Below are 128,480 nucleotides of genomic sequence, written 5' to 3'. Positions count from 1 at the left end.
AGCGACCGCTCGTCTCCATGGTGAACTATGAAATCAGCCTCTGGGCTGCTGAACCCTGAGAGAGACTGGGATCTGGGCTGATGTGGGATCAGCTGGAGTGGTGTCAGATAGTAACACTCTGCAGAATTGCAGCCTCTAACGCGGCGGGAACATTTATCGCACTCTTGGTTTGTGTGATTGCAGGGCTACAGGCATTTTTGACCATTTGATTGCTCCTGGAAGCTAACAAGTCACCACAGATTAGTGTAGTTTAGGTTTTTGTTCTGGTTTAAAATGTGTGTGCAGTGCTTAAAGGTATATGCACCAAAGCTGACAATAATTCATTTGTTGAATATAAACTGTTTTATGAATTGGAAAAGCCTTAAAAAGGTATATAAGAAAATGTCTGAGGGGGCAGAAAAAAACTTGTTTGTCATAGGGAAATTTTTATTTTTGCCGTGCCCCTGGAGTGATTTTATCAGGAGGACAAGGAATTTTTTTTTTTTCCACCTTCTATAGCCACTAGCTTCTTCTCATTGTCCCCTAACCTCCCTCAGTAGTGTGTTTTGGAGTTTTCCATCCTTCTGGTTAGCCCTCCTTATCTTAATCCCTTTATTTTTTCTCATTCTCTCTTTCATCAGTCTTGACTATGCATCCTCACACTCCCCCAGTGGCCATCCCATCCTCGGGTGCTTTTTCTATTTTGCACCTATCTCTCCCTCACCACACCACTACTACACTGCTCCCTCTCTCCGTATCTGTCCTCCCATCCCTGTTTTCCTAGTGTCTGGCTCGAAAAGCTTTTGTGGGTAATTGATTGGTAGGAGGGGAGGAGATCAATGTTGTATGCCTTGACTGAGAGCTCTCTCATTTCCTCCCTGCCTGTTCCTTTCAGGCCCCATTTTTTTTCTGCCACTCCCCATCTCCTTTACTCCCTCTGGATTGCTCTTTGTCTTCTTAGATTGCCACCAATGTGTCAGCGAATACAGGATTTTAAGGATGTAGATTTGGGGGGGGGAAATATATTAATTAACCAAAATGAAGTGCACTTTCATTTATGCTGGCACTCCATGTGTCTTTCTGTCCCACTTTGGCTTGTTTGCAGTTTTTCCAATTTGTTCATTAGGTGTGTGTGTTCTGGACTACTAGCAAACTTTCTAATATGTAAAGAAAGTGTTTGCCGTAGTTGGTATGAAAAATCAGTGCATTTGTCAAAAATTATAGTAGGTTATATTAGAATAGATTATTGCAGTAAACAGATTATAAAATCCAACAGCCTGACATAATAAGCATTTAATTGGCTACCTCAATCATGTTGCATTAGTGCGCACCTGCTGTGAGCCATTAAAAGTCTGGAAAAACACAAATTTAAACAGTAAGCAATAGGAGCAGTAAGGCTTGTAGGAAAAGTAGCACTCATTGCTACTCTTTTGTCTTGTGTTCGTGGTTTGAGATCTCATGTTTGAGGGATTCATATTTGCTACAATTCTTTATCAGTCTGTTCAGAATGTCAAATCATGACTTTGAATTTTAGCTTGATTTCATTGCTTTTCTTATAAAGTACATATTATTGTGGTTGAGTTTAGGCTGCAAATTGACTTTTAACTTGGAGAGAAAAAGCTTGTGAAAAACAAATTACAATTTCTCATGTTATTTTATAGCATTGTGGCACTAAGATGGCCTGAATTTCTCACAATGGACCAATGGGCTATTAGCAGACCTGCAGGAGTGCTTTATGGGTTTAATAAATTGTGCTAATAGTGTGTTTAGATTGAAGGGGACATAGGCAAAAAGCACAGCCTTCAGTAGCTGTACTTTTTCTCACACAATTCTATGTTATTTCAGCAGCTCCCACGTATAGTTGACACTTGTTGCAAATTAAACATATGAAAATAACTGTGAGCTAATACCATTTCTCTCTTTCTTTCTCTTTCCACCAGGCCTGAACACAGAGGGCATCTACAGGGTCTGTGGGAACAAGGCAGATATGGAGAGCATGCAGCGGCAATTTGAGCAAGGTGTGTTACTTTGTGCCTACTGTACTCACACGTACATGTGCACATATGCCTCAGATGCACACCTACAGGTGTCTGTCTGCTTCTATCTGTTACAATCTTGTATCACCTTAATTAACCTTGGAGCATTAATTCTTCTGAGGGAATTGGCCTTCACTTCCTCTTAGATTACTTCCTCCTCCATCGTCTACCTGCTTCTCTGCGCGCTTGCAGCTTCACTTGGTACAAGAGCCCTCGATGTGTGTCTCCATGCATGTGGCTGTCTGGTGTGGGCAGTTAATTGCCTGCAGATTGGTTTGGTTAATGAAGCTTGCAGCTGCCGAGATAGATGGCGCAGAAAGATGGCTCGTGTGTGTGTGTATTCATGCATCCACGGCTGGTTGAGGTTAAATCCTACTCTGGTAATCAGAGTTGAAACCCAGTGTTGAATCATTCTGAGCCTCAGGCTGATGGGACAAGACAATTACAGGTGAAGCTACAGCGCAGGTGTCTCATAGCAGTGCTGAAGATGGCACTTCGTCACTTCCACGAAGATTCAGATAACTCATCACAGGTGAAGCAGCATCAGAAGCTCTATGCTTGGAAACTCTAAAAGTGGGAGCTCAAATCAGACTTTCAAGAACTTGTTAAACTGAAGCTGTGAGACTTGTCTGTTTTGCCTCTTTTTTTCTGCACATACTACCTTTGTAAAGTAACAAGTTATCAGAAAATGGCTTTTTTAATTAAGTCTCCCACACACACGCTCTCTGGGAGAGTGGTGCTCTATTGGTTTCTTTCTTTGCTCAAATTAACTTTACAATTATCTGTCGTTGATTGTTCTATTTAACTATGTTTATTAACTAAAATGATTTGTGGTACATCAACAGAGATGCTATTTGATATAGTTTACTTTGATATTTATATCAAGTAAACTATGAAGTGAGAAGTCTGTTTGGCCAGCCTTGTCTCTAAGATGTGTGACACTGGAAGCATCTAGGAAAATTGGCATTATGAAGACCTAGCAAATTGAAGTGCATCATCATATTAAACAAAAATTATTTATATCATCTCCCATTATTTCTACAAGGCACTGCTGTTAATGGGAATAGATCTCGGAAAGTTTGAAATATTGGGTAAGGTTTACAAGATGATACTGAAACCTGCTATGATCTATGGTTTGGACAGGAGGTGGAACTGCAGGTGGCTGGGTTAAACAGGCTAAGATTTTCACTGGGAGTGACGAGGAAGGACAAGATTAGTAATGAGTACATCAGAGAATCATCTCAGCAAGAATGACCTGGTTTAGACAAGTGCAGAGGAGGGATGGTGAATATATTGGACAAAGGATGTTAAAGATGGAGCTGCCAGGCAGGAAGAAAATAGAAATACCACAGAGAAGGTTTATGAATGTAGTGATATCGTGATATGAAGAGGATTGGTGTGACAGAAGGGGATGCTAGCGATTGGGTGAGACGAAGATGGACCCCTAAAAGGAGCAGCCCAAAAAAAAAAAGAATAAGCTGCCATTCAAGATTGCATTATGTCATATGCTGCTGTATTGAATTTGTGTAGTTTTATATTCAAAGGTGAGTACAATGAGCAAAGAAAAAAATAGTAGCACAGAATGAAAAGTTAATCGGTTCCATGGATGCAAAGAAGTATTGATCAAACGTATTGACTGATTGGCCAAAAGGATAACACTGATAATCACACAACAGTGGCATCAGTTCGGTGAATGAATTTTGCACTGGCTAGGCTATATCTTCAAAGACGGCACAAAGAGCCGAAAGACAGTTCAGCTATTTTTCATAATAGAGATTACTCTCTTTCCCTGCAGCAGAGGGGGACTAAATAATGAGGAAAACAATAAATATGTATGCATCCCTACGTGGTACCATTTTGTTCACTGTCCTCAAATGTATTAAATTGCCTTCTTTTACTTGTGTGGTCCAGGGATAAAGCATTGATCTCATGATACCGGCGTGATGACTAGATGAAATTAGAAGAGTTATTTTTTCTTATACATTCTATGCATGCACAGTTGGGATGTATATATTTGGCATACATCTGTCTTGCATTTAAAATGTCGAATTTCCCTTTCATTTTTTTCCCCTTAGACCACAGCCTCGATCTGGTGGAGAAAGACTTCACCATCAACACAGTGGCAGGTGCCATGAAGGCCTTCTTCTCTGAGCTACCTGACCCTCTGGTGCCCTACAGCATGCAGACAGAGCTGGTGGAGGCCTTCAGTAAGTCCTGGGGCTGTGGGGACGGTGAGGTTGAGGCATGTGTGGGGAATTCTGCACTAAAACCCGAGGATGGATTGGATTTTGCCTGAAATCCTTTCCCCTTCATTGTAACTTTTCTTTAACCTAACAAGCAATACTCCTGCAATCCAAATCCACCCATGGGGAGAATTGGATTTGTCACTTGGTAAAGGGCTGGAAACGGGAGGAGGAGAAATGGATGGAGGGGAGAATATTTAAGGCTTTGAGAAGGAGGATACGGGGCTGATTGCGCAGCGTGATGAGGGATGCAGGAGCACTAGGGTCTGGATGAAGTCATGAGAAAATATGTTAGATAAACGAGAGTGCCCCTGCCCTCTCCACAGCCTCGCTTTTTCTCTTTGTGTCCTGTAATCTGTCAGAATGGCGATTTAAAGCATAGCTTAGTCTTGCATCACGCCAGAGAGATTTAACCCTGGGCTGTGAGGCTGCTGTCACTCACCGAGCTCTGCATCCCATGTCTTTGAGTGTGTGTGTGTTTGTTTTCTAACGCCCCCAGCGTGACCTTTCAGCTGTGACAGAGACCTGATAAAGCTCCTGCAGTCTGTACCACAATAGAGGAAAAGAAGTGAGGGTGAAAGAAGAAGAAAAATTATGGTAGAGTTGGAGATGAGAAAGGCGTCATTTGTGGAAAATAGCAAATTGGGGTTAGCAGAGAGGTGGAGAAAAAGGCGACGGAGAGAAAAGCTGGTGGGTGGATTTTTGGTGGATATTGTCATGGTGACATTACTTTAAATAAGCTGTAAGGAACTCGAGTTAAGTTTTGATCGCTCGTGATGGATGTAGAGCGGGAGGAAACTGTGACTGTGTAAAGTCGTTCGGTCCCAGATCTGTTTTTGATCCGCACTGACCTCATTGTGGGAATACAAACTCAGATTGTGCGACTGTAAATCATGTTTGTGATGTGCAGGAGAACATCTGCTGTTTCTCGCTGCTGCTCTCTGCCTCACTCACGCACACACACACACACAAACTCCCGCACTCTCAATGGACTGTGTTAGCCGGTGACGTCAGTTTGTCTGACTCACTCCTCACTGCCATCAGGCTTAACACACCCTGAGTGTGTGTCAGTGTGCGAGTGTGTGTGTGTGTGTGTGTTGCTGTAAGCTGCAGGACACTGTAATGGGTGTATGCATGGTGTATTTCTGCTGCAGTGTGTGCGGTCCTTGTCCAATGGGGTTTTTTTTTTTGTTTTTTTTTATATATTATTTTTATGAATCTAGTCTGGAGTCCGTTCAAATATTTTTGATTTTGTCAGGGAGAAAATTTTATATTAGGATTAAATCAATGTGTCCTGCACAGACCTCTGCTTTTAGAGCTGAAATTGCCTCCCCATGCTCTTCAAGCTCTCTGCTATTCAGTTGTGCTCTCCCCATCCCTTCCTAATCTTTCTTTACTCTCCACTCGCTCTCCCCTGACATCTTCTCCTCAGATTCTTCTAATCTTGTCTTTCAGCCACTTTTCTCCCTTCTGCTAACCTCCCGTCTCTCTTTGCCACCATTCAGAGATCAACGACAGGGAGCAGCGCTTCCAGACGATGAAGGATGTTCTGCGCCGCTTCCCTAAGGAGAATTATGAGGTCTTCAAATATGTCATCAGCCACTTGAACAAGTGAGTGAACGGTGGGGGTCAGATGACTTCTGGCGACTGTGCTGACTACACCACTGGTCAGACAGTCAAGTGACCCAAGGGTGATATCAGTGTGATGAGCTTACTGATGAACAGAGGTTTTACTCAGTCTGAGAAATGATCGTCATTAATGCCGTGGTCACGTTATCTCTATTTTGAAATGGAGGGTAGTGGATGTTACATTTTAATTTATGTAATAAATGAATAATTCTGTTATCAGCATGTGTCAGGAAAACTGAAACCTGAATTCAAAAGTGTATATAAAATAGTGGCCATCGACCTGAGGGCCTAACCCCCTCTAAAGGTGACAGGATGATTAAATAAAAAAGAAGGGGCATATCAGTTATTAAAAAAATAAGGTTATTTTACAGTTTGGGCTTTCTTTATCTTATCAAGAGACAGTTTCACCTCTACATGGTTGTAAATTGAGAGACTCTTGAACTTCACATCATAAGAAAAAAACGTAATTATATTCTGTGAGATTCTAAACTCAAAATTTGTGAAACACGCTCATGCTCTGAAGGACCTTATCAGATCCTGGGCCAATTCAAGATTTAAGACATAAAATAAAACACTGATTTTGATTAGGTGCATGTGCATAACCAATGTCACCATGTTCCTGTTGACAGTGGTGTGATGTTGTCGATGCAACCTAGCGAAGTGAAGCAATGTCATTCCTTTACATAAACAAATAATAATGTGTGCAATCTGTTCACTGGAACTGTGTTGGTTTACTTTTATGTATGATTTATGTTTGTTTTCAAAATAATGAGTTTTTCTCTAGAAACTTTGAGTTTTATCAAAAATGTTTCCTACAGATATTTGGGGGGGGGGGGGTAGCCTGCCGACAATGATCATATAATTTCACTTCTTTCTTTCTGTTTTCCAGGGTGAGCCAGAACAACAAGATGAACTTGATGACCAGTGAGAACTTGTCCATCTGTTTCTGGCCCACGCTCATGAGACCAGACTTCACCACCATGGATGCTCTGACTGCTACCCGCACCTACCAGACAATCATCGAGAGCTTCATCCAACAGTGTGCATACTTCTTCTACAATCAGCCACTGGCTGACGGCCTCCCTGGCTCCCCCACAGCTACGCTCTCCGGAGGAGGAACCTCTGCCTACTCCTGCATGGCTGGAGGCTACTCATCCTCAACAGCTCCGTCCCCAACTCCCTACGTCCTCCCTGCCACTCCACCTGTTATTCCTCACTATGGTCCTCCTATCCACCATCATTCCCATCAGCATCAGTCCCCATCCCATTCCCCGCCTCCTACTCCCCAGTCGCCGCTCCCGGCCCTGCTGCCGCCCTCCCTGCACCCGCATCACCCCCCGACAGAGCAACACACACTGTGAATCAGGGATCAAGGGAAAGCGGAGGGGGAAAAAGCAGAAGGATAACAAGATTCAGTTTAAAGGTTTCAGAATGAGAGATTTTGAAGTTTTGGGAACGATGTGAAGGAGATGAATTGAAGTAGGAAGTTGGGAGAGAGCGAGTGAGATGCAGTATGTACAGGGAGAAGAAGGGGGGCATTTATTTCAGCCTTCAGTGCTTTCAGAAAAACGGACACACAGAAGCCAGGAAGGAGAAACACTGAGGAGCCTTTGAACTGACAGTATGATCTTTCTCCCTCCCTGCCACTTTATCCCTTTCTGTCTCTCAGTCTCACTTCATCTAGATCTGCCCTCCTTGCCTTATAGCAAATCTACAGACAAACAGGCGAATGAAGAGTCAGATGTATCAGTAATTGTTAAAGGGACTCAGGGAGGGACTAAGAAGTAAATTACAAGGGTGAATGTGTAGTCCTTTATGTTGGGATTGCTTCAGCGTACACACAACCATGCACTTAATGCAAACACCCAGTGGCCAGTGTGCCTCCAACAGCCATTCTCCTCAGTCCCTTAGCTTCTGATTGTGCTGGGAAATTTGGTGGCCTGCACACGTTTGTTTTTTCATTTTTTTTTTTTTTTTTTTTCTGCAAATCAATCCACCTGCTGTATGTAATTGGAGGCTGCATCTGAGACAAAGTGGATAAGAGAGCCTGAACACACACATTTGTTTCTTTCACCACTGTACAGAGGACTTGAGCAAGAGACACGAGTTGCTGCTCACCCAACAGGATGTTCTCCTCGATCACAAATTCCTATCTGTCAACCCTTTACTCTGCCGCACACACACACACAGACAAAATCAGTTTTAGTTGAGGCAGTACGCCAAGCACATTTAAAAAAAAAAAAAAAAAAAAAAAAAAAAAAAAAAAAAAAAAAAAACTCACCCGACTGGATCTACTGGGCAGCAAATTAGAGCAAAGGATTGTGGGCACTGTGCTGTCTATGCATTTTTGGGAAGGCTCCTCCCACTCTCTGTCACTTTGAACTTCATCCTCATGCTCTGTTCTCGTAAACACAAACAGCTTAAAATGTGATTATTTTATTTTATTTGGTGAAAGCCTTCAGTCAACGTTCCCATTACCACTGTCCCCATTTGTTTTTATTATGTTGTTCATTTATGAAAAATCCCAGCCGAACTGGCAACTAGTGTAATGTGTGGCTGGCTGGCTGGCTGCTTCCCTGAGCACACCTGTATCCCTGACGTTTTGTTGAAATTCCCTGCATTAGACAGAGAGTGGAAATAATTCCAGGTTTGGATCCCCGCCTGTCATGTTTCTTCTTTCACGCTGTGGTGGATTCACGAGTGAGCTGGTGCTGCAGTTTTCATACCAAGGACCTTGTTCATAAAGCACTTTTCTGAGCACTTTTAAGGCACATTTTAAATTGGAGCTGCCATAACATGACAGCCACTGTTCACTTTATTGTCAGTCCACCCTACTGTCTCTTTCTGAGAGCACACCACTGACATCTAGAGGAAGAAATGGGTATTGCCGTTGCTTCCACTGCTGCATGGGCGTAGCATCCTTCTCCTACTGTGGTTTGTGTTGCTTCAGATTCTCTCTTAGGTGCAATTGTCAAGAATAATCTGTCAAGTAGGTTAAACTTAAGTGTAAAATTATAAATTAAGCAACTGTGGCAGTTTTAAATCTGGTAAAAATCAGTTGAGATTACATAGATCCTAACAGTGGAACCGCAAAGCATGTGGCCACATTGCAGTTGGTTAAGCATGCAGTGAATGAAATTGCCTTTGTGTCTTTAGTTGTTAGTCCCCTGTGGGCACCGACTCAACATTCAGCCCTTTGTAAAGGAGTTCATTCCACTACCCAGAAGTTATTTTAGAGAAAGAATATGAAGCCTTAGAGACTGAGGCACAATGTAGCATTACATGCAAGAAATAAGAGCTGGAAGTAAGGCTCAAGCCTTGAGAGGTGGGAGGCTTTTTATCCTTGGAAATTATTGGTAACCGCTGCTCTAGGCCCCAGCGTGTTGTCCTCTCATGAGACAGTGTTTAGAGACATGTCTCTAAAACAAAGATTAAAACCTGCTCTTGGTGGACGCAAAATGTAATTTGCAAGAGTGCAACCACTACGCCAAACTCCCTCCATCGTGACTGTTACGCCGCCGCTTCCCCTCGTCATTCGCTGTCCAAGAGACAGTTGGGTCCGTGAGAGACAGCAGACAGAACAGACAGTCCATTCATCCGTCTGCATGACTCGAATGAATTCCTCTGCTCACAGCCTGCTGTTACCGTAGAAACCAGCAAGATGGGGCTCGAGGAGAATTGCTGAGCCCCGATCGAAGCAGGTTTTGCAGTGCGTGTGCATTCATGCACGTGCTTTGAGTTTGAGTAAGAATGTGAAGTTATGTGTGTTAATGTTAAGCAGATGCTCACTGAGGTCACCTGCTCTGTTTGACACTAAATTGCATCTTTGCGCGTCTCTCTCTCTCTGCCCAAAGATATAAGAAAAAAAACATTCAGCTTAAAGGAGCTTTTATCAGTCCACACTACCTATTTACTGCGTGTGTGTGAGTGTATGTACAGTTTGTGTGTAAGAGTGTGTGTTTGAGCAGGTCGGAGCTAACATGCTAGCAAGCGTTGCTTGGCAAATGGCCAGACACCAGTGTGATCCCACCAAACGTGAAGGAGAGGAATGCAGCTCCTCTCGCGGTCATTACCCAACTGTGTAACCCTGTTAGCTCGTCCAGATTACACACACTGATCCTCAGTGAAAGTGTGAGAGAGAATGGGGAGGGGGGAGCGAGAGGGAGGGAAGACAGACAGCAAACTGGTGAATGGGATCTTTATTTGGGAGACGGAGGGAAGAAGGAGGGGTGACCACTGGTACTTGTGTGTGAACGCCGGCCAGTGGCGTTCCCTGTGTATATCAATGTGTTAATACTGAACTGACTGTGAGGCAGCCAAAGACTGGAGGGGAAAAAAGGGTTGAGTGAGAGATGGGAAGCAAAAGTGACAGTTTAGGAGAACATTGGATAATTAAAAAAAATTGAAAATGTGACTTTGAGCGATAATTTGTGGCTGCATTGCTTTCCTTTTTCTTGTTTTTTTTTTTTTCTTTTTTGCAACAATGGTGACAGATGTCTGTTAAGTTAAATTCAGAAACAAGCAAAGCTATATTCAAATGGTTGTTTATTGGTATGTTAGGGGGTCTAACACTTTTCCCTTTAGTCAGTGGTGATAGAGAAAGTTTCTTTTTATGGTTTATTTTATTAATTAAAAAAAAGAAGCATTTTTAACAATTTCTTGATGAACGATTGAGAGACCAGCCCAGTATAGTGCATGATTTCTTCCGGACCAAGGAAGTGGGCTCCACCACTCTCACTATTTAAGAGATAATAAAAAAAATATTAAGAAATGATGGGGGGTGGGGTGGAAATGTTACAAAAATAAATAAATGAAGTACTGTAAACTGAAATGATAACATCAAACAAAAAAAAAACTCATTATTTACTGAGTATGGTAATTTGTCTCAATGGGAATGGTGTATACAGCAAGGCCTTATGTGATCTGTATCATAGTTAATAAATCAAATCTTGTAAAACTCTCGTCTCCTGTGTCTCTTTATCGGTTTAGTTACGTCATGTGTTAGGAAACCCCAAGCTACCATAACAGCCCAGATATTTCAACTGGTGAATCCTCTCTTAATAAAGCTTTGTCGTAAGAAATGAAAAAAATAAAAACGGTGTCATAGAAATTAATTCTATTAACTACAGACTGTGGTAAATATTTACAATCATTAATAGCTCTCAGTGACCAAGAAGGTGTGTGATTGGTCAAATGTTATGGGTGTACTTGTGTCCAGATGGTGTTTGGGTTATTTCTGTCAACATTTTAAAGCCTTAAAGTGTTAAAACTGACTATTAAGTTTATTCACATAACACCATAGGGATAAATCATAAGAATTCCAATCTAAAAATAATGTCATTCAGTTTGAAACAGAGGTAATGCTCACGTTTCATCTATTTTTGTAGGCTGTTGGATAATTATGGTGGTGCTCAACAAAAATGCTGCTTTATTTAAATGGGGTATTTGAACAAAGCTGTAGTTAAAGGAGGAAGGAAGGAAGCTGACGACTAAACCAGTGGATATTAAGTGAGCTGGTAGTTTACCTGTCTATGTCTGCAAGTGTTGTGATTTGATGCCAAAGAGAGCTATGATCACCACAGAAAAGTGGTCTCGTGAACTGAAGCTAAATATGAATCTAGTGCACCTTTATAAAGACAGACAGTGCTGTTATAAACATATAAAAACACCAGCAAAGACATTTCACATTTCAACAAGAAATGTCAGGATGGAGAAAAGTACAGTCTTTTATAGAAGACAGCTTTTTGGTATATTATAATGCAGTTTAGCAGAAGTATACTTATACCATGGGCTAAAAAAAAAAAAAGAGTTTAGTTTCACACAAATCTCTGTACCACAGTCTGATGCTCTGCTCTTTCTGCACACTGCTGAGGGACACTTAAGTCACAGGGGGACGGGGACAAGGTCACAGCAGCCCACAGGACCTTCCTGGATCCTGTGAGAGCGGCCCAAGAGAGGCTCGGTCTGTGCCATTTCAGGGTGATGTAAGAACTCTGGTCCCTGTGTGGCCGATGTGAAGGCCTCACTGCCATTTCATGGTGCCCTCATCTGACCTTTTCATTGAGTCAAACCAAAGGAAATCCATGTCCATGACCTTTGTGGTGCATCGCTCCATTCTGGCACAGTAAGAAAAAAAAAGAGCAGCTGATTAGGAATGAAAAGGGCAGGCCTGTGTGCACACAGGACACACGACCCATGAACTCTAACCTTTAAGAAGCACCATGAGGGAGAGAGTGCTCTGGGATGTGATTGGAAGTCAAATATGTGGACTGTCAACATTGCTTGACAAGCCAATGTTGCGTTCACGGAGATTTGCACGGTTTCGAACCCAACCTTTGCCTTTTCTTTACCCGGCTGCACTGATCTAATGTTCCACTTTGTTTTAGTAAAGCGATCCTCCTCCTCTTCCTTGCGCATACGCAAGCGCACCACTAGGAGGCTGACTTGTCTCACGCTACCAACCATCCACCTCTCTGCTTACTGTATCTGGGTAAACGAAGCAAAAGCAGTGAGCGCGGATCTAATTGATTGTGTCAAGATTTGGGTGTCAGCGGTGAGAAGGCACTTTAATCCCGCGCTCGCAGCGAGATGGATGCGAGAAACGAGCATCTGAAGACTTTTCTCACTGACTTCCTCTCTCACAGTCTGAAGTTGGGGGAGGAAACAGGTTTGACTAAACTCCAGAGATTGTGAGAGGAGAGGGAGGCGGTGGCGGGAGGGGGTGCTCAGCAAAGTAAGCCTCGGAATAAAGACAAAAGAACTTAATATAAAGTCATTGTTAGTCTGCGTTAGAGACGTGATGCTTTTTCCGCGCGGCGCATTGGCCTAAAAGTTCTGAGGCAGAAGGAAAAGATTGTGGATGGGGATGAGGAGGAGGAGGAAGGCGACATATATGGAGAAAAGAGACTGGTCTTATGATAAGTCGAGGCACGTATCTCCGCTCAACCGTGTCTTTCTGGGCTCGGAGCGCGCAGCTGCGGCGGCGGGTATTGAATTCAGATGCGACCTGTCTCTCCGCTCGGGCCGCTACAGGTGGAAATGCTCTTATCAATACAGACTGTCCGAGCCTGACTGCGGCCCGATCCGTCTCATTGACGATTTTAGGTGCCCCTGCCCTGCCTCTCCTCCCCTAGGAGCCCAATTGATTAATGTCTGGGTCACAGTGGTATTTCCATATTGATACCTCGATTGATGATGGCGCTTCAGGAACAAGCCATATTGACCAGCTGAAGAGTGATACGTTTCAAACTGTTTGGCGGAGGTATTTATGTGTAATGGGTATAACGTGGGTGAAAGCGGAGGATATCCATGATGTGCAAATGTGTATATATGACCCATTCATGCTGATTATCCTGTGTGTATGTGTGACGCATGGAGGGGGAAAATCAATATTCCCACAATAAAAAACAGCCTGTTATAGCTACTCTTACTGCCAGTACTTATAAAGGATTGATAAGTGAGTAAAATGTAGTGTGTATGAGATGAGCTAAGAGATCAGATCCTATAAATACGCCTTACATTTTCACTGATCACAGAACAATGAGGAAAACATATTAGGATACATGGGATATGCTGATTAAAAAACATTCAAATGTCTGAAAGTAAGTCAAAGTTCTGTGTGCATGCTAGCATACATTTAATTAGCTTTTTATGAAATGAGGATCTACATAATGTAAATGTCTGCTAAGACAACTCTGGGCTTCCTGAGAGGGATTTAATATGCATTCATGCACTTAACAACTTTTTGCATATCATATCACAGTCAAAGTGACCACAGGCCAGGGAGGCCAGGGTCACACAAAGGGGCCCTTCAAAAAACAAACAAAAAAAAAAAAACACGGCTTATAAGGGGTGACATTAAATTTTTATAACTCCAAATGTTGGCTTAAGTTAGGTTTAACTCCAATCAGCAGCATTTGTCTGCTACAAAAGAAGAAGGCGGTGAGAAAAACACGTGCCAATCAGTAATTTGATAAATGGCTTATTACAGCTAGATGAGACAGCTAACCGAGCTTCAAATAAGCTAAATCATCTGTGCCCAATTTGTAAGTGCATCTTTAAGAGAGGCGGGGATCACTTAGAGGGAAACCAGGGAACACTGAAAGAAGAAGCAACAGCTGTCACGCGGTTACAGTGCTACAAAATGTCATGAAGCCCGGTGCGAGTTTTGTTGCCACATTTTGCCATTCTGAATTTCCTTCGCCCCATGTTTACACGGCTTTGCCTTTGCAGCTGTGTGATCATATTCCTGCGAGTCCACCATGTTTTTCCAAAAGTGGCTATTTTTTTGGGTTTTTTCTTCATCGTGCCAAGAGCGCGCACCTCATAATACAGAACAACTCCGCCGAGGGCCCGGAGTTGTGAACCCAATTTTGCAGACGCCCTAATTTAAAGCATAGGGAGACAACAACGTGATTCTGTGAGGCTTGTTCTGCTTGTTGTAGAGATTACTTTGGAGGCAGAGGGCATTGTGTGAAGATGATAGTCAGTGAGGAATTTTTAAAAAAGCATTGGGCAGAACTGATCCTACTTTATACTTTGAGGGTCAGTGGTCGAAACAGGCGCTCAGCCTTCAGGTCCTTGTGACAAGGATCAGGGGCCCCAATGTATATCTGCTGATTACATCTCCTGAAGTGGAAAAAATGCAAATAATAAATGTATGAGCAACGTGCTTGTTTTTTTACTTGATTAATTATGCCGTTTAATTCCAGATCCACCACGCTGCTCCACCGTATAATTTCCCAGTGGTCTTGGCTGTTTCTTCTCTCACATGCGCTCTCTCCTTTTTTCTTCATTGCAAAATGAATCATGGATCCAACCGTCTGTACCCGGGGGAGAGCGGCGAGCTGGCGAACGGGCTGACCAATCATGAGCATCAGAGGCAGACACACAGACGCACGGAGCCTTTTGTTGTGCGCCGCGCTCATTGAGTTAGAAGACAACTACGGATTTGGCCGGAAGAAAATTAAAAGATGGAGTGTAAGGAGACCAAATAGCCGACTTCATCCAAGTTCGTCGATCTGTTTTCTCTATTTTGTTACATTAACTCTCCTCCTCCTCCCTCTGTACTTTCCAGCTTATCCAATCAGGCTGACCAGTATGTGTTTATTAGAGTGGGTGGTGGGGTTTCAGTGCCAATCATAATGTCACCTGGTGAGCCGAATGCTCTTCTATTCCCAGCCCGGCCAACCTTCTTTCAGCCTCTTGACAGTTCCAGGTTAGCCCTTTTTCCTCTCTTCCTTGCCCCTCCTCTTCTCTTCCCTCCAGCTTTCCTCTCCAGCTCTCCCAGGGGCCCCACTGAGAATACTGCTCAGATCCAGGCCTCTGAGCCCCAAAGCCGGTCCTAATCCTCTGCATCGATCGTCCTGAGAATTTCCTCCCCTGCACAGCAGGGCCCGCTCACCGGCACTCACACTCCTCGACCCTGAACAGGCAGCACTTTATGGGTAGACACATGGAAAAGGCGCACTGCCTTTGTCTTCTCAGCAGATGGGTCTTGTTGATGTTATGTGTGTTATTAGGCGGTTATGGCAGGCTGTGCTTTGCTCCTGGGAGAACTGATGCTGCTGCCTCTCCAAATTCAGTTAGACTTGTCTGTGACTGGCTTGATGAACTCTCAGTATCTCAAACTGAAACATCTATACTGTTTTCTGACTGCAAGTTGTGTTCCAGTCAGAAATGATTCAAAAGTGAGTCAGAAGGGATTTCCAACTACAAATACACCCGGAGGAAGTGTAGCATGAAAGCAAAAGACATCCAATTTCATTTGTTTGGACAAACACATATTATGGTTCCTTATTCACAAAGGGTTGCCAAAACAGGTAGCTCTGCATATTAATTTGACAGATTTTTATGCTGGATGCACTTCCTGAGGCAACTCTAAAGAAATTTGTGTCTCCTCCCAGCCACGAACCGAGGCTCTTTCATTGGTTAGGCAAATGTGTAAACCACTACACTGTGGAGCCACATCCTCATAGATCCACTGTCTACTGATAAATGTAGTAAACACAAATGAGGCATAACTTTTTTTGTTGTGCAGTATTTTCGTAATTTCAGCAAATGATAATGATAAATAACAATAGACAAATAATAAAGATGAGTCACAATGAGAGATAAAGTATACCTCAACATTTAGATGACAAAGATTTGAAACTCAGAGAGTTTCAGGGGCCCTCCTTAAAACTGAGGTCTCTGTGCTGTTCTTTTTGATACTGGGGTTTGTGGTATCATCACATTAACAACTAAACAGACCTTTAAGATCTTTAGATAAAAAAAAGATTATAAGTTCAATGTTGGAAATCTACATGTATCATCTATCTCTAAGTGACCTGTCTAATTTATCGAAATTTGCTTTCTCCAAAGAAATTCATTCCAAGAACAGGCTTCTTAACACAAAAAGAACCCCTAAATTTCATCTCAGGATCAGCATGTAGCTACATGAACGAGATTATGCACAATTCAACTGGAAAGGCTGTGTACCAAAGAATCCTTTGTTCAAGTAGGAGCATTGCACCTGAACTACTGTTTGTCCGTTGACCATGTAGGCAAACCAGAATACTTGGAGGAATGCGTGCTAGAGAGATGAATCAAAGATAGAGTTGTTCAGTCATAGTAGCAGTAGACATGTTTGGTACAGATCAAAGAACAGCATTTCAGGAGAAGAACCCAATAACAGCTTTGAATCATGGTAGTGGAAATGGGTTGCTTCACTGCCTTAGGGACTGGTAAAAAGGAAGTATAGGCAAGAAACCCTTTAGATATCTCGCAACTAAAGGGATTTGTATAAAGGAGTGGTTAAAAAAAAATCAGTGCCAGAGACTGGTGGGAAAAATACCTTCAAAAAGTGACTTCTGACCACTAGTGTACTTGCATGTCATTTTTAGGCGTGGGTCAAATCTGTCCAAATATGTTCAAGACTCCCACTATTTGCAAATGAAACTGCCTTTTAATGGAGTCAGTGGAAAGACTATAAATTAGCTTGCCTAATGATGTGTACAGGTTTGACAGACCACTGAACAAAAACACTGTAGACTATATGAGTAGAAAACTTATACATAATCAACTGTGGTGTCACTGCTGTCATCTGTAAGGGCAGTGGGGTTAGATCTGACTTGAATGTTGGGAAGCACTGTGTTAGCAACACCAGATAAGTTTGAACGGTGCAGTTCATTGCTGGAAACAGCTACACTTTGAGGAATTTAAAACATAGATCTCCTGGCATAAGGATAGACCGTATTTTCATGCGCAAAGATGGAGTAATGGAAGGTGGTGCATGCTATACAACTCTGCTGGAAGATGAGAAAGTATCATTGCTAGAGGCCTCCTGGGAAAGCTCCAACCAACAGTCTATCCTGCGTAACATACTTGTTCATAATTTATTTACGCGGAAAGCTTCCCTTGAACTCTGCTGTGTGTCTTTTTACTGCAAGTGTGGAGGTTTTCGAGAGGTATTTTCCTGTATTTCTGTGCTCTTGTGAACAAGACCGGCAAGGCTATGTATCCAGTGAAATAGTAGATGATTAGACCTCATGCTTTATTAACACATTTGCTGTGTGGTTGGCATGCTAACTTCATCCCGATCATAAACGAGAGGGAAAATCTGGAACATTTGGCCCTCGTCAAAATTTGACTCCCTGGGCCAGTTAGAGAATCACTTTCTATACTGGCATTTAACACCAAGTACAGATGGTAATGTATCAATACTCTTTTTAACGGCGCTCAGAGCCACATTGGTGAATCAGCACGAGGAATATATCTGGCAATATCAGTTTGCAGCCCTTCTTGGGTAAATAATTTCTGTTCAATTGGGGTTTGGTACATTCTCACAATATACTGCAGAGTCATCTTTAATCTGCATTTGGATTTTATTGATAGGGTTATAAAGTATTTAACAGTTACCTTTACCCTCTCTGCCCGTTGTCTTCTCCTGCTTTTTTCTCTTATTCACTAGCCTGTTTTTCTGCCTGAACTGACCGAAGACCCTTAGCCTTCACACTCATGTTCACACACCCTATTTTGCTAGTATTTCCCTCTATCTCTTTACACCCGTCTATACTTTAGCGCTCCGCTCTTTCCTCTCATATGGTTCCTTTCCTGGCATCTGCTTCCTTCCCTCCTGTACTCTCTTCCCATTTTACCCTTGCTCTTCTTGCTCTCCTCTTGTCCGCTCCCTCCCACCCTGCCTTCTCTCCACTCTCCCTCTTTCTCTTTATTAATTTATTGGGTTGTTATTCTCCTTGCCTGGCTCTGCTAATGAAGGCAGGATGCAGATGAGGGCGAAGGTCATCTCCGCAGCGATCGACCCCACCGCCCTGCAGCATGGCACTCTGACTGGCACAGGTCAGTGGCAGCTGTCAATCAAAATGCACGCATGCGTGCACCCATTCACGTGCACACAAGCACTCACGCACACTACCACTAAAATAAATTCACACATAAAGATAACAGCTATGTTGTATGACAGTTAACAATTTATAATTACCCCTCCAAAATCAGATATCATTAGAAGGTAATTTTACAGCAGTGGTCTTTGACACATTCTTATGAAACAGTATCCTTATTTTAGGTGATTTGTTTGTGGTCTCAGACTTAAATTTTAATATGTTTCAGGCCTTTAAAACATAGAATATCACTCGCAAAACTTATTAGTGAAAAGTGGGATGTACTCAAACCACTCCACAAACTAGCCAAACCTTTGGACTCCGAAAGATCAGAAGCGTAAATGAGCATCTGTAAACATAATCACAACCTTAATAAAGGTAGGATTTATTTAACTAATATCTTTCTCACTGAAATTCTCACTATTCTGACTTCAAACTTTTATCTATGTTTGCTGAAATGAAACACCAGCTACATGTCAGCTGTTTCTGCACAGAAGGAAAAATAATGCATGATCTGGTCTGTTGTCTCAGATATTCATGTTTCTCGGAGAATAAAATGTATCCACTTTTTTAATTTTCCAAATTTCACTGGTTCAGTATTTCACTTTTGTCTTAGGTGTACCTTGTGCTTAATGCTAGCAACTGAATGTTAGCCTGCTAACATGCTAATGTAGCGCAAAAATGCTGAACCTAGCCACTCAGGCCTACACACTGGCAACACATCTGGGAACCACCGCTCACTAGAGTGAAATGTGTATTTCCTTGCTGATTGTGAGGGGTTGCTGGAGACTGCTGGCAGTTACTATGAAATGACTTGCTTCAGCCTCAGTCATGCAGGCTTAGAAACTGGTCAGCAACCTCATGGTAACCACTGTTTGCTAGCCGGTTTGGTGGTTGTGGGATGTTGTTTGGGTGCCCTGGTGTGAAGCTGATTGCAAAGATGTAAACAGTACTACACGGAAAACCTCATTGCGATTGCTTTAGTTGCTGACTGGTCACTTCAAATGCCTGTGGTTTATATGGAAGAAGTCTGCAAACTGCTCTTTTAGCTGTATTCAAATTTTAAAAATTGCAACCCAAACCAGAAACAGAGTCCAATTATTCACCCGCATGTTGTGACTTTTGAAATTTATCAGCTGTAGCAGCAAGGCACAACTTTTGCTTTTAATGCGAATTTGTTAATTAATTAACCTTAATTTAAAATTTCACTATAGCTTAGAGAGTAAATGAATGTTTACAGACAAGTTGGCATCTTCCATGCATGTACAGGTGACCACTGCAATCTGCTAGCAACCAACCCAATTTCAAGGAGGTTTTTGGTAAAACGTCTTTATTCCAATCAAATTCATTGAATGACATTCAAATATATCTTAAAGATATACATTTAAATATAAATATGTATAGATGCAGATATAAATGTAAATATAAAGTTCTTTATGTGGCAGAAAAATAGGTGTGGCTGTTAGGTAATGAACAAGGAATCTCTTGGGGTGTGTTGTAGGAAGTGGACTGAAACTGACTTTACTCCTACAGCACCCATGCTATCTTGCTTAGATAGAGCGCTTTAGGTTGAAGTTGTAAAATGTTGCTTTTTTTGTTTCTTTCTTTGGGTTTTGTTTGTCTGGCACTGGGATTCTGTGGGCTTTTTAGGCGGGGCATTCATGGAATGGGGCTGCTCACTATACCTTTAGGTCTTTGCCAAGGCGCTGACCCAATGCCATGACAAAGACCATGCATCACTGCGAAAACCTGGGCAGTCATGCAGGCTGTGTTGTCCTGCAATGGGATGCTATTTTGTGGCGGTGGTGTTGCTATTGGGGATTTACATGTGGTGTGCATCTGTGTTTAAGTGTTTAGTTCATGTCAAAGTAACATTCATGAATGCCATGAATACCCAAGTCATCCCAGGAGAATATTGTGTTATATTAAGATTATTAATTTTATTCACTTTGTGGTTTTTGATCATGCAAAGATACTCACATGATCTTTCACTTAACACAGCTCATACATCTTTGCCTCCACAGGTTGACGTGTTACACCCCTGTTAAAGTGCCTAATCCTCGCCCTGCTGTTCATTGGCCTTGACATTGTGAAGACCTTTGGACTGCTGCTCCACGAAATTCCATATCTGAGCACTCCGAAGCATTTACAACCCCTGCTCTTCATCACACCATGTCAGGAGGCTGTGCGTATGTGTGTTTGTAGATGCACTCTGTGTTCAGACATCTTGTATGCATGTCAATGTTGTTCATTGTTATTGTTGTGGGTTTATTTGTGTGCTCAGCCATGTTCTTGAGTGTGTTCACCTGCATCTGGGCTCCTGTGAATGTGCATGAGTGTACAGCTATCACAAACACACGCACACACCCAAAACACGGACACACACACACACATATCTCTATTAGCAGTATAGTAGTGTTAACAGTGTTCTGCCATGCGTGAACCTCCCCACCTTTCCCTCATATCTATGCAAAGCTGGGGTCCTGTCAATCAGTCACCTTGGTGACATAGAGCCCCACCTCCCCAATTAGAGCTGACAGGGCAGGATTAGGAGGGGGGCGGGCCCCCACCGACCTGCCTACGTGTCAATCACGCGCCGGGCATCCACACGCCTGTTTACTGTCAGATCCCATCTCCGTCTGTCAGACTGCACGGCAACCGTCGCCCAGGGAGGAGAGGAGGAGGGTTGTGGGAGAAGGAGAGGGGGGGAGGAGGAGATCTGATCGGAATTAACTATGCTTCTCCCCACAGACCGGCCGTGCTTTTAATTCATGAAAGGGATGAGAGGAAAGTGGGAAGAGAGAGGGAGTGATGGAGGGAGGAGAGCATTTAAAACCCAGAGCAGGGCCTTCTTTAGAAGTTTTCAGAGTGATGTTTCTTCTCTCCCTGACAATCACTTTTCTCACCCCAACTCTTCCACTCGTCTTTCTCCCAGACTTCTTCACTCAGCGATACCTTAGTGGCGATATTGTTGTAAAGGTGTTGTTTTTTTACCCCGGCTGTTTTTAATTCACCCAAATGGGTGTTCGTATTTTTCGACTCAGAGAGTTAAGGTCAATTTTATTTAGTTCTGTACATGCTCATGCAAATTTGTGTCTCTGTTTCAGTACATGTCTTGGGGTTAGGGTCCTGCCTACACACCTACAGTAAGTGAATACATAATGCAATTCTGCTCCTCAGATTGTGTGCTCTAAAGCAGCATCACGCATTTAGAGTTGACACAATGCTAATGAGTGTGTGTTTGTGTGGCTCTCTGTTCACTTCGCTGTGTGTATTTCTTCTTTTTTGGGTCTCTGGTGGTGGCCTACCTTTGACCTTGTTGCCCTTACTCTAATCCTTTAGCAAATGAGGACTGTTTAGGGCTAAAGAGGGGGTTTGAGGGTCTGCATCAAGACACTGTTTTAGGATTAGAGGAGCAGAGTGAAGGTCTTGGGGGTTATTAGGATAGAAGTAGAGGGAAACAATAGATTGTATTGGAGGAGGAGGAAGGATATTATCAGCACTGTGCCCGTCACTAACGTTTTTATATCTCATACAACAAAGCTGTGTTTCTGACTCCCTCATTTTTGTTTATGTGTCAGTTAGCAGAATCAAAATGTGCTTAATTCCTTTCAGTCAAATTTTTAAAAAAGTTACAGCATCATTAAGAATACTCTTTTTCTGGTATAGAGAGCTCCAATATGGGGCCACTTTTCAACAACTTTCACCTGTGCACTTATAGTCAACATTCCTAACACGATTCATATATTTCCATATGAGCTTAACCTATTTTTGCTTGACTAGAACATTTTGTACACTAAAAGAAAGCATTATTCCTTATTATTACAGTATTATTACATTATTTCATGTCATTGACTGCCATATTGTTCTTGTAATCATGCTTGTGTGAACTGCTGCTAGTATGCATCATGAAAATGTGATCATGTTTAGGCCAAAATTAATTAAAAAAATTAACTCTTCACCGTAATGCAAACACATCTCTGGCATATCTCAGCTAACTTCCCATAACTCATAGACCATAAGTTTGGCATTAGTTTTTGTTAAATTATATTCAGTGGAGATTGGATCTATTAAAAACAACTTCACATTTTTCATCTTGACATCGCCTGTCACCTGTTGGTTTGTGGGTGCACGTTGCAGCCTCAACTTTAATTCACTAGCACTGTCACAGTTTGCACAGCAAAATGCATTTTGCAAACTATATGTGGCCACTGCACACACTCACACACGAGTGGCACAGCAAGCCATATTATTTATTGAGGTAATTCCATTTAAAATAATTCACAAGACATATAAACTATAAACTTGATCCACTTTTAAGTTCAGTGAAAAAAGAAGGCAGCTAGCCTGTTTTGGCATCCACCTGCCACTTAAAGGGGCAAATAATTATTTGTCAAATTTAAAACATTTATAAAATAAATTACCCTCCTTTATAAGTGTAGCCATGGGAATGAAAATATGTTTTTTGTAATTTGCTATTAACCTGCTTATTTCTGCTCAGAGGTATTTGAACATTTGTGGTAATAGTCTGTGTGAGCATTTGGGGTTCTGCAGTTTGTGGCTCCTCTGCATTGACCCAAGAAGGTTGCTGCTTGGTTTCTGCACTCTCTTTCGCTCTGCAAAAAAAAAAAAAAATATATATATATACATATATCTCAGATATATTCAGGGTGAATTAACAAATGCTTATTTTGAAGAAACTGTTTGTCAGCTATCATGCCATGTGCTGCTGACAGGCATAGATGCATCCTGTCATTTGCGCCGATAACCGTATGCTCTCGGTGTTTGTTGGTAGCAGGCGTATGTGGGTTAAACATGTTTGTGTGTGTCTGTGTGTGTGTGTTTGCATTTGAGATGCAGGGTTGTGTCTGAGATGCAGCTCAGGTGTCTGTTGGTGTCTGTTGAACGACCTCGCTGCAGGGAACAGGCTATCAGGCTGAGATGGAGGCTATCATGTTAATTACTTTACACACACCCTGCCAGCCAAGCGTGCAACACAAGTGCTGAGCTCACACACACACGGACACGTACACGCAAACGCACTGGCACACGCACCTGAGTACATACACAATTAAGCGCGCACACCGATACGCACAAAATCATCCGTCTTTTCCTTTCATTTTGTCGTTTCTCTGTCTTCCTCCCTTTCGCTGTTTGAAGGCCTTGGACATCAATTCCCTTTTGCTTTCAAGAAAGATTGTTTTATATTCTAATCAATTCAACTCTGTCCTGTGAAATTAATTGACATTCATTCAATGATTTGAAATTCCTCCGAGGCTGTTCTTTTGTTTCAGCCTGTCAGTGAGCTGCAAGTGAGATCGGGCTAAATGTTTTGTCATCTCACACTCCAGGGTAAGCTGCTCCAAAGCATGAGCCCGAGGTCAGTTTAACCTCCTCACAGTCCCATCTCCCGCTGCCTTTACAGTTTGCGAAGGGGATAGGGGAGGGGGATTCAGGATCAGAAACTTGGGTGAAGCCCATTCTTCAGTGGCAGCCTTCATATGTCTGCTCAGGACTATATTTTTTCAGAATCATGTCAGGGGTTTGAAAGGTGTCCAGAGCGCCCGGGCCGAGGCAACAGAGGAGCTGGGGCAGGTTGATGCCTTTAGTTAAATGATGGTGGCACGCAGAGGGATTGCTTTGGGAAGTTGTCATCCATCATGATTTTAGAATGACTCAAAGCTGCACTCGGCTTTTTGGGGTTATGGTCTGCGATCTGTGATTGATGTGAAATGTGTGTGTTTGTTGTGTGTTGGAGAGAGGAGTGAAAAAGAGACTGTGTGTATTTATTTGCTGAAATAAGTTAAGATTGCCCTGTAGTTAAAGACTTCTTCTGGAGAAGTTTAATTTCTTCTCTTTTTGTTTGTTTTGTTTTGTTAAAGAAGCTGATGGATTAAAGTCACTCAAAATCAAATGATAACGACTCTCACAATGTGGCAAATTGTCTATACCTACTCATTGTTAAACGCAGTTCATCGCATGCCTTTTCCTGTGCATGCGTCTGTCCGCTGTTGTATTTCTTTTTTTTTGTTTTATGTCTGTCCCATTTGGATCTTTAGCCATCAGAATTGTTGTCTGAGGCCAAGAAAGATGCCTGGCAGATTTACTTTACCAAGTGCATCATCATGGCCTTGCCATATTGGTCCATTGGATTGACATTTATTTTAATTATGTATTTATTTTAATTTTATTTTCGGTTGTTACAGACGGGACAGACATGACTGGGGGATAGGACAGGGAGAAAGAAAGAATGAAAGAAAGAGAGGGAGAGAAAGAAAAATAGAGCAGAGAAGAGATGTTGAGAAAGGGGGGGAAAAAAAGAAAAACAAACAAACAAAAAAAGATGTTTTATTTGTTTAAGCTGAAGCATCTTGTCTGTCTTTTCCTTTCTCCTGCTTCTTTTTCCAGGTCCAAGTCTCACCCAAGTTAATTCTTCAATTAGTGCGATCCCAATATTCTGGAGAGATCATGGAGAGGGGCTCTTCCAATCAATGTCCAATTAACCAGGCTCTCAGAGAAGACGGGGGATGACCGCTCAAGCAGTTTTAGAAAAGACAGGGTTAGGGTGAAGGCAGAGGTTCAGAGGAGAAGGTGGAAAAAGGAGGGAATGGGGGCAGCTTGAAAGAGCGCTTAAAAGATGGTGAGAAGAAAGGACTCAACGTCTGTAAGTGGGTGGGGGTGAGAAGGGAGCATTGGGGTCTGAGGAGGTGGGTGTAGATGTTAGATGCTCAATCAAGTTGTGTGAGGACAGTGTAATTAATCCACTGAAGATGTCTGATTGCAGATGACTTTGGGAATACCAGAGTGGTGGCTGGGCCTGAGGGAAGGGGGAGGGCCGGAACAAGATGGATGCGGGGATGCAGGGAGAGGAAAAGCGGAAGGGCAAACAGAGAGAGAGAGTGAGATTAATCGAGACATGGGAGATACAGTACCTTTTAAATGAGAAGGATGAGTTTCAGTGACAATGTAAAAAAAAAATAAAAGTAAAGAAAAAAAAGGGGGGGGGGGATTGATCATGTGCGGGCTAGGTCGACCATCACTCACAGCGCCGTGGGGGATAAAGACCTCCACCACCAGAAGTCACATGTATGTAAAGGAAGAAGCACGAGGCTTCATGCTCACTTAACTCCGACTTTCTCGCTGCTGAAACACTTTCCTACGAGATAAATGGGTGTCTATCCTGTTCTAATGCTAATATGCTTTTAAGGTACTATTAGCTGGCAGAGGTTTGCTTTTATTTAATGGACTATTAATTTGTTTGAATGCATTTTGTCTCTGTGGCTACAGTACAGAGTTGTCTTGGCTTAAGCTCAGCTCTTGAGCGGCACGTGATTTACTTACCCAGAGCTATTTGGAGGCTAAGCCTTTATAATCTAATTAAATTTGATAAAGCTGAGCAATCATTAGAATATTATGGTGAGTACTCATCATACTGATAAGGTGATTTCGTTTTATTGTTATTAAATATATTTATTAAGGTTTTTTTTTTTTTTTGCATTGCTGTTGGAATATGTTTCAGACTGCATACACTTTGTTGCAGAAGCCCGTGTGGGTTATAGAAAAGCAAATGTTTGTTGTTTTCACAAAGACCGTGATGGTAAACTGTGATGGATTTTCACAAGGCGTCAGTTCATGCGCAGGCTGGTAGAAATTGCTGACAAAAGTTGGATCCTCAAAATGTTTGACTTCTTTCATGGCAGAGAAGATGGGCTGAGTCAAAGGCCCCTTTTCCCCTCTTGACAGCTCACTTCAAATGTGTGTACATGTGGCAGACGGAATAGTCTGTAGTTAGGAAGATAGTGATTTATGTCTACTACTTTTGTTTCAAATTGTGTTTTTTATGTTAAATATGGGGGTTTGTTTCCCCCCCATATTTTTATAAAAAAGTATGCTGTGATGGCTGGACTAGAAAAGTCTTGTATTAAACTTGCTTAATATAACAAATTGAATTTAAATGAAACAACTGCTCTGATTCTCCCTACTTTCAGCTTTGACTTAATTGCTATGTTTATAATTAATTAAAAATGTAACAATTGCATAATTTGGGGACTTTAGGGGAAGTGCAAAATAGCAAGTTAAATACCCATTTAAGACTCATTTTTCAACAACATTTGAATGAACTGGAATAACTTGTCACTCACTAAAACATTCAGAACTTGTAGTAATGCGTCTCTGCACTTGTGCACTGAAGGTTTTGTGTTTGGGACCAAAACTGACTTCTCAACATGTCTCAAAATGATGTTCTATGTGTGACGTGTGCACAGTGAAGATCTCTGCAGAACCATGTAATCGATGTAGAAGCCAGAATGCTTCCATTTAATAGTAATTAATAATTTAATAGTATTTTTTGTTCATCAGTTAAAATCAGATATAGATACAGTCGCTGAATTCAGAATTATTTTACTTAAAATTACCAGGTCCTGGTTTCCATGTTTATCTGATAGCATCAGACAAGTTGCTGCAGATTTGTCAGCTAAACCACTTTGAGATTATTTAAGCTTTGTGACACGGCACATTATCTTTGTGTGAAGCAGCCATCATAAGATGGGTAGACTGTGGTCATAAAGAGATGGACACAGTCAGCAAAAATGCTCAGGTAGGCTGTGGCATTTAAACAATGCTGAGTCAGAACTAAGGGACCCACAGCCAAGAAAATATCCCTCATACCATCCAAATGGCACAACAGAAATCAAAGCTCATTAGACCAGGCAATTTTTATCCAATCATCAGTTGCCCAGTTATGGTAACCCTGTGCAAATCATAGCCTCAGTTTCCTGTTCTTGCCTGACAGGAGTGTTACGGGGTGGGCTCCTCTTCTTCCAGGTTTGACATACTGTGCATTCAGAGATGCTCTTCTGTATCCCTTGATTTTAACGAGTGGTTATTTGAGTTATTCTTTCCAATAAAAGTCCTTTTTGCAAGTAAGATTGCAAACACAAACATGTATAAAGTGTTATGTTTGCAAATTCACAGCTTTTGTTTGCTGTTGAGCAGAATCTTTTAGGCTGGCAGAAGTAAGATGGGCCTCTGTTGGCCAGTGACAACTTGGCAAGGGCTCGAGAGATAAAAAAGAAATATGTCTTTCCCGGTCTTTACACCTTCACAGATACTGTACAAAATCAATCCAGGTATACATCAGTTTAAAGCTTTAGATAAACATTTGATTCCATTTATTTTACTTGCAATAAAACATTTTACAGTAGAGCGACTACAGCTTTGATCTCAAATCTTGATTTTACTGCAAAACCATTCTGTTTGGTTACATACTAAAGACATAAAATAATGCCACAATAGCTGAAGGCCAGAACTCAAATCGCATTAAAATTCTAATTTTAACTACAGAACTTAAACAATGTGATCGTTGCAGACTTACAGACTGCACAGTACATTTGTCCAATTGCTGCCACCATCCAGTAAAGATAAGGTAATAAATGAACACTTTTTCCCTCCAGAGCACTGCACAATATAAAATAAGATTAAATAGGATGTTTTGATTGGGCTGTGCTCTCCATTTTCTGTCCTGTATTCATTTACAGGACGAATGACATTTAATAATTAATGCAAAATTCTGGCTTTAATACATTCAATGAATTATTAAAAATGAATATGATACTATTTAGTGGATTGCTTTTTATTTATCTGCATGCTTGGAGTGGCCAAGAATTATTACAATCACCATGGCAGCAAAAAGGGACTCAGCTTAGCTTTGCACTTGACTGCGACACTGACTTGTATGACAAAGTTTACACATTCGTGACTCAGTGTTGTAGAAAGCTTTTATTAACCCTCACGATAGTTCTATAAATAAATTACCATTTTAATGCAATAATCTAATGATTATTGGAATGAATGTGCACGATGTGTACACGCAGACATGTTTCAGACGTTGATAACAGCAAAGAGACTGAAACTCGTGTGTGAATATAAATCCATTTATTTGCTGTGTTTTATACATTTTCTATTTTACTGGTAGATAAAACTAACTGTCATTTCAGAAAGTCTAACAAGTAATTTCACACATAGAGTTATGGTAAAAAGAAAGTTCACTCTGTCAGTGAAAGTTTTACATATCAGGGTGTAATAGAAAGTCATCCAGTGCTTTTATGGGCTTTAAAAAAAAAAAAAACTCACACGAACAACAACACATGCCATGTTACATCATTATTTATTTAACAAAAACTAAACCAAAATGCAGAAGCTGTGTTAAACATTAGCTTCACCCTATGATCCAGTAGCTTGCTGAACCACCTTTAGCAGTACTAGCTTGCAGTAATTGATCTGTGTGACTTTGTGAAGTCATTTTGGACCACTCTTCTTGAGGTTTGCAGGTTTACACACAACTTTTTTATTACATAACACGGCGACAGGACTGGAAAGTGAGGAGAGGACGAGCAGCAAAAGGGCCTGAGGTCAGAATTGAACCAGTCTGTTTCATTTAGCCTTACAGCAAATAGTTGCCTGCTCAGCCTGTGTGCTAAACCAGCACCCATGCACAGCTCTCTTAAGGTTTCTACTCAGCATTTCAGTAAGGTTGAGGTCTGGACTTTGACTAGGCCAATGCAACACCTCGATTCTTTTCTTTTTCAGCCTTTCTACTGTGAATTTGCTGCTGTGCTTGCGATCACTGTCCTGTTGCATGACATCATTTTGGGCCAAGCTTTAGCTGTCACACAGATGGCCTCATATACTCTGGTATACAGAGGAGTTCATGGTTGACTCAATGACTGCAAGGGACCCAGGTGATCTGGCTGCAAAACAACCCTGCTACTTTACAGTCTTACTTCAGAAGAGGATATACAGAAGAGTATGCTACATTTAAACACTGCTTCTGGCTTCAGTTTTTGGGCAGATAAATAATAACTCAGAGTAATGTGTTATGTGTTATTGATAAGATCTGCTAAAGACCAGATGATTTTAAAAAATATCCTGAAATGTAAAAACTTCGAAATAAGAGGTTCTTTTGGCCATCACTGTAAGTAAATTCAAGTCCACATGCATCATCACACGGTACAATTTTTACATTAGTGCCATTAAAAAGAAACCTGTTAAAGCATTTCCTAATCTCTATGACATACAAAAAAATTACATCCCCTTGAGTTTAGTTTGGGTGGAACAATGGTGAGGTGGTCTGAATCTGGGCAGCATCCTTTCTGTGCGGAGTGCGTGCTCTCAATGGATGCTCCGGCTTTCCTCCACAGTCCAAAGACTTGCGTGTTAGACTGATTGTCAGTCTGGCTGTAGGTATGAATGTGAGCATGAATGCATGTCTGTCTCCCCACGTTAGCCCTGTGACAGATTGGCAGTCTATCCAGGGTGTTCCCCGCCTCTCGCCCTATGACAACTGGGAGTGGCTTCAGCCCTGTCGTAACCCTGAATTGGATAAGTGAAAGAAAATGGATGAATGTTGGGTATACATCCAGAGGATTTGTAGTCCATTTATTTTGTGAGTGTTTTGCCTCATTGCATAGCAAGTTGATATTTCTGCCACCGCTTAAAAAGCAACAAGCCTGTGAATTCTCTGCAGTCTTGCTCCTAAGCTGTGACTCCTCTCCTCTTCAACAGGCGTGTTTTGATTACTTGAGTAGCAACACGAACACGTCACCTTAGTCGTTACAACAAAAACACAATCTGAGTACTTTAACTCATTATAGGAACTTGTTGAACCCACCCAGATCGCGACACAGCACGTTGTTTCAATACTCACTATCGTCCCTCGTGGCTTGATCTGTAGGGCTCTCTAGTTTGTGAACAGCATCATTTCTGTGCGAGATCGGGGCCACGAGGTCCTGAGAAAAGCTAAAGAGAAAAGATGACAAAATAGAAATTAGTAGAGAGAAAGATAAACAGTAAGATGACAGTTTGAGATAGAGTGATAGGAATATACAAGAAGACTGCAGAGAAAATCATCCAGAGTGGAGAAAAACAGTGACAGGCAGTGGCAGAGTGGTGGGAGAAATGTAACAGACAGACTCAGGGTGAGCGAGGGAGAGGGAGACAGGCAGAGACAGACAGAGGGAGAGATAGACGAGCTGCGTGAGGATGCAGAGAGTGTCCCCCTCTCTCGGCTGCTGCCAGAGGCAAACAGACAGCCTCTCTGCTGGTGGAATGCTAATGCAACAAGCTGCTGCTCTCTTGTCTTCCCGCCCTTCTTTACCTTTCTTCTTCTTTAACTCTCCTCTGTGCAGAAAGTTTAGAGCCTATAAGACAAAAGCATAGACTTTGATAATGGAGACCCTGACCGTTTCATATTATTTGCACTTTATGTCGCGCCTGATTTGAGCAACCACGCCGATTCCTATTCTCTCTGGAAAGATTAATTTTTGGGGGCTAGTTAGTCGTACGTGGACGTGAGCGTGTTGAGGAGAATCTTAGATGAGTTGTTTTTTTCATCTCTCGTCGTCTTCTCGCCACCCCTGTGTCATACACTGACATCATGTTTGTCTGCAGCTCAGTAACTATGGCTACTGTGGTGTCACTTTTGTTTGTGTGTGTGTGTGTGGGGGGGGGGGGGGGGTGGGTGGGAGGTCAGCATATCGGTGGGGCAGTCGCAGGTCAGTCTGTCAACCTCTCTCTGTCTGTGTCACTGCTAGCTGACCTTTGACCCCCAGCTCTAAGACTCGGTCCAGCCGGAGAGACACAAAGCAGGTTTTTTTTCTCGCGACGATAAATGTCTCCTGGCATTATCTTCCAGCCACTTTGTTCTTCCATCATTTAAGACGTTCACATTACACAGAGAAATGGCCGCAAGTAAAAGACAGCGGCTATTTGTCCTCCGGAACTCCAGCGCATTTCCCTGCTGCGGCGACGGTCATCAGTTCTCAACTTTCAGGCAGGACATAACCTTGAGTGGAGCAAGTGGGTTGAGCATGCACCCCACCCCCCACCCCTTACTCTACGCCCCGACACGAAAAACCACACTCGCGGTCTGTCCGCCGGTGTGTTTGTCTGTCTGCGTGGAGATGGCAGGTTCTGAGAAATGGTGGCACGCTCTGAAGTGCGATCCATTTAGATAGCAGCGAGGTTTTCTCCCTGTGCACATGCACACACTTAGCTAAACACACGCAAGACACCCAGACACAGACGAGAGCATGCGTGCGCTTCCAAACACACAAAACGACGTGCACATGGGCACAAAGAAACAGAAACAGATCTCCCTGCTCCATACGCGCGCACACACACACACACACACACACACACACACACACACACACACACACACTATATGCAGCAGTCTCTTGACATGCACTTGCTTGGTTGACAAGTCATCTCAGATAAGCTTGAGTGGCAGGTAGGGAGTGTTGACTACCAGTGTGTGTAGAACACTCTGCTCGATATCACAACCTTATGATTATTGTGTAGTATTTATTTCATCAGATTTATATTATTTACTTCTAAAATAACAGGAACTCATTTCTTAACAGATATGGAGGATAGTATTTTTTTTCCCTCATCTCGCGCTTACTGTTCAGTTCATGTGGTATTGGGTTTATTTCTTTTTTTCCCCTCGGTTTCATTTTGGTTGTTAATTTCCCTGCCACCTTTTTCTATCTCAGTTCAAACATATTGCACTGCCTCCGTCATCTAGAGAGAATCTTGTCAGTTTTTTGGCAGCAGATGTATGTTCAAGCTATATTTTGAGGATTCAGGCCTTGTATACCCTCCTGCATTCACTCCTCCTCTCTGCGCTCCTCTCTATCCCCAGGCCTCCCCGTGCTCCATTCCTCTATTTTCTTATCTACTTTCTTCTCCTACTTGCTCCTCTATGTCATTGCCAAATCTCTCCTGTCTGCTCTTCTCTGTCTTCTCCTCTCCCTCTCTCCTAACTCTCTCCATTTCTTTTACGCAGCCTCTTCTCTCTCTATCAGTCTCTCTATTCTGTGACTGCTCTTGCTGGTCCCCCTGTGGCACACCGTGTCGTGTCCCTAATTTATTTATAATTAGTGCTCTTTGTCGGGATGCGCCGGGAATGTTAAAGTACACGCCACCTCGCTCTGGATACAAATGGGCTGATGTTCCTCCATCCTTTCTGCCCGCCCCAGCTGCCCCACCGACACGGCCACTGGGATGGACAGATCTTACATCTCAAAGCCAGACACAGGTTCTTAAAATTATAACGACTCCACAGAGGAGGAAGCTGTGCGCTGCAGGAAAAAAAAAGGGCTATTTTAAAATTGGGCTTTAAAAATGTGTTAGAACATGTCAGTGAAATTCAGTTTGCACTAAATTTTTGTACTCACTTTTAAGAAGTGAGTGCACGTTTCTTAAAATCAACAAAGGAGAGAGGGCTGGCTGCTGCACCGCAATCAAGAAAAATATGACTTGATTGTGCAACATATTTGAAATTCTTATCTGCGCAGATCTTTTTTTCAATTGTTCTGAGATAAAAATGACTTAATAGGAGGGAGAGTTTGCAGGCTGACTGACACCTGCTGAGATACAGATACACATTGTCAGTGCACTCACCTGTGCCGCACCTGAATGCAAAACAGAATAACAAGATTGGACAACATGTAATCTGAAAGTGTAATTTATTAAACATCCTGTTGAATTTTAATGGCCATCACTTGTAAAGTTGACTTGTTTTGGGGATTCGTACCGCAAAACCCCCCCAAAAAAACACACAAAAATGGCCCACAAAAAAAAACACAGTATTTTTTTATCACACCACATTAATGTCAATGCCATCGTCAGACATAACGTACACGACCAGATGTGACGGCGCTGACAGGCTTGCTGTGTGTGTGTGTGTGTGTGTGTGCGCGTGTGTGTGATCAGCCAGGAAGAGCTTTTGTCCTTGGGCTGAGAGGGCACCTGGCTCCTCTTCCTGTCCTTGTGATCTCTCTGTTCCTTCTCTCTCGTGCCGCTCTATCCTTTCTCTATCTGTCTCTTTCTCTCTTCCCCCAGCTCGGATCCCTTCATCCCCCCATCTCGCTCACTCCCTCTCCTCTGCCCAAGGCGATGCCGTCCTGCAGGCTTTGATCAGGGGGCCAGGGAGGAGAGAGGAAGTGGGTCAGAAAGTTGTGCTGGAGACTGCAGGAGAACAAGGCTGGAATATCGAGTAGGTGAGGCTGGGAGTGGGAGAGAGGGAGAGATGGGGTAATCTAGTGAGAAAGTGATAGAGCGTGAGAGGGTGAGATAGTTGGGGGGGGGGGGGGGAATAGAGGGAGAGTGCTGGTAAAGAGGAAGGGAGGAGGGGTGAAATGGGGCAACCGTGAGAGGTAGAGGGAGGAGTGGGGGCTGCCTGAACTAAACGAGTAGAAGCAGATAAAAAGAAAATGAAGAAAGCAACAGGAGGAGATAGAGGAGAAGGACGTGGGAAAGAAGAGGTGTCTTCATTTACTGAGAGGAGGAAAAAAAGACAACACATTTGTCTTGAACGTGATGCTCAGCATTTAAACAGCAGGTTGGAGGATAAGGCCCTGTTTTAACTAATCTACACAGTGCAGGACAGATAGTTCAGCCCAGTGTGTCTGCATGTATGCGCAAGCCTATGAATGTGTGTGTGTGTGTGTGTGTGTGTGTGTGTGTGTGTGTGTGTGTGTGTGTGTGTGTGTGTGTGTGTGTGTGTGTGTGTGTGTGTGTGTGTGTGTGTGCGTGAATACAGGCAGTATAGCCCTGACTGTGGCTCTTTGTTTTTTTTCTATAGATCATTAAGATGCAAGCTTTATTAATATTCAGATCAAACCATTAATATTCGCAGAGTGTTTCTGCTCTCCTTGTGTCGTCAGCTCACCTGGGACTGGGGAGGGCAGAGGAGGAAGAATGGAGGCGTGAGGAAGGGGCAGATGGGAAGAGGGGGCAAAAAGAGGAGTTTACAGGGTAAATCAAGGAGGAGAAATACAAGATGATTGTCGAAGAGGAGAAAGGTGAAGCAGCGGTGATGACTGCATGTGACTTAGGAGGGAAGGGAAGCAGAAAGTACAGTGGAGGTGGTGGAGGTCCTGCAAAGGGTTGGGTGTATTGTGATGGACAATCTGGCCGTGCGGGGCTGCGGGGCGGGGTTGGAAGGTTGGGGTGTTTGGAGGCTCTACCACTGGGACCGTGAGGTGAGAGGGGTGAGGGATTTTAGAGGAGAGATTGGAAGCTTTGGGGTTTTGCTTGTGGAGTAATTGGGCCAATGGGAGGCTAACCATAAACACGCACACACACCAGCACTCATATATTTAAAAAACACACACACACGTCAATAGCACTTTGTTACACTTCTATATTTAAGAAAATCACAGCTATTCACAGTCATGCATGTGAATACATATTTTGATTTTATCAAGGCAAATAATAGCTGCAGAGGTACTCACCAATCACGGATCTGTGCAAACCACTTATACACGTATGCATGCAAAACATTAATGCTTTTACTCAGAAAACATAAAGATGTGCACACCTTTTGGGGGCTTCATTTAATTGTTTGAATCAGTCGCAATGTCTTACGCTTGTTTGTGAAATACCGAAGCAGCAAATCATCACAATTAAGATGCAAAAATGGAAGACAGTGGCTTTATTTATGGTTGCGAAACAAACAATTAATTATCGAGTGTTGTCAGTTCGTTTAATCAATTATTGACTAATTCTTTCACCTCTACTCACATTTATGTGAATACGCGCCCTTTATTATCTCTTGTATGCATACATGTACCCCCCTCACGCACACATTAATACACACAGCAGGCACTCCAGTCAGTTACAGATACACTCAGGCATGCACAAAAGCGGACAGCAAATTAAAGTGGTAATTACTTTTAAGCCCAGAAAGGTGAAGGATTGTATGGCAGGGAGCAATGGGTCACTGTTGAATAGAGAATAGCGATGCAGGCAGACAGTGTGAGAGGCAGATATGCAACTCAATGAAATATGGAGGAGCATATTCAACAAAAAGGAGAAATGGCTCCTTAATGGCCACATGCCCTCAAAGAATTATTGTCTGATAGATTTGGAATATTATCTACTCTGTGGCAGTTATCTTCAAACACCCTTTTATGCCTTTTGTGCGCTGCTGTATAGGGAAGGGGAAAAATGCAACCTAATGGTGTCATTTTGGTCTAATAAACACCAGTAAACTGTTGTTTATGTGCTCAATTGTAGGACTTCCACTTTAACAGTTGCTACTTGAATGTCATGAAGAAACTACCTCTTAATTACTTAGAACAAGACTTGGAATGTTATAATTTTGCTTTAACAGTTATGATCAGTAGCAGAAGGTGACTATTATCCAAAAAATCTAAGATTATTTATCTGGTGCATTTTGTTGATTAATCATTAAAGATCACACAATTAGTCATTGTCTGCACATTTAGATACGGTATGTTGAAATTCATTGTTTATATGGTTGGTTTATTTTTGGAAGTTTTCAGCAGAACAGCTTCATTTTCATTCAGCGCACAGACGCAGTGTGTTTTTGCTGCCAGTTTCGCTGTGTTTACTTTCTACGGAAACAGAAAGTAGGGTGTGTTAGGTCAGGGGACACGTTATAAATCTCATCTGTCTTTAACATAAAACCGCCACAGGTTTTCTTCGCATTGTTTGTGACCTAAGCTTAAATAGCAGCCATAAGTTCTCTTTTTGTAAAGTAAAGTAAATAGTCGTCACCTATGATCCCCGAACAGAAGATGTTTTTTTATTTCCCAATAAATTTCAGCTGCATCTCATGTCAGAGTTTTTACACCAAGTCAGATTTTGGGTTAAGAACGAGCGTTTATGCTTTTAGTCTTTTCTGTAGCCTCACTTTCCTTCCTTTCCTGCTTCAAATAAGGAATAAGCAATAAGTAAATGTGAATATAGTGTACTTAATTATAAGTTTACTCCTCCCACTAGTTAAAATAAACAAACTTATTTAGTAGTTAGAGTTACCTTTGCAGGTAAAAAATGTGGCAACAGAAAATATACTCACCAGTCACTTCATTAGGTACACTTGTTCAACTGTTTGTTAACTCAAATGTCTAATCAGCCAATCACATGGCAGGAGCTCAATACAGTCACTGAGTATCAGAATAGGGAAGAATAGTGGCTTTCTGTGACACTTCAGAGCAAAGCGTGTAATAGACACGCCAGTCCATTGTGTCTATTTCACGCTTTGTCTCTCCAAAACGTGAAATGGAAATGCATGCAGAAGTTACAGCAGGAGGAGAGAATATATTTAAAGGGAAGAAGTCTCTAGTGAGCAAGGAAGGTAAGAAGTACATTCCAGAAATGATAAAGCTAGGCAGCTAATATGGATTTACATGTAAATGTGTCAGTAATGTCCGTTTAAGCGCTTTCCCGTGATTATTTTCATATTGGCCTGAAATAAAATATCTCAGCAGCTTACTGCTACATACTGAAACTGGTAAAGTGTCAAATGGACACAGTGGACCAGCGTGCCTATTACACACTGTGTCATGATACTGTGGTTGTTGGGGTCAGATGGGCAGGTCTGAGTATTTCAGAAACTGCTGATATACTGGGACTTTTCCTGCACAACAGTCTCTAAGGTTGATAGGGAACGGTCTGAAAAAGAGAAAATATCCAATGAGCAGCAGTTCTCCAGCTGAAAGTGCCTCGTTGATGTCCAAGATCACAGGACAAAGACCTCTGACATCAATGTGAAGCCAGAATGTTTCAAGCTGAAGGGAAGGCAACAGCAACTTAGATTGCCACTTGTTAAACCGAGCAGGCCTTTGGCATTACATGTTTACAGTCCCGATCAAAAGTTTAAGACCACTTGAAAAATCATATTTTGCACGACTGGATCTTAACGAGATTCCAAATAGAACTTCAACGTGCAGCAAGAAGAAATGAGAGTGAGAAAAAACATTTTTTTGAGCATCCAATTTATTGCAGTTATTTTTCAAATGGTCTAAAACTTTTGATCAGGACATTTTGAAAGAGAGAGATATTGACATTTTGCTTGGTTGGTGCTGCTGTTGTTAGGTTAGTTCTTAGCTGGACTGCAGCATGTGACAGTTAAAAGCTGCACTTTATCTGTTAGCAGTGGCTCATAGTGAAAGCACCCATGCATTTTACTCCTTGTTTATATCCCTCCATCTATTTTCTTAACACGTTAATTTCACCTTCCTCTCTCTCTCTTCCTCACTCTGTTGTTGTGACTGCTGTCCCTCCTTCTGGACTTCTCCACAGTGGGTGCTAGCAGCAGCAGCCGCCTGTAAATGTGAGGCCTGGTTACTGGTTGGTGCTGGTACTACTACAGCTAACACGCCGGTTAATTTGACATGTTTTGCTCTATCTAGTTTTTAGTTTTAGTTTTTTAGCTCCATTTTTTCACCACTTCTTCCACATTAAACTTCCACAAGTTGCATCTGTGCACCTAAGGTATAGGATGTAATGAAAATGAAAGAATGGGCTGCTGTCAGTGTTTGTACGGCCAGTGTGAACTTTGCTATAATAATGGGGGATAGTTTCTTGCTACACTTAGGATCTTTTAGTACCAAAAGTGTTTCATGCAAGTTCCACAACCTTCCTGGTGCTTTATTGCGCACAGCAAAAACAACAGTTTTTCGTGATTTTTAAAAAAGCTTGGTCTTTTAATGCATGTGGTATATTTTTAGCCCCCCTTACAAGATATTTCCTTTATCACTAACCTGTCTGCACTGCTTTCCTGAAAGGGCAGTTTACTGTCACTACATCGAACTTACCACAGCCGATAGCATGTGTAGACAGGCGGAGAAACAAGGTCAGACATGGGTGTGACTGTCTTGTTGACTGCTACAGTCATTACACGCTATACCACTTGCATGTGAAGGCCCACACTTACAGAAACACACTGAGTAAGGATTTTTTCCCCCATTTTTAGTCTTATTTATTCACCTGATTTAATTACATTTCTCATTCAGCAGGCCGTGTTAATTCTCCAGCTGCAGGTTGTGGTTTATCTTATTTCCAGGAGCACCCTGATTTGTGCAGGGAACACCTGTAATGCTGCTCTGCGAGGCAAGCCTCTGGTGCTAAACTCAGCCTGTGAGGGCTCACTGTCACAAACACAGACACACACACACACACACACAGTCAGATATTCCCCTCAACTCTCCTTCAAGGACGCCTGGGGAAGACTTGGAGGACAAAATCACACACTCCCTCTACCAGCATCTCAGACGCGCCGCACTTCTAATGCAGACAGAAAACCTCCTCCAAAGAGACTAGGCACACACAGCTCTCTCCCGCGCAGACACACACTTAATCTTACACACACTCAGAGTTGTAGATACACCAATAGTCTGAAAGGCCTTGCCACCTTTCCATCCATAGGAAAAGCAGGACAGTTTAGTATGTGCCATTTTTCTTTCTTTTACTAATTCTTGCGCTTTCTTGCTCTCAGCTGTTTCAAGATGTTGTGTGTGAGTGTGTGTCTGTGTTTGCATGTGTGTGTGTGAGGTAGAGGGGGCTCTCTGGGACTCTTTGACGACCTCATTCACTCCCTTCTTCCCCCCACCCTGTCCGCGCCACAGTCGACATGCCCAACAATGAGGTTGGGGCGGTGGGGGGAGTCAGACAAAAACCACTGAATGCGTCTTCATTTGCCTGAACTTTTCACACGTCTTTTCCCTTTTGTCGCCGGCCGCCAGTTCACTACTGTGCTGCGAGCCACTCGGCCAGTTTCCGCTGGCGAGACAGCCAACCAAAGCAGCACTTTTCCTCCTCCCTCCTCTCTCTCTGTCAAACCCCCCCCCTTTCCACAATGTTAAGCCCATTTTTAGCTTGACATAATCTGAAATGGTACTTAACTGAATTTATGTCTACCTCAGTGCATTAACTTCTGCTATTTCCTCTTTTATGTTGCTGTTTTTTGCAGCGGGTGCAGCGACAGAGGGAGCGGGAGGGAGGGAGAGATTTGAAACTCAGACCACGGAGTAGACAGCCTATCAGTATTCAGTAGAGAAAGTGAGTGATGGAGGGAGAGAGACGGAGGGAGAGGGAGAGGGAGAGAGAGAGAGAAAAAAGAAGGAGGAGGGGGTGATGTATCAATATTCTGAGTAGTGTTTGAGGGCAAGGGGAACGAATAGAGGAGAGGGGACGGGGGAGGAGGGAGGGAGGGAGATTGGTGGGAGAGAGAGTGCTTGAGTGAGTCTCTGAGTGTGATTATTTGTTCAGGTATATGTTTGCATCTTTGATTGAATGTGTTTTTGTCTCTCTCTGTGTGTAGATTTGTTAGTCTTAGCATGCATGGACTATGGACAGTAGCTGTATGTAACTAAGTGCCCTCAGTTGCAATTTTTGGACGTTGTACTTTTTAAAAAAAAGTATTTCTATTCTACGTGTCATCAAAGGTGTTATTTAATTCAGAGTAGAAGGCAGCAGGCTTTTGCTGACTGGCTAAATATTTCAAATCTTTGTGAGAATCTGTTCAAATCAGTTATATGTCTATGGCAGCTGTGATTGGTCAACTCTGGAGAACAGACGAGGACTATACTCATGACAGCCCAGTCCATTAAAAGTGGGGGCTGTAATGCTCAACTTGACCTCTCGATATCCTTGTTTGTTATGTTTGCGTCTTTAAACAATAATGTAAAAACATATTTTAAACAAACTCGTTTAGCTCCGAGCTCTTCATCTGAGTGTCAGGCTTTGCAGAAACCAGTGCTTTTGAACATCATTTCCCTCTTTTGTCTGTGTTGAATTACCAAATTCAAACTCTAAAGATAGTAACACTGCGTCTTGAGCTATACATTTATGTTGAGCCAAAGCCTGATTTGCAACAGTCAGATAACAGCAGGATGTTTCTGTTTGGTAAATAGTACATCCCTGAGAACGTGAGTTAAAAGGGAGTTTTTCCTTCCCAGTGTCGCCAAGTGCTTGCTCAAAAGGAGTTGTTTGATTGTTGGTGTTTTCTATGGATGATTGCAGGCAAGAGATCAAAAATTATAGCGGACATAATTACACATTGTTCTTGTCTGCACCTGTCTCTGTCCACAACCGAGCAAAAGACAAGAAAAGAAGAGGTCTGTGATGTGCTTATGTCTCCTCAGCACGAAAGTAGAAAAAATAGCATTGAAAACCTTTCAGAGAAGTTGAAAGCCCGGGGATTAGATACATTCACCTCTTTATTTGAAATTTTGTCTGTCTTTAGTTTGGAAATCCAACCTTACATCATTATATATATAACAGAAAGTAAGGTTTTAGAAGTATTAGGGTAGAGTATAACTGATACCCTTTTAAAATAGGCCTACTTCCGTCTTCATTTGCCCTTGCACAATGCCTGTAATGATCATGTTTACCTCAAAATTTGACCAAACTTTTGGCATGATTGGCAACCCGTCAAGATGGTTCAATTAGTCCGCCTTTTTTATTTGTTTATTTTAATTTAATCATTCATTTTGCAGACAGGTGATGATTCTTATCCCTACTTTTATTTTTTCATGTCTATTTAAGTGCTATTTATGACACTATGTTTGCACTGAAGCACCGCAGCAATTTCCTAATGTTGTAAACCTGCTCAACATTTGGCAATAAACCCCTTTCTGATTCTGATTTTGTTATTAAATGGGATATGCCAAAAACAAGCAGTCGATAGTCTTGTAGTGAAGTAATATTGGGATAAGCTTCCTAATATAATTCTAATTCAAATCTTGCTTTTTTAAACTTTTTTTTACACTTTAGAGTGAAATTAATAAATGATCATTGGTTCTTTTGTGATTATCACAGCTTTTAGAGTTTAAAAGGGTCCAGAAACTTTTATATTTCTGAAGTTCTGCAAGTAAGAGTGCCTGCAAGAGACATATTTAATGACATCTTACTCTGTGTTAGTAGAGTAAGATGTGATTAAATATGTAGTGTTGCAAAATCAGTTTTACCCCGGTTTGTTTTATTCCTCGAAGCTTCCAGAGACGGCACTGGACTCAGTAGTCATTTCACAAAACCTTTATTCATCTTTATTCATCTTCATTTAAGCGTGCATCTTCTAGAAGGGAAGACGAGGCCGGTGTCCCTCTGCAAAATCTTCACCCCTTTGTTAGTTACAGCCAGCTTTATAGAAGCGACCCCATCATAAACCCCTCATGGTGTGCTGCAAACTCTGTGTGTCTGTGTGTATGCACGAGCACGTGAGTGCCTGTGTGTGCGCGTACGCGTATGCCTATGTGAGTGCACGTGAGTGAATGTATGTGCGTACCTGTGTGTATGTGTGAGTGCACGTGAGTGAGTGTGCGTGTGGATGTGTGAGTGTAACAGTTTAAGCACTGTGTGTGTGTGTGTGTGTGTGTGTGTGTGTGTCTGCGTACGTGACTTCCTGGGGGTCATAAAAGTAACCTCACCCAAGCTACACCAAATTCCTTTAGACCACATACAAAACAGAGTTAACATATTACAAATATTGAGACCACCACTCTGCATCCACTGGGTCGTTGGCCTCTTGTTGTCTTACATTTACAGATCAGGTGGAGAGTCTCCTGCGAACCTACTTCTAAGTTATAACAATTAGGAGTTTTTATTAAAGGTACAAGCATCAGCAACCCCCAACTGTAGCTTCCTGACTCCTTTTATTTATGACACCAGACCCCAGTGTCCATAAATTCCTTTCTCTCTAAACAATTACACACACTCTCAGGCCACAGCTAAACCAAACTGAAACACAGACCAATCCTTCCTTATTACTGTGATCTAAACAAATTTAACACATTACATTCTAATAATTATTTTTTTGTACTCACTGTAGTTTATGCTTTCCAGTATGCTTTCAAGGTAAATACTTTGAACTTAGCAGCTCATTTGTGCATTAGTTTGTGAACTTTATGGAGGTTTACAAAATGTAAGGTCTAAGTCATCATCCCTGAGCCTAACCTTAACCCTATGCTATTACAATATTAATTCTTTGGGTTTTTTTTAATTGTTCTCCAAAGTCTTGTTAATCAGAAAACAAAAAAGTAATCATTCCAACATGCATAAAAACTATTCTTTCCAAAAAACATCCTTTTTTGCTTTTCTCCACAGCAGTGTTATGGTTCTGCTAGTCACTGAAGGTGACTTGCCTAAAATAACCTCAGTTAATCACAGTGTGAAGTAAAGGATATGAGGTTTATGTCTTAAAAGACAAAGCGAAAGTAGATAACATAGTTACAGATGATGAATAGCAGGATCAGGAAAGCGTGTCGTTTCTGTTCGTGTCTTTCTTTTAACAAGTCAAACTTTTAAACACAACTTTGATCTTTCGCTAACCTTAGCCAAGGTAGCTCTTATCTTAAAAAATAGTGATGTCACGCTTGTGGCAGCTTTGATTGATTAGGACCTAAGCTGTTTGTTTTCCGTGATTTTAGAGATGGAAAAAATTGAAAGCTGAACACGTCAAAAGTAAACATCAGAAAAATGTTTAGTTTAGTGTAAAACAGTGAAATATTGGAGAAAATTACTTACAATTTCTGGGGTACTACTTATTGTTCAGCTGAGGATAGTTTATGTGTGTGTGTGTGTGTGTGTGTGTGTTTGTGTATGTACAGGACGGGGAGTCATTGCAATATGTTTGGATGTGATGGAATCTCCCACTTGTTTTAGTCATCCTCTCTCCATCTCTTTCCGTCTCTCTTTCCCTCTTTTACTCTGGCTGCTAATCAGCATTTGAAAGGCAGCTTTGACAGTGAGAAAGAAAGTGAGGGGGGCACATGGAGGTGGGGATAAACGAAAGCATGAGACACAGCGAGTTAGGGGGGGAGAGCCAGCCAGAGAGAGACTGAGGCGAGGGGCTGTACAAGCATGCCTTTTATATTTACTAGTGACTGAGAGAGAGAGAGAGAGAGAGAGGGAGGGAGGGAGAGAAAGGGAGCAGCTGAAGGCAGAGACAACTGGTGTGCACGGCTTTCCCAAGAGGAAATGAAAAGAAAGAAGCTCAGCAAGGAGAATGAATGAGTGAGCGGGAGAGAGGAAGGGTGGGAGGGAGCATGCTGGCTGGAGAGAGAGTGAGTGAGAGAGAGAGAAAGAGATTCTCACACTGGCTGTGTCCTAATCCGAGTCCATCTCAAAGAAGCAGCGGAGCAGAGTGTTAGTGAAGTGAGTCTGAGAGCCGAGGAGAGCTACATCAGCTAGCTCACTCCACTTCGCACAAACACACACAGACACACGTTCTCCCTCTCCTTCTCGCGCTCTCGCTCTCTCCCTCTTTCACAAACACACACACACACTCTCCGTGCAACGGGAGTCCACGATGTGTCCGGCTGCACGGCCACGGCTTTTGTGAAAGTGAGGGGATTGCCGCTGCCCCTGTCCCAGCCCCCTTGGCTCACACACTCAGCGTTTGCCTGCCGTGTTTAAGCTCGAGGTGCTGGTGGAGGTGTGGAGGGAGGGGGCACTGCCAGGGCAAAGCAGGGGCACCAAAAGGGAGGAGGAGGAGAAGAAGAAGACGAAGAAGAGAAGGAGGAAGAAGAAGGAGACAAAGTGGATCAGGTCGACAGCGGTGGATTGAATGTTGGAAATGCCCGTCAGGTGAGTAGATAATGGACCTAACAACTTACAGTCAGAATGAATACACATGCATGACCACACACACACACACACACACACACACACTGATCACATTGTAAAGTTCTGTGACTAGAAGGAATAACTGTGTCTCCTTTTATTTAATAATTTGGTTTAAAATGACTGAATTTTGATCTGTTTGTTTGGTGTTTGCTATGATTTTTAAATGATTTGTACAAGATTAAATTTTATCAAACTTTTATTGTATTTTGTTAAATCTACTTCAAAAGTACTTTTCCACCCCTTTAGATGAAAGATAAGCTTGGTAGCCATGGTGATAACATTTGTAGCCAGTCTCGTTTAGGATGGGCGATAAATGTTTTAGTTGATTTCATTTATATTGCTAAATTAGTCCATCATCAGTGTGGTTGTTATTACAAAGATAGAAAAAGGACACATTGGTAAAACTGACCGTATCCTTTCAACCTTTTTTACTGGAGTCTGTTTGTACTGTGTCAGCTTGTTTAAATCTATTTAGTTAGAGAAAAGAAAAACACAGAAATATGCTTTTTTTTAAAAGTCTAACTTTATAACATTTATTATGAATAATATTAATACACATCAAGCATACCGCTTCCCAACAAACTTCTTCATCAGTTCAGTTAAGCTGGCAGGCATTTTCACTCCAATCTTCATTTTTTCAGATAAGCCGAATAATTACGCATGTTTATGTTTTGTGCTGAGTGCACCTCTTTGCAGATTTCCTGTGCTTGAGTGTGTTTGCGCGCGTGTGTGTGCGTGCCATTTGAGATATGGAGGCACAGAGTGAACGGCTGCCTGCCCGTCTCCACCTGCAGAGGCAGAATTGGTCACAGTTTACTGGCTTGGTAACATTCGCTGCCTTCAGGGTGTTTGCAGCAGGTGGTCCAAATTGGCAGAATGACTGTGACAAACGCACGGTGTTCACTGCTGCTGTAAAGTAAATAACAAACTATCACAGAGTGTTTTCGTTTTGTTTTTTTTTTCTTTTTTCATAATTTTTTTTTCTGTTATTGTGCTCAGAGGCTTGTCACTGGAAGAAAAAGTCAGATTACCAGAATAGAAAAATGCGCATTTATGAGTATGTGCGTCGACGGGCAAGTGCAAAAATGGGATTTGTTTGATTTCCTGCCAGATTCAGTTTGTAAGTCTGCACTCCTCCATATGCGGATATTTGCCTTGAGTGCTTATTTTGTATACTCTCCTTCAGCATCACTCTGAAATCAGTGGCATGTGTTTGTTATAAATTCTGCTCCGTCTCGTACGCCACCTAAAGCATCATTTGCAGCCACACCTGCTGAGATTGCAGGTGCTGCAGATAAAATCCAACCAAATAAGTACGTTCAGTGCAGACTTCCTCACTCGGGTGTCAAAATGTTACCAGCAGTTAGAAAAAAAAAAAGTTACCGTCCACACTGGTGTAATTTTTCAGTTTTTCCCCCCACTTTTAAAAAATCGGCATTAGATGAGTAAAGACTGGATCAGAACACTGACATGAAGCAGGGTCAGGCCGAGTCATTGCATGAGCACGGTACAGTTTATACCCCGACCCACTGAGCCACCAAGCTTCCCCATCCGTTTCACTTCTTGCGTGTGCGGGACGCTTTGGTCCTGACCTACCTTCGGGCCTTTTTTATTAGTCCCAGATGCAGGTTTCTTCTTCGGCTTTTGCATTCAGGGAGCTGCAGTTTATGCCAAAGGGCAACTGTGTGACAGAAGCTGACTCGGATTACTGTGTGAAAGTGGAAATGTTGGTAAGAGCCCTGTTTGAAGACTGCAGAAAAAAGAAACAGGGAAATGTGATAAAGGCTGCTCTGAGATCACCTCTTTTTCAGCTCATCAAAGATCAGGGCTGGCGTGCATTTCTGATGTTTTTCTTTGTTCGCTTTGCATAAACGATGATCACACGAGTGGATAAAATTGCTCATTTCAGAAGCGCAACAGCAGGTAGGCATTTTAGGAATTTATCTTGGTTAGTAGACAGAGGCAGGCAGCCACTTTTTTTGACTCATTGACAAGTTCTCAGGTAGACAGACACCTCGCCTCGCCTCTCCCTTCCTCTTTCTATTCCTCTCTTGATATTTTTGTCTCTCTCTGTTGCTCTCTTCCACACACAGACACACACCAACGTGGTCAGTGTGTGGCGTGTTGACAGACAGCCGCTCACACACTTCCAGCTCCCGTCGTGCGTGCGTGCCAGTGTATGTGTGAAGAGCGTTGACAGACAGTGTGTGGGTCTGTGACAGAGGGTGTCAGCGCAGTGTCAGAGAGATGTGTTTAGTGTCACACTCTGCTGACCTGATCTCCGGTCGGACTGTCCACTCCGGCCCCGCTGTGGCTCCTTACATAACCCCTGCTGTCATTCACACACCAGCCTGAAGGGATCCACCACTCTTTTGTGCGCAAACACTCGCAGACACAGTTATTTAGTGATATGCACACAATGTATGGATGTCCACGTTTGCAGACACTTTCCCTCTAGATGGAATACCAGATCAGGTGTGGGCTTCAGAGCGTAAATCCTCACTCTTTCGTGTCTTTTTCTTTACAATCTCTACTTTATAGTTTAAGTAGAACTTACGCAAAATATATCTGGAAATGTACAAAAAAAAAAAACGCATCTGTGTGGAAATATAGCATGAGCCCGGCGGGTATCCTGGTTCCCCCAAGTGTACTGCCAGACACCTACACATCTTGTTCAACGGTGCTCTGAACTCTGACATTTGCACCATGCTAATTGATGTGTCTATATTAGCATGTGGACTTCTCTGTGCTGGTGTGCAGAGCTAGAGTGTGCTTTCAAGTCCTGGTTTGAGCACACACATTGCTGTTTGTGTGTGTGTGTTGGAGAGATTGAGTGACCCTGTGTGCTGTTCTCTGGCCTGTGGTTATTTGGAGGTCAGTGCTGATGTGGTCTCTGCCTGCGGGAGTGGATTTACCATCTTCAGCCGTATAGAGAGCTGCATCCACTTGGCTGACTCTTCCACAGCGAGAGGGAGAAGTTTCTGCCTTCTCTCTCCCTTTTGGTGTTCGCTCACTATTATCTTAGATTTTGGGAGCGCTTGAAAAAAATAGGAAACGCTGCAATATGTGGGAATGTTATCAGTATTCCCCTTACATGTGAGCACACTGACATTCTTTTTAGAAAAAGTATTTGAAGTCTCACTTTTCACCTCAAGCCTTCCCTAGCATTAATGTTGGAGCATTTAACCCCAGAATAGACTGCATTTATTATTTAACCTTGTGCTCGGGGGTTTCTGTTTGAAGCATATAAATCATAAAGGTCAAAGATGGTTAACTTAATGATGGACGGAACATTTTAACTAACTTACTTAATGCAATTTTTTTACTGCATTTTCCCCTCAGCCATATCCATGTTTTAATGTTTTGTACTCCTGTTAATACTTTGTATTAAATTGGAACTGAAATATTATTCCTGCCATATGCAGACTACTTTTACCAACAGGGAAGCCTAACCCTAGAACTTGTTTTTCTCCTACTGTAGGACTAAAGTATTTGAAACATAACATACTTTCATGCACTATTTGGATTATCTTGTATATGTGGTTGCTTCTATAGCAATATGACTGTAGACCTTCGGACTCAGCAGACGGCGGGTCTTTTTCATTAATTGAATTACTAAGAAAGGGATTGCATTCAGTTCGTATGATGAAAAAATAAATAAATCTGCAGAGCAATCTGCAGGGGATACATCATTTTTGCTGTAAATATGGTTTTCTGTGTAATAGTAGCTTCAGCTTCATATTTGATACAGTGCAGGTGCAGTCAAGCACTCCTTTTGTGTACACTTGGGGCCAAGTCAGACGGTAATTATGACAGGATTGGATTGGATTCTGTGTATCTCCACACCGGTTAGGAGTGGACATCAAAGAGCGCTCACCAAAGCCTTCTGCAATAAAAGAGGAGAAAGACAAAGATATTGATTAGGGTGAACATTAGTAAATCTCTTTCTCTCTCCTTTTTTTTCCATCTTTTTCTTTATTTGTCTATCATTTCACTACTACTCTCCCTCTCTCTCTGACTGTCTGATTTGCCTCTATCTGCCTCTACGTATGCTCTCTCCATCCCCCCATGCCTTCCCCATCCACCCCCTCTCCCTCTCCAATCATTTATTTATTGCTGATCTCTTTATTCTGTATTCGTTCAGTTTAGGGACAGTCCACGCTGTGTACGATGGTGTTTCACTCTCACGAACACACGGTGCCGTTATTATCATTCCTTTACACCCGTTCCAAACACTTTTTCTTCCTCCTCATCAACGCAGAGATACCTGGGGGCGGGCGGGGTCACACTGGTCCAATCTAAGGCCATATTGATTCCATTAGATAATTAATGATCCAGCCAAGGGCCAGGGCGGAGCAAAGGAGAGGTTACAGGAGAGGGATGTGTGGTGAGGATGATGGGAGAGGCAAAATTGGTGGATGGGTGTGTGTGTGTGAGGGAGGGGTAGCTGCAGACGCCAAGGCCCTTGAGAGTTGGAGAGAACCTTGGGTTGGGAATCATCCAGAGTCGTCAAGGTCAATCGGAGCCGGAGCTCCGATACGGAAGCAGAATGCCGAGCGAGTTTGGAATATGGAATGCTGAGCGAGAGAGGAGGGAGAGAGATCTTCATGTCCAGAAGCCGCCGATTGATCAGCAGCTGAAAAATTGTACATTAAAAAGTCTTTTGACTTCCAAATCCTGAGGTCCAACCAGGGCCGTAATGCATGATAAGTAGTTTTCAGCCCTCCAACCAGAATACCAAACTTCATCTCCCCAGACACTCCAGACACTCATTTACAACTACTCAACAACATGAAAGGCAAGATAGAAAACTAGCTGCATCAAATATTCTGTTCATGTTATTTCCAACCGTGTTTTCTACATCTTCCATGATATTGAACGTTCTCGATTTGATCAAATTTTATTCACAGGAATGCTTCATCACTGTTGTGCTGTGTATATACTTTACTTTTACCTTTAGACTTGGATGAATGAAGAACAGAGGAGAGCTGTCAAGAAAGCATTATCAGTTAAATTTTGATTGCACTGAAAACTGAACTGCATATGTCTTAAATGGGCCTTGAATGTTAAAACCTTTTTTTTGTATTTAAGTGGGGGAAGCTTTTATTCAGCTGTGGGCATGAAAACGGAGGAGATCGAGAGGTTGAAAGACAACACCAGGCTTTTTACAGCTTTACAAAAATAACTTGTGAGCACATGGCAGATGAGAGCTGTCATCTTTCAGAATTTTCCATCATTTGTAAATTACAGGAATAGTTGCAAGTTCAACAAAGCTTTTGTAGGTTTACTTGATGTAAATGTGTAAAACTTTCTGCTTGGATTTAGCAGATTTTGTGAATCAGGCTCAGCCCTGATTAGCCTGACCTTCGCAATAGGCCATCGATCAGTATTTGCTCTAAAATGTACTAAAAATAATACAGTTTTTTCACTTATTTTAGGCGAAAGAAAAAAATCTAAAAGTGCAAAAAGTAACATTAAGAGCCTCTGCGTGATGCACTAGGACAGCGGCATCATACACATAATCTGTAAGACTTTCATTGAGGAGAATGAGGTTCTACTCCCATTAAGGAGTCCTTGTTTTATACTTAACTAGTTTTTTTTTTCCTGTAAGTTTTCTTTCAGCTACTGGTTGGTAACAAAAGCCATGGCTAAGACAACAAGACTCCTTGGTTAGATCTAGTTTTGGTTCTACCAGATATTTTTACATCATTTAGCGCATGAAAAAGCGCCTTCTCTATTTTCAGAGTTCCAGGGTGACGAGTCACATCTTTAGATGAGTTGATTACAGTTGTAAAACATGACAAACAAAGAGAGTGAGGCAGAATTTTATTTGCCTTGACATGTAACTGAGAATGCAGTAGCTGTATGAGAACATCGTTTTTAATAGACAGCACGCACAGCGATACAGAAAGCAGCAGAGAGAGCAGGAAAGCAGCAGTAAAGACTCTCACTCTGAGCCGAAATAAAATAATTGCACTTAAGTAAGGTAATTAACACAAATAAAATAGTTTTTCGGTGCACCGCCTGAACAATCTGGGTTACACTCCCACTTTCCCACTGACTCTTGTCTCCTTATAAACACAGGGAGGTCCAAAGGTTTCAAAGGGAGGGTCTCACACACACTAACGTCCTCGCAGCCCAGCTAGGGAGGGAGCCCAGAGTGTGACTTTGATTGTTTGCGAAGGTCACCATTATTCTGCTGTACAGAGCAAACAATTCTTCTAAAATAATTCTTTGCTGTGTTGTTAATGTATACAACCCTTAAAGCAACATTTTACATATTTCTTTGATATTTTTTAATCCCCAAAATTTGTGAAAAATCCTCTGAAACTGTTGTTTTTATTGTAAACTATAAATCACACAGGCTCGGTCCTGCTCTTCCCCTTTTTACATGAGTGCAGTGTGCATGTAGTCTCTAGTGGGCAATGAGAACTCCTCTGCCTCCACATTGGCAGTCTTGGCCAGCCTCTGTATTGGGCCCCAGGGGTTGGGGAGATGAGGCATAAAACAACCATGTCTCTACCTAGGGGAGCTGGTGGCATGGCAGTGGAGCTATTGTCTGTCGGCGTGCTGTTTGACTTAAATGTGTTCATTTGCCTGATGCCCCTGACTCCCCGTGGGGAGGGGCGGCCCGGGGAAAGGAGGGGCACGCTAACGAACCTCTGACAGCTGGAGGCCCTAATTAAACGTCCCTGCTGAAAATAAACAGAGCAGGAGCCAAGCAAGCAGCCAGAGAGAAGCGCACTGCAAACAGCGGCTGTGAGCGCTCGCCGCAGTGCCCTCCTCTTCTGTTGCTGCTGAGGCTGAGCCAAGAGTGCACGGCTCTATAGGGTAGGGGTCTCAAACGCACACACTCAGGCTGGCACACATGCACCACACTTATGAATATGGAGCACTGCAGCAACATTGTGAACACCTGCGGTCACACTTGATACAAGTTGATCTCTACAGCTGTGGGCACAGTATTTTATTTTTTTATTTTTTTTATTTTTGTTACTTCCAGTGCTCTCAGAAGTTACACTTTTCTTTTTCATAAATTTCCCACTGTGCCATGACAGAATAAGTTGACTCGCTTCTCTCGAGTGGGGTTGTTTCACACTCTCCGCCTAGATGACACATCTGACATTCAGAAGCCTGTTGTGCTGCTAGCTAGCTGGAGCATTAGCAGTCAAAGTGGCGGGGTCTATTTGGGTGAGTGCATTAATGGGCCGACCAACCAGCGACAAGGTTATGAGGCTGATTGAATAAATACTGTGGAGGTCCCTGTCCATTACGCCCCTGTGTGTCTGCCCAGATAGAGATGGAGAGATAGTTTGAGACAGAAAGATGAAAGGAGAGATTAGATAAGCACAGATAGGGTCAATTAAGAGATAAACATACAGGTATAGGTTGAAGAGAGGCTTCCGCCTGTGTGCGTGGTGAAAAATTGAGAGTAAATTGCTTCCTGTCTGTGTCTCCTTTTGATCTCTTTGTCCTACTGTACACAGCCCAATTTGGCATGTAGTGCATTTATCCTGGCGAGGTGGAGAAGGTGACAAAGGTGAAGTTGTTAGACAGAGGTGCAATGCCCTCTGCTCGACCCTGTCTTCTCTCCAGCAGACTCTTGGAAAAGACTGTCAATGTTGCAGGCTGGTAACTTTAGTATCTATCTATCTATCTATCTATCTATCTATCTATCTATCTATCTATCTATCTATCTATCTATCTATCTATCTATCTATCTATCTATCTATCTATCTATATATACACACACACACATACACACACACATACTGTAGGTTACCTATGTTGGAGTAAAGCCCGAGGCTACTTAAGGCTAGGAATATTCTGCCAATTCGAATACCCAGGGAAGATGTTGAATCTGGAAAATTAACCAAACTCATTAAATTTGCAGCTTTATTGCTTTCCTGCTGATTTAAATTTACTTAACAGGCAATCAATTTGTAGGCAAATTGTCTGGATTTCACATAAAAGAACTCTGAAGAGCTAGAGCATTTAACATTAGGAGTGCACTAATGTATGAACAGCACCAGTTTATTCTTCCATGTCTTTAATAAATACAGATAAGATTGCCCTTCTCTGCTTCATCTTGGACTGCAGTAACAATCTGCAGGTATAAAAGTTCATAAATTATAGCCACAGTCAGGTGGTCAGTCCCCAGTTTGATCCAGCTTGAAATATTTCAGCTGCAGTTACATGGATTTTGATGTAAAGCATTCATAGTGGAGGATAAAGCGTGCTGATTCTAGCGATCTCCTTACTTTTCCTTTACTGTTACTGCATGCTTTTTGTACATGCATTGCATAATTGTGAACAAAATATTCCCTGCTAGAACTACCTCTTCAGTTCCTTTGGATTACTGACCTCAGAGCATGTTCGAAATAGAAGTTTTACATTTCTGCTTCACTGTTGCGGCCTAAATACAGAGTAAAACTATTAAAGTTGATGACCCACTCTTCCCTTTCAACAACTATTCCGCCTTTGTTGAACTGATTATTGACTCCTCTGCCTTTGAACTCTGTCCAAATGCATTAAATGTTGGCTCTTTTTGCCCAGATTTGCAAAATGATATCTGCCAAACCTGCCGAGCTTCTGCTGACCCCTCTTAGCCAAGGTCAGCATAGCCATGCTCAAACTCGAGACATAATCCATTTTCTTTTGCCCTGGCACAGCTCTACTGACATGATTGTGCTGACCCAGCCAGGCCAAAGAAAGAGGAAGTGAGAGAGTGAGAGGCAGAACGAAAGAGAGAGAGGGCATCTCAGGCCCAAGGGCATGACACTGGGGTGCTCGGGGCCACACCAGCCCTTTAAATGTCAACACAGCACAGAGGGGAGGGAAACTGGTGAGGAGCGGCGCTCTGTTTGAGGACAGGAAAGAATATTGGCAAGTGATTTTTTACTGCAGGAGGGTGTTAGAAGCTGGCACAACGCAGCAAAAGATCTGGGACGGGCGGGGTGTTTTGTCTTCAGACATATTCGGTTTAAACGCGAGTCACACACAGGTTTGAATATTCTCTCTGGGATGAAGGGAGACATTTTGAGATCTGTGATTTTCAGAGTAAGTGTGACTTCAAAGGAGGGTTAGTGTTTTGTCTTATGTCTGTTATCTTGGGAGCAGCCACTGACCTTTATGTAGGGAAGTATACACGGTACCTAATTACTCTGCCTCAATCTCTTTCTTCCCTTCTTTTAAATTAATCACTCTTGCCTTCAGTAAGATATCACAAGATGGGATCAATTTTCACCCAAGCTTTTGGATGCAAATTATAGTCAAAAGTCAAATTAAAAGTGTTGAATGGAAACTGTAAAAAGAGATAAAGTGTCATTGTTTTCTTAAAATTAAAAGCAGGTTTAAGAGTTTTTCTAGTGTTTCTTTAAAAAAAGGGGGATTAAACCATCAATTTTGATGGAAACAACCCAAAAATGCCATGCGTCTTCCTGCCTGTAGTTCCTGATTTATATTGCGGCTTTCATTGGCAGTTCTTGATAGTATCGTTCTTGGCTCTTTTTTCTCACCCCCATTTGTCTCTTTGTCACTTCTCTCCTTTCTTTTTGTGAATCTCCAGGTCTGAGTCCATCACGTCCTCAGCCAATCGAAGCCTTCGTTAACAGCGGCGTGGGCACGTGATTGGAGGAAGGATGGCAACCATGCCATTTGTTAGTGAGGGGAAATGTGTGAGTGTGGAGTGGGATTTCCTGCAAGGACTACTGGCCAAGCCTCCCACCCTGCCCTGGTGAGACATCTCTCACACACACACAAACACATGCACACACACAGGCTGAAACTGTATAAGCCTACGTGCATGCCCATGAATTAATCTCTGCAAGATGGAATACATGCATTAACACCCTTGCACTCACTGACAGTCTGAAGAAGCTTTTCTTTTCTTTTTTTTTTTATCAACGAAACATTATCCAGAAACATACGCTTTTCTCCTTAGTGCTACATATCACCTGTATTGTTGTTCACCTGCCAATCCTGTCAGAGTTGCGAGTCCCCCACCCTTAGTGGGAGATTAAGTAAATTTGGCTGGAATTATTAATGGGAAGTAATTTACAGGCGGATATAAAAACTAAGCAGAATCAATGTGTGTGTATTGATTGTTCTCAGTGGCCGGGGTCGAGGCAGTATAATAATGAGATGTTACACAGGCTGGCAGCATGAGTCCACACATACACACACACACACACACACTGATTTCACTTATTAGAACCTAACAGGGAGAAATGCAACAGCTGTGTCAGCTGATTAAGATACAAACATATGTAAGCACAATATGCGCACGTCTTTCCTTTGTTCTTTTCTTCTGTCGCACGTGTATGCGCGCACACTCACTCACTCACACACCACCCGGTGGTCTGTCTACGGATGAAAATCAACAACACAGACACGAGGGAGAATGGCTGGTTCTCCTCTCTCTCTCTCTGTGTCTCTAACACACACATACACACACTTTATCCCAGCGCAGCACCGACACAAATTGTGAAGTGGCTGTGACAACATAATTCCACCACTCAGGCCCCATTGAGGAGAGTCAATACCCAATCACAGAGACAGGCTACCTGAGCCCCGGCCCCCCTCTGTCACTCTGCCCCTCCCTCGCCTATTGATCCCTCAATCATGGCTTCAGCTCACTAGCCCGGGACCAGATGAGAGGGGGAGCTGGGGCGGGGGAGGAGAGGGTGAGAGGAGAGGGTGAGAGCGAGGGAGAGTAAGAAAAAATAGGCAGTGAGAAATTGTGTGTATGTGTTCACATATGGATTTTGGAGCAAATGGCATTATTAGGACTCTGCCCGATAAAAGAAGCGAGTTTGTCTGTAATTACCAGGCCAATCTGCGAGAGATGGGTCAGAATGGAGATTGTTTCACTTGAATTGCAGGAGCCATTCCCATTATGTGTATTTATGAAATGAGTTTTTCAGACTGATGCTGAGGTCATTTTTACAGAGCACGAATCAATCAACAGGTGGTCAGCAAATGGCCATTAAGCGATAGCCCATCAGTTTTTCTTGTCTTACGTCGCGCTGATTCAGATTTGTGAGCCCCTCTGATCCTTTCTCCCTGTGTTTATCTGTTCCTTCATTTTACTTCTGTCTTTCACCCTCTGCACCACTTTCGCCCTTGTCCCGTTCGTCCTCATACCGACTTCTTGTCCACATCTCAGTCTCCAGAACCTGCGTAAAGAGAAATCTCGCAATGCGGCTCGTTCTCGGCGGGGGAAGGAGAACTTCGAGTTCTTTGAGCTGGCCAAGATGCTGCCACTGCCCGGGGCCATCACAAGCCAACTGGACAAAGCTTCGGTCATCCGGTTGACCATCAGCTACCTGCACATGCGGACCTTTGCCAGTCAGGGGGACCCACCCTGGAGCCCTCTGCTGGAGGGAGACAGCAACTGCAGCAAAGGTGAGCAAGAAACAAGCAATCACATGAAAAGAAAAGTTTTTGTGACTGAGATATTACAAAGAAGATGACGAAGAAAGTTTAGGTTTTATGTTTTCAACTAAAAGAAATATGTACAATGATCTAAACCTTCTAAATGTGGGTTTTACATTGAAAATGAAGCAAATTCTGGTGCACCATTTTTAAAAATGTAACTTAAAAACAACTTTTTATGTTTATTTGACTTTAACATCAAATGTAGCAGTAGTGTGTTTGCATTAAGATATCGTATTTGTCCCAGACTGAATGAGTTGTAGACTCAGTACTTTTCCTTTTTCTCTTCTTACCAAAGTTAACATTTTCTCAGAGCCTGGGATGGGATTGGAAAAGTATTATGCTTTCCAGCTGAGTAACAAAATGCCCTAGTAGTGACATACTAGTGAATAATTGCCTAAAATATGATAATCTAGATAACACATTTTTAAGGCCTTTTTGAGGGTCTTGTCCTTGAATTAAAAATGTATTTTAAAAAAACATCCTGGTAACAGAAAATATCTCTATGACTGGTTAAGTGTTGACACTTTTTCTGGGTATGTCACGAGTAGGTTGTTGTTATCTGTTCACAAAATTCAACCTTGACAAAAGCAATGTGCAAATATGCAGGATTAAATTAAACACGCATATGTGGAACACTTTCAGCCAATGATTCCTACATTTCAGCCAATATGAAAATTATATAGCAGAGATAAATATGCTGCTTTGTTGCCAAAGGACGCAAACCACTAAAATTCATATTTCGACTCACTTCTCTGTTTCAATCAGAAGCAGACCTCAGCTGTCTGTCCTGCCTACGTACTCCTACCCACAGTGACACCCCACGCCACAAAAATTCAGTTCGGACTGGGGTATTGATCCAGCCTCCTATTAACAATAGTAATTACTGCCACTGTCTATGCGTGCAAACAAGCTCATGCGTTTTCTTTTTTCCCCTGTAACACACATGCAAATAATCATACAAGTATTTTACATAGACAAGAGTGAGTATGAATAAAATCTATGTTTTTGTGTGTGTATGCACATAAATATTACTCATATTATAGACAAAACTCCAAAAACATGTTTTCCTTATGTGGAAAAAAAGTAAAGTCCCTATAATAGTCATTTTAAAGTGAAGACCCATTTAAGGGGGAGGTCAGGTTCAGGTTTCAGGTTGTGATTAGATGAGTAGTAGCAGTAGTGGTTAAGCTCAGATCAAGACTCCAGGTAATTATTGTAAGTCAAATTGATGTCCTCTTAAGTTAGGGACACGCAACTGTGTGTTTGCGTGTGTCTGTGAGTGTGTGTCTATTAGGAGGGAGAAAGAGAAGGAGAGGGGGTAGATAATAAAAAAGAGGGAGGAAACTATTGGTGCAATTTGTAATTACTGAAATTAACTATATAACGAGGACAGTGTAATTATATAGCCTGTCTAATTGCTACTATTACTGAGGGGAAATGATGCAGCTACAGTGCAAATAGACGTGTGTGTGTGTGTGTCCGCCTTTGTGCCTGTTCCTGGTAAATTTGAGGAAATGTGAACAAAAAAAACCTGTCGTATTAACAGCATGTTTCTGTGAGACTGCATGTGGTGTGCTTTACCCACATTATGCACTGCATTTCCTGATGGGGTGAGTACCAGTAATGCTACCAGTGCGGTCTGAGTGTGACGTTATAGTAAAAAATACCAAACCAGTTCTTTTCCCAGTATCCTTTGAGGGCATCATAGAAATTTTTACACATTAAGGTCAGTGTGGTTTTCCGTGGTTCCATGGTGTAGTTTGTTAACACCTTCGCCTTACTTGTGAAAGACACAACCGCAGCCTCAGGGTGTTAAGAGCTAGCCTGCTGCTAACGTCGGTCATAAGTCTCGATAAATGGGATGGTTATATCAGGAAAGGCATCTGGTGTCAAAATCTGTGCCAGATCAAACATGTGGATCCATCTACTGTGACCCCGTGGGAAAAGAGGGAGAAGCTGAAAGTATCTTTAAGGTCAATGCGGTTTTCATCTGGAACATCGCTCACCACATGAAAACACTCATGTAATGTCTTCTTTTTTGCTCGGAGACTTAAGGTGTAGCGTTAAAGATGGATTCCATTATGAAAGAATTAAGATATAAGCATCAATGGGAAGTTTTATATAAACAAATCACCCACAGGCTAATATTGTAGGTCCCACAGGAAGATGGAAACAGGACCTGTACATGACCTGAGACCTCAGATGTTGTCAGTGGATCCCTTTGGGTCTGTGGGTTGAGGATTGTGCTTGTATCTGTTGGTGTGCTAAAAGGTTGGGAACTGGGCAGCTTGGAAGATGAGTCATTCCCTCGGTTTCAAACCCTTCTTGATCAGCTTGACTTCCAACAATGTTTAGGTGTTGGTAGGTGTAAAACATCCACATGAATGCCAAAATCCAAGGCCTCACTGCGAGCGATATCGAGTGTAGAGGTGTCGAGCCAAATATGGGAGCTTGGAAGCAAAACGACTTAACAAAATCAAGCTTTTAATGCTGTATCAAGTTCAGAAATAAATTCCTCGGGCGCCAGCAGCCTTCTACACACGGCAAGGGGAAAACCACTTGGCTGCACATGAGGAACCCACTCTGGGAACAAAACAAACAAGGGCAAGCAGGATTGTTTATACACAGAATGCTGACAGGGAAATGACAGAGTGGAAGGTAATGAGGCACAGGTGAAAGTAATCACACGCAGGTGAAGACAGGAAACAAAACGAACACAGGATGCAAACCTGCCTTTCAAAGTAAAACAGAAAATAACCAAAAGAGACTGATAGAGATATGAATACTAACACTTAAGAAGATGTACAAGACAAGAAAACGCAAAGTGACCAGAGCGTGAAGATAGAAACGAGACAGAAGAAGGCACAAATGGAAACATGGGGGTGATGATTACTACAACAGCTACTACAAGTAACACACAAAACGTGGATAGAACACAGGATATTTCAACACTGAATTCTTACCAGAAGCCAAACATAAAAACCACCAGAGACACAATAACATCACAAACTGTAGGCCATCATATAATCGTCAGTGAAGCTAAACTGAGGCTTACAGTATACGGAGACTAACAAAGAAATCAAAACAGCTTAAAAAGGTGTTAAGCACTGCAAAAATGTTATGTAACTCATGTTATGTTATGTTATGAAACTCAAAAGTAAAACAACGATATACCAGATTTAAAGTCAACATGCAAATAAAATAAGTTACTGATGTATACATGGCCATAAAGGAAAATGAGTATTCACGAGATAGCTGAATTAGAAAAAAAATTAACTTCTAATATGGTCTAAGTACATTTTTGTCATAGTTGTAGCTTTCAAATTGCCAGTGCTTGTGTGATACAAACCCTACAATAATCCAGAGGAAACCCCAACAATCAGACGACCCTCTAAATGTAAGCACTTGGCGACAGTGGGAAGGAAGAACTCCCTTTTAACATGAAGAAACCTCCAGTAGAACCAGGCTGTACATACAGACAAGTTGCACATGGTGACTTCTGGGCCCTAAGGGGCAATGTAGGACGGCTTTAAAGATTAGATATGGTATATATCTGACCACTTAATAGCATGGATGACCTCAAAGCCAACATATTGCTTTTAAAGAACTTTGAACTGCATCCTGTTACAACTTGAGTCTAATCTACAGTCATAGTGTGTGAAAACATGTATTCCTATGCATCAGCCCATTGTTGTACATCAATATCTCATCATCCTTTCTGCGCAGGACAATCTGATTGTCTGAGTGATATTCATATACTAGCACCCATACACACAGCCGCAGCCTTGACTCTACGCATGAATTGCGAATTGTTTTTCCTCTGTATTCCTGACTTTTCTTGGCCTTGATAGAAAATACCTCCTGTTCAGCATAGTTGGTGCGCAGGTAGTAGTGCTTCTTGCCCTGTGTACAAAGTGGAAGTGCGCTGAAAAGATGTGAGGTGTGCGGTTTACGCTACAACGAGAGGCACTTCTCGTACAAATGTGAGCCACAACGATAAATATATAGAGCCCCCGCGGAAGCTGCTATGTGAAGGTCGAGAAAATTGTGAATTATCTTTCACATTCTTACCACTGGGTCAACATCTGATATGTTAAGTATTTAATTAAATATTTGGAGATTTCTTACAAGCAGGTCACACAGTCTCCACAGGGCCTATATTGAAAATGCAATGCTAATTTGGACATCAGTTTGAACAAGTCTACCCACAATGCATTGGCAGGGTTTTAAGTGTGATGCATGACTTTAATTCCGTTAGTGGAATGTGGTCAGAGATCTGGCTGAAAGGGAGCGGAGGCCAGAGAGCAGGGGAAGGAACAAATGTAGGAGGAATAAAGACAGAAAGAGAGGAGGAAGGAAGAAGGAGAAGAGTGTGAGGAAATTGGGATGGGGTGTGTTGGGGGGTGGGGGTTGCATTCCTCCACATTCCCTCTTGTCCGGGGTTTTTGGATGGGCAGCGGAGAGGGAAGGAAGGTGGAGGGTGGAGGAGAGGAGAGGGATGGAGCGCAGGGGAGGGGCCGGAGTGGCTTTTGTCTGCTTCCCACGTTTCAAAGCCAGTCTTGAAAAATGAATAGACAGAGGAAAATCAATTGCATGACCTTCACAGAGAGAAAGAGAGAGATTGAGAGAGCAGGAGAGAGCGGGAGAGAAGGAGGAGAGAGAGAAAGAGACAGAGTATGGAAGGAAAGGAGCAAAGGAAAAGGAAAGGCTGAAGGCAGGGAAGGTAAAATGACCCATGCTGTATTTGGTATTTGTGCACCTGTTTGCACAGCATATTCAAGGACTATTTGACATCATTTATATTTCAAAGCCTCTGTATTAAGTAAATTTTGCTATCAGTGACAGTTTTTTCCCCCATACTACACTTCCTTTGAAAAAAATCCAGGAAGCCTGATTCCTATTCCTAAGCTTTCTATTGCTTGTGATAAGAATCTACTTAAACTTAGTGGCAGATCTGCAATCAAGCAAACTGACAGTTTAACAAGATTCTACAGGTGAAACCAAAGCAGTCTTCCTGTTGGACAGGCAAGGTTAAACAGGTTAGTCCAGGCGGTGTAGTGTGATGGTGTGCTGTTTGTTTAAAGTAATTCAAGGCTTTTTGGAGGTTTATATACATTTTTTAAACCTCTGACACACTCTGTATTATGCTGCTCTGCACTGGCAAGAATAAACCACACCCAACCATGCAGACAGTATTAATGTTTTTATAAAATAACAAATAAGAACATAATGTAAAAAAAAACATTTTATTAGGTTCAGCAGAATATAAATTAGTCCAAAAGTATCTTTTGCACTTTGGTTCAGTTTTTACTTTTGCATGTTAGTTAAAGATAATGTAGGGTTTGTTAACAGTAAGTGCAAACATAATAATAATAATAATAATAATAATAATAATGTAAAGAAAATAACTTGATTGTGGTAAGACAGAGATATCTTTTAAAATTTCCTATCTGAAATTAACTTTCTACTTTTATTTTTGTTTAATAAAACAGAAAAGGGGAGAAAATATCAACCTGTAACAGGTGTGCAGGGCAGCTGGAGAACGCCCTCTGCCTTTTTCACAAGGCACAGTGCAATGACAAGTCAGCGCCAGCAACAGGGCCAGCTGAAGTGTTTTACTGTCTCGGCTAGTGAGGTCAAACACACCTCTCCCCTCCCCGGCGCTGGTGACATTGACTTTCATTCTGCCTCCACTTGCTCGTTCTCTCTCTCTCTCCCTCTCACTCTCCCCCTCATTTCTTTCATTGCTTTCGTCTTCCCTCGCCTCCCCTTCTGTCTCCCCCACCTCTTCACGATCTCCCTGCGTCTGCCTCCCCTCTAATTCACAGCGTTTAAAGCAGCCTGGGCTTTTAAGGGAAGTTAATTGCACTCAAATTATGTTCGACCGCAAAAGGAGTGAGGGAGCGATGGAGAAGAGACGGAAAGATAGAGGACAGATAGAGGGAAGGAGGGAGGGATGGATGTCGGCGTGAGAAGATAATTGTGCCAGAGAAGGACGCTGCGATTAGGGTCACTTTTTCTCTCGCTGTCTGTCGAACGGCCGAAACATCACATTTGGATTGGTAGTAAACAACTTGGCAAGTGACCGGGCTCTTGTTTTGAAAGGGTGAAGCTGCGGTGGCAGAGCCAAACTTAAGAGACAGAGATGAATAAGAAGACACAGAGAGAGGAAACTGAGAGAGAGAAATGGGGGTTCACTGTTTGGTTCCCATGGTAACATCCTAACCTGGTTAAAAGAGGTTGACACTGTGGGGGTGGAGTCTGTGTGTCTACAGCCCCCCACGTGGGGATGCTTGGCTGTGTGTGTGTGTGTGGCCATTCCTCTGGACTGAACTGGGACTAAATTATGTATTAGACAAAAGTATCATGAAAATCATTCAAATTTTTTCATTCAATCATTCAAATCTTTTCTGCTTGTGAAGCGCTGGGGAGTCCGTGCAAGTTGACCTCTGAGTCAAATCATAATTAACGTGTCCATTCCTGCCCTGTCCCATTCTGTCTCTTATTCCCACAATGGAATTAAATCTCTTAGCAGAGTCCCGGGAAGCTAATGGAATCGGAGTGTGACAGAATAGCTCGATTAAAGACCTCAGCCATCCCTGCGTCCAGCTCTGCACACAAGTCACGGTGTTTATTGGCACAAACTCACTTAAAGGAGAATTGCAATTTAACGCATCATAACTAAAGTCAGGTTTTATTGCTTTTGAACATTTTTTTATGGTTAAAAACTGAAGGATTTGATGAGATCAGGGATCAAAAAAAGAGTAATCAGGCAGTCACACATTTTTTAAACAAGTTAACAGTTCATGCAGGAAACCAAGACTGGGATGTCAAACTAATTTTAGTACATAAAGCTCAAACAGCCCGGACCAGTTAAATCAAACATGCACATATACTCATCATAATATATGTATGTAAAACTCCCTTACTTTAATTGTAGCATTACATGTGCAGTGTCTTTGTTAATAGGAATCATGTCAAACTGACAGTTACTTAGGCCTCTGCATTGGGTGAATGTAGCGTTTCAGGTCCCGGTTCAGTACACGATCTATTCTTAGCGACATGCAATGCTTCCTGGTGCAAAATTCATTGAAAAGGTCAAACATGATGCCCTCCTTTTCTGCAATTTTCACATTTAGCAAAAAAAAAAAAATTCCAGCGGGCTGTGCTTTGACTCTTTGAGGGCTGCATGTTTGACACCCATGATCGAGATCACTTTCTTGATTTAGGAGTTGAGTTGAAGCCCTCTTTCTTTCCAGCGCTTCAACTGGGCCAGGAGTCACAGATACAGGAATCTGGCAAATTAAACTTTTATTACACTGAGTGCCACCACTTTCTTTCTTGGCTGAAGGTGATCTTTTGGGGCAAAATTCTCTTGGTTATATATTTATGCTTAAACAAGAGGGAATAACGTCCAGTTGTCTGTACAAAAGAGTTAAGATTCACAAAAATATTCCAAAATCTTGTTTGACCACAACAATATTCAACTACAAATGATGTTTTCAGGCACAATGATGAGATGTGTTGTCCAAAACTATCTAAATGAAACATTTAGCAGATCAGATCAGACTTTAATAACGTGGCCACATTGTTGGTTTGTTAATGTCTGTCCAATCATTTGTCATCTGTTTTGACTTGGTCTACCAATAAGACGCATGCACAGCAAGTTCAAAATAAGATCTAAGTTGTAAAAAAAGATGTTATTGTTTGAATTATGATTTATAATGACATAAAATATTATAGAAGCTGTAATATTAAGGTATACACACAGAATAATGCAAAGCCCTCACTCGCACACGGGCACACACATAGAGAAGGGGTTCACAGTAGCACTACAGAGGGATCTTTGTTCTCAGAGTGTGATACCATCAACGCTGTGAGACTCTTTCCCTTCACATGTGCGCAAGAATACACCACACACGCGCATGCTGTGCGCACAAACACACACACACACACACACACACACACACACACACACACACACACATCAGGTCCAGTGTTTTGGTTTCCTGGTTGCCCTATTGTACTGTGGCAGTCTTTAATAAATGGTCCTCTGTGTATTTGTGTCTGCGTGTGTGTGCAGGGGTGTGACTCATCTGTCAGCCCCGCTGGCCTCATGTCACATTCAGCGTTTCCTTGGGCCCGCTGACACTACTCAGCACAACTGATCACCCACCATCACCGTCGCTCCTCCAGGGTTCTGTGGCATGAAAGCCAGAACAGACACACACACTTTCACAACAATCGAAGTGCATTTGTCTTCTGTTTTGATTAATTCTTATATGGTTACCACGGGGGTTGATTCCTCCAAGCTTCCTAGCACTGCGGCTGCATCGCTGCCCCACAAGGGAGCCTGCTAGGCAGGCAGAGAGCGAAATGGGCTCCCCATCCCCCTCCAGGCAGGGACTGACTAGGCTGAAGGGTCCCAGCACCAGACCCCCTTTCATAGCCCTGAATGGACTTGCCTTATTTAAATTCACACTCTGTCACACAGGGGGACCCCAATCTCACAATGCCACTGTGGCTTTGTCCGGCAACTCTGTATTTATGTGTATATGTGTGTGTGTGAGAGAGAGAGTTTGTGTGTGTGCACGGGTATTTGTGTTGTTTAATCGGAGAGCATGTTGCTGCTGTGTAGTCTGTGCATGAGAATTCATTGCTGTGTGTATTCCTAAAGTGTGTGTATGTGTGTGTCTATAGCTCTAATGGAATGCCTCCCTCTTCTATTCAACAAACCCACATCACAAGCAGGCAGCTGGGCAATATATATGTGCGTGTGATTGTATATGTGTGTGTGTGTGTTGGTGGGTGTGTGTGTTCCGATCCCCCCTCTGTGTTCAGTTGTAACCCACAGCAGCGCTTTCATTTTCCTGTCATAACGTGTATTGATTTCCCGCAGCCTTGCAGCGACACACACATACACACGCGCAGATATCCAATGATCCTTAAAGGCACGCACACAGACTCACACGCGTACATACATTTATATGCTCTTATACACACATATTTTGGGTACACACGGACATACGCAGTTTGTCTCCATTGGACGGGGAACATTGTGTTCAAAAGCAGCCCTGTTGGAGTGAGATTAGTTCTCACATATGGTCCCCACTTTTGCAATCACACACTTGCAGGTGCATAAACACCGTCACACACTCCTTCTGACATAAAACAGTAAATACACCTGATTGCAAAATTAATCTTCCACGTCAGTGGCGGCACCCCCAACCCCCATGCCCATGTTTGCTTTGGAGAAAGCGATCACTCTCTCCTTCCTTAAGGTTTTTCATTTTCCCTACCCTCTGTGCTCCTCTCATACCTATCTTCGCCCTCCTCCCCTCCTCCTCCACCTAACCACCTCCAACTCTATTTGTATTGTAATTGCCTTGGTAAACACCACCACTTTGGCACTGAAGCAGCTCTGATAGCTTGTGTTTGGGATGCATTAAGAGTGGTGATGCAGACACTGTGTGTGTGTGTGTGTGTGTGTGTGTGTGTGTGTGTGTGTGTGTGTGTGTGTGTGTGTGTGTGTGTGTGTGTGTGTGTTTGCTTGTTTGTTTGTATGCCTGGCAGAGATTGAGTGGTATGCGTCACGCAGCGCTCCACCTTATGTGCACTTTTTTTTTTTAAGCACGGTAAATTCTTCTTTTATCAGACATAATTGCTTCAAGTTTCACTTTTGATTTTGCTGAAGATTTTAAAGTTGTGAAAGAGATCCCACGTTAATGCAAAATCCTCTATTTCCAGATCAATTTGTGTAATCACTTATTCCTCAAACCTGTATTAACTCATCCAAAAAAATGGAAATTAATCCATCAGCGTGGCTTAAACCCGACCGGCAAAATGATTTCCTACATATTAAGACGTTTGTGTTTTATTTATGCAGCTTTGACTAATTAAGCTGCTTCTGATGGTTACACTGACCAAGAGCATGGCCTTTCTAACTGTAATATGTGATCTTAACTGTCTAGTACTAAACATGGAGACTTTTTTTTTAGCATTTTGTCATACTACAGTAATAAAAACACGCACCTTACCTACAGAAACCCAAATTTCTGCACTGAAAAAGCCCTGCTCATGATCAATTAACAAAATCTACTCACCTGCTATAATATCAACGGGTATAAAATGCTGCCCGCCAGCATTTTATGACAATGTCTGTCTCCTTTTTCTCTGCAGTTAGACGTTCATCTCATTCTCTGGCGACTGACATGTTTGAGCAGCACCTAGGGGCACACCTTCTGCAGGTAACGACCGCATCACCCACACATTGCTTCTTGTACCGCACTGATTATGTCTATAGTTGACTTTTTTGTCATGCTTATGTTGTGTTGTTAAGCAGAGAAACTAGTTTTTTCAGATGTATCAAAAGTTGAAGTTAGAAATGTTTTTTCCCCTCCTAACAGTCACATTTGTTTGATTATCCAGCTGTGCTAAGTCGCTGCTATGTGTGATCACAGCCTGCACTGGCTCAAGTCGTTCTGCCTTGACTCATATTTCCAGGCAAATTCCTAAACACAGTCACACTCAGACACAGAAGCACATCGCGTAACCCTCAGATGCTGCCAAAGAATACCTCCCTTTTGCACTAACAGATGAACACAGCCCGAGGGGTACTCTGGGGCAGGAGGGCTGCTGGGGTGACGAAATGCAGAATGTAGGCAAAGACTCAGAGGAAGAGCAAAGGAGGTAGCACTGCAGATTGTACTTTGGAGGGAGCTTAGGGAGGGGGAGGCGGTAGGAAGAACAGGTAGGAGTGGGAACAGGTGGAGGGATAAAAGGAGAGTAGAGAAGTGAGAAGGTTGTGGTAAAACAAAGAAACATTACATATGTCTGCTCTCCTCTGGCATTTTAAAGAGGAAGAGAGGCTTAGAGAACGGCGCTGATAGAAATCAAATTAACGCTCCAGAAAAACTGTATGATTCTTCCCCTCCCAGCCGTTCTTCCACAGTAATAGCCTGATAATTGCACTTTAGTTCTCCGACATTCATGCGGCTGGTTTCTCCTCGCCGCGACACACGACGCTCCACACCCCGGCCACACATTTGCATACTGGATGTGTCAGTTGCATAAATTACCACTGCCACTTTAAGCACTAGGCCGCCAAAATAGCAATCATTTTTCTAGAGCAAAGTGGCCCTGGTGTGTGTGCATGTGTGTGTGAGGCTGAGACTGTGTCAGCTCACTCCTGGATGCTTGTTATGACGATTAATATTATTCTCTGAAGCAGTCCCCTCTAATGGGCTGGCTGTATACCTTTCACTTCTCATTAGAATCACTGCAGGCCGTAATGACTCTGGTTCTATCTGTGTCTGTGTTTATTTGTCCGTGTGTGTGCGTGTGTGGCTGGAGATCCAGGATGAAGCTTCGACTCTTGGTTTATTACGGCTGATTGGAACAGCCCCTGGTCTATAAGCTCAGTTTCTCATGTCTCGTTGCTGAATTTGTTTAAGTGCGCCTTTCTTGATGCACGTGCGTATGTGTGTGTTTGTGGACGTCCACACCGCATGCGTTGCGTCTGCCTCTGTTTTGTTCACCGTTTGTTCGGTCACGCAGGTCTCACTCGCAGCTGTCGCGCGTGTAGCTGCGTCTATGGGAATTGTTTCATGTCTATTCACATTTATGCACGTCATGTGAGTTTTTTGCGCGCGCGTGTGAGCGTGCTCACCAGTTGAGAGAAGAGGCCGAAGGGTGATGGGTTGTTTGTTCTCTAGCTCATTGTAATTTGTTCGATACACGCTAATTGCTCTAATTTGTCTGTCTTGTTTCTGTTTGCCTTTATGTCTGCGTCTCTGCGTGCATGTGTGTGTGTGTGTGTGTTTTTGTGTGCCCACGTGTGTGTCCCTGTGTGTTTATGTGCACAGTCTCTAGATGGCTTTGTGTTTGTGGTCAGCCAGGAGGGACGGTTCCTCTACATCTCAGAGACAGTTTCTATCTACCTGGGACTCTCACAGGTAAGACAACCTCATCTCACTCTCTTTATGTCTCTCTCACACAACACACACACACACACACACACACACACACACACACACACACACGCACACCCACACACACACGTGACCACATAATCCTTTATTTACAAGTGCATTTGCACACATGTGCCTGTCTTCTCTTTATGCTTTCATATCCCTTCCCAGGAGCGCGTGTGTTTGTGTGTCTGTGTGTGAGTGTGAATATCTTTGACTTCACTCTCTGTGCTCATCTCTGGAGTACAACTCTCACAGGGGCAATGCTGCTCTCTCTCTCTCTAGCTCTCTCTGCCGCCCTCTCTCCCTCTCCAGGTGCTCACCTCTGTTGATTGCCTGTGGCCTCTTGTACTGTGAATGTTAAGTCCTGCCATTTTGCCCAGATGCATAAATAATAACAGTAATTACTGGCCTAGCAATCAAAGTGTCGCCCCAGCGTGCTGGGCCTGTCTAGGGGAACAAATCGATAGGCATCTTAAAAGCCACATTGATTGTAGGGAGGGGGAAAAACACCAAGGGGGATGGGAAGATAGATAGAGACAGCCAGAGAGAGAAAGAGAGGGGGAGGAAAGGAGGAGAGGTGTGATAAGAGAGAGATGTTTCAAACTAAGAAGAATGGGTACAGCACGAGAGAGCGAGAGAGAGGCAAGTGTAACAATAACAGATGTAACTGAGGGTTTTTTCTTTGTTTAAGGGCAGTCGCTGAAACCATTAACAAACTTAAGAATACGTTTTAAGGATATGTTTCTTATTTTCCACATATACAAATATTCATTCAGTTTCCCTCTATGTTTTTGTTGTGGTTGTCCATGCCACTCCTGCAGAGCTGCTGTGCCTTACAGATAGAGGAGGCTTCAGAAGGCGCTTGCAATAAGGAAACATAGGTCTTTCCTTTCACAGATCACTCTCTGTCTCCCATTTTCACTGGGAGGAGTTAAGATGCGGGGAAGAGAAAAAAGTGAGGGAAGCTTGAAGACATGCTAGCATAATAAAAAGCACCCATTGCTCTACAGCTAAGATCGATTCACAGCAAGTAAGGAGAAGAAGAACGATTACAACGCCTAATTACTCTTAATGTGAGGCAGACTTGAAACTATTCTTTAAACTTTCCTGTCATGGGGCATTCAATGAAGGTTAATATAAGTTGGATTAGGACAAGGATTGTCTTGAATTGTCGTGGAGTTTTTGAGTCTTCTTTGCAAACACACACACACACACACACACACACACACACAATGTACATGTAAACACAGAGAGATACAAAAGAAAGTGACGTAGAGAAGACAGAACAAAAAGGGGAGCTGCAGAGAGGAACAGCGAGAACCAGACAGACAATTACAAGAGAGAAAGAAAATAAAGCAGAGGAATATGGGGAGAGACGGTGGTAAAGAGGAGCGAGAGAGTCTGAGTGTGTAAATAGAGTTTAAATGTGCAGTAGGAATGAAATTCGCCTTGGGATTGCCTAGGTAAACAAGACAGCCGAGGCTTTGGTGGAGATGCTAATAAAACAGAGCTGTTCTTATCAGCTGAGCAGATGGCCTAACCCATCACATCTCCTCAAAGTGGGCCTAAGCCATCAGCATTCTAATGAAATTATTTATGATCTAAGATTACGTTCCAAACCTTAAACATACAGCGCCACGTTTACCTTCCCGAAAAGATGAGGACGGCCGGGCACAGAGGAGGTTTATGATGAGAAAGACACAGCCAGAAAGGGCAGGTAGACGGGGTTCGGGGAGGGGGGCGAGCGCGAATATACAGTGTGTTTATGGACACAAGCAATGAGATGGAAAAACGCACAACAGGAAAGAAGGGAAGGTGGGAGGGAGAGGACAAAACACTTCAATATACTTTGCTGGTGAGTGGAGGCGGACACAGGGGAGAGGGGAAGGACAGACAAACAATGTTCTGAGTGAAAAAGTATAAGTGGTTGTTTGTTTTAGAGGGCATGTCGCCCCTGTGGACCGCCCCAGCCCCGCGTCTCCTGTCCCCCCGTCTGACCCCTCTGCCCTGGCTTACCACCCGGGCCACTCCCCTGACAGTGGGGTTGCTTAGCCGACTTAGCCCAGGTCAGGCACCTTGACCAAGGGCACAGCCCTCCGCCCATTCCCCTGGCGCACAGGTATCTTTTTTCTTTTTTGTCTGGCTCACTTGGTTTTCAGGCCCGGGAGCACGAGGGATAAACCTGGGAGCGACACATAGCAGATGAGGCAGGGGGGAGAAGACATGGAAACAGAAGAGGGGAGGGCAGAATAGCTGGAGAGACAAAGGTTGGAGAAGATGAGGGAGGAGACATGAAAAGGATGGAGGAGTAAAAGTAGGATAAAAAAAAGGGATAAATGGGGTAAAGAGGAGGGAGGAAGGATGGTAGATTGAGGGAGGAGAGAATTGATCTGCGAATGGTTAGTATGCAGCCCCCACTCCACCTCCGCCCCACCCCATCTTCCCCTCCCTCCTCTCCTCTCCTCTCCCATCAGTCAGTGAGGGCTGAGGGCTGAGAGTATGTTGTGGACCACTGCCCGGATGCCTCATACATATTAAAGCCCCCTGCTATTATTTATATCATGTCTCTGCTTCCCCTGCTCGCTGCCCCTCGTCCCCACCACACCACCATACATGCATGCACGTGCATCTCTGCGCGCACACACACACAGGTTCACACAGATGCGCTGACAGACAACTACTCGCACAAACAGTGACACACAATGACACACGGAGACATAAAAACAGACAGTCTAGTCACATACGCAGGGAAACAGAGGCGCGCCGTGTGCTTGCATAGGCACAAACGCACACACGCAGACACACACACGCTCTCAGAGAGATTTGAATGATCTCGGTCTCTCCTCACGCCTCCCTTTGCGCCACATTCTATACCTGTTTTTATGTCTGAGCCTGACTCATCCTCTCAATCGCTTCGTCCCTTCCTCATCTTCTCATTTCTGTCTGATCTTTTTTCAAGCTCGCCCTCCTGCTTGAGATGAAGTGATATTATTCGGATAGGTCTTAAGCCCGGTAAAGCCCATAAGGACCTGTTCGCCTCTCAACCTTGTTTTTCAACACCACCGGGTCGAGGGATTTTGCCTCTTTCAAATGGCTGGTCCAATGTTCTGAGCAGACTTGGTCCTTGAGAATGACAATGTGCTAACAATTACATATACATGGATAAGTATACAAACAGATAGATACTGATATAATCGGTAACATGAAATGCTCAAAGCGAGGTTCATCCAGAGTTTAATAGAGATATCCAGCCATTTAATGGACAGCTGCAAACTCTTAACTTTAAAACATTAATGAACGAGTCAGTTTTGATGTCAGACTCAAAAAGCACGCAGCTGTAGAGTGCTGACGTATTATCGACGCTGAGGAGAAGAAGGATCGGTAAACAAAAACACTGAATTTTCCTCGTGTTAAAAATTCTTGATTAAAAAGAGTTTGCTGACGTACGTGAAGGTCAGCTAGCACAGTGCTGTTGGTCTCCACATTTACCAGCCTCACCTGTTAGAGCTGGACAGAGAACGAGGGAGAAATAAATACATTAGACCTCAACAGCACAGTCTTTGGAAGTGAAAAAGTGAAAAGAGTTTGCCAACTGAGAGCCAAACACACACACACGCTTGCTGTATATTACTCTGCTGAGCCGTTATCAGAGCTTCTGCTTATCACTGTGGGAGCTGCGATCCAGTGTGCTCTTATGTGATGCATGAGGTTAGCTGAGAAAAGAGACATTTTTATGAAGAAAAGAAATGTAAATAATGTCATTCATTTAATTCCCCTTTGTGTAGGGGGGCATATATTTTGAGGTTTCTGCTTTTTATTAGACCCCTGAACTATCTGAAACCTGTGTTGCTCAATGTCTTAATGGTTAAAATGCATAAGATTTAATTGATTTTTCTTATCTTGGACTTTCTCAGTAACTGCATTTATTATTGTCTTGATGCTATCAGATATTAAAATCCTCAAATATCTATCCAAATATGTTCCCAGGTCAGCATGGTCAGCCGTTCTCGCACGTTTTCAAAGTGTGACAGTAGCACAGTTGTTACGGGATAATTACTTTTCGAGTCTTGCAAGTATGCAGGGCAGCCTCTCCATATGGTGCCCATCAAATCTAGTATTTAATAATATGTTTATTACAGGTGGCGCAGTTGCGAAATGTGGCACCGTCTCCCAAGAAATTAAGGCCTGCGTGTCTGGCGCTGAATAACATAAGGGGTGATAAAACCTCGTCTGTCATCTCCCCTCACTCGGTGGGGTTTCCTACATCTTTACCCCTCTCTGTTCCCTCATTGTCGATCGCTCTTATTCGCCTGCTCCCGCCTTCCTGTTCCCCTTCTTCCTCTCCCCCGGCTGTGATGTCCTTGAGGGCCTGCTGAAGCTCCCATAAAGCCTGCAGTAAATGGCTCTAATCCGGTAATAAATGGCTGTGTCCTACAGACAAGGGTGTGAGGCTGCTGCAGCCACGGCTTTATCAGATGGAATAGTATTGGCACACACACAAATGCGCGCACACACACACAGACACACACATTCACAGATGTAATGGAACCTGCATAGATGTGTGTAAGCATGCATGCCCCCCCCTTTTCTGCTTCTCTCTCACACACACACTTATTCATGCTGCTTCAGATGGAATCACACCTTCTTCAATTGTGCCGCTTTTATGGATGCCATGCAAGAGCAGTGCCATTATTGCCTTTAAATGATTAGAGATGCGACTATGATGCATTATGATGATAGGATCATATAGAGCTGTATGAGCTGTTACGCTGCTGCCTGCTGGGATAGACTGTAACTGAATGAAGGAGCTGGGAGGGACACGGGGAATAAGAAGTATAGTAATGTGACCTTTGGAGATAGTTGGAGTTCACCTGTTTTTAATCAGCAAATACAATTGATTTTTATCTCCTCCTGGTTTTATTTGTGTAGCACTGTAGTCACTTGATCCTCCGAGACAGGACTTAAATGTGTGTGTGTATGTGTGCGCGAGCATGTTGGAGGGGTGGCAGGTGGGGCCGTCTTACATCCTCTCATTCCTTGTTCAGTTGTAACCCAGAGCGGCACTTTCATTTTCCCGTCATAACATATATTGATTTTTTTTTCAGTGCACTTGTGTGTGTGTGTGTCTGTGTGTATTTGTAGGCGTGTGCTCGCTCACGTATAGTTATTTTTGCACAAAGCGTCTGGTTTTGATCGGTTTGTGTGTGCTTCTCTTCAGGTGGAGCTGACTGGCAGCAGTGTGTTCGACTACATCCACCCAGCGGACCACGTCGAGATGGCGGAGCGGCTGGGAATCAGGCCACATCTACGGGCCGAGGCCGGCTGTCACACAGCCCCTGAGAGCGCTTCCAGCTCTGCGTCCACCTCCTCCTTAGCTGGTACCCCTGAACCCGGTACTGTCATGGCAAGAAAGCAGAAAGAAATATAACAAATACATAATATGATTTTCAACAATTCACTGTGCTCAAATGGCATTACTAAGACAAAAGTCAAAAAAATATATTCTTGAAACAGCTAATGTTATTTTCTCATCCCCAGCAGCTCCATCCAGTCCTCATTCTCCTGCCGACGATCCACCCGAGCGTGGCTTTTTTATCCGCATGAAGTCCACGCTCACCAAAAGAGGCCTGCATGTCAAGTCTTCTGGATACAAGGTATGAGAGAAAATGCGCCACCATAATTTGAGAACATATTATGCATTCCTTAGCTTACTTGCATGTGTTCGGAATAAAATAACAATTTGGGTTTGTGCTGCTGGTGTTTCACACACACGCACAAGGTGGTCATTGCCAGTATATTTTATGGCTGTGCCCTTATTTCGCTCTGAACCGCTCCACGTATCACAGTTTACTGCGCTCACTGCTAATATGTCCAAGTTTATTACATATTGATAAATGCTACATTTTCTAAATCAGTGCATCAAACAGCTCTGATTCCACCTGATCTTTATTTAGTAATCCTCTTATAGACTGGCTTGTGCGTATGAGTGCGTAAGAAAGACTTTGTGCTTGTCAGGTAATCCACGTGACGGGACGAATCCGCTGCCGCCCCGCTCTCGTCCCAGGCTCCACCCGATCAGTGCGTCGACCAATGGGTTTGGTTGCGCTGGCGCACACTCTCCCGCCCTCCACGCTTAATGAAGTCCGCATGGAGAGCCACATGTTTGTGTTCCGAGTGAACATGGACCTACAGGTTACATACTGTGAGAACAGGTAATCCATCTATTGTTTTGCCTTTTGGGAGTCGCTCTATCTTTCATGTTTTTTCATGAGGAGCTGGCAGAGCACCCAGCCAGTTGGTGGTGTTAGCACACACATCTGCTTCTGTTTGGCTGACAAATGTGTGTGTGTGTTTTTTGTTTGTTTGTTTGTTTTCTTCCTCCAATGCTCTACAGGATCTCTGAGTATATGGATCTGACTCCAGCAGAGGTAGTGGGACATACCTGTTACCATTTCATCCATGTAGAAGACCTGGAGAACCTCCGGCAGAGCCACGAGGACTGTGAGTCACATACATATGGATACGTATAATATATGACGTTCATCCCCATCCCTCTCTTTCTTCAAGTATCTGAACTTGGCAGAGCTGCTACAAGAGCCTGTTGAAATCTCCTCCTGTACTGTTGTTAGAGGCGCCCTCTGCTGCCACCTTCATGAACTGTCAAACCATTAACAGGTTTCTTTTCTTCCCATCTTTGCTCCTCAGTGCTAAGAAAAGGCCAGGTAGTGACTGGTTATTATCGCTGGCTCCAGAGGAGAGGAGGGTACCTGTGGATCCAGTCCACTGCCACTGTGTCCATCAACCACAAAGCCCCCCACGAACGCAACGTTATCTGGGTTAACTACGTCCTGAGGTCAGTAGAACCGGAGCAAAGCTGAAACCGCCGTTTCTCCACGAGTGCTGTTAGGAAGTCATTTTATGTATGCAGGCATCACACTGTGTACAGAGACCCTTTGAAGGGATAGCTGATGAAATGTAGAGGGATTATTGGGATAGGGAGGTTCATTTATTCCAGCATGTGAGAAAACTGGTAAGGATACACACGAAACGAGGAGATCAAAGCAGCAAACCACTGCCTAATTAATGTAATGGTTATTTTTGATTTTATTATAAATCTTGAAAGATTGGCTAAAATATCATTAAATTCTTCTTATTCTTTTAATAGATTTTTAGATTAGTTTGAATTTGCTAATGTTTCTGACAGTTTCTATGCGTCACGACCAACATACAGTAAAATTTGCGGCTTCAAAAAGCCGTACTTTTTCTTTCAAAATGTTCCTCATTCGACAGTCAAATGTTTATTTTATCTTGTATTTTAAATAGTAATTAGTAAAAGTTATCACTTTTTCATACCTTTTGCAGTTCGGGTTTTTTCATCCTGCATAATGTTCCTTTATGCATTATTCTATTGTTATTTAACGCTATTATTCTGAATAAGCAGACACCCTGTTACAGAAAGCTCCAAATCAGATTAAGAAAATTTTGAAAAACCTTGCACCTTGATTTCTTTTTAAATATAAATTACCTTTTAAGTGTCATATTACCTTTGTTTAAGGCTTTGGTGTGTTTACCACGGAGCGAGCGCGAGAGAACACAACAGAACGCGCGCATAGCAGCAGAGCAGTCAGACAAAAACAAGAGGAGTAGGCTGAATTTCAATGCTAATTGGACTGAAGCTATATAATTACAACAAATGGATGTCAGAATTTTGGGGCTGAATGGTGTTTTAGTTAATTAGTGCTGTAATTACAAGAGCTCATTAACTTCTCCAACAGCCTCCTCCTTGTCTGAGCTTAACTGTGTATAGGTGGGCTGCTGAGTGGAGCATTTGTGTGTGTGTGTGTGTGTGTGTGTGTGCATCTGCGTGTGTTTCGGGGGGTGCGGTCTGCCTGTGTGTCTGTTTGCATGTGTCAGTGTTTGTGCATGTGTGATAAGGGCTGTTGGAAGGAGTGAGTGTGTGTTAGATGGAGGTTAGAAGGGTGTGAGGCAGTTTGGCTATTGGAGGTAGTTATTAGGCTGATTATATGTTGTTTCCATCTCTAAGTATTCACTTAAATCAGCATGGCATTCCTGTTTTTTTTTAAGTGTAAGTGGCTTTAAGTGGTAGATGATTTGTGTATACATCCAGCTTTTCACTCTCTCCCTTTCTCTTTTTTCCCATTTTTTTTTACATCTATCCATCCAGTCGAACAGAGCTGCCCGACACTCCCCTGGATCTGCTGCAGCTACCAGAGAGCATAAGAGCAGAGCGACTTCGAATCAGCTCGTCCCCGACCGATGGCTCCACACAGGCCCGAGGTACCACACTACGTACATTGCTACCTTACTGTGACGTCCCATTGATGCACTCGCCCGTGCCTCATCGTGTCATAAAAATCTCCTTCCTCCTCAGGCTCGCAACCTGTGAAGAGCTCAGTGGGGAAAAGCGACCCTGACACTAAAGGCAGAGACAAATTCACCACCACGGCCATTCAATCAGAGGACAGGAGGAAGCGCCTGCTGAGGTCTGACCCGGAGGGCGCACCTCCCGAAACCCGTCGCAGACTGGAGGAGCTCCGTCACACGGAGGAGAGTGTCTCTGCCTCCTCAGACCTGGCGAGCGAAAGCGAGGGGGAAGAGGAAGATGAAACCGAGTGGGACCAGGGAGGCGACAGCGACAGATTGAAACGGGAAGACAGCGGAGGAGGAGGTAAACAGAGCAGAGGAGGAGACACCCCGACGAGAGGGGAGAGGGGAGGGAGGGTGCACAATGGCCGGGCTGTGATCCAGCAGCTGAAAAGTGTAGTGACTCCATCTCCCCTGCCCGGCAGCCCAGGCATCAAGACTGAGCATGAAGCCCTGACCACCGGGGGGCGCTGGGGATCACACACTCAAACTTCCACCTCACACACACACACCACTCAGCCCCAGCCCTCGCATGCACACACGCCGTCCAGCAGCCTCAATGGTGACAGCCCCACCACCCCGATCCCGGACTCCTCTTCCAGCAGCGAAGCCCCACCGAAGGGTTTGTTCACTCCCCCGTCCCCAGCTTTGTCCCCCGCCATGCCCGTGTCCTCCCCGTTGCCCCGCGAGGACAGGGCTGTGTCGGCGGGGGTGGTCAGCCGGAGCAGTGGCGGTAGTGGTGGTTTAGGTAACGGTCCTGACTTTGAGCTGCTTCAGAGACTGGCTGCTGGAAGTGCAGCGGGCCGGGTCCTCTTCCACCCCCTTGCCCTCGGCCCGCAGGGCCCTCAGAGCCTCTATGCCCCAAGCACTATCCGCTACGCTCCACCTGAGCTCCCCCCTTCCCACCACCACAGCACAGGACACAGTGATGGCCTGCAGCTACGCTCGGACCACCACAAGGGACCCCCACCGGCCTTCTTCCCCCACCTACAGCGGCTGGCCGGCCTTCCACCCTTCAGTGGTTTCTCCCCATCTGACAGCCCCTTCTCCTCTAGCCTGCCCTTCTGTATGAATGGACTGAGGGGGGCTGCGGGCACAGAGGAGGACTGAGTCTCAGAGGGGAGGATGTGAGAGGAGAAAATAAACTGAAGGAGAGAGCGGAGTGACAGGACGGAAAGAGAGACATTGAAAAGGGCAGGAGAGACAGAAGTGGCAGTAGATTAAACCTCTGAGGACGTTACTAATTGGACAATGAGTTGAATAACTGCAATCTAAAGTGTGTGACAAGCCGCTGCCATAGGATTTTATCATGTCAGCCTGTTGTGTACGAGTGACAGTGACTCTCAGAGAAACGGGGACATGGAAACTTTTGACTGGTTGTCCCTCAAGACTTTTCATCTTCGCGACAACAACGAACTCTGCTCTGTGACTTTCTCTAGATGACTGTGTTGATTTATGTGTCTCTTCCACTCAGAGAAGCCATATTGTACATAGAGAGAAAACCATGACGACCCTCAGCTCACATCCTCACCGTCAATGTCCGTCACCGCACATTAACCCAATTAACCCTAAAACCAGTAGGAAGAGATGGGCACTCGTCTGTAGGAATAAAAATGACTTTGGAATATAAATTTTTATTATTGCAGTATTATACAAATCATCTCTTTCAGTGGGCTCCGGGTGACAGTTTGATTATAGGGTTTCAACTTAAAATAGGTGGAGACAGCTTTTTGGTGTTTTGTATCGATACTTAAAATAATAATATAAAACAATAATATTGAAAAAAAGATCCAAGTATTCATCGATTCAGCCATACTAAAAGCACACTTTTGGGACAAAAGTATGATTAAAGTAGTCCCAGACATTCCATTATATATAAGGGAAGGAAATGCAATGCAGACAGGACGCTATTTGTATTGTTTGATTATAGGAAGGCGATTTGTTTAACTGATTATGACTTCTAGTGTATCATGACAATGTACAATGCTGCAGTTGTGTTTGTGTATGAAAGCCATATTCTTGTTTGTTTTTAGGTTTATATTGTTTTTCTTCACCAGGTGAAACCGATTGGGAAATTGTTTAAAATACGACTGTTTTAGTGGATGAAAAAAAATGTGAAAATGCTTTAGGAGGGGAAATGTGCTGGACAGAAGTGTTTTTATCATTTAAACATGTTTTGTTTTTTTTGGTTTTTTTTGAGCACTTACCGAAATTTGTTCTGGTGTGAACTCTAAAGCACTTCACGGTTCGGCGTGTGATCCTGTTAAAACAGAAAACAATGCAAGAGCGGCCGCTAATATCATAGCCTGAGCACGGTATGTGGAGTGGGGGTGGGGGATATAAATGCTCATTTAGAAAGGCAGGTAAATAAACAAGACCACATGTGGTCATTAAAATGTGACCGTCGGAGGTCGATAAAACAAAACAGAATTGTTCTGATATTGGTTTCAGTTCAAGCGAGTCAACTGGAGATAAAGTTTTAAATTAAAAAGTGGGGATATGAAACACTTTAAATTTCAGTTTCATAGCAATTGATTGGAGCTCCTCTCAGGAAAAACAAAACACTTTTGACTTGGAAAAAATGAAACAACTAAAACAAAATTATACATATATGTGTAAGAAAATCACAACTAAAATAATAAAGAAGAAGGAGAATTCATAAATAATAACATTTGGAAATTTCACCCGGCCAAACTCATCAGGAAAAAGAAGTGAGAAGAATAAAATTTAACCACGATATGCAGTGATATAAGCTGTGAGAGAGGTACGTTAAAAACAGTCTAGCACTTTGTAATAAGGTCGTCTGATCTGCCATGTTAGCCAAATACATGTAAATTTATATATACAGCAATTTGTTGAAAGCCAGGCCTTCTGGCACTATTTTCTTTGTCCTTCTTCTAAATTGAGATTATGATCGACAGCCTGATCTGAGGGTTCGCTTCATGGAACCGCTCATATCGTCACGTCTGACAGAGGCGGGGTGGGGCTGGGTGGGGGTTTTAAAAAAAAGACGGGGCGGGGGAAAGGGTGCACTACACACCCATACTACAAATATGTGTCAGCGCACATATTCTCGGGTGTTTACTGGTATAATAAGTGTGTGTGTGTGTGTTTGAATGCGGGCGTGTTCGCCTGTTAAAAGTGTGTGAGTGAGTTTGGATTTTGTTTTGTTTTTGGGTTTTTCTGTTGTTGTTGAATTAAACGGCTAACCCCTCGCCCATCACTGTGAATCTAACATTATTCTCCCATCTTTGTGAATACTCCACCCACTCGTCAAATAAAATGAACAAATGTAAAAATAATAACAGTGATACAGATGATGATGATGATAACAATAAAATATTCCAGTAGAGGAGCACAACTCAATGTCGGTTGTTTCTTTCTTGCTTTTGCAGGCGTGGAGAGTAAGCAGTTGTGATATCTGAAGTTTTAAATGTGTTGATGCTTTCGATTTCTACATATAGCTCCTTGAGATTTCATGTCATTTAAATAGATACAATTTTTTCTGCACTCACATTTGTTAATTCTTTTCATTTAACATGCATATTCTGAGTACTTAGAAGACAAATGCAGAGAGGATGTGTTGATTCTTGCACAGTTCTTTATTAAAATAGATAGCTAGATAGATAGATAGATAGTTAGTTAGTTAGTTAGTTAGTTAGTTAGTGCAGGTCAGACTAGACATCACTTGAGTGTTAGTTGCTTTGAAATAAACCCAGAAGCGCAGAGAGTCTCTCACTTATAGGTGTTCATGCATTACCACGTGTGTGTGTACATTGGCCGTTTGCTTGCATGTCTGTCTGTGTGTGTGTGCGTGCATTTCCGTGAATTTGTGTGTGTTGTCTGAAGCAGCCCCAGGGAGGGGCTCTGACATTGAAGACGGGTTAAATCCTGTTTTACATTCAAGTGGCAGGCCGTAGTTCATTAGAGTGAGGATCATTCCTCCTCAAGACCAAAGGAAGCGCATACTAAACAAGAGCAGTTGTTGGGGAGAAAATGCCATTGTACGTGCAAAACCGTATGTACTGTATAAGTGGGTGTGTGTGCGTGTGTGCTGATGTGCCGTGAATTGAGTTACAAAATAACCTCTCTTCTTTATCTCTTCTTTTCTATGGAGTAACATCTTTATAGAGGGAAGTAAAGGTGCGGCTTCTGCAGATTAAATCACCGTGGGTTATTTGTGTGTGTGTGTGTGTGTGTGTGTGTGTGTGTGTGTGTGTGTGTGTGTGTGTGTGTGTGTGTGTGGCGGTGGCATTTCTCCTGACTGTCTTCTTCTCAGCCTGTCACTGAGCCACCCGTACGCCCTCTCTGTCACTAACTTTGATGGCTTATCTTACCCCTTGAATTAGAGTCGTGCTCCTTGGGGAAATACCTTACCACATGTAAATGGATTTGAAAAAAAAAGTACAAATATGGAAAGGAATAATAGCGTGAAGGACGGAGGGAGACAGCCAGACAGTTTCCATCTGACATGGGCTCACTACATTTCTCAGGCTCTTTTTCCCTGATTCTTTTCTACCTCTATGATTTTCATCTTTGCCATTGTTTCCCAACAATCACCCCTTTCTCCTCTCAGCCAGGAGAAGGCCAATCCATACTTAATGTAGTTCTTAAGGCAGATCCTTTGATCCGTACGTATGGCATTTAACACCTGAAAGCAGATGAGCACTCGGCGCTCAAAATAAGCAGAGGTTAAGACTCCAACTTTCGATGCTGAGAGCGTAGATGTGAAGCTGAGGTTTGGAGATGTATGAGGCCAGACCTGGACTTTGGGGTATGTTGTGCTGGCGTTATGGTTCCTATAGCTGCTCTGGGTCTGGCGTAGATGGTGTTTATCAGTGAGGGCGCGTCTCCTGCCTCTGGGCGCACTGCCCTTTAGACGCGCCAGGCCTCAGGAGCCTCCTGCATGCCAAACAGACCTGTGCAGTCAGATGCAGCCACGGAGGAGCAAAACGGAGAAGAGGTGGGAGGGGAGGAGTAGGGAACGTGAGGAGGAGACCAGAAAGAAAGGACTTGAGGGTGAAAGGGTAGAAGAGGATCTGAGGAAGAGAGCTGAAAGGGGCTCAGGGAGGAGGAGGTGGTTGTGTGTGTGTGTGTGTGTGTGTGTGTGTGTGTGTGTGTGTGTGTGTGTGTGTGTGTGTGTGTGTGTGTGTGTGTGTGTGTGTGTGTGTGTGTGTGGTGGGGGGGGGTGCTCGTCACACTGCTGCAGTAGCCATCTAGCCTATTCGCACCCTGCATGTGAAACACAACTGCTCCAAAACGCCATGGGAATCTGCAAAGGAGAGGTGGGAGGGAAGGAGAGGACAGCCGGAGTGAAGAAGGAGAGGAGAGGAGGAGAGGGTGACTCCGAGGTGAGTCTCAACAGCAACACTGTGTGTCGATAGCTGGGAGATATCACAGACCTTCGCCCTAACCCAGTCAGAGATAGTAATCACAGACAAAGCCCCCCCATGACTAACACTCCCCCCACACACACACACAACCACATGCTGCCCGTTTGAGTTCAGATATTCACACATGCTCGCCGATGAGCAGCTCGTTATAAAAATTATTCATGTACAGCATGAATAGACGTCTATGTGTGCACGGACAGTTTTTACATCTTTGACTCCTGCTGCAGGGAGCCTTAACTACAAACTCTGACAGCACGTATACATTATACTGGGCGCTGTCTGCATGAACCAAAAAATAATAATTAAAAAGCAATATACACGTTGAGATTTATGTGGTTTGATAATTTGCTTCAGCTGAAGGTTTTTGATTTCTTAAGGTGCAGGAGAGAGATGTTTACACATCTCCCCTTCTCATGTATGTCCGCAAGTATTTATTCACAGTATGTGTGTGCTCTCCATATTAGTGATTTTTTTAAATGGCCCCAGCTGTTAATCCTGAAGTCACTGAGAACATGCCCTTCGGGGGATTTATAATTGATCAGTTTCATCACATTTTATGAGATAATTCGTCTATTATGAAACTCTCCGTAGAGTTTGGTCAAAAACACCAACAACAAACATATCTGAGGTCTCATTCGATGGGTCATTAAAGGATACGCACTGATGTAACTCGACAGATTTCTTCTTGTTTTATTACTGTATATACAGTAGAGTGCACAGGAAGTCGTGCATTAAAAAAAAGTAAACAATGTTGAACCCCATCTCCACATCTGCATTCAAACTCTTTAATGATCAACAACCCTTCACATCCATTAAATAAGCAATCATAGTGATTATAGTGTGGAATTCACTCAGAAACATGGCTACAGCAATACAGAGTGTGTGTAAATAATCACAGGAAAGCCTGTGAAAAATAGGCTTTGCTTCTAAAACTGTAGTTACTAAAGTTTCAAACTAAAGCGACAGAAGTGCTATTGCCCTTCGAAAACAAAATAATAATGGAAAAAAAAAAAAGCTGGAAAAAAACTAATTAAAAACCCTCAGAGATTTTTGATCAAAACAAAATTACAGACCTGAAACACACACTCCGCAGTCCTCCTCGTAGGTCTCGCAGTTTATCACATCCAGCTTGTTTTAGTTCCACGCTTTCAAGAAAACTTCAAGTAGTCATTCACAGTTAATTATACTGAATAAGACAAACAGCACCCAACAACAGTTGGCTGTGAATGAGGATTAAAATGATATAGGGCAGCAAAAAGTAAACTTGAAGAAATAACGTGGCGTTCTCGGCGAGTCTTTGCAGAATGTAAAAAGAAAAAGAAAACAATTCAGACTGATGAAGTAAGAGACTCAGCTCTGGCTACATGTAGTTATAACAAAATGTTGATTTATTTTCGAAGGTAGTTAAACTACCCAATTACCAGCATGTTTCACAAATTTCTTCGACCAGTTTTCAAAAAGGTCTTAAAAGTCTTTCCCCACATTAATATTCATCTTGATAACAACAGATAATAAGATCGTATCTACAGACTCACACACGGCCTGCATATGTAGGTTGCTTATACACGCACATGTACACAAAATCCACACACATACAAATAAGGGAAACCCTGAATTGGAGCAGCACACATGCACAGCTTTCCACTCTGCATTCCTGGAAGACCTCTACTTGTTTTGCCCCTTGCCGTCACTGTCCTCACTGTCGTGGGGGCCACGGTAACCCCGGTGTTCGCGCCTCTCCCGGCACTCTCGGCACTCCTCTTCATCCTCTCCCTCCTCTCCCTCGTGGATGATCTCCACCTCTAATCGTCCGATGTAGAGCGATACAGCGCAGAGCCAGAAGAGGGCGACGCTGCCCACCACGGCTCCTTGGAACAGCAGTGCTGGCACAGACAGCAGCATCATCCTCCGCAAGGCAAAGAGGCTGCCAATATACGAGGCACCGCCAAACGACACGCACGCACCTCCCAGGATAAAGAAGGCTGAGGAAAAACAGATTGACATGGTATTATTGTAGAAACCCAATTAATTTCCTCATAAGTCACTGTAATTAAAGCTGGCATGGAGGCAGGTTGAATCGACTTTTCCTTTTAATTATTTAGATTAAAATAAAAGATTAAGTGGAAGATTTTCTGGCATCAAACTTATTTCAGAAGTTATACAAACCGTTCCCGTGATTTAGCATTGAGAATACATCAAGTAGGTCAGCAGCTTTCATTTTGACATAAATAATACCGCGTTCCTTCGATTTACTGCTGTGGCTCGAAAGTTTTGTTTTCAGACAGTTTTCAAATATTCATGCCCATCAGCTGTCAATTAATATTGATTCCATGAAGGTCTTCTTTAATAAAATGTTAAGGGCCTCATCTCACGTGTCAGGTAATGATGATGTTGGTTACAACTAGATATCAAGGATTTTGACTCTGTTTCAAGTCAATTGCAGGAATCCTTGTGAAATTATTCATATTAAAAGTGCAGCAAGTGCCCATTACAAAGTTTTCTACTTCACAAAAACAGCAGACGTATGTTTACATTTTTAGATAAAAAATATCTTCTAGAGAGAAACAGAGTTTAAAAATCCTCTTGATCTTAAATTTAGAGCTGCATCGACCGTTTGATAAGATAAGATAAGATAAGCTTTATTAGTCCCACACGTGGGAACGTTTGTTACTTTATTTAAATTTTAAGTGTATTTTACAAACAGGCTTAGGCTTAAATTGTCTGGTTTTCAGCTCTTCTGCACATATAACTTTCCCGTACCATATCCTGCTTCTCGTCCCACATCGCTTTGGACGAATGCGATGACTCCGATCCCGGTCGCCAGCAGACCGTTCCTGAACCACGAGAGGAAGCCTGCAGAATGATCAAAGGCAGAAATAAACAACTGACACGTTACAGATAACCAAAATCAATCATGCTGTTTACTGTAGCTGCATACCACAGCCTAATTACTGCCTTTTAATCTGCATCAGTTTAACGACACCAGATCCTGATGTTTAAAAAAAGAAAATGATGTTTAAACAACATATTTGTGATAAAAATGGTGGCTTGCTCAGATTATAATAACTTAATATTCAGAAACAAATGCTTTTAACTCTTGGTTTAAACTTGAGTTCTGTCCCACAGTGGAGACAGAAGAGATGGACGTCCTCGCAGCTCTTCCTTACAGCAGGAACCAAACACAGTTTGCAAAAAACACACCGAGTCCTGACATGAGGTGAAACTGGACAAAGCAAACAAACTGTGTGTGTGAGCAGGGGGCATAAACAAAGACTAATTTAATAAGGACACCAAATTCTTAACGGAAGTGTGACAACTAATGAGGTCTCATACACCAGACATGCAGTAAACCCAAACCCCATGAAGGATACGATGCTCTAAGTGTTCAGAGAGGTGCTGATTCAACTATATGATAATTTTGTAGGGTGTAGTTTGGGGTGCTAATGAGCTGCTGTGTGCAGATATAATCAAAATAACAGAAACGTAATAAAGTATAGAGCCATGCAGTTTAAAAGGAACACAAACTGAAGCTGAATCAGCACTTAATGAAGCCCGGGTGTATTACAGGACTGTTGTATTTAGACTCGGTATAGTGACAATTATTTTAACTTAGTGGATTCTCATAAGCAAGGACATGACTGCACTGACATTAGGGCAAACGATTATTTTGATAGTCGACTAGTCACCGATTATTTTTGCGATTAGTCAACTAATCAGATCATGCATCCATTGGAGGTAAAACGTACAGCTTAAAGCATACGTTTTACGTATATAAGAGCAGATGCATAATAATAATGCATCTGCTCTTATATAACTATCATTAGCTTAAAGCTTTAAGTGTTTAAGATATGTGCTAACTAAAAATAAAGACAAGATGATTGTCAGATTGTTTCAGTGAAGTTTAATAAACTCCTTGCTACCTATAATATAACGGGACACCGGAGTATATTCTCGAGCATCTCACACTTCTGATGATCAGCTGTCTGCTTGACGTTCATTCAGCTGTGTAAAAACTATAACTTTAATCTCAGCCAAACCGATTTACTCAAGAACAAATAAAATACTGAAAAAAAGCCAAACAATAACATTTTTAAGTGATCTAAGTGACTTATATATCATGTTTAACCTGAGTAGCGAAAGACGGCGGTGGGTTTGAAAACGATTTGCCAGGAGTCCGGTGTTCTCACAGGCTCTAGTTAGCCTCGCCCCCGGCTCGCTATCGAGCTAGTGGGTAACAGACGTCTCCGAAAACGTCGGAGCGCTTTTGAAAATATGTGGTGTCTTGATAAACTGAGCAGATATTTGAGGTTTACACAGCTACATTCTCGCCTGAAAATATGTTAAACGTTTATTTTGTGACCCAGAAAGAATAATAAGAGTAATATTAAAACTAACTAGCTGCCGCCATTGTTGGAAACTGAGCTGGGCCGCGCTATGAATTCTGGGACACAGCTTCTTCTTCTTCTTTGGGGTTTAACGGCAGCTGGCATCCTTGTACATGCAGTGCTGCCATCTTCTGTTTCAGTCCGTTATTACACTCTTAAATCCTGCTACTTATTCCTGCATCTTTTGTGATCTTACAAAGCTTCAAACGACGCGTCGACTATTAAATCAGTCGTCGACGATTTTGATAGTCGACGTAATCGTGACTAGTCGACTAATCGTGGCAGCCCTAACTGACATACTGCATAATGTCACCAGGCTTAGAAGTGGACCGGTTATGCATTTTCCTTTTACTGTGTCACATGCTCTGTATACATTCATGTGGAAAAGAGCATTTCCAGGGCCTCAGAAAAAAATGAGCACATCCTTATTACCGCCACGAGAATTAAGAGCGCAAGCAGCAGCCAGGTGTTGCTAATCAAATGCACTTAACTGATCACCAGCAAATATGTGCACACCTTTAAAAGCAGAGGTTTAGGCAGTTTGCTGGTGTGGAGCGTTCAGGCGTGTGTAAACACGATGCCATAATCTTTACAGCAGTGAACAGATTTATTCTGAGCAAATGCAAAAACCCAAGTGCTACATATGCCAGACTCTACAGGCCTCGGTTAGCGTGTTAAATGTTCCCACCCGCCTAACATCTGAAGGAGAGGACAATTATCCCAGGCACAGCAGAAAATATACAACTTTACATCTATAATGTCAGAAAAAGAAAGCCAGACCTCAACCTGATTGGACCTGTGCTGGGAAAAAGAGAGCTGTACATAAACGAATGCCTGTAAACTTGAATTTACTCAAGTAACACTGTAAAGACGAGTAAACCAAAATTCCTCCAGTGATGTGAGAGACTGATAAAGTCACACAGATGGTGATTCCTTCAAGTTTTCCTATAAGCTCCTGAATCAGAGAGTGTACATAGTTTTTCACAGACCTGTAAGCTGTTGTGGCTTCAAGGTTATAAACATGTTTGCCTAAGACGTGAAGGGTTTGAACTTGGAGCAAACACAAACGAAGCCCCAATGGAATTCACAAGCTAGTGTACTCCTAGTCTGGATAAAGTTGCAGGAAGAAGAACATTTGGTGTAAAATCTGTGCCAAATCAAATATGCAGATCCATCCTCTGTGGCGACCTCTTGGGAAATAAGGGAGCAGCTGAAAATACCTGCGCTCCATGTGCACTGTCTCTTGTGACAGTGGAGGTTCATGTTTAACACGGCCAAAATTTCAAGTATTAAGGTCACTGTATTGTGCCTGTGTATACTGCTCTAAAGGCTTGGTCTCAGTCAGTTTTCTAGTCTGACCTCTGCATGAAGAGCACAGCAGCTCGACCCACCTGCAGCCTCCAAACTTTCTGTCTGCACAGAGCACGAAAGTACGAAAAAAAGCTGGCTTAAAGGGACAAAAAGGAAATTAAAGATGTTCTTCTTTTTTTGTCATTAGCCAGATGCAAGCATTAGAAATGTCCACTTTAATTATTACATGCATTTTTGATTTGCCAGTTAATTGTTTCAACTTAAATGTAATCTCTGTTAAATACTAACCATATACTGGAGAATATACTGACCTACCAGCCTATATTTTAACTCTCTTCTAAAGATTATTCGTGCAAGACATTTTTCAGGTGCCACTGTAGATGCAGGTTGGATTTCGGGAAGATGTTTTGTGTTGTTTGAGCCCCGTCCTGCAGCAGCTGAACTGCTTTGCTATGCTCAATCTCTGAACATGACTACAAATGAACCTTAAAGCATTGCAGTACATACACTCATCATATGCATGAATGTCACTGCAATGTTGGGGCTTTTACTTATTTCTCTGAACTGTTCTTTTTCTGCGGTGGAATGATTTTACCGCACACATTTTTAATAACGTTAAAAAAAAAAAAAACTGGGTGCACAAATTGTATGTATTTAGGATTTTTTTATATCCACACAGAGTCAAAACTATACCAATAGACTCAAGTAGATACATGTATACTCACAAATATTTGGTTAAATGTCTCTTAGTAGATGCATTTGCTTGCCACCAGCAGGTTTCTTGCATAATTCTTCATGGATATTTTACCACTTTTCTTGATAGGATTGGTATGTGCCCTGGCACAGACCTGGCTTTTAAGCGTAGTCCACAAATTTTCAGTAGAGTTGAGGTCGGGGCTTCTGGAAGGCCATTCCAGAAGCCCCTGGCTATAAAACTTTTCCCCAAAAGGCATTTGGTTTGTCCATGTGGGCAGCTCCAAATTTCAGTCAAGCTTGAAGGTGGTTATTTCTGTATCTTCTGGCAGTTTCTAGTTCATGCAGACCTGAACCTCTTTGGTTCCTGGGTTGTTCCTAAACATCTTAACCAGTTGCCTCTCATGTGAGGATGAGGGTCTTCTTTAGGTCTTCATCCAAAGTTTGACAAAGTGGTGACAGATCTGAATAACCTGTGCCTACGGACAATTGTTCGATCCTGGAATCTGCAGTTCTTTAGAAATGACTTCAAGAGACTTTCCTGACTTGTGCACATCTACAATTCTTCTTCTTAGATTTTCACTGCCTTCCTTGGACTTTTCCATTGTTCTAAATACTGGTCTGTCCAATGAGTGCTGTCAAAAAGAAACTACCAGTTACAGTAAATCACGATCACTAATGAGAAGTAAAATGTTCTTAGTCTTTTCAAACTAAAAGACACTGGCTGTCTCTATTTGAGGCTGTACATATGCTTCTGACTCTAAAGAAAATCCTAAATAAATTCAAACCTGTTTTTCAAAGCAATTAAAGATGTGTGCTGTACAATCATTCCACCCTCGAAAAAAAGTTCAAAGAAATCATTAAAAGCCCCCCCAACCACCTACACACACACACACACACACACACACACACACACACACACACACACACAAACACACACACACGCGCGCAAACACAACCATGACATTCACACCCGTGATAAAAGTATAACTTATTACACTTTGAGTCCGACACTGACTGACCAGAGAAGAAACATACAAAAGTTCATTTTGCTCCATGCTGCAGAAATCCTACAAGGGTTAGGATGAAAATTGGGACTACAGCCTGTATTGTGGAGCAGCAACGTTACCTGTTTCATGGGACTTTCTCAGCATCTGAAAATAAAAGAAGAAAATCTATTAGCAAAACTTACTCCCTCATTTGTTTACAGTTTCACGACGTTCAAAACAATTCCATCTTACTTCCTTCAGATAAGGGGAAAAGGAAAGAAAAAGCGGCTCTGCCATTAAAATTACACAAAGCTCACTACTGGCTGTAACACAACTACTGCATCATTAGGACTAAACTCACCAAAGCGTCGGCTTTGTCGAGGTCTGTGAGCTGGTACTGCTGCTGCTCCGGCCCCCGGCTCTTCCCCCACGGCCCCTTATCCGCGACCCGCTGCCGGGCTGAGCCGTGCAGTCTCCGCAGCGTGGCACCGGCGGCCGGCGGCCGGACCTGCTTCACCAGCCGGGCGTAGTGACACACGGCCTGCGGCAGCTGCCTTCTCATGAACAAAGTCAAGAAAGCCATTACATCACTAACCACTGCTAGCTAAAGTATGAGCCGAAAGAAAAAGCACAACACGACCTCCGCATGCCCTGTGAACCCTCAACCCGGAAGAGTCTCAGGTAAAGGCGCAGTAAAAGGTAGGCAGAAAGGAAACAGCGCCACCATCCGTCGGAAGACAAATATATCTATATCTATATCTATATCTACATCTTTATATATATATATATATATATATATATATATATATATATATATATATATATATATATATATATATATATATATCTTTTATTTTTCTTTACCTTACTTTACTTTTCTGTTTCCGCAAGTGCTTATGTTGACATCTACCCTCAACGTCATTGAAGACGCCCTGCAACTACACATTTGCGCCACACGGGGGCGCGAGAACACAGGCCATTTCCGTTCTTCTTTATTTATTTGATTGCAAAAACTTAAACGCAATGTGAAACTAAATGCATTCACTGAATTCAGGGATTCGCGAAATCTTAATAAATGAAATCTAAATATGAAATATTTTAATATGCAGAAGAAAAACATGCTTAGATCTGAGCAGGTCTAAAAACGTCAAATGTATGGTTATGGCAGCTTATTGGGCAGCTTATTTATTTATTTATTTATTTGGTCACATATTGAAATAAATTTTGTGTTCATGTTTTTAAATTGTCATACAATCATGTGAAAGGAAAATATTTCACAGGACTCTGTGCAGTCCTGTGAAAAACTAAGTCCACCCTATTCTTGTTAAATTCTTTCAGTCACTGACATTTGCAGACATTTGTTTATGCACAGCTCTCTTAAGGTCCCACCACAGCATTTAACTTAGACTGAAGTTTGGACTTTGACTGGGCCGTTGCATTGATTCTTTTTGTTTTTCAGTGATTCTATTGTAGATTTGTTGCTGTTTGGGATCATTGTCCAGTTGCAAGATCCGATTCCAGCCACACTTTAGCTGTTGGACAGATCGCCTCACATCTGACTCTAGAATACTTTGGTATACAGAGGAGTTCATGATCAGCCATACTTTTTTGATCATTTTCTAATCAAACTCTTATGAACTTTTTTTCAGGATTGCCCAGAGTCATGTGGAAACTTCTTTTTTCCGAAGCCTGTAGTTTAGCTTCTGTCTGTAATAAAGTCAGTTAAGTTTTTATAGAGGCCATGAATAAATATTACATGAATATTAACAAAATAATTTGTGTTGCTAGCAGATAATAACATGATGATGTCAATCATTAAAAAAAACCCTGAAGACAACAACCAGACGTTTCTTAATTAAAAGATAATCTTGTAATTCTTCTCCTCAATTTAAAAATAGTGTCAGATACCCAAATACTGTATCACTCTACATGCCCCACACCTGTGTGGGTGTGTGTGTGTTTGTGCTCTCGCGTGTTCTCATTGAGGATGAGCAGACAGCTTCTTCCTGTACGCCTTTTGTCTTTGTCGGCCTGCTGGGACCCAGAAAGACCACACCTATCGTACCTGATTGTTCAGCATGAGGAGCATAAAGAGCTGCGCAGATGGGAGTTTGTATTTTTATTCCTCTGTGTGTGTGTGTGTGTGTGTGTGTGTGTGTGTGTGCGTGTGTGTGTGTTTGTGTGTGTGTACAGACAGCCAAATCTTTGATGTAATTCTGCAGCTGACCTTGTGGTCATTCTCACGCTACTTTCTCTAACACAATGGTAGACTGATGTTTGAGTAAACATTTACAGAGAGCGCTCACACATACAGCTTACAGTGAAATTTGCTATATGCTACAGCTGTATATTAGAAAGAATGATCATTGTCATACTTATTTGTATGGACAATTTGTCAACAATTGGTGAAGTAATAATCACTGTGTTGTGTACATGCTGTTTTCTAAGCAGTAATCCGTAATGTGGCATGTAATGGAAAATATTTGCTGAGAAACAAATTTCTCTCAGTGGTCACTCAGTGGATTGTCTGTATATAAATTCTTTTACTTTTTCCTCCCACTGTTCAACCCTGTTTTCTCTTCCATCTTCAGCATCCTTTGTCCAATATATCCACTATCCCTGATCTGCACAGGTCAGCCATCAGCTATCTCAGCATTGCCTCTCTAACTTTGTCTTCTTCACTCCAGTGAAAACCTCTTCAGCTCCAGTTCCTGTCTTTTTTTGAGGGGTGCCAGAATTTAATGATTAGCATTTAAAATGAATGAAAGAGTTGAATTGTTGCCTGTGATGCTTTGATAAAAACCCTGAAGATAGAGATGCATTTACCAATTCGTTGCCTTACTTTGTGTAACAGCTGAGGGTCTGGCTGTTCTTGTGATAATACTGAAAATAATGCATTCTTTCTATATACATGATTTCATCACAATATCTCAATATGTTTTTCATTTGTGGACTGCAGGCAGGCCAGTTTAGCACAGAGACTGCTAATCTTAAGGAGCCATGCTGTTGATCATAGTCTGGAATTGTTTTGCTGAAACTGACATCATCTAGATGGCTGCATATATGCATATCTCTATCAGCTTATTGTATATTATACAGTCCCAGTGGTGCCTTCACAGATGTGCAGCCACATGCCCCAGTTCATCCCCATACCATCATCCATCATCATCATCACAGATTCTGGCTTTTTAACTGTGCACTGAGAACATCTTTTTTTCTTTGCATCATAGTTGCATCATGTATTTGAGGATGCACTGACACATCGTGTTCACAGATGATGGTTTTAAGCCCATTCAGGAATTTCTACTAATGAACAGTGTCTTTTTAAAAAAAAATCTAGTGCTGCCATATTATTTTGAGCACAACTCCACAGAATCAAGTGTACAACTGCACCTGCAGTGGACGATACTGCTTCAGTGATTAATGCAGATGTAGATGTGCATGTTGTGTTGTGTTGTTCTGCCAAATCAGCCAGGACGAAATGAAACAGCATTTTAAAGAGCAGATTACAAACAAGCTGGACTTTAACAATATTCTGCATTTCTGTCATTTGGGTATTGTGTCAATACTATATAACGGATGTCATTTTTAATGGATTAGCTGTGGTGATGCTGTAGAGATGGAAGTCATAACTAAAACTGACAGTATGTTGTACAAGTTATTTGAAGCAAAGCTAGCAGTACAGTTGGTCCTCCAGTTCTCCCGATTTACATCTTCACCAGCCTCTTTCACTCTCTGTCCTCTTCTACTCCCACCCCAATTTTTTATTTTAAAAGCCATATTCATATTTTAATCACATATTTTTTTCTTAAAACCCTTTTTGTTCTCAGTTTATTGTTTTGTTTGTTTGTTTTATTATGACATATTCTTTTTTGTGTGTTTGGAAATATTTGTCTTTCATTAGCTTCCCATTTCAGACCAGCTCATCACTTTGTCTTCTAGCATCCATTTACTAAATTTCCACCTTTGTGTAGTCTTCTAGAATATTCCCCACTCTCTCTAAACAAAGATAACAGAAATTGTCTGACACTCAAGTCCTGCTCGCTATTTTTAGAGTTAGTGTACATTTCACTGGACTAGCATGACCTTCATCATTTGCGCTGTCACGCGTCCAGCAGCATTTGGCTCTCCTTTCTCAGTTTTGCTGGTCTGGAAAAGTGAAACAAACACTTAAAGAGTAACTGTGTGTAGGACTGACCATGCAGCAAAGCTACTGCACTAAATAATAAACCCAAAACAAAGCTGTGTGCCTATCTGCCAAGGCCTGATTGTGTTTGTCGTGTTCGTGCCTTTGAGAGCATTTTTAATGCTTAATAATGTGGCTTCCTTGGTCATATTATTATATTTTCTACTGTCAGAACATCCAAGAAGTCTGTGTTCAGTTTTTCCAGGTGACTGAAATTATAATGATAGAAAAAAAAGTATAATTTATACTTATGTTAATTTTAGCAAATTTCTGTGTTTGTGTGATGCATATATACAAATCTATGAATGCAACTTGCTAAATAACTTCACCCATTGATTGAATAACTGTCTGTTGTTGTTCCAAAATAAAAGCCATGATCCCTAACTCGAGGTTTTAAATGTAGGTCACAAAGCAATAAGCGACCTCCATTTTTATCTAGTTTAGTTTTGACACACATAGCAACATAAAAAAAGTAAAGAAAAAACATAATATTGTTACAGACGAAAAAATCTGGTGTAGTTTAAGTTTGCATTTAGAGCAGAATTGGTGCAAAGTTGCATCAGATTTTTTGCTTTTCAAGCATGGAAAGAACATCAAAACCAAGACAAAAAGCTTAGATGGTGCAGGTCTCAGCTGTGTGCTAACTCTTTGCTTTTCTCCTTGCTTTCTCCCTGTAGCAAAGATGATAGCAAAAAGGAAATAAAGGGACAGATAGATGGACGGAGGAACAGGAAAGGGGGAGATGTGTATACGTGCGGAGCTGCACTAGTCTGCGTTACATAGTCTGGGGGATTCCAGCCAGCTGCACTGGGAGCACTGACCTTGGCAGCTATTGCTCTGTTTTTCAATCGGCAGGACAAACCAGCGTTAGATGTAAGTGTCAGCTGGTCAGACAAATGATTTACTGACATTTACTGACACAGACTGGAGCTTAACAAGTCAGCGCACGTGTGACCGGTGCAGAAAAATAAATCAAACGTGTTTTCTGAATGTACTAATGTGCTGTTTTCAGCCCGATCATTCACTTCTACCTCACTTCGTTATGCAAGCACTGCAATACAAGTTATAAAATTCTCTGTGCCTCTGCTACAGGATACAGGATGGGAAGCTGTCGGGGTTATTTAACGGTGCAGGTGTGTGAATGTGTTTTTTTCCATTCTTGTTTTTTCCTTCCATTTTGGAGCTGCTTTGCTTTTGATCTCCTGGGAGTCCAGATTTTATTTCTGAGGCGAGTTGTTTTCGCTGACAATAACTCTTGCACTGATTTGTGGAGCCTGCATGCGAGGTTAACCATTTATGCACTTGTTATATCACCATCCTCTGTATGTCCTGCAAAGTCTGGGCTAACTGTTCAGACTCTAGGAGCAAAGCAGGAACTTGCTTACCCTTTATAGTCAAAGCCAGACAATGAATCATCCTGCATCTATCACTGCTATTAAAGCTGTAAGCTGACTCCTGTGGTTGCTTGCCAGCAGCAAATCTTGGAGGGCCCGTGTTATTTTGGTGTCAACTATGCTTACCATGTAGGCTGTAAGATTTGAAAATCACCTAATTAAGACGAATGCTGAATTGTTAAGTCCCATTAAGCACATGTCTATAAGATTAGAGTTAACCTCACGGAAAGTCACACGCTTCCAATGATATCTTGTTTTTCCAACACTGATAAAAATGTCCCACAACTCCGTGATGAGCAACAGCAAAACATATTGATGGGCTGGTCAATACGACGACCTTTCACACTTACTTTGTGACAACTGTGTGAACAAAAACATGATCGACAGACAACAACTGGAACATTTCCTAAATGGTTTTCATGTTGATCCTAAAAATATTGGTTCTTATTAAATAGTGAGGCATCTTTTTTATAGTTTTACATTAGCCTGTGAGCTTTTAACAGCCAGTTAGATTAATGTCATGGAATATTTCAGACTTTAAAGGTATTCCATTACTCGAAATATCGTACATCAGGTGTTTTTTATTTATTCTTCCTGTTAGATTTTACATAATCATATGATGTACATGTATTGTGTTGTGCTGCATGTTTTCAGCTATGAATAGAGCAAATTTCCCTGCTGTTATATAAGCTGGTTATGACCTGAGTCTTCGACAAAGGATGCTCTTTTCGCCTACACTGATGCAGTAACAACAAAATCTGGAATTCAGTTTTGATCTCTGACTGCGAAGTGTTCTTTGCTCAGCCGAGTTCAACGACTCGGTAAATATGTGCCCAGACGCAGTCGATCAAAAGCCTCACGGGTCGCGTTGTAACCTTAACCTGTTTAACTTCATCAGTCCTTCAGCTTCGTCGCAGCGTGTGTGCTCTTCCCCATGAAGAGTGCTTAAATAAATCTATTTTTTTTATTTTGCTTTTCTTTCAAAGAAGTAGACAAGAAGCCCAATATTGATGTCATGTTTGCACACTCACGAGATTATCTCCGTCTGAATTTTATCTTAAAAGACTTTACACAGGAGGCGACAACAAGACTGGTAACAAAATCCACCCGTCCATCATCTTCAGATCCCACTAATCAAGCGTTTTTTTGCTTTTTTAGAAATTTTGTGTGATTAATGTGGACACAATCAAAGCACTGAAACAGGTTTTAGGTGGGTTTTGTGGTTTGCTTAAATCTCAGCTGCCTGCCTAAGAAGAAGAAGTGAAACCAAGTCTTCAGTAAACACAGAGAGCAGTTAATTTAATCTAAGCTTATACAGCTTTTGATAAGAAAGGAACTGGTTGTATTTCCCACAAACTTAAAGCTAAGATGCTAAAACTCACAGTAATTGACTTTGTTTATAGTAAACACACACACACACACACACACACACACACACACACACACACACACACACAGACACACACACACACACACACACACACACGTATACAATGGACACTGTTTTGCATGTGAAAAAGAACATTTTTATAGGGCTCTGCACAATCCTTGGACAACTAAGAATAATGCATTACTCTTATTTATACTTAATTAACTCTGTCTCTCATCCCTTGCTTTTGCACATTTTGCTCTGTTTGCATTCTTATTCTTGTTGGCTACAAATTTCATTTCACCCCATGAATGCATGGAATGGCAATAAAACCCACGAATCATTATTCACTTTCTTGCAGAGCCACCTTTAGCAGCATTAACTTGGTAAAATCACTTTCTGTATGACTTTATCAGTCTCTCACATCATTGTGGGAACATTTTCTTCTTACTCTTCTTTACAAACTTCAGTGTTTCAGCTCATTGTGATTTGTGGCCTTTCATTTATGCACAACTCTTTTAAGCTCTCGCCACAGAATTTCAATCATGTTGAGGTCTGGACTTTCTCTGTGCCCTTGAAGCACCTTAATTCTTTTTTCAGCCCTTCTGTTGTAGATTTGCTACTGTGCTTGGGTTCATTGTCCTATTGCACGACCCAATCTTGACCAAGCTTCAGCTTTCAGACAAATAGCCTCGCATCTGACACTAGAATATGTTGTAATTACATAGGAGTTCATTGTCGAGTGATTGTAAGGTGTCCAGGTCCAGTGGCTTGTAGAGACTGTGATGTAGCTCTGCAGTTGTTTTTTGTTTGTTTTGAGCATTGCAGGATCTGACCTTAGAGTGAATTTGCTGGGATGTTCACTCCTGAAAAGATTCTGACATTCTGCAAACAGGCACCAGAATCTTCCAGACTAGTAAACTGTCAAAATGTCTGCTTTTATAGAGGTGCTAACACTTGCTGATGATCAATACATTGACTGCATTTGATTAGCAGCATCTGGGTGCTACTTACAATCTTATTTCATATTGAAGACATAGGGATGTTTTTCACAGGACTGCAAATCCTGTAAATACTCCTGTAAAAACTGCAACTACTCTACTGCATAAAGTTGCATCATTTTAGATGCAAACGTTCCAGCAGTTGTAAATGTGCTATTAATAGTCTGTTATGGCATCTTAAGACTCAGTATGGGTCCATTAAAAAGCCATTACACGCCTTTGTATGTGTATTTACATAAAATGCATAGCTGCTGATATTATCACGAACATTTCACATGGCTGCTCTCCAAGTCCATACGATTATATAGGGCTGCACTTGAAACACAGGATGCATGCGGCATGCCAATGCTGTGTCAATATGCCCTGCCCCTAATCCCTCAGGGTGAGGCGTTAATCCAGTGCCCTTACCCTTGACCTGACCTCATAACAGAACATTACCTAATTTCCTTTTGCTCTGTGATTAAATGAACTATAAAAAGTCAAATTAAATGCAAATTAGATTACATTCAGGCAACCCCCCCCCCCCCCCCCCCCCCCACCAAAGTGTCTAACCAAACCCATGATGACTACAGATTGAGAACACTTTGTTCGGACTTTGCACTTCTGACTTTTGCACATCAGCCTCTGTGTCATGTGTACAGATGTGCGCCTAAACGTATGCAGACTTACAGTGCTGTGAAAAAGTTTTTGCACCGTCCCTGATTTCTTCGTTTTTTGGCATATTTGTCCCACTTACATGTTTCACATCATCAAACCATGTTAATGATAGACCAAAATAACCTGAGTAAATACAAAATTTGTTTTTTGAATAATAACTTCATTATTTAAGGGAAAACCGCTATCCAAACTTACCTCTCTCTAACAATTGGTTTTGAGTGTGTTTGACTGTGGAATGGTGTGATGTTCGTGAAATATTGTGTTCATTTTATGCCAGACAAGACGAGACTCAAACCTTCCAAAAAGTTCTATCTTTGTCTCATCAGCCCACAGAAGATTTTCCCCAAAGCCCTTGGGGATCGAGAAGGCATTGGCAAATGCAAGATGAGCCTTTTGTGTTCATTTTGGTCTGCAGTGGCTTTCTCCTTAGAACTCTTCCACAGATGCTGTTTTTGCTCAGCCTCTTTCTTATTTTTGACTCGTGAACATTGACCTTTACCGAGAGAAGTGAGGCCTTTACATGTTGTTTTGGGTTCTTCTGTGACCTTCTGTATGGTAGGCTGGCCACTCCCAGGAAAGTTCACCACTATTCCAACTTTTTGAAAATAATGTGCTGTGCTGTGGTTCACTGAAGCCTTAGAAAAGACTCTGTAACCTTTTCCAGAATGAGAGATGTCAATGACTAGGTTTCACAGGTTTTTGTTTCGATTGTGGCATGATGTGTCATTTTTTGACATCTTTTAGGCTACTCAGCTTTGTCAGACAGCTTCTATTTAAGTGATTTCTTGATTCACCATGTCTGGTGGGAATCGGGCTTGATGAGGCTATTAAAATTGAAATCAGATTATCATTAATGGGCCTAATCACAGTTAATCAATGATTTAACAAGAAGGTAGTTGTGTTTTTACACAGAGCCAGGTAGGTTTGGATAGTTGTTTTTTTTTTTTTCTTTCCCTTAACATCTTAAATTTCCAAATTATTATAAACTCTATAGCAGGGATGTCACATCATTTAACTTCTATCTTAGGAGGGCTGAACCAGTGAAACTTCTCTTTCTCTCAGTGTAAAGACGTTTAACCACATGTTTAGCAGTATGATATCTAAACATAAGCAAAAGAAGTGCAGTTTCAACATGCAGTCTCTGTTTTTGTACATGATAATGCTGCTGTAATAAATAAATGAAATCTGGCAGCATAACCCTTCAGTCTCTTCAATGATCTGGGCTTAGATTGTAAGAAATAAATGTTATTTATGTTATTGCCCAGACTTCCAGTTGTTATTTATTTATTTATTCATTTATTTATGTTACCAACTGTAAAACAATAATGATAATTATAAAATGTTATATTAATGTTTAACTATTAAGTGTGTTAGTGTACTATGAATAGCCATGGAGGAGGTCTTTATCTGTTTTGAAACTTTCCCAAAGCTGTCCAGAGGACTCGGTTCAAATGTGTGCCGGCCTTGGCCTTGTGTTGACACCCCTGCTCTACAGATGCTGAGCTGCTGCGGCATCAGCTGAGCTTATATTGATGTTTTTATGATGTTTTATATCAGTATATAAGACGTGGGCATTTGCAGAAAACTATAAAGCCAGCATCTGTGTAATATGCATAGTATCTATCTAAGTACTTGATTTACAAATTGCATGCATTTTGATTCTTCTGCTTCAAACGCATGCAGGTTATCATTTTAATAATTATGTAAACCAGAAAAATCACGTATTGATAGACGGATATTCAGTTTTGCAGATTAAATATTCCAGCGTTATTTTGTGAATATTTGCCCCCGACCAGTACAGTGTAAAGATATTTGTCTGATATTTATCCTACGTTTTTATACTTTCGAGTCAACTTTTCTACATTCTGGTATTGTTTAAATAAATATTAAAATCTTTGAATAACATAAACGCATTATTTTCTATAGTATTTTTCTTTCCTCTCACGGGCGGTTTATGTTATTGCTGCTGTAGGTCGGCTATAGTAGCAAGTAGTCACATGGCCGGCCTGCATGCATGTAAACCGCGGTTGGAGCGAGACACAGAGAGAGAGAGAGAGAGAGCTGTGGGAGGAGGCGAAAGAGAGTAGGGGTGGGGGGAGGCAGACACAAACTAGGGGCGCTCACCGACACAACGGGGAGCGCTTTTTTTGGGTGTTTTGAGGGCGCCTGGCGGATCTCCGGGCTCCTCTTTTCGCCCCTCCGCCCGGTTTAATGTGTCAGGCCGCCGTTGGCTGCCCTCGCCACCTGGATATTATTTATAACCGACAAGAAAATTGGATGGGACGGACGCACGAGCTAGACAATCCCGGAAATAACATGCGTACTCTCAGCCTGTCACGTACGCTCGCCGAGGATTTGCATTGCTGTAGGCTGCCGTAGGTAAGCAGTGGATTGTGCTTTCCCGGCGAGAAATTTCAAACGCTTTTAGACCCCATAACCTGCATATTTAACTTATTTAATACTCTGTGGGACGTTTTTCTTTTTTTAATGGCGTTCAATAAACCAGTTTAGTCTTTCACTCTTTTTTTCAAGGGGCACTTAACAATAGTGGTGCTGCTAAGTTGGTAATGAATGGCAGACAAAGACGAAATATAAATAATTTAATTGGGGTTTCGTCAAAATTTAATACACTTCACGATGTCGAAGCTTATATTGAAAGCTCCTTTTATAGTGCTCATTTTATCCTATATTATATTTTTATTATTTTCGTGTCCATTGTCAAGGTGGTATAGCCCAACTGTGTGTAAAAGTGACTTGTTTTGACCTTCCTTCTTTGTAATGACTAAAATCTGGGTATAAAGCTGCAGTAAATATTAGCCTGCACATTTTTTCATTTTCTTTACACTGATAGCATATGCTTAGGATTGTATTTTTAAAAATGTATAGGCTGCACTGTTTTCTTGCTCCCACTTAAAAAATACTACGAGTAGGCCTATATACCGCATATATAGCCCAAACTAGGAGTTTGTTGCACCACATAAATATTAGGAATTATTTACCTCAGCTCGCTGTGACAGGTGGTCTGCACTGTGCTATTAATAGGTCTAAAGTGTATCGTTTTGCTCTTCACAGAAATGCCCAACACACTCCCAGAATGTATATATAAGACACGGTGACAAACAAACACGCTGCTTCAGAGTATTTAAACCGGAGAAATGGGAGGAATCAAAGGCAGCAGAGGAGGACTTAGTCATGAAACTTCCATCGGTTGCGCCAGGGATCTTCTCCCCCAGAGAGAGCAGCAGCGGCTCAGCTAGAAAATGAGTCGAGGACGTGAAGTACGTGCGCATCCAGCAGATGACGAGATGAAATGGAGAGTTTGGAACAGACGGACCTTGTAAACACAGCCCGCGGATCCGTCGCAGTTTCACACAAGCAGGACAGAGGAGCGAACAGCAGGCAGTTTGTCAGCGGACCGACAGAGATTCACCACACGCACCGGACGGACATGGGGCTTAATGGCTTATGTGCGGCGCCGGTCGGCAGTCCAACCGCGGCGGAGTTGCTCGCGGATCTAGCCTCTCAGACTGACTCCCCGGGAATCACCACCCCAACGAAGCAATGCAAAACCGGCGTGCCGCTCTACAACGGCGGGGTGGTGTCGCCTTCTGCAACTGTAGAGGGCAACCACTCAGGCGTTTTGGCTCAGACGCCAAATGGTTACCCTGCCCAAGTAACGGGGGTGGAGGGGCAAACGGAGGGCCCCGGGTACCCCCTCACCAGCAGAGCCTGCCTGATGGAGAACGGGGACTGGACTGCTCATGAGAAGCACCCGTCAGTAATGCGGAGACTCAATGGTGACTTAAAAACCAGACAGGCACAACAGCAGAAAAAGAGATGTGGGGAGAATCGGGAGATTGGGCCAGAGACTGTTAACAGCCAGAGCGTGGGGTCACCTGGACCAGGAGGTTCTATGGACCCAGTATTCGCTTCAGGGGACTCAGACTGGAAGCGGAGAAGGTTGGTAGAGGGAGGCGTTGCAATCAAATCCACAGAAACCAGCAGAGTGGCTCGAGCAGTCGCCCCTCTCTCAGTTGCTGTCAACTGTGGCAACAGTTCCCATTCCAACCAGTTGGCTTCCTTAACCCACGCTGCCCCTCATAATAATCAGCACAGTGGGCACAGTAAGGTGGCTTCTTCAGGCCTTTCAGCTACACCCGGGGTACATGCTGCCCGTAACCCACCACTTCCTGCAGGGACTGGCTGGTCAGCAGAGCGCATAGCCAAGCAGTACATCGTCCCTTGCATGACGTATTATGGGATTTGTGTAAAGGACAACTTCCTGGGCTCCCAGCTGGGCGACAGAGTCCTGGAAGAGGTGGAGACTCTAAATCAGAATGGGAAGTTTCTCGGTGGGCAGCTGGTGAGCCAGAAGAACATTCCCTCCCTTAACATCAGGGGCGACCAGATCGCCTGGGTGGAGGGGAAAGAGCCCGGGTGCGAGAACATTGGAGTGCTGATGGCTCACATAGATGAGGCCGTCATGTACAGCTCTGCCAATGGACAGCTTGGGAACTGTGTCATCAACGGACGCACTAAGGTGAGAGGAGTGGGGGAGGGGGGTGCGGGTGAGAGGTTTTAAAAGAAACGTGCCAGAGAAAACTGAGGACAATAAAGGATGCCAGAGTAGAGCGTCAGTCTGACCTCATTCAAATTGTGCTAGGCTGTCTTGTCTGCCCTGCTTTACCTTCTATAATGCCGACATGTGGGTAGGCAAACACACACCATCGCACCACATGGGGAGAGTGCGCAGGGCTCCTGCTGATAGGATGTCAAGATGAGCCCTGTGTTTGTGGCACATGCGAGAGGGAGGGGCTGCAGTCCTACTCGCACTAGGTTTAGGCCTGCCGAAGTTTATCTCCCCGTCCTAGTCCCTGCCTTCATACCTCTGGCACCCTAAAGAAGAAGAAAACAAACTCGGGGCTGTATCTCCTCCTGCCATCGCTTTATCTCTGCCAGAATTTTCTATCATCACTTTGACCCACACAAACATGGCACAGGCATGGCAGAGGAGTGTTTGTTTTCATTTCCCTTATCTTATATCTCATGCCACGTGAGCAGCATTTTTTTTCCCCCTTATTTTACTTTAGCATCACTACGTGACCCAGTTTTTCCATTGATATTTTTCAGACACAGTGCACAATTATCAGAGTGCGGCCCTCAGGAATGAGCCCCAAAATTACAAAATACTTCCCCAATAGTTTGGGAAAAACATTGTAGAAGAGCAAAGAAAAAAAAAGAATTGAATTTTGTTAGTCTTTTTCCATGTGTTTATCTCTGTGTATATCTGTTAGGGGCACTGTATGCTCGCCCCCTGTCTGTGTTTTACACGCCAGTCTGGGCTGGGGTTTTTTCCCTTTGTTTTTTTTTGTTTTTTTTACTCCTGTTGAAATGCGCAACCTGTTTTATGTGGAAAAGACGTCCAGGATGGCTCTTGATGTTGACCAAATGTGATCTGATCTGAAAAAATAGACACATTAGTGCTCCGCATTGGAAAGCTGTTGCCTGCAATCTGGCAACCACACAAGTCTTTGCAGCGGTGTAGCAAATTAGCCAGCATTTATCTTTATGTCTATGCAAAATACAACACACAGATGTAAAAAGTTGCTTGAAACCATGTCAAACAACTGTTTTGTTGTTTGACATAATAAAACATGGATGGATGGATATTCTTTTTTCACCTCTATTTCCATAGTGCTTCCTTCACAACCTTGCTAACTCTGCTCAACTGCACATAGCACCTTGCCCTAAATGCATGTCTTACCATTTACGTCAGCTTGAGACTGTTTAAACGAGGTCTGTTGTGCTTATCTCACTGCAGCCGCCTTTGCTCCCTTAGACTTGGGCCGACAGCGCTGCTTCAGTAAAGTGAAGCCACTTTAACATAATGCCTGAGCAGAGCTGTGTAAGGGTAACACATGCCCAGTTTTCCACAATTACCCCCATCCCTGCACTTCAGAGTGCAAAAACGGTAACAGTAAGGTCTTGTGCATTGCTGTTGAATGGCATTCTGCCGTGTAGCCTGTCTCACATTAGAAAACACTCTTTATCTTTTGACACTTTAAGCTGCAGCTTACTTTCATGACAGAAGTGGATTTATCTTTGAAGTCAATAACGCATCGAAGGTGTTACTTCGATCTTGAAAACAACAACAACAAAAGAGCAAACACTTAACCCTGGAAACAGTATGCAAATCTTCAATGCAGAACTTTAACGCTGTAAATGTAAAATGTGCTGATTCCAGTTTCTGCAGTGCCATGAAATTAGGAGGACAGTGAGTCAATCTTGGTTGATTATTAGATCCCACTGTTTTATTGTGAAGGATAATACATCCTTCACAATGTATTGTGTTAACTTTTACCTACTTGGTCATCTATTCTCTCTTAGATGGGATAACAAACCGAGTGACCCCTTGGTGAAAATGTTCGAGACCTAAACGGCAGTTGTTCCCAGGCCAAAATCACATTGTGCGCTCTTGGTGCATAAAAATAAAAGGAAAAGGTCCGTGCCGCATAGTACAAAATGTCCTGACGGGGTGTTTGTGTGGATTAGTGCGAGAGACAGCATTGCAATAGGTGCAATTGTGGAGTGAGCATGAAAGAAAGAGGAAGTGATAAGGAAAGGAAAAGAGGCAGTACAGAATACAGATACATGGAAGGGGCACCGTGTGGGTACTGTGGGGTACGTCCTCTCGTCTCATTGTCCAGAGTGCACTTGTATTTTTTCCTTCTTCTTGGTGTTCTGCTCTTCTTCTCGTCTTTTCCTTTTCTCCACATTTTCATTTCCCATGTCCTTTACTCCCTTTCTCCTTTCCCGTTTTATCAAGCCCCTTATTTGCTACTTGGGCAAAATATTTCCCTGCCGTTACCTTGGTAACAGGCCCATACAGAGTAGAGCTGCGCATTGTGTATGAAAGAGATGAGGAGAGGAAAAAGAGGGCCTGGCAATGCCCAAAATAATGCCGCACCAGCAGTAAGTAGCACTTTTTTCCCCCAAGCCTGTCTACTGTTAGTCAGCAGAAGGCCGGTTTCGCTGCCTGTGAGAACGTGGGGGGGGGGTGAAGGCAAGGATTATAGTGTTAACAAAAGGAATGGTAATGTAGTTTACATGACCCAAGGTGATACTGGGAAAGTCTCAAAGATAAGGGATGGGTTAGAGGAGATGTGAACGTGCAGTGGATCAGGGGGTAAAGGGAAGACAGTGATGAGTAAGCGAGAAAGGGCGATGCAGCAGAAGCTTGGCATATTAGGACTGTCTGTCTTCTGCAGTAAAGTGTCCTTAGATGCCCCTCCTAGAGCTCAGCAGTGCCACCGTGCAGGCAGGAGCCAGAAGTCATATACTAACACGCAGGCTAGTCACTGAGTTCCTAGCATGGATGGATGAATGGTTGGATTTTCAGTTTTTAAATCAATTTAATTTCCTTTCAGATAATCTATGGTAAATAGAACCAGATTTTAGTTTTAACAGTTAACATTTGGTTTCCCTTTGATGACAAGTTGGTGTTTATAAGGACGCTCGCCTATCATTTTGAATGCATCTTAATGTGATGTTATGCAAGGTCCACTACTCTAAAGGACCCAGGCTTGGTGCATAATATGTGGAGCTGCTAATTTTTTATTTAAAAAAAAGAAATAGTGTATCGTGTACATGCAAATGCTAACACCTACAGAAATAGTCGTTTGACTGTGTTGCTTAGGCTAATATTCAGGGCTGACTCATACATAATGAGTGCAACTGTGGCTATAGTGTGACTGACTCATAAGGGCACAGCCTATGATCTCACCATTTTTTTTTTTTTTTTTGGTTTCCTTTGTGTTATGTTCACACAACCCCGAGTAATATACTGTTAACACTAGAGGCTGTTTATTATATTTGAATATGATTGTGTTTCTAACCATTTATATCTTGTCATGCGGCAATGTCTCCAAATGCGATAGTGCTGTGTTGATGTGATTCAGCTTTAGAGGCTCACATTTTGTAACCTTAATGACAAATTTGTTTTGTTTTTTTTAATTAGGCGAGGGAAAGAGGGGTCTACCGCCTCTTTCAAAACACTCACAGAGTTGCAGTGAATCCAGAGCCTGGGCATGTTAGCAGATATTGGCTATTCTTGAATGGGAGAGTGACACTCACTTGGATCACAGTATTGCTGGTTACGATATGCTGCTAGGGAACAATTATAGAGTTATTGTTTGAACTCACCTAGTCCAAGTCACACCCCTTCTCACACACTCTAAAACCATCCTTCAGCTTATATGAGCAGCAAACTAGATGTGAATCTGGCTAAGCAGCGGGCCGTGACATCAAACTGGAAGGACGGCAGAGATATGAGCTGGGAGTGGCAGAGCAGTTCAGCCTTATTCCGTTTTATTCACCTGGGCTCTTATCTCATTCTCAATTTGGAAGAAATTAATAATCTCTTTTTCTGCCTTATATGAAATCTCCTGCTCTCCCGGCTGCTTCTGAGTAATCAGTTTTGAAAATGGAGCAAAAATACTGTGCTGCTTGACAGTTAGTGACTCAGCAGGTCTCAACTGTGGAATTGAAAAAGATTTGTTTTACCGAAGAGTCCTTGAGCAGCTCCAAAACATTCACCATCAATGACTTGTTGACTTTGATTCACGTTTTCCATTCATCCGAAAGGGCTCAGGGCTGCCACACGGCAAAATGTGGTGGAGATTGAGGACTTCTTTTGGCCTGCTAACACACTTCTCTTATGTTTTCATAGCATAGAGTTTGGGAGACATGCACAAGGCTTGTGGGATCCGCAGGGGACTTTAAAATAGTAATGTTTGCAATCGTAAGGAGTAACCGATCTGTGCAGTCTATATCTGTTGCAGCAGATGAGTAATATGACTCAAAGAGGATTTTAAAACAGTTTACTTGAAGGTTAACAAATCCTGAAATGTTTATAGAAACATAACTACCACCAAAACCCAGACTGAAAACTTTTTGTTTCTGAAATTCTCCTTAGCGTTTGGAGTCATCACAGTCAACTTGCAACATTTTCGCTGCTGTGCGTCACACGCATAAAAATGCCTTCCCTCTCTTTTACTCGATCACCTTGGCAAACGGCAATGCCTGTATTTGTTCAGCCACCCCCTCACCCAGCCCCACCCCCCACCTCCACCATAATTCCCTTTATCTGAATATGCATGTGGCATTGGAGTTTATTTTTGTTCTCCTCCAGAACAGCTTGTTCTGCCTGCCTGCCCGTCACCTGGGTATCTACCCAGAGCTGCCATTAGAGCATTAATGCTGGTCCCGGGCAGGCATGTGGTTGGTGCAAGTTAGACTTGAACTTACTGAGGGGAGAGATGAGGAGGTGAGGAGGGCCAGAAATGACAGATAGGATCAATTTGTGCTGTTTAGCTGACCGAGTATTGTGTGTCTGTGGGTGTCTTTGCAACTGACAGGTGTAGACTGATGCAATGTGGATGTATATGAAACTTATTTGAATACTATCGTTGTGTTAGAAAACTTTTTTTTTTCACCTCAGGTAGGTTTAAAGTAAAAAATAATAATAAAATAAAACAATAACTCATCTTCTAAATTATATACCCTTCTTGTGTACGCTTTGATAGCCACAGTGTATCAGTGTGTGTTTAATGTGTTTATGCTTCAGGGCTAGGCCTGAGGTGCCTGATGCGGCATATCACATGTTAATTGTGGTTAATTACAGCTGTTAAGACAGTTTGGGGGCATTTATGGGGGAAACCATACTTCCTCGAATACATGCACACCCAAAATATTTACACTCATTGTTAAAAAAATCTAATTTGTCATTGAGTATCAAAATGTCTGGTATGCCATTTTCCCGTTCTCAATAGCTGCGATTCAGATGATCACAAACTGCCTACCAGAATCCACTCTGCTTCAAAGATAGCTGCCATTAAAATAAAACTACTTATAAAAATTATACTCATAAGTATTCTAAACCTGAATAGTTTCCTTTTTGAATTAAGTCAAAACCAAAGTATACCTTTATACAGTTTGCTGTCTGTTTAATGACAGAGTGCATATTTATCCTTTGCACAACAGAGCAGCTTCTTGTCTGCACAAAAGGGCACGTACCCCCACAAGACCGATCAGCTGTTATCACTGTGGTACAAGGTCAGCAGCAGAAGGTAATATGTGAACTTGACAGTGACAGCAGGGTGCTAAAAGTAGACTCCTGTCTGGTATTTTCTTCTTCTTGTCACTGTTTGGCATGAAGATGTTGCCAAGTCAACAAGTAGAGGTCCTAAGGGTTAGCACATCAAAACAAACGATCAGTTGTTCAAAAAAAGCCGAAAATGACCAATTATAAGGCAAACCTTTTCTTTTTTTTTTTACACTCCTCAGCCGTAAAAGGCTGACGGGCTATTGTCACTTCACTGGATGGGTGGCTTGGACAACTTAGTTTATGACTGCGATAGAATTCACAGAATTAGAGGCGTCATAGGAGCTTATACTGATGCCATAAGTATGTCTACTGCACGTCATGGATAAGTTTGAATATCAGTGACCTCAACCCCAAAGAGTCAGAGGTCATATTTTTCTGAAAATCTTGTAAATGCAATAACTAAAAAAGGAAGTCACCTAAGATTTTCAAATAGATACTTTAGGTCTATCTACTAAAAATCTCGGACAGGTTTGAATCTCACTGATCTCGATCTCAAGGTCAGAGGTCAGGTTTTCTTAAAAAATAAAAATAAAAATATCTTGTGAATGCAATAACTCACGAACAAGGCGACGTATGGTTTTGAAAACAATGCCATTGGTACATCTAATAGAAATCTCAAGACGAGTTCTAATCCTGGTGACCTTGACATCAAAGTCAAAATAACCCAAGAGAGTGCCTGGTTCTCCTGGAAATTTGTAAAAGGGTGTTGTTGTTGTTGTTGTTGTTGTTGTTGTTGTTGTTGTTGTTGTTGTTGTTGTTTTTTTTTTGTTTTTTTTCTCTTCCCACTGTCATCGAGTACTTGCTCATAGGGGTCATCTGATTGTTGGGAGCTTTTTCTGTATTATTGTAGGGACTCTGTTGAAATAAATTCTAAGTAAAGCGACACTTCTGATGATCATAAGCAACACACCCAAATATCCGTTTTTCATTTTGTACAATTAGTCTGCTCATTTTGACATGGACACCGTTTGGCAGTCTGAGTCGAGAAGAAGAGGTCTAGAGGTTAATGAGCGCTAACTCTGAGCACTGGTCAGTAATGAGAGCAGACAATTGTTGCCAAGCAGAGTCACACAATCAAGCTCACTTTTCTATGAAGCCCAGCAAGAGGAGCAGGAAAGCATGCATCAAAGCTCTCCTCCACAAAGTGTTACAGTCACTTTTGAGTTTCACAAACAACACTAGGGCAGGTGTGTTTGTCTTAGAAATCTATGTGAGCAGGCTTTCATTTCCTAAGGGTACAAGTTGCACACTGTAGTACAAGAACTTAAACGATAGCATCAGCTGAGTTAAATCAATACTGTGGCATTGCAGAAGCTGTTAGCAATGAATAATAGTATTGCTCAGCTGAGCTAAAGTGATGCGCTGACTCGTATTGTAAGCTTTGCTTCCCATGCAGAACAGTATAAGTCAAGACAATGACAGTATCTTCTTCTGTTGTCAACCTGGAGAGATAATAATGAAATCGTTACTTTACACGCTGCCAAATGCATCAGCCACAATCTCCGCTAGCAAAAGCTGATGTCAGTGAGTAAGTGAATCGGCTATAGATTTTTCATATATTGAGGAGACTTAAAGCCAGAGGAGACAGTTTGGAAAGTTACTGAAGCACAAATATGCCCCAGTTAATCTGAAGAATATGTCACACAGCCTTGTATGTATCATATTTTGGCACAGCTCTATTTTTTAGCCTACAGCCACGTGGCCCTGTAGTGGCCCTCGTCTGGAATGCGCATTGAACGAAGGACTTTTCACGCAGGTCTCAGTTCCCTCTGTCTCCCCAGAGAAAGCAGTGCTCTCCTGCTTCACAGCCTCCAACTCTCAGACGTCAAGCAGGGGAAATACCAGCGTGAAACCATTGTTTGCAGATCGTTTCTTTGCTGAACTCTGACATATTTCTTTGCTTTACTGCGCTGCCCACTTAATAACACTATGGAAAATATTAAATATTCAAATAGTTCTCGTGTGTGTGTGTGTGTGTGTGTGTGTGTGTGTGTGTATATGTGTATAGATAGATAGATAGATATGGTGGTGTGGTTTACTGCAGAGGGTTCGAAAAGCCAAATGTGAGAGATGATTAGAGCAGGAGATGAGGAGGAGGGTAGCTGCATCATTCCTGCACTGCATCACTCGTATCTTCTGCTAGTGGCCGACCTTTCAAACAGTCCTGCCTCTACGTTACAAATATGGCTGAAGAATAAAAATCAAAAGTTAACTCTGTGTTTTTTGTTATAATGGTGTATCAAGTTATAACTAATGATCCCATTTCTTCTGTTTTTAGGCCATGGTTGCCTGTTACCCAGGTAACGGGGCAGGGTACGTGCGCCACATTGACAACCCTAACGGTGATGGACGGTGCATCACCTGTATCTACTATCTTAACAAGAACTGGGATGCCAAGGTACATTTTTTTCCACTATTTGTTTCACTCAGTTGAAATGAGAAAAACAAGTTAATCATCATTAGTTTATATGTGCATCTAATGTTATTGCATTATTATTATTATTATTATTATTATTATTATTATTATTTTGTATTTGGTAACCCGGGTAAACCCTCAGGGATTCGCATTATGTACTTTGGAAATAAGTATTTCTGTTTCTGTTATGCATTTGTCTTGTTTGTAGAAACAAGGTGGGTTGCTGCAGATCTATCCTGAAGGCAAAAATGTGGTAGCCAAAGTTGAACCTCTCTTCGACCGGCTGCTCATCTTCTGGTCTGACCGCAGGAACCCACATGAAGTTAGGCCAGCCTACTCAACTCGGTTAGTAACACGTGCACATTAATTCATGTAAAATCATGCAATGGGTTATTGGCAGCTAACTGTCTTCTGTTGCTCAGTTCTATAAGTACATCATAATTAACATACAGTTTAGGCTTTTTGTGCAGAAACCAATATATGTTTTTATCAAAACTATTCCAGCAGGTTAAAAAAAGATTACATTTATATTTTCCCTTCGCTCCCCTCTCTCTATTCTCATTTTACTTCAGCGTGGTCATTGTCGGTGTCTTTCTACAGTTGATTACGTGTGTGTATAGAAAACTGGGTTTCACATGGGTTGAAGTTTCCTTGATGCTCACACGAGATAATTCGGACCCACTTTACAGACCGACGTAAGCGTTTGCATGTTTACAAGGTCACGTGGCACGTAGCCTTTTACTCTCCCATCTCCTCTCCTCTGCGTCTTGACTGCTGGGGGGCGAGGTGGGGCCGGAGGCAGGAAATATGTGTTTCCTGAGGAGGTCGGTGGGAGGGAGTGGGGAGGAAGGTTCGATTGCAGGACTCGTGCTGGAAAGGCAAAGACATGAGAGACAGGAATAAACAATACAGCCCCACAGGAGAGATGAGAAACAGCAAGAATTAACCCTATGCTGCCTGTGACGTCTGCGGCCTGGTCGACTTTAGTTTTTATTTGTTTCTTTTGTGACATTGTGACTGTTACGACCATTGTGTTCCTGCTTTATCAATTTATAAAATTCACAGACAATGTCTCTTTTTCTTCTTCTTCTTTTTTTCCCCCCCTTTTTGAGCCATAGTTCTTTGTCCATAAAAAGATGAGCTTTTATTCTTATTTCAGCCTTTTTGTCTCTTGCAGCTATGCCATCACAGTCTGGTACTTTGATGCCAAAGAGAGAGCAGAGGCTAAAGAGAAATACCGATTGGGTGAGTTTTCTGTTTTTACTCTTCTTGGTTGTGAGCAGCGTTACTTCTTGTTTCATTTGGTGTAATTTGTTGCTGCATGACGATTAATATGCCTTTTCTGTTCTTGCATCCATAGCAACAGGACAGAAAGGTGTTCAAGTGCCTGTCACTCAAAACAGCAGGATATAAATCTCATCTAGTGACTGGAGAGCACTCTCAGAGCATTACGTGCCTTCCTTAACTGTTAATGGACATTGTGATCATTAAGAGAGATGCCGTTAAGCTATTCATCACCACAGCTCTTCAAGTGTCGGCTGTCAGAGTCACATCACAGCCCGTGATGTAATATTTTTGCTGCCCTATGACCGGGCTGCTGAAACGTAGAGCACAGCGAGCAGGATTGTATGGCAAAGGTCATATTTGCACGTCGTGGCAGAAGAAGAAGGAAAATTACTCGAGCTTCTCACTGAATCGCCTATGAACACAGCAAGCTGAAAAACATTATTGCAGTTTTTGCCTGTTCAGTTATCAGCGGTGTATTGAGATATCAACGTTTTTACTCTGCTCTCGTGTATTTTTTTCCCAAGTGAAACACAAAGAGCAAAAGTGGTAAATCAATGGAAGCACAGTAGAAATCAATGCCATGAGATTCTTTGCTCCCTCTCGACTGTAAGACAGTGCCCTTGTCTCATGATGTGGGCAAGACAAAAGAAATGGGCCATGACAACGCAAAGAGTGGCTGTCAGCCACGATGCAGTGGACAGCCGCGCCGTGGCACTCATTCGGTCCTGGCTGAAGGACTAAGTCTTGCATGGGGACAGCTCTACACCATAGTTTGACACTGTATAGCACACTATGTAGGGTTCATAACGTGTGGGCTCTTTTGCAACAGCCTCTCAAAATGTTAGTGCAGTAAAAACACAAATCCAGCATGAACCTCTTTTTTTTTTTTTCTTTTTTTTTTTTTTAATCTTTAGTAGATACAATGTGTGTGTAACAGATTTTCAAGAAGTAAAGCTGTTCTACATACTTGATGGAGAGTCCTCTGTAAATGACTGAAATTCACAGCTCACATATGAGGCAAGATGTTCACTGACAGTGGACAATACAGGGTTTGAAGAAACTGTGTGTGTGTGTGTGTGTGTGTGTGTGTGTGTGTGTGTGTGTGTGTGTGTGTGTGTGTGCGCGCGCGCGCGCGCGCGTAGATCCAGCTTGATTCTTAACTGTTCTTAACAAAATGGAAACAACAAGTTACCGTCAGTGTGGATGCTGTTGAACAAATCTACCCACCCCCTTAAAAGAAAAAAAAGAGGCACACAAAAACAAAAGATGGATAGCAAAAAGAATCAGATGTCTAAGTTAAACTTAGCAGTAATTAACAGAACGATTAATCTCAGTCAGTCTGCGTGCTCGAGACCTTTTCATATACAAAGCACAGAGTAAACATACACTGTATAAATGAACAAACAGCCAGGTGAAAATATTGCCTACTCGTGTGTGGGATTGAGTATTTGTGTGTAAATGTGCACGTGTCCGTCAGATTCCAGTGTCTTGAAGAGGGCTGCAGGTATTCTCTCAGTGTATCTTAGATTGATTGAAGAGAAGGTTGTTTTTTTTTTTTTAATTAAAAAAAAAAAGCACTTTATTGTTTAAAATTGCCATGCGTGAATGATAGAGGGGGAAAACATGATTACAAATGTAGATTAATGACTTTATGCTGTGTATAATATGATTCATTCAAATGCAATAGAAACTAAAACAATGAGAAAGAATGGAAGCTGTCTTTTTAAAAAAAATGTATTTAATTAAAATGTTTCTGTTTTGTACACGAAAATTGTAATTGATCTACTGGGCGGGGGAGAAAAAAAATTCTAACCTGAATTGTAGTTTAACTTGCTTTCTCTTCATCTTAGATGAGAGAGCATCTTCCAGTACATTTTTAAATAAACATGTTTTCCAATGCAGTAATCTCATGTGAACTTTGTAAAGCATTGTGACTATAACAAGTGACTTGATCTCCAAATATCGTATAAATGTGTGCTTATATTAAAATAAAATGTCAAGCTCTTTTTTCAATGTTGCACACAATGTTCCAAGGCCAGTTCACCAAAGTGAGTATCTGTCTTTACACAGAGAGCATCAGGAAACCGATAACGTGTCGGTCCTTATGATTCATAATAAAAAATCCTAACTAGCAGGCTCAGTGTTGCAGATTTAAATGTTCATAGGCAAGTTGTTAAGGGTACGCCTGATCCAACAAGCGTCTCTAATTAAAGTTTATTATAAAGCGTCTTTTACAAAGTGCCTGACACCAAAAGAACCTTAAATAGAAGAAAAACGGCTAAACGGATGCTTAAATGGTACAAGGCCAGAGATATGATTACCCAAAGTGTCTTTAGCTAGAGTTTTTTTGTTTGTTTGTTTTTAAAACCTTCTGAAGCAAAATTAGGGGAACAATTAGTGAAAAGGTTTGGGAGCCTCCACCCCAAAACCCCAACCTCCATGTGTTTTAAGTGACTATATGGGACCAGCAGTAGCAAACAAAGGCCTAAGGGACCAGTTGGAATAGTGGGTCGATAAAAGCTGTGCGATGTACTGGGGTGTGTTACAATTCAAAGCTTTAATAGTTAATATGAAACTGACAGGAAGCCAGTGAATAGATTTTAGAATTTGGGAGATATGAGGCCTTCCCCTTGAATCAGTTAAAAGATGTGCAGCTGCATTTTGGGCAGTTGGCAGTATAAAGATGATTTGTTGAGACGGTTAAATTGAGAGTTTAAATAATTTGAGTAAGAAAAGATAAAAGCATGAACAATTTGATCCAACTCTGCCTTGGAAATAACACACATTAACTTATCAGGGTTCCTTGGATGAAAAAGTGACAGATGAATTATCTTCCTGGCATAACAGTTTGAAGACAGGGAATTGTCCAAGACAACCCCAAAGTTACGTGCAGCACTGTGCGCTCACTTGTTACCTTATTTATAGTTTGGACTTGAGCAATACAGCTCTCCAGTATTTCTGAGGATCTTTCAGGTTTTTTTTCTTCAAACCTAAGGACATGTTTTTCTAAAAGTCTGTCACAAAACATATTTGTTCCCAATTCCTCAGTTGAATCTAATGATAAAACAGTTTAAGTTAACAGAAAAGGAGTAATTCCTTGTGTAATTCCAAACAACTTTTAGCCAAAACCTAGAGATATCTCGGTATGGTGTGCAGTATCTGACACAGGACATAGAGATGCATCTGGCACATCAGGTAATCCTTGTACTGCTCATTGAGGGAATCAGAATAAAAGACCTAAGATACAGGGGGAAAAAACAATGATACAGCTTTAAATGTTCTTGAGCTATTGTGCATAATAATCTTTACATCTTATACCGACTATCTCTACATTCACACTAGTGAAATTGTGCATTCAGGGTCACAGTCATTTATACATTACGAGATAAATAAGTGTTTTTTTTTACAAGGATTAAGTAAATTTTTGTAAAAGCTTACGTGTAAAAACCAAAGAAGTGACATTTCCTTAAATATTTTGTTAAAAATACTCATATAAACGTTCAAGCTCATCTTGAATCCAATCTGTTTTTTAAATCAGACAGAACCTTTGTCAGCCTGTACTTTCAAGTACAGTGATGACTGATAACTACCTTAACCTTTTTTATTTTCTCATTGTCATGAGATTCATTATCATTGTTCAGTGCAATAGCTTCTGTTAACATCCCGAGTACCCTTCACAGAGCTGGAACACACTGTTGCCGGAACATTAGGGGATGCTAATCCCTTTAGATTTTGATATCCTTTGATGTTTTAGTGAGTTTTCATGTAAAAAGCCCAAACATGTGAGAATATCATTTTGAATTTAATACCCTTAGAATCTACCTCCTGCTGTTGGCAGAGAAACCATCCACGGTGCTTATCAATGTTTTTACATAAAAATATTTTATGAATGTAGTACAATCTCACAATCTCTGCTATTATGATCCTAGTTTCTTCCAAATTATCTTGAACAAATGTCAAAAATGAATAGTAAAATGTAACCAAACACCTGCTCAGACAATGCACTTTTATGGCTCTTGTTTCTGTTTGGAAGCACTGTTACAGTTTCCTCTTTCCTCCTACACAGTCCTGGAGGCTCACCTAAACTATGATTTGTACTTTTGTTGTTTGAAATTTTTAAATTCACTGTTGTACAGTGTCCCTTCTGAATGTGTGTGATACTGGATAAGGAAAGATTTAAACCCTACCCCTAATTTTCTGATTAATTGCAACAAAATGTGCTTTATACTATATAACCACATGTCCACACTGTCCTTGCCAGCACCTTATTGTTGGATGTAGATGATTGGTTGTTTTTAATATTCTTACTCATTGCGCATATAGAGAGAATATAGGTTGCAGAGAGAGAGAGAGCCATTATGGAGAGCAAGTAATGTAAAGATTTATTGCAGTCCTGAGTCAAAACCTTTCTTGTCGTGTCTAGAATCTCAGGTTACAAAGCATACCGTTGGAAAAATTTCTGAAGTGACTTTGGGAAAACTCTGTTAAAATCTTGCAGCGTATCAAGTCCTGAAGCCAGATAAGCACCTCCTCATGCAGTGATTGAGCTTAGATATCTATGTCATCTATATGCACCCAATTACTTCTGGGAGGGAAGAAAGCAACACCTATGAACTAAGATCTATGAACTAATGGAACTATTTTGCTTGTTCACAGAGTTTTGTATTTTCTGTTGTTTATTTGCTAAATCTTCAAATTAGCACAGACAGCTTTCCTTGCAGCACTGCCACAGTATTTGTATCTGCTGGTGGGGTTGCTCATGGGTTAAAACAAAACCAAAATAAACCAGAGTAACTTTTTAAGCGTATATTTTACAATGTGACAGCATGTGTTTCAACAGCTTTGTGGCAAACACGTTTATTGCTGTCACATTGTGCCACCTTGTGGTTTATTTCCCTTCACAGACGAACCGTCTACTTGGTTGTAATGTAATGTGTAACCACTAGGTGTCAGCACTTACTATTCAAAGTTGTCATGATGCCAACCTCTCCCTGTAAATGGCGCAATGTGGAGTTTGGCCTGATGTAATCTTCTCTCACAATTTCCTCTGCCACCTTTGTTTGGTGGAGTGTATTGGCTGTGATCAAACACACCCAGATATATGTAGTACTGATTAAAACAAACTTGGGCCTTTGTGATGACACTGTAAAAGTGTGTAAAAGTGGATTTATAGTAACGATCTGTGCCATGGGTGAGGGATAATTCATAGTAGTACCTTGTAACTGATCACTTTGTAGTAAAAACATTGCACATGTGCTACATTATTTGACAGTTTTGACAAATTTAAGCGTTTTCTGTCGGGTTTACCAACACTTCACATGTTCAGTCTAGTAACAGATGTACAATCTGCACAGACAGGGCAGAATATGGTATTAAATATGCACATTTTTTGGGTTCTTGTACTTTATTTTTGTGCTTTGGTTGATGACGTGATTCTCCCAAGCTATTCGTCCTCAACTTTTTGAAAGTTACTGCTGACTCAAAGTGGTCCCTCTCACTGCTTTTATCAGCTGGGATCTCCAGTGCAGGTTTAAGGTAATGACAGCAGTGTTTTGCACTTTGACCCTTTCAAAAGCATGTGTTTTTCTTTCACTTTTGCAAGCTTCAAAATCACTTCATTTGACCCATTACTGTTGTTGTTGTAATGTGATGTTCCACTACTCTGAGAAACTACTTTCCCTTTAATTGTTTTTCTTTACTTTTGCTGGGTTTCACGGTGTCACATTGCACTTCCATGCAAATGTTTTGTTAGTGTCCAGCTGTGTCTTAGCAACCGTATCCCCATATCTCACAAAAATGACTCTTACTTTGAAGTGAATACAGTTCCTGTCAGATATCGTGTATTTTGTTCTTTATCCTTTGAAATACTATAAGTATCAAGAAAACATGGCACATGATTAGAGATCAGACTTCTTATAGTGAGTACACAGTTAACATTTCTGTAGTCTTATGTTCAGTAAAAGCACATGGCTGTGACAAAGCTGTTGGTGGTATCATAAACAGGAAGGTGGCAATTTCCACACCATGTAAACTGTTCAAATCGTGCTATTTTAAGTGCATGGTGTATTGCCTGCTTTATCTTAATGCTAAGATGTTCCTTTGTCCCTCAGTTTCAAATTAATATATTATAAATATTCCAATCTGATATTTAAAAAGGGGAATTTGCAAGACACAGCAAGAGGGAAATAGGGCGCGACGAAAGCTGGCACTTCACTTGATAAGAAGGACGAGTACCATTTATGGTGATGATTTACAGTGAATCATTTTTTGTGAGAAAGAGAAAGAAGGAAGTTCAATTCTGGAACAGTTTGTGAGCCGGCATGCCAAACATAAAAATACTTTGCTCTAAATAGCTTTTCTCCTGACGTGCTTCTTCTTCTTCTTCTTCTTCTTCTTCTTCTTCTTCTTCTTCTTCTTCTATGTATTTGTGTCTGTGTATGTGTTTGATTTTAAGTGATCGTTGAACACTATTGTCTTTATTGAGGAAGTCAGGACCATGCTGTTATCAAGTATATAACAACATGCTTCCCCCCCCTGCAGTCTCTTTCCCGCCTCTCATTTGACCTTGGAATGTAGGTGCAGGTGGAAAATAATAAATGGAAAATTTTATGGGATATTGCAGAGCGTCCAGTAGATCGAGCCAAGATGGCCTTTCTGTGATAAACAAACAAACAGCAAAGTTTATCCCATAAGTTGTGTTAAAGAATGAGAAAAGTTGGTAGCCTGATTTTTTTAAAATAACAAATATCAATTCATTAAAATAGAATATAGTTAGTAAAGAGAAGCAAGCTGGTCATGGTGGTCCACTTATGCCTCTTAACTTAATATAGGAGTCCACTGAGATAGTTTTCACTATTAAGACTTGGATCTGACTTTTAAACTTTAGCCTGATTTTTGATTTGTAATGTCACCCAGTGAAACTTTCTTGTACAGTGATTAAAGCTACTTGCAAAATTGCAAACGTGATGAAATTACGTGATTACGCACCAAAAAAAGAAAGCAAAGCTCAGTGGAGATTAAATGTTGGATTATTGCTGGCACATCGGTGTGGCTCAGGGATGGGGAGCACGAGGCCATACTGACAGATAAAATGAGTAAAGAACTGTACTTTGAGCACTAATTTATGATGCACTAGCATTAATTATTCTAAACCACACACAGTTTAGTAATAACGTGTAAGGACAGGGTCAGGTTCTTGTTTCAAAAACTAAGAACTTTATTTGTTATGCTTTTTTTTTATTATGAATGCAGAAGATGACTGTAAAATCTTTCAAAGTGGATACAAAGTATCAAAATTCATGTGTTTGTCCCTGTGGAGCCTTTGATTTCAACAATCCCATTATAATAATAATAATAATAATGGATTGGATTTATATAGCGCTTTTCTAGGCACCCAAAGCGCTTTACAATACCACTATTCATTCGCTCTCACATTCATACACTGGTGGAGGCAAGCTACAGTTGTAGCCACAGCTGCCCTGGGGCAGACTGACAGAAGCGAGGCTGCCATATCGCGCCATCGGCCCCTCTGGCCAACACCAGTAGGCAAGTAGGGTAAAGTGTCTTGCCCAAGGACACAACGACCAGGACAGAGAGCCCAGGGATCGAACCGGCGACCTTCCGGTTACAGATGCGATTCCCAACCCCCTGAGCCACGGTAGCCACTTTCCTTTTTAAATTGGTCACCAATTTGACCATTTTGACCAATTCCAGCCACAGGATTGATTTTAGACTTTTTACTCTTGATTTATATTTTTTGAAAATGGGGAAACCAAATTGAAATCTTAAAATTGTTACAATTTGAAACACATAAAAATGTAATTAGAAGAAAACTTTTTTTTACGACAATCTAGGAATACGTATCAAACTTTAAAACTGTTTCCATATTTTATAAATACACAGTTGATAAAAATGTGGTTTATCATGTCATCCTTAGACTATGATGACCTGGATGACTGAGAACCTTTACAGACACATGCTTTATCTGTATTCATTTTGCCATATGCAAAAACAGCACCGGAAACTTGCAATCTGTCAAATTCAGTGAATCATATGTGACTCATATTACAATTATGAGAGAGCAATGAATCAGCATTTCTTAAGGTCTCTTCAACTGAAGTGTGAATTCTTGGTATGATGTTCCCCTTTCACATTTTCCTCTGTTCGAACATCCCCACCCAGTCTTGCAGCTGAACGCATCAACAGTTCATGGCGGTCACAGCATTGAAAAACACTTTCTGAGGAATAATATGTGTTCAGCAAAGCTTCTGTTTCAACATCATTGAAAGTAAATGTTAGTCTGGGCAGCACACAAGTCAACATCAACCAATTTACTGTTAACCATTATCTAGCGGAACATTAGCCATCTGTCATCATTTACGTTAATGTGGGAGATAGGAAGAAAATGTTATCAGTCCTGCCCGTCTCTAACGTTCATAGATGGTGTAAATTTAAAAGGATAAAAAATTTATTTGGTCTAAAAAGTGTTACATTCTTCTGAAAGTCCCAAATTAAAGCTGAGAAAGTGCCAGGAACTACACAGAAACAGTGGCAGCATACCTTATCAACTCAATATGATAGAGGTTGCTACAGTGGATCATATCTCTAGGATCCTTTTCTGACCCACCAATCCTCTGCATGTGCTTCTTCATTTCATCCATGAACCTCCTCTCAGATCTGCCTCCTTTCTCCTGTCTCAAAACACCATCTTTAACATCCTTTGTCCAATATTCACTATCCCTCCTCTGCACATGTCCAAACCATCTCCGTCTTGCCTGCCTAATTTTTTCTCCAAACCATTCAGCCTGAGTTGTCCCTTTGGTGTGCTCATGTCTAATCCAGGCCATCCTGATCTTAACATCATCAACTTTTCACACTGGCTTGTGTTCCCCTGAACCCATAAGAAGAACACAAGTCAGTGTAACGTTGTGCTGGGCAAATAGGAAGGGTTTAATCAGGAAGTGCATCTGGTGTAAAATCTTGGCCAAATCAAACATGAGGATCATAATAATCGAGACCTGTATTGTACTCTTGCCCTAGTTTGTCCCAGGTGTGGCCACTGCTGTGGACAAGCAGCTTTAAAAGCCATAGGCAAGAGTTTATTAAGAATTGGAAACTAGAGCCAGATGTCCCTGCAGTCATTGTGGCTGAAACACAAGCAGCACTGAAATTTCAAATGGCTAATGGGCTTTATCGAAATGATTAGCTGTAAATTAGATTTTACTCCATATTGACATGACAACATCACACAGATTTGTTGACTGCACAGTGGTAATGCAAATCTTCCATTCTACCACATCCCAAAGTTTCTATTTCAGTAATATCTGTGGACTGTGGAGGCCGTTTTAGTACTGTGAACTCATTTTAATGTTAAGAAACATGTTTGAGCACTAATGACGCATGTCTGCATTTCAATGACAGCAGATGTGAACTACAAGAGGGACCTGTTTGTATCACGATGGAAGAAATGGATGGACTATATTAAAAAACGCAGGCCAGTTTTTGATTTGATGATGTTAACTACTAGAAGACTAGAGGAAATATTACTTATATTAATGGAAACAAAAACACACTCCCTACATGCCTTTTGTATTTTTTTTCTGCTTTGCTTCTTTTTCTATTTTCTATTTTCTATTTTCTTTCTTTCTTTCTTTCTTTCTTTCTTTCTTTCTTTCTTTCTTTCTTTCTTTCTTTCTTTCTTTCTTTCTTTCTTTCTTTCTTTCTTTCTTTCTTTCTTTTCTTTCTTTCTTTCTTTTCTTTTTTGTCTTCTTTCATTCCTTTTGTATGGATATTTTAGTTGTTTAAATACAGAAAAAAGAAAAATACATGTAGTGGCAAATTGTTGGAGTTGATGGTATTGTACAGTGATTCCTAAATGCCAATTAAAAAACAAAAACAAAACAAGTTTAAGGCCCCAAAACGGTGCAACTACTAGCGACTCCACACCTCCTTACCTCAACATGAATCAGGGAAAATAGTTGTTGACAGCTCGTTAAACCCTGAAACACAAGAGTGTTTGGAATGCATTATCTTATTTTAGTCTTATGGCTCTTGGTCAAACCCTAGACACTTTGTGTTATACTGAGTGATGAAGGACGCACACAAACAGACACGCACACATGAAAGCAAGTCCTTGCTCAGGAAATTTGATGTCTGGCTCCTATTTTACTTTGATAATCTTGGTGTATGAGTGCGTGCCATTGCTGAGATCCCCACTCCGTCTGTATCTGTCCGGCCTCACTCACCTCGTCACCATTCTGCTTTGTTTCTTTCAGTCATTTCCTCTTTACCTTTATCATTGTCTGAAGGTTTTACGTTAAGATTTATTAAGTGAGTTTTCACTTATATATTTAATAATTGAAATACATTTTATTTAAAGTAAAAATGGCAAGATAATTTAAGAAAATGAGATTGATTAAATAACCATGAAAAACCACTGCAAGTGTTAAACACTGTCCTCTCTTCTGTATTATAAGATGAATATTATCAAATATTGTAAGGTAAAAATATTGTATGATAAAGACCCTACAATAACACGGGAATGCATTTTCCACACTCACTGAAATGGGTGCTCAGGATACTTTATGGCCTTTTCTGCCTTTATAACTTTTGATTAATCCTTGTTTTTCTTTGCTGAGACTTGGTGAACAAGCCAAAAAGAAACCTCTCCTTTTAACAAAACCTGCTCCTTAAGCTGACTTTTTTCTGATTCACTGCCCCTCATATACATGGCTTTAAACAACCGGTGAGTGGGGCTTCTGTGTTTGTGTAGACTCAAGTTTTAACTCACAGGAATTACTTGCCACTGACCACATAATGTGAATATTTGGTTATGTTTAGTATGAGCAACCACCACTCTTAACAGTGTGTACATACTATCAGATCCTCCCCAACACTGGATACTTTTAAAAGTCGTCTAAAGACCCATTTTTATTCTCTGGCTTTTGATTCATCATGAGTTTGTTACTATAATTCTTTTTAATGATTTTATTCTCTTTTTAATGATTTTATTCCCTTTTTAATGATTTTATTTCCTTTTTTATTTTTTTATTCTCTTCTAAAACACTATTGTGTTTTTTTATGTTTATTTCCTTGTCCATTTTATTGTACAGTACTTTGGTCAACACCTGTTGTTTTAAAAGTGCCATATAAATAAATTTGAACTTGAACTACATACACCAGAAAATGAGGAAAAGCATAGGCTGACTTTAAAATTATGGATTCATTTACTTGTACTTGCAAAGCAAAGACTCCTTCTTAAAATACAAGATATACATCTGTCACAATGTTTCAGTTTCAGTGCGAGGAGCTGCAGGATGTAATGTGGCATGTAAGATAGAGACTCACCATTTTAGTGCACAATTTAAGCATTCAAATCATGCATAGACCATTAATTCCAAGAGTCTTGCAGGGTTAGAGCAGGTGGCATAATGAGCTGCTATTGATGTGACTTTCTTATGTTCGGTTACCTTCTTTCGTAACAATGGCACAAGAATTCCCACAGTTACCAAAGTATTTTTACATAACTGACTGAGTATGTGTTCTCTACTCTGTCTAAAAACAACTTTCTTCCACTCATGGAGGTCATGTTTAATGTAAATTAAATATAAACTATACCATATTAACATATTATAAAGCATACTCTGACCAGTATGGCCAATATAACTCAATTTTGAATCATTAATAAATCATTGATAATTAAGCAAGCAGAACATCTGTCCTGGTCTGTAATTCATTGGTGCACCATTGTTTTGAACCTAGTTCCAAGTTAAACTGCCATTAATCTGATCGGTCTTTGCCTTGTGCCTTGCCTTTATTTTTTTTTCAATGCCACTTTTAGACTGGTTACCCAAGTATTTAGTATTTCCACTCTTCTTCTGTAAAATGTATTGAGTAGTTAGGTTTCATACTGACACACTGTTGACAGTAAATGTGAAGCAGTCGAGGTTCCTTCCTTATATTTGCATGTGACCTAACAGCCTGTCACTTTGTTCTTTAGGAAACAAAAAAGGTAAAGGATCGTTCAAGGTACTTCTTACCAAAAACAATTTGTTTCTAAGGCAGGAACACAGTCACATCCTCTGGTGAAGGACTGTATTAGAATTGGTAGATTAATATAATCCAGCACTAGCATAGTACTGGATTATTATAGCACAGAGTACTATGCATTTCTTTATATCTTGCTTCCAATGAGCTAGAAATTTCCTTTTTCCTTTTTTATGTGCGCATGCGTGTGTGCATTTTATCAAAACACTGCACACCTTGGCAAGGTGTAGAGTGTTGCGCAGTGTGGTTTTTTGTTGTTGTTCTTTTTTTAAAAGAGGAAATTGGACAAATGTGAAGTGCAAAAGAAGCAGTGATCATAAAGCAGATGAACAGCATGTGAAATTCATGTCCTTAAGAAATAGTAAGAAATCCAGCAAAGACCTGACACAGGTGCTGAGAGCTGCATTTAGGCTTTTAGTTTACTGAAACCTCATCAGAAATGGTCTCGGTGTAAGGGTGATTGTACAATAGATACAACAGTGAATGCCTCTGGAGAATGGCTCTCAAGTAGTTTGGGTACAGACTTCAACCAGTGGTTTTGAGGATCTCATGAAAACTGATGGAACTATAAATAAAGAAGTGTATCATTAAATTTTAATCCATTACGCAATACCATCTGAGTTACCACAGAGAGATATTCACTCCCTATGGCCAATTTTGACTCACTAGTTAACATTGGAGGGAGCAGGCTGGAGTGCCTTGACAGAATCCACAGAGAGAACAGGGGAGAGACTCCGCACAGAAAAGTCCCGGCCAACTTGTACATACCAACCCAGGACCCTGTTTCTGTGAGGCAACAGAGCTAGACAGTGACAGGCAAACAAACCAACGATAAAATGCAATTATTCAGGTCAGTCTGTATGCTGATTTTCTTCTTATTTACTATAACGTAACTAATTTCAGCTCTCTATTATGTGCACATTAGAACTTTAATAATAATGTAAGGTCAGAGTAAGTTTCACGATGCTGTGTTGTAAAGAGACCCAGCCCAAACCTTCCTAAAAAAGGAAATAGATGATATCTGTTAGTGGTGTAAACTCAGTGTTTCTAGGTGCAACTGAAGCAAATTCTTTCAAATCATTCCTGCATCAAAGAAAAATCTTGTTGGGATCACAATATTTATCACAAAGGAAAACTACAACTACAATCAGCATTCTCTCTTCACTTTCCAAAAATAATGTTGGGGTTTTTTTGCATTTTGGCTTCATTCTGAGACGTGACAGATTATTGACAGAAGCTTGTTTTTTTTTTTTCTTTTAGACTTTTATGCCAAGGGAACACGGTGTCCCTCTGTTCACAGAGCAATAACATATCATTATGGCTTGGAGGAAAACCCATTACTGTGATCTACTGGGACACTCAACCAGAGTTGACAAACAATGAAGGTCCAAAAGAAAAGAAAATATCCAGTGCGTGGCAGCAGTTTGCCCATAGAACGAGATAAAAGAAAGGGCCAAAACAGTCAAATGACCTCTTGTTAAAAGTTAATGTTAAAGCTTGAAGCAGATGGGCTACAGCAGTAGAAGAACACACCTGGTGCCCCTCCGGTCAGCTAAGAACAGAAAACTGAGGTTATATCAACGGTTCAGGCTGCTGGTGGTGTAATGGTGTGGGGGTATTTTCTCGGCACACTCTAGGCCCCTTAGTAACAGATGAGGATTGCTTAAACACCACACCCTCCCAGAGTATTGTTGCTGACCATGCCGATCCCTTTGACCATAGTGTAGTCATCTGCTAAGAAAAGGGAAACTGAGCCTTATAATTAGCATGGGCCCATGAAAACTGGACAATAGAAGATTGGAAAAATGTTGCCTGGCCTGATGAGCCTCATTTTCTGCCCTCGACATTTAGTTGGTACAGTCAGAATTTTGTCTCATACAGTCTCATTGTACCAACTTAACTCATTCACTGCCAGCCATTTTCAAACATATGCTTTCAATTGACGTCTATAGACGTCAATGGCAGTGAATGAGTTAATAATATCATTTAAACGCCAGAGCCTGCTTGATTATCATTGCTGATCATGCCCATCCCTTTATGACCACAGTGTACCCATCTTCTGATGGCTGCTTCCAGAACGATAACAACAAGCTGAATTCATCTTAAACCAGTTTCTTGGACATTACAATGAGTTCATTGTACTTAAATGGCCTCCACAGCTTTTCATTTAATAGAGCGCCTTTGGGATGTAGTGAAGCAGGAGATTCACAGGGATGTGCAACAACTGTGTGATGTAATCATGTCAACTGGAGCAAAATCTCTGAGGATTCAACATCTTGTTGAATCAACATAAAGATGAAACAAAGAATAACGGCTGTTCTGAAGGCAAAATCAGAAAGGTCTGTGGTGTGGCTGTAGCTCAGGAGATATGAAGTGTGTGAATGTCAGATAGAAAGCAGTTACATAGAAAGTGGTTGCCTAAATGGGTGTGAATGAGGCAATTGTATAAAGCCCTTTTTGTGATCAGGTAAACTAGAAAAGCGCTATATAAGAACCAGTCCAATGTGGGATGAAACGCTAGAGTACTAGAAGGGTATCCCTAATAAAGTTCCAGTAGCGATGGATATTACCATCCAACTAAAAATGAATAAGGGATTTTTTGTGATTGTTAGTATCGTTTTCAGGCTGTGTACCAAAAACGTCTTTAAGTTTGAAGGACTTATAATTTTTTTTCTATTTCTTTTCAAAAACTGTTGTTGGTATTAAAGTAAGTTTATAACACAAAAAGACTGATTGTTCATTGGGCGCAACATTTTCTAATTATGTTTGCACAGCCAAAAACTGCTGTGTTGTTAGATTTGGCTAATTGAGTAACAGTGCATCAGCCATCTTGGTTGTGCCTGTTTTTATCTGACATTTGTCAGCGTAATCATGTTCTTCGGAAGAAAGGCTAATCCATACAGGAAATTGACAAAGAAACGCTAAAGATTTCATGCAGTTTGCAACAGTACAAACTGATCTAACAAGAATGGAAACACAAGTGGGAGGATTGGTGGACAATTGAGCAAGAGGACAGATGTATCAGAATGTGGTTTTAGATGTCTGACAGTTTCCTCATCTCTCAGCTTCAGTATCTGGGATACACAGAAACAACTCTCAGCAAGAGTGAAGAGCCAAGTTGTGAATAATGATCCAATCCAATCCAATTTTATTTATAAAGCACTTTAAAATACCCAGCACAGGAACAAAGTGCTGTACAGAAAGTTAAAACAATAGAATAACAGAAAACAGCAAAAATAAATAAATAAAACACATAATACATAAAATTAAAACAGCCCTATATTGAAACAAAAACAAGATAAAACAGCATCGAATCACCTAAAAACAACTGAAATAAAAATAAAAACCAACATCTCACGTGGTGTCAAAGGCCAGGGTAAAGAGGTGGGTTTTCAAGAGTGACTTAAAAACAGATAACGAACTGGCCTGATCTCCTCTAAGTTTACGCCCAGTCCTGGGTACATTCAGGAGCAGCTGATCAGCTGAGAGAGTGGGTGGGTGTGTCAGGCTGTAGCAGCTCAGAGAGATAAGATGGGGCTAGGCCACGGAGAGCTTTAAAAGCATTTTAAGAAGAAAGAATTTTAAAATGAATCCTAAAAGAAATGGGCAGCCAGTGAAGTGAAGCTAAAACAGGGGAAATGTGCTCAAACTTTCGAGTGCCAGTTAAAAGACGAGCTGCGGCATTTTGCAACCTCTGTAGATGACTAATATATGATGTGCTTACCCCAATATAGAGTGCATTACAGTAATCCAGCTGAGTGCTAACAAAGGCGTGAATCACAGTCTCAAAGTGCCGTGAAAGAATTGGCTTTATTTTTGCCAGCTGCCTGAGGTGAAAGAAGCTAGATTTTACCACTGCTTGATTATTAAACTTCAGATCACAGTCCACTTTGACCCCCAGGTTTGTGACAGTTGGCTTAACATACTGGGCCAGGGAATCTACATACATATTGGGGGTCTCAGTGGAGCTACCAAAAACCATCACTTCTTTTTATCATTGAATTTTAAAAAGTTAACAGACATCTAAGCCTTAATGTCATTGAGACCCTGAAGTAATGGCTGTGTAAGGTATCTGCCTTTTTTCTTTAGAGGGACATAGATTTGACAGTCATCAGCATAAAAGTGGAAAGCAATGCTGTGCTTTCTCAGTACAGAACCAAGAGGAAGCAGATATAAAGAGAAGAGGAGGGGGCCTAGAACTGAGCCCTGTGGGACACCACACAAAAGGGGAGCGGAGGACGACACATAATCACTGAGACTGACACAAAAAGTTCGCCCCACGAAGTAGGACCTGAACCACTCCAGTGCTGTGCCCCTAATGCCCACCCAGTCCTCCAAACGAGAGAATAAAATGGCACAATCCACAGTATCAAGCACAAGAACACAGTCTCCAACATCAGTCGCTAAAAATATGTCATTAAAAACTTTTAAAAGGGCTGATTCAGTGCTATGAAATGGTTTAAAACCAGATTGGAAAACCTCTAACACATTTGTGTTAGATGATCTTCTAACCAGATGAAAGAAAAAGTAAATTAGTCAATGAAACACATGGTTTCTAAGACTTCTCTTTATTCTTGGATCTGTATGATGTCAGAGGGCAGATATCCTTAATTTGGTCATGTTACCTTCTATTCAAACCTACTATTTCTAAAGTGCAGCCAGTCAAAAGAAAGCCAGCTTAAAGGGAAAAATGGATTATGAGGGAGAGAAGCTGAAACAGTTTGTTTCAGACAGCTCGATAAACTGATGGGGCTGCACCAAAGCCCAGTATAAGATTAAAAAAAGGGGGGAACAGTGTGTGCATACAAAAATGTATGTCTATAGAACGACAGATATAGTTAAGAATGGTTGGCTGACCAAGGCAATATACTCTGATGTGTTTGCATGTCCCAAGGGATCCATGCCGTGTGATTGTTCACACGGGATGGGGTGTGCCCAAGCACCTATCTCAGGAACATCTCCAACACTGAGGGAGATTTAGCCTGTCTGACCCCTCTGTCTGACCTCTGAATGGTCTTCCACCGGGCCCCACAAACCTCCTGTCTGCTGGCGTCTGGATATAAGCCCCTGAGCAAGATTCTTTCAGGTCTGGTTTATAAAAAAGCCATGGGAGATAGTTATGTCACATGTACACAAACCTCTGTAAGATTGCAATATTAGCCAAACAATACAGTAAAGCTATCCGAATAGTCCAAGCAAAATCCAAATGGGTGTAGTCTAAGACAGATGTAAAACACGGCTCCGCACGTCATGACCTGTAAGCTCACAATAACTCTGGGCGTGCCACATAACTGATGTTCTACCTATGAAACAAAAAGACAAAATAAACATGGTAAACATGTCCAGCTTAGCATCTGCATGTTAGCACTGTCTACAAGCTAACATTAGCATGTAGCTCAAAGCTTGGTGGTGGATTACTAAAGTCTTGCTATCATGCCTTAGACCTTTTCTTTTTTTTGGACTGCACCCTACTCATTTACCAAATTTTCTTTTTTTTCTCAGGGGGGGGGGCAGCTTTTCAAATCAAGCAAAAATACATTTTGTGAGGCAAGACAAGGAAATCATGTTAGTGGTAGCAGGAGCAGTTTTATTAACCCTCATGGCAGTGATTTTCATCCAGTCTACTACTGCAGCTAATAGCTCAGGCCAAGAGGCATTATCGGCTACAGTAAGGGGATTAGGCCGCCAT

At 41.9% G+C, this 128,480-nt stretch overlaps 4 protein-coding genes across 6 annotated transcripts in view; 3 read left to right on the top strand and 1 right to left on the bottom strand.

Moving 5' to 3' along the window:
* arhgap35a (Rho GTPase activating protein 35a) overlaps nt 1-10,844 on the top strand; it is a 61,598-nt gene extending 50,754 nt beyond the window's left edge. The window contains exons 4-7 of the mRNA XM_024804993.2: nt 1,920-1,997; nt 4,091-4,222; nt 5,764-5,869; nt 6,777-10,844. Of these exons, the coding sequence (XP_024660761.2) occupies nt 1,920-1,997; nt 4,091-4,222; nt 5,764-5,869; nt 6,777-7,248 (788 nt within the window). The 3' untranslated portion in view covers nt 7,249-10,844. The remainder of the gene's footprint in view (nt 1-1,919; nt 1,998-4,090; nt 4,223-5,763; nt 5,870-6,776) is intronic.
* Nucleotides 10,845-18,544: 7,700 nt separating this feature from the next.
* On the top strand, nt 18,545-78,861 carry npas1 (neuronal PAS domain protein 1). 3 transcript variants are annotated; one of them, XM_076873224.1, is made up of 13 exons: nt 18,545-18,645; nt 20,292-20,452; nt 53,273-53,440; nt 54,872-55,110; nt 65,323-65,390; nt 67,008-67,097; nt 72,334-72,508; nt 72,654-72,769; nt 73,131-73,327; nt 73,510-73,616; nt 73,821-73,968; nt 75,301-75,413; nt 75,508-78,861. In XM_076873224.1, the coding sequence occupies exons 3-13, from the start codon at nt 53,346-53,348 to the stop codon at nt 76,608-76,610; spliced, it is 2,451 nt and encodes an 816-aa protein (XP_076729339.1). In that variant the 5' UTR covers nt 18,545-18,645; nt 20,292-20,452; nt 53,273-53,345; the 3' UTR covers nt 76,611-78,861. The 3 variants fall into 3 exon arrangements, with proteins under 3 accessions (XP_076729339.1, XP_004543732.1, XP_004543731.1); XM_004543675.5 differs by lacking the exons at nt 18,545-18,645; nt 20,292-20,452 and adding an exon at nt 40,782-43,665 and having other exon boundaries at nt 72,657-72,769; XM_004543674.5 differs by lacking the exons at nt 18,545-18,645; nt 20,292-20,452 and adding an exon at nt 40,782-43,665.
* Nucleotides 78,862-81,656: 2,795 nt separating this feature from the next.
* Nucleotides 81,657-88,949, bottom strand: tmem160 (transmembrane protein 160). The gene is made up of 4 exons (XM_004543676.3): nt 88,633-88,949; nt 88,412-88,436; nt 83,654-83,746; nt 81,657-82,875 (listed from the first exon to the last, which is right to left on the bottom strand). The coding sequence occupies exons 1-4, from the start codon at nt 88,852-88,854 to the stop codon at nt 82,559-82,561; spliced, it is 657 nt and encodes a 218-aa protein (XP_004543733.1). The 5' UTR covers nt 88,855-88,949; the 3' UTR covers nt 81,657-82,558.
* A 10,002-nt stretch (nt 88,950-98,951) lies between these two features.
* egln2 (egl-9 family hypoxia-inducible factor 2) lies at nt 98,952-112,647 on the top strand. The gene is made up of 6 exons (XM_004543677.6): nt 98,952-99,257; nt 99,951-101,418; nt 109,322-109,441; nt 109,668-109,804; nt 110,637-110,704; nt 110,820-112,647. Exons 2-6 carry the CDS (start codon nt 100,189-100,191, stop codon nt 110,870-110,872), a joined length of 1,608 nt encoding a protein of 535 aa, XP_004543734.2. The 5' UTR covers nt 98,952-99,257; nt 99,951-100,188; the 3' UTR covers nt 110,873-112,647.
* Nucleotides 112,648-128,480: the final 15,833 nt, after the last annotated feature.

Source organism: Maylandia zebra, linkage group LG14 (assembly GCF_041146795.1).
Source record: "Maylandia zebra isolate NMK-2024a linkage group LG14, Mzebra_GT3a, whole genome shotgun sequence".
NCBI lineage: Eukaryota > Metazoa > Chordata > Actinopteri > Cichliformes > Cichlidae > Maylandia > Maylandia zebra.
The sequence above is the reverse complement of the archived record's forward strand: the minus strand, read 5'-3'. Positions and strand labels throughout refer to the sequence as shown.

Excerpts from the sequence above, each read along its gene's own strand:
- npas1 (XM_076873224.1), top strand. The coding sequence starts at position 53,346 with ATGGCAACCATGCCATTTGTTAGTGAGGGGAAATGTGTGAGTGTGGAG. Across the intron at positions 72,770-73,130 it reads TCAAGTCTTCTGGATACAAG|GTAATCCACGTGACGGGACG; the intron begins GTATGAGAGAAA and ends TGTGCTTGTCAG. Across the intron at positions 73,969-75,300 it reads TGGGTTAACTACGTCCTGAG|TCGAACAGAGCTGCCCGACA; the intron begins GTCAGTAGAACC and ends CTATCCATCCAG.
- tmem160 (XM_004543676.3), bottom strand. The coding sequence starts at position 88,854 with ATGGCTTTCTTGACTTTGTTCATGAGAAGGCAGCTGCCGCAGGCCGTG. Across the intron at positions 88,437-88,632 it reads TCGACAAAGCCGACGCTTTG|ATGCTGAGAAAGTCCCATGA; the intron begins GTGAGTTTAGTC and ends TTTTATTTTCAG. Across the intron at positions 83,747-88,411 it reads GAGAAAGTCCCATGAAACAG|GCTTCCTCTCGTGGTTCAGG; the intron begins GTAACGTTGCTG and ends ATCATTCTGCAG.
- egln2 (XM_004543677.6), top strand. The coding sequence starts at position 100,189 with ATGGAGAGTTTGGAACAGACGGACCTTGTAAACACAGCCCGCGGATCC. Across the intron at positions 101,419-109,321 it reads TCATCAACGGACGCACTAAG|GCCATGGTTGCCTGTTACCC; the intron begins GTGAGAGGAGTG and ends TTCTGTTTTTAG. Across the intron at positions 109,805-110,636 it reads AGGCCAGCCTACTCAACTCG|CTATGCCATCACAGTCTGGT; the intron begins GTTAGTAACACG and ends TGTCTCTTGCAG.